General features: G+C 50.6%; 2 protein-coding genes across 13 annotated transcripts; both read right to left on the minus strand.

The window, feature by feature from the left end:
* Nucleotides 1-2424: 2424 nt before the first annotated feature.
* On the minus strand, nt 2425-99977 carry EPB41 (erythrocyte membrane protein band 4.1). Of its 12 annotated transcripts, XM_082493971.1 has the most exons (24): nt 90615-90847; nt 52620-53088; nt 49168-49398; nt 46641-46745; nt 43724-43766; nt 41551-41626; nt 40843-41061; nt 38576-38663; nt 37891-38043; nt 36912-37009; nt 36396-36568; nt 34665-34781; nt 33191-33319; nt 32007-32132; nt 30283-30494; nt 28407-28463; nt 28214-28258; nt 27268-27330; nt 24296-24475; nt 8351-8479; nt 6528-6629; nt 5164-5244; nt 4272-4379; nt 2425-2679 (listed from the first exon to the last, which is right to left on the minus strand). In XM_082493971.1, exons 1-23 carry the CDS (start codon nt 90659-90661, stop codon nt 4281-4283), a joined length of 3042 nt encoding a protein of 1013 aa, XP_082350097.1. In that variant the 5' UTR covers nt 90662-90847; the 3' UTR covers nt 2425-2679; nt 4272-4280. The 12 variants fall into 12 exon arrangements, 11 of the variants coding, with proteins under 11 accessions (XP_082350097.1, XP_082350096.1, XP_082350098.1 ...); XM_082493970.1 differs by lacking the exons at nt 32007-32132; nt 90615-90847 and adding an exon at nt 99973-99977 and having other exon boundaries at nt 52620-53071; XM_082493972.1 differs by lacking the exon at nt 32007-32132 and having other exon boundaries at nt 28214-28255.
* A 3511-nt stretch (nt 99978-103488) lies between these two features.
* On the minus strand, nt 103489-114448 carry LOC309680396 (CCN family member 2-like). The gene is made up of 5 exons (XM_082493982.1): nt 114332-114448; nt 109063-109276; nt 104859-105110; nt 104218-104426; nt 103489-104006 (listed from the first exon to the last, which is right to left on the minus strand). Exons 1-5 carry the CDS (start codon nt 114392-114394, stop codon nt 103695-103697), a joined length of 1050 nt encoding a protein of 349 aa, XP_082350108.1. The 5' UTR covers nt 114395-114448; the 3' UTR covers nt 103489-103694.
* Between the last annotated feature and the right edge of the window lie 28409 nt (nt 114449-142857).

The following is a 142857-nucleotide window of genomic DNA, read 5'->3' on the forward strand; positions in this document are numbered from 1 at the left end:
GCTCAGGGCACGGGACACCCCCCCCCCGAACGCCCAGCGCCAAGCTTCAGCCTCCCACCACCACGTTCCCCTCAACGCTCGTGACAGCCAAGCGCCTTTAAGTGCTACCTGATGTATCAGCCTGGCTTTGGCGGGCAAAGCGCCGAAATCCTTTTAAATGACCACCCGGCGTGCCCGTTCGCTCCTCGGGGAGCTGCGACAGGGGGAGAAGGAAGGACGGAGCGGCAAAAAACCCCCTCAATTCCCAGAGCGGGGACCTCGCCGGAGGGATGCTCAGCGTGATGGGCGTTTAAGGCAAGCGATACCCAACTACGTGGAGGACAGCGGGGGCACAGACCCGTTTCAAGGATCTGCAGCGCAGAATAAGGAAGGAAAGGGCTGTTCAGACATAAATAAAAAGACTTAAATCTCTACGCTACAGCCGCGGAGGCCGGGACTCCCTAAATCCCCCGCGCAGGACGCCCGGTACCCAGCGGAAGGAGGAGCATCGCGGCAGGGGACCGCGCACCCAGAGGAGCCCGGGAAGCAGCTACCGGCATGGGAAGGCTGGAGGCTGAGAAGGACCCGCGGCCAGCAAGGCTTAAAGAAAGCCCAAAAAAAAATAAAAAAAATCCAGCAGCTCCAGCGTTTGCAGCCTAATCTCCAATCAATACTGACAGCTTAATTAAAATTGCACCTGAATCGGAGAAGCTACACTCGCCCCGGTGTAGTTCGAAGGCCGTTTGCAGCTAAACAGCGAGCGGCCGCAGCCTGAGCTAAATCCAGTGACTTCTGAAACGCATTATTCCAATTTGAAATAGCAGAGAGCTTTTTTTTTTAATCGCCATTTTCTTCCCCTCCTCGACTGAGGAGCAGCAGCAGAGCGCTCCGTGCCCTCAGCTACTCATGTGCCACACTATAAATATATATATATATATATATTTTAAAAAAAAAAAAAAAAAAATTAAAAAAAAATCACAACCTCAAAGTGTTCGCAAGTGTCTGGGCAGACGCTTTGCAAAACTTGTTTTTGGGTGGTTTTGGGGTTTTTTTTGTTGTTGTTTTTTTTTTTTTTTTCCTTTTTAAATTTAAATGCTGGAAGGAGAAACCAGGCCACGATTAGAACATTTCCCCAAAGCTCAAAAAGCGGCAGCGGGAGCTCAGCCCCCGGTACCGTGGAGCGAAGCGCATCCAACCCCGGGAAAGATGTTTTCGGGTGGTCTCCACCACGCCGGAGGTGGCCCCGGCGGTCGGTAAGCTCAGCCTAAAGCTGCAGACACTGACCCCGGTGTTTCATTCCAGCAAGGAGGTCACGAAGCCAAACGAAATACAGACCCTTACGGCAGCGTGGAAGAGGGGGCGGCAGCACCTCCCACGCGGTTTGGCTCTATCACGACCAGCAAACACCCGACACCTCCTAAGATTTGTTCTTCAGCCTCTCCACGTACAGCTGACAGGCCTGGGAAGGATCGTCTAGAGGATTTTAAATTAAATGATAGCGGGATATACGCCCTGGTATACGGGTAACCTGGTTAGTTTTATATAGCACTGTGAGGGGAGGGAAAAAAACCAACCCAATAAAAAAAAAAAAAAAACAACAAAACAAACCAACAAACGAACTCAAAAAAAACCAACCCTAATTTAAAAATCATGAACGCAAACAAATGAAAAACTATGACACCGAAAAAAAACACAAGTCAGTTACTGTGAATGCTGCATAAGCCTACCTTAATAGCATTCGGAGTCCAAACACCTTAAACGCACACTTCTAAGGGCTTTTTTAATTTAATGGCATCTAGAAAACACAAACAGGCAGGTAGCACTCGGCAGAGACACACGGGAGGAAGGCGAGATGCTATCACAGTCCTCTTAAAGCTCTAAAATTCACAGTATAAGATACTCGAAGCAACTTCCAGTCTTCCTTAATCCTAGTCAGCTATTAAGATGTTGGCTACACCACAAAACCCTACTGTGGTCACACATCGGGGGGGGGGGGGGGGCTGAAACCCAACGGGGAGGAGACTCGGAGCGAAGGCGGCAGTCGCGGCCGGAGTCTCAAGCTCCCTCCAGCTTTAAAAAAAAATAAAATAAAATAAAATTTTAAAAAAAAAATAATAATAATCAAGAGGCAATCGGAAACGCTGCACAAAACTGAAGTCTGACTTTTTTTTTTTTCTTTTTTTAAAACTGACTCTCCTGGCAGAAGGAACACCCCCCCCTCTCCCCTCCCCCCATGGCTTTTTGAAGGCGTGTACGGATCCCGCGCTCAGAATACGCACGGCTGTGGCTTATCTCCGTTATCCCTGACGAGGCGGAGGGACTACGACTTAAAAAAGCGCCCCTTTGAGCCCTGCGAGGTGTGTCTGGGTCTGCAGCCGAAGAGGCTATGCGTGAGAGGGAATGCAAAATCGAAAACCTGTAAAAAATCTTCAGTACAGTTAGAAATATGGCATACTTTTGTCACAATATATATATATATATAAAAAAAAAAAAAAAAAAAAAAAAAAAGAATTCTCTATCCGATAGGATCCAGCGGAGTCTGGAAAATCCCAAGTAAAATGTCAAAGCGCAACTCAATAAATGGTATGAACGTCTCTGAGTGTCAAGTCTTGTAAATCCGAGGTCTCTGTGCTCCAGGTAGTTTCTTGGTAGTTTCGCTGGGTTTCGTCTTCCCGGTGTTGCGTCAGGCGGGAACGCTTCCTACAAGGAGAGACACGTGGTAAGCGAGAGGTACCAACAGCCGCGTTCTGGGAGAGAGAGGAACCCGCTTCCCTGCATCCCCTGGAGAACTGAGGGCAGAAGGTGAGTTCCCATCGCCGGCAGGTGTGAATTCGGGCTCAGAGCCACCTCCGGGCACAAACAATGTCCCGCTCCCAGCCCTGACGGACCACATTTTGAGAGCTGCACGTCCACAAACCCTGAGGAGACCTTTGCCATTTGTATTTCGATTCGGACAGTTAAAAAGCTCGACCACGGTGTCCGTTAAACCCCGCTCGCTCTCCTCTCGCCTCACTTCTTCTTGGTCCCCCTCCCAAAGCCGTGCCGAGTACCCGCTGTGTTGGGGGGAGGCAGGGCACACGCAGGGCAGCGCGCGGCACCCGCGTGGGGGACACCACCACCGGGTGGTCCAGCAAAGGGCTACAAAGAAGTCTTTCTCTGTGGAAAGGGACCTGGGAGTCCTGGGGGACAACAGGATGGCCACGAGCCAGCAGTGTGCCCTGGTGGCCAAGAAGGCCCATGGCATCCTGGGGGGCATCAAGCAGAGTGTGGCCAGCAGGGCGAGGGAGGTCATCCCCCCCCTCTGCTCTGCCCCGGGGAGGCCACATCTGGAGCACTGTGTCCAGTTTGGGGCTCCCCAGGTCAAGAAGGACAGGGAACTGCTGGAGAGGGCCCAGCAAAGGGCTGCGGAGATGATGAGGGGAGTGGAGCATCTCTCTTACGAGGAGAGGCTGAGGGCCGTGGGGCTGTTCAGTCTGGAGAAGAGAAGGCTGAGGGGGGATCTCATCAATCCTTCAAGGGAGGGTGCCGGGGGGATGGGGACAGGCTTTGTTCAGCGGTGCCCAGTGACAGGACAAGAGGGAATGGGCACAAACGTGACCATGGGCAGTTCCATCTCAACCCGAGGAGGGACGTCTCTCCTGTGGGGGCGGCAGAGCACTGGCACAGCTGCCCAGAGAGGGGGGGGAGTCTCCCCCTCTGGAGCCATTCCAAACCCACCTGGAGGTGTCCTGTGCCACTGCTGGAGGTGCCCCCGCTCTGGCGGGGGGTGGCACTGGGGGAGCTCCAGAGGGCCCTTCCAGCCCTCACCACTCTGGGATGCTGTGATGGGCTGTACCGCGCTGATGCGCAGGCAGAGCTGGATTCCTCCAGCAGCTCTTTTCCAAAATCATCGCGCCAGCAGAGAAGGGACCCTTACAGGCAAGTCAGGCGCGTGGGGTCCAGCTCCTGGCACTGCTACAGGCAGGGCTGTCCCTGCAACCCATAGCTCGGTGCGCTGCTGGTGCCTCGAAGGCATTCGGTGAGGCAAACCGGCCTCATCACAGCAGCCACGTAGCTCCTTTTAGACTTTTTTTGGCTCATTTTCCCTGCAGGATTAGTCTGTATTTGTGACTGCTTCATCAGCCTTAAATGATTTAATAGGAACAGCCTGAGTGGGACTCATCAGCTAAAAATAATAATTTTACTTTAACTTTGACCATATTTAGGCAAAGCTCCATCGCCCGGAGATCAATCCCCTGCCCTCGGGGGGACCCAGCGCCCATCACTCACTTGTACGTGCTCTCCCTACTTACGCAGCCTCGTTACTCCTCGGCGATCTCCGTCTCCTGGTGCACCACCACTTTAGTGACCGACATGTCGGGGTGCTGCTCCTTCGCCGCCTTTATCGCCTGCGCTAGAACCTGGAAGAGAAAAAGAAAAGGGATTCCAGTTCAGCTGCATGTTTTGGTGACATTTGGAAGTATCGGATTATTCCCGAAAGGAAAAGCGGTTTTCCAAGAATCCACCAGGTTTATCCATCCAGGAGATGGATAAGAGCAATTAAGCAAACCCTGTTTATTCTTCCAGCAAGTGCGGTGAGCACATTTCTGACATCTTCTCAGACATTTTCTTTTGGAATTAATAAACTATTTCTTGTCGTACAAATATTCTCCAGCCCCATGATACCTGCGATTAAAATTAAATTCAAAGTATAATTCTCTGATGACAAAGTCATCCCTTCCAACACCCGCTAGAGGCCAACGAGGCTGACTCATCAGAAAGGTTTCAGATAAAGCCAATGAGATTTAATGCAGGTGCTGAGCGCTACGGAATGACTTCTGGCATTATACAGCAGCAACAGCGCTTCAAAGTTACTAGAAAATTAACGCAGATCACGCAGATGTCAAGGAAAAGTTTTATTTCACGTTTTTTTGTGGATTTTTTTCTTTAAATTGCACGTGTCCAAAACAATTCTGGAATCAAAACTTTGCCGCCAACACCAGTTTCAGAGCAGGGTTAAGCTTCGTTGGCTCAGCTATGCAGCTGCGTACTGTCAAAGAAGCATTTATTATTGAAATCAGTTTTGAGGTTTTATTTCTACCCCAGGAAAATTTCCCTGGGTTGTTTTCTGGTGAAGCTGTCTTGGGAAAGGTCTAGTCTGTGCCAGCTCCGAGGAGCTCTTTTGGACCGCATCCGAGCTCCTACCTGGTCGTGGTCTACATCTGCATCTCCTGTGATGACAATCCTCTTCTCAATCCGCGTCTCTGAAATGCCACCTTTTACAGTCTGGTACAAAAGGGAAAACTACCGTTAGTCTAGAAGCGAAAAGGAATTTGAGTGCGTCGGGGCTGCCTGGCTAACGTCGGTACCCAAAAATAGCCATACCAAATACTGCTGTCATACCGCGGCATCAGAATCATGGGGGAAAACCACTGCTGCTCAAATTAAAACCGTCAAATATTCATTTTCTTATAACTGAGCCAGGGAAGAGCTTTGGCTCAGAGGACAGCTCTTCCCTCTTGTCCCACAGGACAGTCAGAGCCCATGTCCACAGCCTGCGCTGCACTTCATGCATAACCTACAGTCCTAACTCAGGGCCGGCAAACCTGGGACCCTCACGCTTTGTTCCAGGTATTAAAAGACATTTTTTTTTTAAAAGAACTGCGGTTTAAGCTTTTTTTCCTATTATTCAACTCTGCCCATCTCTCTATTGTGTTGCCGTTCAGCGAGACCTGGACATGCTGGGGAGTTGGGTGGAGAGAAACCTTATGAAATTCAACACGGTAAGTGTAGGGTACTGCATCTGGGGAGGAATAACCCCACGGACCAGTATGGCTGGGGGGTGACCTGCTGGAGAGCTCTGTGGAAAGGGACCTGGGAGTCCTGGGGGACAACAGGATGCCCACGAGCCAGCAATGTGCCCTGGTGGCCAAGAAGGCCCATGGCATCCTGGGGGCCATCAAGCAGAGTGTGGCCAGCAGGTGGAGGGAGGTCATCCCCCCCCTCTGCTCTGCCCCGGGGAGGCCACATCTGGAGCACTGTGTCCAGTTTGGGGCTCCCCAGGTCAAGAAGGACAGGGAACTGCTGGAGAGGGTCCAGCAAAGGGCTGCGGAGATGATGAGGGGAGTGGAGCATCTCTCTTACGAGGAGAGGCTGAGGGCCGTGGGGCTGTTCAGTCTGGAGAAGAGAAGGCTGAGGGGGGATCTCATCAATCCTTAAAGGAGGGTGCCGGGGGGATGGGGACAGGCTTTGTTCAGCGGTGCCCAGTGATAGGACAGGAGGGAACGGGCACAAACGTGACCATGGGCAGTTCCATCTCAACCTGAGGAGGGACTTCTCTCCTGTGCGGGCGGCAGAGCACTGGCACAGCTGCCCAGAGAGGGGGGGAGTCTCCCCCTCTGGAGCCATTCCAAACCCGCCTGGAGGTGTCCTGTGCCACTGCTGGAGGTGCCCCTGCTCTGGCGGGGGGTGGGACTGGGGGAGCTCCAGGGGGCCCTTCCAGCCCTCACCAGTCTGGGATGCCGTGTTGTTGTTTTAGTTGTTGTTTTGTCGTGTTCCTGTGCTGTTACCTTTGTGATCTGTGTGGTGGTGGTGCTGCTGGTGGTTTCCGAAGTGATGGTCTGAGCAGTCAGCAGGATGCCAGGATCTAAATCTCCATTGCCACCATCTGTCTGTGGGACAGAAGAACAGGCTGTCAGTCTCTGCGGGCAGTGTGGGCAGGCACAGGGTCTCCACATCAACACAGCAGGACACAATCCGAGGACAGAACCTCCTCTCGGTTGTGGGCTGCGGCCCAGAACGAGCTGATCCGCAGCACAAGGGCTGGGCAGGTCCCTGAAGGCTCAGCACAAAGCCTTTAAGCACAAAGACTTTAAGGCTGGAGATGCCGGGATCCACAAAATCACCCAGGCAGGACCCGTGACACCCCTCAGAGCAGGCGGGTGGGGGTATACCCAAATCTGAGTACACTGCAGTGCCGGTCAGGCTCCTCCACGCCAAGCTGCATCCTTTGCACCATGAAGGGAGACCGAAGCGGAGCCCTTTCCCGAATTACACCTGCCTGGATCCACGGAGGTTCACAAAGCCAGAGAGCACAACCCGATTCAGAAGGTACTTTCTAACCCTTCCTCCCTCCTGACAACACCTTGCACACCACTCGCTTTAAACTCTGCAGAAGCAAACAAAGCCCAAATATCTGCTGAACTAGAAACAATTTCTTTAATAGTTGGGTACTTGGTTCCCATCCTGCACGACTCCACCTTTCAAGCTCCACCGAAAAACCTAAAATAAGTGCCCCTGCCGACTCATGCTGGCCGTGTCTCCTTTTGGGCGCATCACGACCGAACGCTGGGCAGCATCCCCAGCACGGCAGCGGGACGATATCCGGAGTTACCACAAGGTGGGACCATATTCCGCAGACTGGAAGACGTCTCATGGCACATCACAAGCCGGTGCACGAAGGGCCGATTTCTCCCAGCCCCGCAAACGCACTTTTTATTTCCCAGTTAGAAACGGTGACAGTGGTAACCGGAGCAAAACTGCTCCATTCATCCAGTCCCTCGCTGAGAAACAGGGCAAAGCTCACCAGCGCCCGGTGCAGGCATGTCTGAACGTCCCCTCTACTCCCGTGATCGACTGGGGAGGATGCTGAGCAGCCACGGGATTCCTCGGGAATCCCAAATCGTACAAGCACGGTCCATGGGATACCCACGCCCGAACCTACATCCCACGGCCACTACATGCCAACAGCAGAGCATCGGCTGCTTCTAACAACCCCAGTTACAACAAACCCAAGCTAAAACTGGCTCCAAATTCTCAAATACACAAATAAAACCTATTTTAGACTGAAGATTAATTTTGACCTCAGCAACGAAACCGTACCTGCCTCTGTTGGTATCGCTCCGCTAACATTTCTAGTTTCCATACACCAGACACCCGCTCTGGTTGCATTTCATTTCGGTTTTCAACACCTGTTTCGGGGTTGAAACCTAAAGGACAACCCACAAACGTTTTCAAAGGCATTTATAAACCAAATGCTGAAGAGGCATAAACAGCAAGGAGAGCCGAGGAAAGCAAGAGAAGGCACCTCCTGCAGAAAAAAAGGCCAACTCAGGTTAACTCTGTACATCCCCAAAGCCACCAGTGGCTGAAGATAAATTCTGCGTGCACGCTTGAAAAAAATAAATTACTGTTCAAGGATAGTAAAACCTCTGCTCCTCTAAAAATACCAGATGCGCCTGGAAATATAATCCAGAAAACTGGTTAGCTTCTGTGCTGCGACTCGGAGGCTTGGAGAAAGGCAGGTGCCGCTGTCTCCTCCAGAGGATTCGGAAACAAAAGGCTTACTTGAGTTTAATTAAGCCCCTGGAAAATTAATCAGAACACACCTTACCTGTGCAGCTTCGTAGGTGATGGTCTTCGTCTCCGTGTGGACGATGGGGACTTCTTTCGTGGGAATTTCGCTTTTGACGGCGCTGGACACGTCGGAGATGGTGACGGTCTGCGTCTTCACCAGCGGTGGCTGTGAGACAGGGTGAAACACATCTCCGTAAAGACCCCGTTAGCATTTCCACGTCGTGACCGTGCTGCTGGCAAACGTTCTGACACTGATCTGATAAAAGCACTGGGGGAACCAAGGTCAGCCGGGAAATCTTTGGTTTTAAGCCTCCGGTACGACACACTGCTCAGAGGGCAGAGATCACGCGTGAGGATTAAACCGAGACGTGGTGCCCTCAGGTCAGCCCGAGCCAGGCATTAAGGGTTTAATCGGTGTGTCACAACACCACAAAAGAACCGTCTCTGCTGATTATTAACTTTCTAATTACTAGAAGCTCGTTGCCAGCCGCCAGTAAAAGATGACCCTCATCTACTGCTGACAGTGTCAAGATGAACACGGACCCCGGGCAAATAAAGACTCGATCACAGCTGAGAAGCTTCACCCTGACTGGAAGTGAAACACTGTGTTATTAAAAACCCTCATCGGATCCTACGTCTTGAACTTTTATTAAATCAATGTCAGACAAAACAGAACCGTGACATCTCAGAAGAGAAATGGGGGGGGGGGGAGGAGGGGGAGAGAGAAATCAGTTGTTCCACCACCTGATAATGATCCAGAAGACGACAGAGTTAGTTCAGACCCACAGTGGTTTCCCCGAGAGCTCGATATCTGCTCACCGGCCCCAAACCTGGCAGGTGCCACCGTGATTGTTAGCAGGGGAAGTGGGCATCTACTCGACCGTAAGCAATTCACATCAACACTGAAGCAGGCAAAAATACCTCCCACGGTGGGGCGCAGAAAGGGGACGTCGAAGCCCACCTTCGCCACGTAAAAGCACGTGTGACAGCGCTTCGAATTTGCTCTGCTGCGCTGAGGCTCAGCCTCCGGTATAGCAGGAGATGGCAAAACCCTTAAGGAACTAAAATTACGTGCCTTTGGAGCCTAAATATTTCCCTTTTGGGGGAGGCAACAGGGCGCTTTGCTCAAAGGAAAGGCAAATTGCGCTGCGGCAATTGGTATTTAACGCTGAGATAAATCGAGAGGGGTTCGTATTTAACGCTGAGATAAATCGAGAGGGGTTCGTATTAACGCCGAGATAAATTGAGAGGGGTTCGTATTTAACGCCGAGATAAATTGAGAGGGGCTTGTGCGCACCGACTGCGGGAGATGAACCGGCTAATTAGCTCCAAGCACGAGTCCAAGCCAAGCAAACACGACTCCTCTCTGGGTACGTGTGGCATCTGCTTGCTGCAGTGTTTGGGTTCCCAATTCCAAGCCGGCGGGGAGGGGGGGTGGGGGCGTCGGGGAGCGGGCGCTGGGGCTCAACTACCTGGAAGCAGCGAATGACCGCCGGCAGCCCGTTATTAACATCTGAGTCGCAACACTGGCCATTTAGCTCTCTAAAGGCAAATCTGTCTTCGCCATCCTCTGCCACCTCCTCCTCCTCCTCCTCCTCCTCCTCCTCTCCTCCCCAGGGCTGCCGGGGAGGTGCGGCAGGGCTGGCGGGGGGCTCCGGCTCCGAGAGCTCCCACTCCTTCTCCGCATCCGCACAAACCCCCTCGCCACATCTCAGGTCCTCCTCGCTCGCGGGGAGGCTGGGAGCTGCCTCCTCCTCCTCCTCCTCCTCCTCCTCCTGCTCCTCCTCCTCCTCCTCCTCCTCGCTGCTTAGGGAGGAAGCAGCGCAGTCACGGCCGGGAGAAGGCTCTGAGGCGGGTGGCACTGGGGTGTCGCTAAAAGCTACCGAGCGCTTTGAGCCCTCCCGCGCAAAGCCAGTGTTAACACTGCTCCTCTCTGGCACTGCAGCCACATCCTCTCTGGAGAGAAAGTCACTCATTTTCTAAAAAGAAACGAATACACAAAGAAAAAAAAAAAAAAAGGCGAGAGAGAGAAAGAAAGAGAGCGTTAGGGAGAACAGGAGGTCACGAAGCATAAAGGCAAAACATGGGTTTCTTATAATATATCACATCTCCAGTACGGCATGCAACAGCGGTGGGTTGGGACACTCGAAAGCTTGAAAACCTTTGTGCTGCGTGACGTATCCGGTGCGTTCACTGCCACAGCCTTCCTGGCACATTAATAACCCACTCACCTAAAGTTTGAGCAATTAATATTAAAACAACCCTCTGCAGCTAAAGGAAGAGCCAGCACTAAGCACGTTTTGCCCAAAGAGGAATAATTTCGCGGGGATTTGGGCACGTCCAAAACTCAACGCCTGCAGCAAAACCCACCGACTACACCGAAACCGTGCCCCAGTTCTGCTTTTCACTCCTTAAAATATTTTACGCCGTGTTTTTAATTTGCACGTGGAGGTGAAGAGAAGACGCCCGGAATCAGCGCGTACGATAATCCGCAGAGCCTCTGCCCTTCCTCTTTTCCTCAGCCCGGGAACGCTCACGCCTCCGAGCATCTTGTTTGCTGTTGCAGTCTCCGGGATAACTAACACCGCCCTGCCCTCACGGCATTGATAAAACGGTCCTAAGAACACAGAACATCTACAAGTTAAGTCTTGAAATCGGCTGCTTCAGTTACCGAGAGGCTCCTGAACGGACAGAGCAGTCCGGGCACCTGAAAGACTTTGTGTTATTCCTTCTGAACAAAGCGGTTCAATTAACTTAGCGCAAAAGTTTTCAGCCGAGGAATGAAGAAGCGCGGCTCTAAGCTGGAAAGCCAGATGTTCACGCTGATGTGCGCTGAGCCCATCGCCACCGAGCACGCGGTCCAGTCCACTGCTCAACCCCGCCGCACGTGACCATTTATTCGGGACGACCGAAACGGCTGTAACGCGCTCTTATCCCAAAAGCAGTTGGCGCGTGGAAACCTTGGCAGCAGCTGAACCTCCTGCAGGTACGACGTGATTGCCATTTGCGATGGCGCACGGGAGAGAAGACACGTAATGGAGCCCCCTCAGCCTTCCGAGAAGCGAGCGAGCACGTCCAGAGCACCTGAGATATTTGGGAAGAGCGTGCCAAGGCAGAGGGTTTATCTGAGGGTTGGTGCTATTCTGCCCTCCGTTCGGCTCGTTAGCGAGGTCTCCACTTGGTCTTCTCACGTCCCTGGGAGCCCTCTAGCCAGGAGGGAAGCAACAGCCACAGAAGAGAAGAGTTAAACCACGAACAAGACAGAAAGCTTTAGCAAAAATCAACCGTTTGCCCAAATGCCCCAGCGATGAGTATTTCGGAAGCAGCGGTGAATGACGGCTACGGTCCCGCCCCGTGCTAGAAATGGGGTTTCTCGCATTATTGACACGGAAAGTTGTCTTCAAGAAAGGGCAGAACAAGCAGTTACGGGCACCCACACAATTTTACACGTATCGGAGTTGTCACGTCACGCAGCATCAGGGAAGAAGGAGGGGACCCCCCCCCCCCCCGAGGGATGCTGCTTAATCAATGCCATTAGTATTTCTTCTCAGTAATTAACCTCACGGTTGATTTCTGGTAACTTTGTATAAAAATAGCCACGCACCCGTACCTCCAAAAACAGCGATTAAATTTTCCTAAAAGCATGGCAAGTCCATTTTGTCAACCGTTGCTCGAATTTTGGCGGTGGTATTAAGATGAACAGAAACTGTCGCCTCACTTTCGATTAAGGAGATTCTCTGGGCAACCCAAAAAACCTGTAATTTGTGCTTAAAACATGAGGTCTGAAGCCCATGAGGTCTGAAGCCCGCGGGTTATCCGGTACAACGCCTTTTTCTGCACACCAGGGGCTTTCACCCTGATTGACCTCATCTAATTGCGCTGTTCAACGGGATGTTAAGAACAGGAGCTGCTTTACGGAGGAGCAAATAGATGCTTATTTTAGTATCAATTCAAGAAATGACTCCTCCACCACTCCTCCCGGGTACTTCTCAGTTCCCCGCTTCCTTACGTTGCGGATAGATTACCTTTAAGATTTCTGTCCCTTAGGATTTCCAGCCCCTTGGGCTTCTCCTTCAGTTCTTGGGATGTTGCTCAGGAAAAGGCATTTAACAGGAGCGAAGGGACGGCGATCAGCACTGCGCTGACCAGGTCTGACCCCACACGCAGGGAAGTGTTATTTCTGATGGAAAACCACTCCCGTATGTGCTCCTCCAACGGTATACCCAGATTCCACCCCCGTTTTGCCTAACGCGAGATACTATACCGCAATATTTCACAAAACAGAACAGGAAGGGAGGTTATCAGCTTGGAGCGCCCGTATCTTAACCTTGCTTTAAAAGCTGGATTTATATACTGCCGCTATCCTGAGCTCTCCTTAATTATATACGCCGTGTCTTGCGAATTAACCGTGGGATCTTGAGAAGAGGCGGTACATCTCCTGGAGTTTATCGGAAAATGCCTTAGGAGCAAGATTTCCTTCCACACCAGCCGGGCTCTGCTTTGACCAAGAGGAAGAATCACAGATTAAGCAGCGACACGGACCGCAGATCTGTTCCGAACGTCTGCGCCCAGTCCAAACAAACTTCCCAGCTCCCTTCCCGTACACGGTAAAAATAATTTGCATTTTGGAAGTACAGCGAAAGCATAAAGGAAGAGAAAAGCTTACGCGTACACACGTCACTCGTCAGTAGAGCCAAGCGCGGCGCTGAACATGCAAGCTATAACGAAATCCTGATAAGATCAACCCATCAGAAGCACCGCTTTTCTTTCCTTCCCATTCTGCCGGTAAGAAGACGGGCTAATTGAAAGCTATTTGTTTCTATATCAAATTGTCTATTTACACACGCTATTTTTTTTTAAATACAACTATGTTTGCTCCTGCATTTAAAAATGCAGTTTGCACGCAGGCTAGAAAAGATTATCTTTTTCTAAAAAAGAAAACTCAAATACCAACACCCCCCACACACACCCCCCCCTTAGGAATTTGACCGTCTGCTACAAATTCTGATCTTATCAAGATTTATTTTCATTTGCAAACGCAACGGCGTTCCTCTTTTTAGGGCTCAGATTCGCAGGGTCCCAAGCTCTCCTCGAGATCCGTGAAAGCTGGAAGCGCCGGGGCTGCAACCCACTCGTTTCCAGCGACACAAAGCCGAGCCGGGGGACGCCCCAATCAAGCACGAAGCCGACTATTCGCACGAGCCACACACAGCGTGAGGACAATACAGGACAGGATGCAGTGCCCCAGAAGAAACAAATCGAACCAGAGAGGAATGCCACGAAAAGAGTACCCCGCTAAACGCCAATCTTTGTGCCCCCGATGCCGACAAACTCCGAGGACACAGCTTCGTTTCAGCGTTACAGCGCAAGAAGTGACACACGATAATTCAGACTGGGGATAAATTAATAACAGGCTTAATTGCGGGGCCGATACCGGCGACGAAAAGCATTTAATTTTTCTTAAAAAGTGGGTTTGTATGAATTTGTTTGCTTGTGTTTTGTCAAGAACCCGCTACTTTGGGTGAGGGCGCATCCGGGTGAACCAGCTGCCCTGCGCCGCCCGAGGCAACGCCGCTGTCCGCAGCGCGGGCAGGCACGCTGCCGCCGCTCTCCTCGGAAATACTCCATCGCCTTCACCCCAAACCGGCCTCCGACCCCGCAGGAACGCTAAAATGAAGTCAGCCAATCAATTACCAGTGGTATTTGATAAAAATTTATAAAAACATGAAATGAAGTGCACGCTAACTCCCTACAGCCCCCATAGGAAGTGCTGGAAACTCCACCCAGTCGGTACAACCCAGTCCCCTTCTTCTCCAGTATGGCATCGCCGTCGTTCCCACTGGCGCGTGTTATTAGGTTATCCCCAAACAAGCATCCACACAAGCTAACGGGCTCGGTGCGACCGTCCACAGATGCACAGGTAGATGACAGTGCTTTTGCAGCGAACCACACTCACCAGCGAGAACTCCCCGATCAAACGATGCTCAAGCTCACTGCCGTCTAAAGCGCTTGGGTAAGAAGTATTATAAAGCAGAAAACAAGAGATCCGTATTTTACAATACCTGCCGTGCCTTACAGAACCGCTTTGCCTTAAAGACAGAAGTTAAAAAGTTTAGAAGCCGTTCAACAAACCCCGGCGTTTGAAAACGATGCCCATTACCTATGGATTCGCATTTTGGGGCTGATCGTTTACTTGCCGTTGATGCGATCACAACATCCTGACCAGCCCAGTCAGACGACAGATGGATAAAAGAGAATTTGACCAAAGCTAAAAGTAACTCTAGAAAATACACAGCGTGCTACGAGCTTAAAAAGATTAACTCGCCGTCATGACGAGAACACCAACATATGACATGAGGCACAGCAGCCACTTCCAATCCACTGCATCAACTACTTTGCAACATGAAACAACCTCAAGAGCAACACTTAAAATTACTGAAATAAGGCTGAAATAAGGGTGCTGAGCGATACGATTCCAGAAGCGTTTCTCTCCCCATCCACCCCGACCCCCTTTCCCCACCCCTTTAGTGGGGCGGGTACCCTCGGATGGGTGGTGGGGGTACCCTCGGATGGGGGGGGGGTACCCTCGGATAGGTGGTGGGGGTACCCTCGGATGGGGGGGGGGGGGCAACGAAGCTGTGCGCTTCCCATTCCGAATTCCCCTCCGCAGGGAAAAAGCTGCCAAGCGGCATTGCAAACGTCGCCTCCCACGTAGCGCAGCAGCAAGAAGCGAAAGCAGTGGGGACACCATCAGGGTTTATAACCGGACACGGCTTTGGCGCTGCCGCATTTTGCTTCCTTCGTTTCATAAATGAAGTTACAGCCCTGCGCCGCCGCCAGGCTCGCCCGGCACAGCAGCCGCCGGAGCCTCGTGCCGCTCCACCGCCGCCGGATTTGCTTTGCCGTGATCGCACGTGACCCCACAGAATGAGCCAAACAGTTTATATCCGGGAGTACAAATAACCTGACAGGAGAAAACTTGGGAGTTAAAATTAAGACTGGCTCTTGATACAGCCTCTAGACACAACCTCGAGCAGCTTCACCCCAAGCCGGGGCGCGCGTTGCATCACCGAGCAGAAAGGCGGTGGTTAATTCCGAATGTGGATTTTTCACTTACGAAACCAAAAAGGAGCGGTTTTGTCCTCAAAAAAAAAATTATATACAGTGTGCGAGGCAGAGGCTCTCGCAGACGCATTGCGCAGGATTCGTAACACTTCTGCTCTTGGGACAACTTTCTACGAACTTTTTTTTTTTCTACCATTGGGTCTCGGAAACGAAGAGGGAGAACGCGTCAGTGTTACGTCGAGTATTTATTTGGTCGAGAGCTGAACCTTTTGACCCCTCCGCTAACAAAGCCTTTCTTAAACCCAGCTGGATTTCATCCTCAAGCGAATTATTCCGGCCCGTTTGAGAGCGTGCCTTGCGTGCCCCTTCTCCCCAGGAGCAGCAAAGCCGCCGCAGATCCGACAGCCTGGAGGCAGCCGGTAACGACCCGGCGTCCGGTGGCTCCTGGTTTGAGAAAGCAACGCTGAGGGTTAGTCCGCGAAAGTTGTTAACGCAGGTTTGTTGTTAATAAGCAGCGGAAAGAAGAAATCTGATTTGCAATAACATTTATTAATGATAAATGTACATATTTACAAAGAAAAAAAAATCTGAGAAAAAATACAAAACCGAAAAAGTGTTCCAAAAGAGAGCATTTTAGGTAAAAAAGAAAGTGGTTTTAGTCCCCATAAACTGATTCACCATGACCGCGTACCACTGCTAGGAGATCCCAAAGTGGCACAAAGCAAGGCTAACCCCTCCCTCCGGCTTCGCGAACCGAGACAGATGCCAACAGGGACACCGCTCTCGGGTTCTCCGATGTCATCCATCAGTAAGTCCAGACCAAAAAATTTCTAAATGAATCCATAACCCTTCTTTGGGCTAAATTTTTCCAGAAAGCATCCTACCTCAGTCTGTAGGTCAGAACAAGCGCCATCAATTCATGACCGGGAAAAAAAGAAAACCCAGTAAACCGGCGGAATAATTCCCAAGAGTGCCAAATTATCGACCCTCAGGTGAAGTGAAAGACACTCTGCCCACGAACCTTCCCGAGGAACCCCGCGGCACGCACACAGCCAGGCCAGCCCAACCTCATTCCCGCAAACGCGAACCCCGCTCCTTCGCTGCCGCGCCGAGGAAATCCACCTCTCCTCATTATTTCAGGATAGAAGGCAAATATCCAACCGGCCCACTTTTTAGGGTCGTCGCTAGTAAAGTGCGCAAACCTCAAGGGAGGAGAGCCGGTCCCAGCTAACCCCGTACCCTAACCCGACCTGCCCACGGTCCGCAGCTCACCTTCCGCTGACCGGCAGGGCAAAGCAGCAGACGGCAGGAGATGCAGACAGCACCCTTTTTAGTAATGGAAAAGAAAAAAAAGGGATGTTGTTTTACGGTAATGCACGACTTGAATATCACCGGCGAACCTCGCACACAGAGCCCGATAGCTAACGGCAGCCTCAGAGCGGAATCCGGATTCCGAGCAATGGGCTCTGGCACACTCGCTGCTTCAAAATACTAACGCCCACCTTCTCCTAAAGCACAAGATTCTGCGTTTTAGCTGAAGTTCAGAAGAGCTGATCTCGGGGTAAGAAAATTCCAGAAAGTGAGTTTCAGGATTTCTCATGCCAGCCTGGATGAGGTTACGCGCTGCGGACACTTCCAGCTTCCCTTCGGACGGGAGAACTCAGTTCTCCATCACCCCCAGACGGGCATCGCACCGGCCACGTACGAACGGGGTACGTTAGTCCCCCACCCTTCGGGAACGGTGATGGTTTCGGGGGACTGCCGGTGCTTTGCAGCGAGTTTGTTCCTGAGGATAAAAGGGAGCAAAGTACACGCGTTGGTTCCTTTACGAAAACCCTGAGAATTCCGCCCTTAAACGGAGCTAGAGCGAATCAAGTCTCCCTGTGCACAGCTCCGGCAGCAGGCACCCCGAAATCCCTTCTTCCAGCGCCGCATCCCGCACGGGCATCAAGGGAGAAGGGAGAAGACCGGGAATCAACCAGCACAGCACCGACACGTGGGAGAGACATCACACACAGGAGAGAGATCTATGAAGCGGAGGAACAAGACCTTACGTGGACTACCACGGGGCACGTCTGTGACTCCCTTTGCAAATGGGAAAAAAGCGGAAGAGCGAGCGGCAGAAGGGCTGGAGCACAGCGGACACATCACTGGGGCGTGGGACGGATGAGGTTTTTGTTCCTGATGAGCTACAGGCTGCCTCTGTCGGCAGAGACGCTATCCCCCCCGATGAATAGAGATAACCGGCCCCTAAACCGCCATAGAAATATAAAGTGTTTGTTCAGTTTCTTTATACTCTGCAGTGGCAATTGTTATATAAATCCCAAAAATGTTCCTGAGCATTCTCAGAATGTAAAGTTTCAAAGTTTTTTTGCTGGTGATAACCAGCCTTATCTCAAGATTAAAAAAAAAAAAAAAAAAGAAAAAAAAAAAAAGAAAGAAAGAAAAAGCGCGCGAGAGAGGGTTTTAATTGAGAAGTGAAAGAACTGAGCTGAAGTGACTAACAGAGCGCATCTCTCGGCGCTCTGGGATAGGACACCCTGAGCGCTGTGTTCAAACGCTGCTCTGGGCAAAGATTTTTAGGACTTTGGATCCTTTGGAAATGATAGACAGAGCTACAGAAACCATGGCTTTGCCAATGCCACCGGTATGGCTTCAAAGGGTCTGTCGTCGGTTCAGCCGGACAGCACGCGGTGACCTCAACGGCGCCCAACGCGGTGCCGCGGCACCTAACCCGGGCGATGGCTTTAGAAATGAAGCGGGTGAGTGTTTAAGCTGCTCTTCTCCAGGAAATATGGACAGAAAATGGATAGAGAGAGAGATCCGGACAACTCCTACCCCTTCCCCCTCCACGCCAGCTTGGGGAGAACGAACAGTCCCTGGTTTTCATCGTGTCCGTTCCAATTTTGGGAAGGAGATTCGGGCGGGGGAATCCCAGCCAGAAGCATCCCCCCCCCCGGCTTCTTCCATCCTGCATCTTCCGCACAGCGCGTGGCACCTCAGCATCCTTCCCCGCCTCTCCCACCTCGCCTCTCCAGGGCCCACCTTCTCGAAACAGTCTTCCTAAACCTCCCTAAATTCTGAGCTCGCCGGAGTTCACGTGCATCCTAAGGCGTATTCCCCAGGACGCAGCCCCGGCCGGCCGCTGCCGAGCAGGGAGGCAGCAGGCAGGCAGCAGGCAGCTCTCCTTCCTTCGCACCACGGTACGCCTGTACAACAACCCAGTGACTTCTTCTACGCTTCCGACCGCTGAAAGAGGAAGACTGTGTATTAAAGGCAGTGTATTAAAAAGGGAAAGAGAAGTTTCCGATGAAAATCAGCGTCCTCACAAAACAAAGTCCTAAAGGCACAAACCGGTGAACTAATCAGAGCGGGTTCCAAGAGTCATCGGAAAGATTCCCGCGAGATTAAAAGGAAGGGTTTTTCACTAGCAAGCTAAGGTTCTGAGACAGGGTTTAGAGAGCCTCGACCTGTACGCTGAAAGCAAGAGAGGCGGCTCGGACGGTCCGTGGTACCCCACGGTCCCTCACATCAGCACACGCCGTATTTGCCTTACGCCTTTTTTCTGCAAGCTTACCCGCTAGCTACCTACCTAACACTGTTCACACCGACACAGATTTATAAAGGGCTATAAATACACGTATTTATATATATTCACACACTTCAGTCCCTGTAATAAAGGTCTACGCCTTTCGCTTCTGTGCTGCCGGAGCAGCTGCCAACACCGATGGGCACTGATGGCTCTTCCCAGAAGTGATTGTGTCTACACCAATCCTCCAGAGAAAGCAACAGAAAGCAGATTACCACCGAAAGGAGAAGCGGTTGGCTCAGCTCAGTCCCATAATTACTATATACAGAAAAGAAACCCCTTAGACACAAAGTCCCACCTTCCCTCCAGCTTCGCAAACCAGTTCGGCAACTCATCCCGGAGCCGACGCAGCTCAACCGGGGATACTGGGATAAACAGGAGCATCATCCAGACATTTACATTTGTAGGCAATACACGACAAGCGGCATGCAAGGGTTTTGTTAGAGAAGTCAAAACAATCGATGGCTTTAACATTAGAAGCGTGTCCCGACGTGGCCAAGTCAACATGCTACCGGAGGAGACGTACCTAACAGCAGGTTACTCCGTTCCCGTGACCTAAGCGAACATGCGTCAGTTAGTTCAACGCAAATTTAAAAAAAAAAAAAACCAACAAAACCGCATCCGAAGCGCACCAAGACCAGCAGATTCAGAAAACAAAATGATTCATCTACGTTTACAATAAATATTTCCTTGCAAAGGGTTTTCTCCCGTAAGACGATGTGTTTTCTCGGAAAGGAGGACAGCGGTGCGGCCAGGGAAGCTGCGGTGGCTTTGCAAAAGGCTTCCCCCATCCCCGCCCCCCCCCCAGCCCCGAAAACGGCAAGCTGCCCGTCCCCGTCTCTAAGTTAACACTAACAGTTGCATTGATAATCAACGCTTTTTATTGAAATGCCGATCTCAGTTTCCTAGAAAAGGAGTGGTTATGGATCAGATTCGGCAGATGGCTGCAGAGTCTCTTTGGGATCAGTACCGAACGTTCTTCAGCTTGTGAACGCTCACGTTTTACACAACAAGCTTAAAAGCAAGTCTTCAGCAATTCCTACGGGAAGCCCACAGGGGCTGAAGAAGCAAACGTCTCCTCCCACGGATTTACGCTCCCCGTCTGCCCTCTCACAGCAATCGGGACCACGGTTCAGAGAATTGGCTTTTGCACGCTAGGAAACTTCAGAAGGGACCTGGCAATCCATGACCACTCCTGCCAGGTCCCGGATCACAGCTACGCAACGACACACAGCGGCACGAACACGACAGTCGCGGGACGTCCCTCCCCGGGACAGCGAACTACGGAGATCAAAGACCAGGACACGGAAGATGCAGTGGAGGCTACGGCCAAGAAATTCAGGAGCTTTGGTCTTGAGGTTTCAACGTGACCCTGTTGCCGCTCAGAGAAAGAGCAGCCACCAAACAGTCAGCGCTACGACCAGGAGAAAGGACATCATAAAGGGAACACGCGGAGAAGGAAAAATGCTAGAGTACAGCTGACACTTTTTGAGTGATTTCTGCTCTTCAGGAATTGAAATAGAAACCTTTGGAAGAGTTTCTTCACTTGCTTGCCGGGGAAAGGCTGTCTCAGTAGGTATCTCCTGCTTTTTTAGTTTGTCTTCATCCTGTACTAACAGAGGACGCTCCTGTGTCTGCTTTCGTGGTAGAAGATCAAGAAAGACAGAGAGAGATGAACAAAAATGACAGATGGAAAGTGTCCAAAATGATACTTGGAGGTGTGCAAAGCCTTAGGACAGCCTTCCTCTCAACGGAAAAATAAACTACGCTGGAGAGCAGAGCCGCTGGTGGCTTGGGTCCCACCAGCCTCAGAGCTACAAAATCCCGTTCTCTCTGCAGAGCTCATCAACATCTGGATCAGGATCGTGCGCGTTTCGTCACAAATCTCTGGATGACGACCACGCGTGTTTCGCACCTGCCCTCCCAGGAAAGCGAGCGCTCAAAACCTACCGAAGCGTTTTGGAATTGGAACGGTTGGGAAAAGGAGTTTGAGGCATTAGAAATAGAAATGGCGTAGTACAAAACGTGGTCTTTGACATCTTCCTATTCTACGGCGCCCTTAAAAAACAGCGCCTGTTAAATAGCGTTGAACATCCAGACTGCAGTGCAGATACAAAATGCTTTGTCAAAGTTCTGACGACAGTATCAAAATTTCAATTGTTTCGAAAATTCTACTGCAACAAGTGAAAAACTGTCATGTCTTAGAAACCCCGAGCGCGGACCAGGCGGGACGGCAGCAGGAGCTCTGCGAGCTCCTTCGATTTTCCACCGCATTTGAGCACTTTTCGTTTCCGGAGTCTAAAGGATGTAAAAAAAAAACCAAAAAAAAAACCCAAAAAACCAGACCGAGTAAATCACCCACGTAGGATCATGCAAAGGCTCTAGCGCTTTCGTTGAATGGAGAAAAAGATTGTGGGAGACGTTGCTGTTTAGTAGCTCTCCATCCTTTCAGTTTGCCAGACCTGGTGAAACCCAAGCGCACCTAGGAGAGGAAGAACTTGGCTCGGAGCTCTCTCAGTTGAGCTAGCCGCCTCTGATCAGTGCGGTATTTTGGGACCGGTTCTTTGCACACCCCTAAGTGATGAGTATTGGGGAGAAAGTAGCTGGGAGACTGGGCAGCGAAAGAAAATATAAAATGCAAGAGTAACATGATCATTAAAATAAACAAACAAACAAACAAAAAAAACACGGAAAGAAAGACAACATAAAAAGAACAGGGTACAGTTAAACTTTCATAATTGCTTTTCTCTCCGAATACACGGTTACATCTTTTCATGCAGCTTTTTCGAACCAGCCATGCACCAAAATAAGCAAAAATCGAAAGCTGCAAAAGCTGCAGCAGTGCAAAAGTCCTCTCGGTGTGAGTTACGAAACTACTTGGTGTAGCCAAAAGAAAAAAAAAAAAAAAAACCAAAAAAAAACCAAAAAAACCAACGTTATCCAGCGGCTGCTGTTGAGTTTTCGCTTGGTGCCATTGCAAGAGCAAAAGTCTGGTTCAGAAGCACATCCCAGAACAGCAGCTTTACCTCAAGCCTACCAACCTGTCTCTCAGAAGATAGGAGAGGGACTTTCTTGACCTGGACACACAAAGCGTGTTAAGGTTCAGTTGTTTTGAAATAAAACATATCGGTACAGCAGAAAAGCAGAAAAGAACACCCTCCGGCCACTACGGCGGGGTGAAGATACCACCGGGAACGGGAGGAACGGGATTGCTTTGCAGCGTGATTTACCATCCTCAAAAAACGTGCGGGAGAAGGCAAAAGCCCCCCCCTCCCCCCCCCCAGTAGGTGCCTCTCAAAGATGCATTTCTGGAAGGTCACAGCAGAACGTGTCCACCTTCACCTCAGAGCACGACCGCTTCAGAGAGGATCGGATTAAGAGGGAATTTCCAGAAATGCAAACCCGGGGCTGACACCAACCCTCACGTCGCTGTGGACCGCTGCAGCCTCAGATGGGGAAAGCCACCACCATCCAGTTATCGTGAACAGCAGTCCCCCTCCTCCCAGACCCCACAAGGCGGTCACCTGGCAAGAGATTCTTCATAATAACCAAGAACATCGTTCTTGAACCGCAGTTGTGGAGCTGGAGAGGCCCTGCTCTATCCCACCCGCTCACCCATAAACCCACACGGCACCGTGGGCAGAGCTCTGCATCGCTCTGCTGCCCAAATTCCTGCCGAATCCACTCAGCAACCACAGAGGAAAGCCCATCCACATGTTAACCAGGCTAATTCCAAGGAAAACGATCAACCCTCATTAGTTCATTTTGGGAGTTTTGTTTTTCTAGTGGGGAAAAAAAGCCCCATAATTGCCATGGCTTTTCTCTACCCTTTGAGGAGTCTGTAGTAAAGTTGGGCGTTAAAAGAAACCTTTGTACCTGTTCTGATAACCCTCCATCCACTGCATGATTGTTTCTGTTTAAAAAGTTCTCTCTCTTGGAATGGTTTGAAGATTAAATCATAGAATCACAGAATGGTTTAGGATGGAAGGGACCTTAAAGACCATCCAGTTCCACCCCCCTGCCCTGGGCAGGGACACCTCCCCCCAGCCCAGGTTGCTCCAAGCCCCGTCCAACCCGGCCTTGAACACCTCCAGGGATGGGGCAGCCACAGCTTCTCGGGGCACCCTGCGCCAGGGGCTCAGCACCCTCACAGGAAAGAACTTCTTCCTGATATCTCATCTAAATCTCCCCTCTTCCACTTTGAAGCCATTCCCCCTCGTCCCATCACTCCATGCCCTTGTAAGAAGTCCCTCCCCAGCTCTGCTGGAGCCCCTTTAGGCACTGGAAGGGGCTCTGAGGTCTCCCCGGAGCCTTCTCTTCTCCAGGCTGACCCCCCCCACCTCTCTCAGGCGAGCTGGGGGCAGGAAGGCAGAAGCTAGGCTCACACCAGGAGAGACTCTGCCACTGCCACCACTATAGCCAGGATGTAATTTTTCAGTTGTAATGAAAAATTGCATTTCTCATTTAAGAGACCGATTATCACGGGCTCTAACTCCAGTTTTACTCGCAAGCTTCAAATCTGAGCCAGGGAACGCCGGGGTTAAAGGCAGAAGCTGCCTGTTACCCAAGAATAAACCAGTCGGCAGACAGGTCTCTGCTGCTCCAACTTGGTTTCTTTGCAAAATTACCTTTTTAAGGAAATTAGAAGGGAAACCGTGAAGGTACGTGGCTACTAACATACAGACGCTGTTCCCGTAAGGAGAAAGATTCCCGTCACGTATGAACAGCTCTGCTGTAGCCACCTGAGGAGTCTTCTTGAAGCCTCCAGGGCAGATCAGCACCTGCAGATCCTAATGCAAGACTAAACCCAATGACATACTGGATTAACTGGAGAATGCAGCGACTCTTGAAAAAACCTGACACCGTCCTAGTGCTCCTCCACTGGATTACCTGCAATATTATCTCAGAAGTAAAAGTTCCCTTCAATTTACATATTTGGGTTTTTTTTTTTTGGGGGGGGTGGTGGTTCCACATTTTGGGGAGACGCATTCCCCGGCACCGGGAATACGCCAGTCCCCAAAACAGCCACGTGAAGTGAAGTCTAACATCACGGATGACAGCAACGCTTGGAGAAACAGCATCAAAACCAGTTGAAGAATTCCTACATTATTTTCTACCAAAAAAAAAAAAAAAAAAATCACATTTTTACGATACTACGACTAAAGCACCAATTCTCTCAGAGACCATTATATATTTTACCATCAATATTAACTACTAAAATTCAATATAACTAAAAACTACGGGGAGCTGAGGCTGAACCCCAGGTTGCAAAGCTGTGCCACCGAACAACGCAGTGCACCCACACCCACGCGCTGCCGAGGTACTCACTCCATCCGCTCCCGTGGGAATCTGCCCGTTGACGTTGAGGGTTCGGAAAGGGGAGTGAGCGGACAAACGTTTGTCCCATTCACTCGGCCGAGGCTCCGGGACGGACTCCATAAAGTTCTTCTTCAGCTCACTGATGTTGGCGTGATGCTTCTTTATTTCTTCTTGGGTCTTATCTAGATCCTATTAGTAAAAGGACAGGATAAATGAAGAGCCGCGGAGACGACCCTGCGCTTGCCTAGGCTGCCGCATAGCAAAGCTGCGCTCAGCGGAGTTGTTGCCGACTTCCATCAATTGTGCTCACACTGCAAACACACAAAGGGAACGTCCTCCCTCCTCTTTCCTCTTGTATTTAATTGGGATAAACTGCCATCGGCACGGAGCGGAGTCTCCTCCAGGAGCGGGGGGACGTGCCATCGGTTCATCTCAAGCTACAGCGAAAGAGATGACAGCGGAGGTGGCATCTCACGGGCTTTCCCCACGTGGCGTTTTTATAAGTCGCAAGACTATGTTTGTTTGGGTAATTTAATTTATTGCCTTTCAACCGGGTGGGTTTGCTCTCTTTTCCCTCTGCTAGCCTGACTATTCGCGGGTATAAATGCAATTAATGCTTAAGAAAGTGTTTTCCCCATTTTATTTATTCTCTTCATACCTATTCTCTTCCATCCTACGGGGAATTATCTCTGGTCCCAGAATATCCCCATGACCTTTTTTCCCCTCCCTCTCATCTCAGCCCTCCAGGAGCTACCGCAGGAGGTTTTAGACTTCTGCCATGAAGATGAGATGACAGCCCTCTAAAAATCAAACCGAGAATTTACTTTATGCCCGATCAATCCAGAAACTCCCGCTAAAACACTTCATCTGGAAAAAAAACCCACCCAGATGTCTGCCCTGCGATGCCGGTTTACAGCATAAACGCACAGACTTCAAGACGAGTCAGCTCTCTTCAGCTTGTTTAAAAATAGCTTTTCCTTTGCAAGCAAACCAGAGTTTGGTGAGAGCAAAAGCTTTCGCATAAAGGAGGCTTAAGCCAAACAACAACTTTTCTGGAGAGTGCCAAAAAGCAGCAAGCCTCACCCGTTAGAAAGGGGGAAACTAAGGTCAGTAAAAGCCTCACTGGGAAACTTCACTATTTCTGTGCTTTCGGTTGGTACTCAGCCCATCGATTTTAGAAGACGGGAGAGCGAACGCATCCCCTAAAGGAGGCGTCATCCCCCCAAAATCCGTGTGTCCCCGCGGCTTCCCCAGGACACATCGCCCTCCCTCCGCAGGGCTATAGCCCCAAATGCCTCGTTAACAACATTCGCTCTTTTGGGCACCGTTCTGGGAGGGGGAAAAAAAAACCAATTTAGGCATCCGTCCTGGATGAAAGCACAAGGCAAGTGCCTGCTAGTTAGGGGGGGAGGGGGAAAAAAAAAAAAAAAAAAAAAATAAAAGCACAAATACGTCTGTGGAGGACTCCAGGGGAAAGCCCTCCCCGGATCCAGGAGCCCTACAGCTGCTCCTGGTTTAGAGAAGAGAGAAGGACCACCGTGGCTGTCCACCACTGCGCAAGGGCTGGTCCCGGGGGGGTCTGCAGAGAAGCCAAAGCCACCAGGAGCTACGTGGAGGCACAACGGGTCTTGAAAGCATCTGGAGGGACAAGCTCGCTAGGCGTGATGGCTTCTCCTGCCGTTCCGCCCTTTTTGTACGAACACGGAGCCGCGGGTTATCCAGCAGGGAGCGTTAAACGGCTTTCAATAAAATCAAGCGGCAGCTTGGGGAGTACGAGGTCTGCTGGAAAAAATAGCCTGATCTGCCAAACGCACGGATTAAATAAAAAATAAACAAATCAAAGGAATAAAAGGAGTGAGCTGTTGGGGTCAGCCCTTTTCTAGGGGAGGGCTGGAGAACCGGCGGGGCGGGTGGGGGGGTGGGGGAACGGGCCGGGCGGCAGAGCCAAGTATTGCACTAACGGGAAAAAAGGGGTTTAGAAGCGATGAAAAAGCTCTGGTTGGGGTTGGGGAGATGGAGACGTTCGAGTTGGGCGGAAGAAAGCGACAGGCAGAGTCGTCGCAGCGCTGCGGGGGGGGGGGGGCTGTCGAACCCTGCCTGTCGTGCCGCAGACCCTTCGCTCAGGGCTGAAAGCTCGAAGTTGGAGCAGTCCAAAAAAAAAAAAAAAAAAAAAAAATTAAAAAAAAAAAAAAAAAAAAAACCAACAAAACAACACCCCAAAGCTGCAAAAATTTTAAAATTGAAATCAGGAGAAGGCAATTAGTACACTTCAACTTCCAAGAGATACCAAGAGGGAAACCCTAGCGGCTGCTGGTGCTGCAAGTTTGAGTAGAAACAGGTAACACAGAGTATCAGAAGCCACAAAACGTCTTCCGTTAACACAACGTCTTAAAACCACTAAAATATACGATTGGCGCGGTCTGTTCGGAGACCGTGTTCGGGCGAAACCCAGTGCGAAGGGCTCCCAAAGCCGAAGGGAACAGCCGGAACGTGGAGGGACGAAACGGCTTTTCGCAAACCACCCACGGCCGTGGAGGCGACGATTCCACCCGCGGCTTCTCCTGAATTTTGTGATTTCACATACTGTCTTTTCCCCCGGGAAAATAATTTATTCCAAGCGAGGAGAAACTTGTAAATGACCCCCCCCCCCATCCCCCGGTTCATACCGCTGTGGGCACCCAGCGGGTCCCAGAGCAGACCTGAGCTCTGCCAATCATATATTTTGGGTAAGTATGAGAGAATGAAAGTCAGAAGAGGTAGAAGGAAGGATGCCTGCACATCGTCATGTTTACTGTTACCATGCAAAAGCGTATTTAAAAAAAAAAAACAAAAAAGAAAAAAACAAAAAACAAAAAAGAAAGGCCTTTCATGCAACGGCATGCAAAAACAAAGGCAGCAGCGGAAGAGGAAGAAAAAAGTTCAGCGCAGATGCAGAAGGTCTAGGCAAACGCAACTGAAAAAAGCTTCGAGTTCATACAAACCTCCAACATTAAATTGCTATGCCTGATATAAATGTTTTCACCATCTAGCCTCTTTGATCTCTTCTGTGAAAATGAAAGAAAAGGGGGAAACACAACAAAACAAGGAAAAAAAAAAAAAAAAAAGGAAAAAGGAAAAAAGAAAAGCACAAAAAATTAAAAAGTTGTTCTTGCGGGATCGACAAATCGGCAAATTAAAAAAGTTAACGTAAGGTTGGGAGCGCAGCGCTGGGCCAGCGTGGGGTGGGGACCCAGCCGCGGGGACGCCGGCGCGGGGCCCCCACCGGGAAATGGGGGTTCTTGCTGATGGAGAATGGGGCGATGCAATGAGCCCTTTAAAGAGACAGCTCCCAGGGGACCACCGGCTTTTGCCTCGATTTATATCGCTCCGTTTTCTGCGGAAGCCTTACACCAAGTCACAACTTCCCATCCCGGGTGGCGATGGGCGCCCGCCCCGGTGCTGCCCGGTGGCACCTTTACGAGGTCTCAGCACACACAGTGACTGCGTCTTAACCACCTCTCCCACCCTGGCTATCTCCCCTAATACTCAAGCACTACCAAAAAAAGCATTATATAGATATATTTTTTTTTTTTTTTTTGGTTTGCATTTCCTGGAACGCCCGCTATAGAGTTTTCTTTGGTTTCTAACTAAATTACGTTACGGAGAAGCAGGGATAAATTTTATAAGTCAAACCGAGTGTGTTCCTCTCGCACATTCAACATGCAGAATTTTAGCAATCAGACTGCCTACGGGACAAAAAGCTGTTCATTTTGAAATCAAATATTTGATAGTTGCAGTTGGAAAAAAAAAAAAAACCAACAAAAAAACACCAAACCAAAATCCCCAACCCAAAGCACTGGAAGAAACTGGAGCACTGTCTTTTTAAACAGGTTACAGATGCATGAATGAGATGGCAAATTTGTTCGGTGAAAGTGTAAAAGGGCTAACCTTCCTCATTCTTATCAGTTCTTCCTCTTTTTCTGCAGGCTGCTGCTGTGGGGCAGTGATAAAAAAAAAAAAAAAAAAAAAAAGAAGAAAAAAAAAAAAGTTGTTGGTTCATTTAACTATGTTGAACCTCACTGTTTAACCTTAAAAAAAAAAAAAAATACGTGAGCAACCTAACTGAATTATTGGCACAAACCTGGGGCTGGTCACCATTCGTGGTGGGTACTGTGACCTCACTGTGCGTTTTCCTCACCTACATTTAAGAAATAAATCGGTAAAAACATTTCTTGTTAGTGGACTTGTTTCAAGAGACCGTTTAGTTTCAAAACACAGCGGCATCTAAGTTGGTTTCGAAAACAGGGGGTGAACATGCACAAACCAACATGCAGTCCTCCGGCGAGAGTTAATGACAGTCGGTTAGTTAACGGCACACGGACAATAATTCCTTCAGCTTGAGAATTATTTGGGTTCGAAACCAGTGCTCTCTCGCGCTTCTGAAGACGGGCTTCCCACTTGCGTTAGCTTTGCCAGGCAACGTTTCGGAATCTCCTTCGCAGCCGGATCTCCCAGTGAAATCCGTACCGAAAGCGAGACGCTCAAATTAACACGCGCCTTCTCAGAGACAGAAAGTTGGTTTTGCGCAGGTATCGTGTTCACGGGGTCAGTAAGAAGAGACCTATCTACAAAATCAAGCCTAACATCACGAATCAAGTTCTTTACTGTGCGTAAGTAGAGAGCCAAGATTGTCTTAAGGCTTGGAAGAAAGTATTTTAGGGAAATTGGATTGCCAAACACTTCGAAGGCAAAAGCATCGGTGGGCGTTCAAAGAAGCGATGCGGCTATATATGAGAAACGGGGTAAATTTGGCACGTTCAAATCCACAATTTCCTCCCACATCTACATTTAAAGACAAAAAAAAAAAAAAAAATCCAATGTTTAAGCATTTAGGAAAAAAAAAAAAACCCTGTAATAAGTGAGATGGGAGGAATAAAATAAACTTTTTTCAGCTGAGCGCTAGGGAGGGCGAGCAGCCGCGCAGGAACAGCACCACAGGAACTGTGTGCCGCGATGCGCACCCCAACGTGCCATCCTGAAGGTCTCTTCTGCGTTTTCTTTGAAAAAGTACAGGTCACGGAGGCCACAAATTCTTTTTAAAGCAACTGTCCTATCTTCACCTTCATTTCCCAACCTTAATTAATAGTGATCTCCCCTTGGAGTATGTCATACAAGACCCACTGCGTGATGTGTTATAGCAAAAACGGGGCTCCAGTAATGCCGAGAAGAGCTCAATACGCGGAGTAATGTGAAAATTGTGTCTCGAGACATACACCTCTGCTGCCGCGCTGCAAGGGTTCAGCCAGTAAGATCTGCACGCTATTAAGGGCACTGTAATACAAACAGTAATTTTTCACGTTCTTTTCAGTTATGAGAAATACACACACAGACCCGCACCAGCGGAGGTCTCAGACATTGGTGGAAAGCTCTAATAATGCTTAAAAAAAATGTCATTTAAACAACAGAACCCCCAAGGTCTCAACAGTGCCGGTTCACAGCTAAAGTTTTAGTCCGGTTTGCAGAAGCGTATTAACAGCTCTCCCAGAGAAAGCCTATCAACGTAAAAAACATTTGCATTGAGATGCCGGGCTGCGGAGCAGACGCCTATCACTGGTTTCACTGGAATTGCTCCTGCTGTCGTACCAGGAATCAGCAGAGACAGCTTAGCAATGGCTGAGCTCTAAATTCAATTACCGTGAACTCGTGTGCAATTCTTGCCAGCTTTTTTTAACCGTATATCAGGTAAGTGGCATTTACTTTGACTGCGACCACCAAAACCCAGCCGCCCCGGACCTCCTCCTTCCTCGCACCCCGGAGGCTCAGGGCTGGGATTTCCCGGGGATGCGGACCCCCGTACCTCATCCCACCCGACGCCCGGGAGAGGAACAAACCCCTCGCTGCCGGGCAGGGGAAGGTGCACAGAGCTGCTGCTGCTCCGGTGGGGAGGGGGGGGGTGTTCCGGAGCCGATGCTCCAGCCCGGCACAAGCGCAGCCTCTTCCGAAGAGGTCTGACATACCTTTGATGCATCGGTTGCCTCCGGCTTGGCTTTCTCCGCTGGAATTTCTTCACGCCTCACGTCAGGTTTTGCCGGTTCCTTTTCTACTTTAGAGGCAGCGACCACGTCCTTGGCATCGGGCTTAGGTGGGACTGGCTCTGCGGCGTGGCTCTGAGCGATGGCCGGGGCAGAGGTGGGACGGGGACTCCTCTCCGGGGTTATCACGGCCACTGCTGAGGACGGAGGAGAGACAGACAGGGACAAGGTTGAGAGCAGGCAACATTTGGAAAGCACCGGGCAAAGCCTTTGGGAATTACAGTGCTGTCGTTTAAAAAGAAAGGGAGGAGGAGGGAAAAAAAGGGAAAAGAAATAAAGATGTTGAGCGAAGCAGCTTGTGCGTTTAGTACGGGAAAGTTGAGATTATTCTCCTTATGGTTTAAATAAAATAAAACAAAACCCCACAACAGATGGTTTACAAAAAGCAAGCTTGCACTCTGCAGAGAAGCCACACCAGAAAGGCGAACTTTTTGACACTGTGCCATCCATTTCTGGGTCCTTCGCACACAGCAGACACAGAAGTCCCCCCCAGCGCAGCCGTTAAAACAGAAACACTCAGAGCTGCGGTGAGTTCTCGACTCATTGGCATCTCCTCAACCGGCAACGGATGGTTTCTGGAAGGGCAACACAGGCTCTCCCCCCGCCATCTCCCCAATCTTTTCAGCAATTCAGACCGAAAAAACCCCTACTCGACAAGCATTGCTCTATAAAACTTTAGAGCAACTTCCAGGTGGGTTTCAAAGCAAGCCGGGGCTGCGCGTCCGACGTGGGTATCTCCTGCTGCAGCCCGAGGCACCGCCGCGAGAAGATACCCAGCATCTCCAGGTCGGTGACAGTGCAGAAATGAAGAGCATGCTGCCAAAAAGCATCTTTCCAGAGGACGACAGTCTTAAAATACAAGCACTAGGTACACACAAAATCAACTGCCTACTCTTTCCTTCCATCCCTCGTCTCCCCAGGCAGTTCCCCAGCCCCCAAAAACCCGACACCTCCGAAATATTCGAGCCAATGCCGTGCGACAAAGCCAGCCCCAATTAGTTCACTGTGGGTTTTATGGCCGTTCCACTAAAAATACACCTCGTCACCCGAAAGAATGTCTTTGAGGTGGTCTCATATTCCTACAGTCACGGTTTACGCAGCAAGGGTGACGCTGTGCGACCCACCCCGGCCAACGCTGGGTTACCAGTGTCCAGCCAGCCCGTCAAAGCCACTAGAAAATTTGGCGTTAAAAAAAGAAATTGCCATTTTAAGTAACTCCTTAGTAAGAATTCTTGTTTCACCCGAAAGATAACTCATCTGTGTGTATAAAACATGTAGAGGATAAAGTATCCATGTGGCCAAGAACATACAAAAAGAACCTCATTTTTCAAAGACTGAAATCACGCTTTTAAGACAAACTCCCAGACACCACATCTTGCTGAAAATCCACCCAAAAACCCGCAAACCACCAGCGCCACCTCTGTTATCTCTCCCCCTCCCCCCCCTCCCCCTTCAGCACGGCAGTTCATTTCTGTGAGCCAGACGTTGTGTGTTATCCTTTCGCAAGGACAATGGGTGCCGCGTCCCGGTGTGATTTATGGCACGGAAGCGGTGACAGCCGCCGGGGAGGTTGTACAGAGGGACGGTGGGACGGCAGGGACAGCCGGGATTAGGAGGATGCCGGGTGTGCAAAGCCATCGTGGTGGTACCTGACTCCTTCGGGATCGGCTCTAGTTCTCTCATCACCACCATTTTTTCTTCCTCCTCCTCCTCCTCCTCCTCCTCCTCCTCTTCTTCAACTGGGCTTATCTCAACATTGCCAAGAGCACGTTTGGCTAAAAAAGTTATGGATGTGTTAAAACGCCGCCTCGAAGATGAAGTAGCAAAGGAAACACCGCCCGCAGTAAATCCGCAGGGCCACCTCTCCTGCCGCTCTCTCAGAGCTTCAGAGCACCAAGTCACGCAGCAAAACCAACAACGGACACCAAGCTCTTCCCTTGCCATTCAACGGCGAGTTCTGCACTGTCCAGAACTGCTTTATTTTAGTTACGTTTTCTTGACCTGTGGCTATTTTGACACCCGACCATTTAAACACAGTAAAAAACACCGCTCCAGAATACGAGATTTAAAATCATCGTCACCCCGGCCAAGAAGACGGCCCTAACAGGGAACAAAAGCGTCCGGAGGAGGAAAAAGCGCAAGAGGTGACTGAGAAGAAGGGGCAGCTGCAGAGGAGACCCCAGGACGTGCTCGGCTCTGACACCGCCTGATGTGCCGTCCCATGGCATATCCTCCAGTGTAAGCGCCGGGGCCGGTTTAGCGTTTTTCACAATAATCAAGCAAATAGGTGAAGTTCCCAGTTACCTCCACGGCTTCAATCTCTTCTTCCTGCAATGACTAACCGACTCCGCTTTTAATTACGCTTAGGGTGGATACTTCTGCAGCCGTGAAGTTGCTCTGAAACCCCTCCCCAGCGAGAGAAGCAGCAGGCAAAGAAATAAAGCAGAGTGTAGGTGACCTCCAGCAGTCCCGGAGCACACAACCTGATTTTCAGGCACCGCACGTTCCTAAAGCTCAGGGGAACGAACTTTACAAGAAGGGACAGTCGCAGAGGGGGGGGTTAGGAGGCCACTGCACACTCAGGTCAACACGCAGGCACGCAGCCAAGCCACGGCACGGCGCCTCCTCGTCTCACCCAAGGGGCGCACGCCGATAAAAGCAGCGCTCGCGTATTACAGCGCACTCGCAAAGCCGGGTGTGATTTTAACGGCAACGAACACCACCGCAAACGATGCAACCTCTGTCCTACAGCACTGCATCACTTCAACCCAGCGGGTCCCGGCACGGGCGACGGCGGGAGCCGCACCGATGCCAAACGCCGCTGCGGCTGTACCTGACCGCGTCTGCAACGGCTCCGGTAACTTTGGCTTGGCAACGGGAACCTTAACCACCTCTACCTTCTCCTCCTCCTCTTCCTCCTCTGCAATGGGTTTCATTTCGAAAGTTTCAAGAGCGTGTTTGGCTAGAAAGAGGTTGGCACACGTTAACAGAGCGGTCGGAGAACTGTGCGGACACACGACAGTCGCCGCAGCAGAGGAAAGAGCGAGAGGAGATCCCTCTCTCCAGGGCAGCGGCTGAGAACCGCAGGGAGGTTTTTCAGCCAGGCAGCTTAATAGTCATTTTTTAATCACACAATCCCACATCAGTCTTTCTAGTGCTGCCAGGTCCAGCAGTGTACTGGATGAGAGGGGAAGAGAACACCGCAAGTGAAGGTTTGCGGGCAGGTTGCCCAGGCAGGGACAGGCGGGGACACGCGAAGGGCTCTCCAGCGCGGTACCAGGACGGGCTCTGCCCGCAAAACCTGGGGACACGCAGGTGCTGGCTGGTCAAACCCAGGAAAACACACCCAGGCTCCTCTAGATGAAAAAAACCTATATAAAAATTAGCAGCTTTAATTAAACGTACTTGGGAGTGACCAACTTCCAATTTAAAAACTAAGAGGCAGCTCTCTGTCCCGCCGTCTTAAATGTTAATTCTCCACCTTCTGTTTTTACAGCATCAGGCTTTTCCCTGCCAGGCGATGTTGATTAGCGAGAATTCGAGGCAAGACAGTGGCGGGGAGACAGTCTGCCACGTCACTTTATGAAAGCTTGGTCTAGATTTCATACCAGAAAACCAGCGAGGTCAAAAGCACGCTGTAAAAAAACCCAAAAATCAGGGTGGAAGAAGGGAAGTGCAGCAGTACACAATGCATTTGCGTACAAATTATCTCCAGCCCTAATGCACCGCAGGCATTCGCTATTTAAGCGACAAAGACTGCAAATATTTGACAACACCTCTGCTGTGATATGCTTATTAGTATTCAAATACGCTGTGTACCTACACACCTCTTAAGGGCATTAATATTTATTAACAGTATCTGTCTTAAGAGAAATCCAAGCTACGCAAAATGGGCGGCGTTTCTCAAACCACCAAAAAAACCCAGAAGAGGCTTAAAAAATGCCAAGCAGGTCCCAGGATGAAGAATTTCAGCAGCTTTACAAGAAGTTTCAAGATCAAACTTCAAAGTTTCCTAAACCACATTTACAAAACCAGCCAAATTTAATAAGGACATAGTTCTCAAGTGCCAGCACATCCTAAACTTTTCCCCAACTCCCCGCAGGAATTACAGGCTAACGAGGTGCAAGGTGGAAATTTAACAAGTCTCCCAGAGCCGGGGCTGTCTGTTCTCTGACCGAGAAACTCTTCTTGCAAAGAAACGAAAACAGAAAGCCGCCAGATTTGGGGAAACTTTGAGTTGTCAGGAACAAGCATGTAAAGGATAGGAAAGGCGCTGCAGAGAGTTGTAGCCACCACCACAGCTATACCTGGCTTCTCTCGGATCTGATCCGCGGGTTTTGGTTCGGGAACCTCAACCACCACCACCTCCTCCTGCTTCTCTTCCTCTACGGCTCTGAACTCAACTTTTTGAGTCGCACGTTTAGCTGAAGAAACGGGGCACATGTTAACAACTGCCCACACAGCAGATGGAAATAGGCTGCAGACTTCAAGGGGGACAGAAGCGTTACGTTCACAGGCTGCTCTTTTCCGAGCTCTGACATTCGGGTGCGGGATTGCAGCGGGGATTTCTCTACTCATCTGGGGTCGTAACAGGTCTACAGGGCATGGCCAAGGGCTGGTCCCCTCGTCTCCGTGCATCCTGCCTGGATAACTTTGCACGCCCGGACTGCCGAGCAAGCAGGTGTTTTGCTTTGCTGCGGAACAGAGCTGAAACCACACAGCCCTTTCCCTCCCGGCTCTGAGGCATGAAGCCCAGGATTGGTGTGCCGCTGAGCCCGGTAAAACCACGGCAGGAACAGGGACAGCCTGGTGGCTGCTGGCCACGGGGTGCTAGGACAGCCCTGCTCCCTCCCGGGTTGCAGAACAACCTCGGGGCTCAAAGCAACGTTGTTCCTGCTCCGTCAGGTGCCCTTGGTGCAAAGGGATGCTCCGATTTCCCCTGGATCCTCTCAGTGCAAAGGGATGCTCCCCTTTGCCCTGCATCCTCTCGGTGCAAAGGGATGCTCCCCTTTGCCCTGCATCCTCTCGGTGCAAAGGGATGCTCCCCTTTGCCCTGCATCCTCTCGGTGCAAAGGGATGCTCCCCTTTGCCCTGCATCCTCTCGGTGCAAAGGGATGCTCCCCTTTGCCCTGCATCCTCTCGGTGCAAAGGGATGCTCCCGTTTGCCCTGCATCCTCTCGGTGCAAAGGGATGCTCCCGTTTGCCCTGCATCCTCTCGGTGCAAAGGGATGCTCCCGTTTGCCCTGCATCCTCTCGGTGCAAAGGGATGCTCCCGTTTGCCCTGCATCCTCTCGGTGCAAAGGGATGCTCCCGTTTGCCCTGCATCCTCTCGGTGCAAAGGGATGCTCCCGTTTGCCCTGCATCCTCTCGGTGCAAAGGGATGCTCCCGTTTGTCCTGGATCCTCTCGGTGCAAAGGGATGCTCCCGTTTGTCCTGGATCCTCTCGGTGCAAAGGGATGCTCCCGTTTGCCCTGCATCCTATTTTTACAAGTACCCCATGATCCAGATCAAGGGAAGCAAACATAGGCACTCGCCCTTCCACGCTCACCCCCTCTAGCCTGCTGCTATCCAGCTCTTTTAAAAATGTCAGGGATGAGCCCACCTGATCAAAACGCCACAAACTTTAACATTAGCATCGTTTCAACAGACACTGAAAAGGTTTCAAACAGTTGTGGCAAAAAATCTCCCCCTCGAGGAAAACAATGCAATTTAAGAGGCTCTATTAAACAAAACAAATGCTAGAATAGCTTAATTCCTGATTTGCTAAAAGGAAAACGCGTTGAGATTGAATGGGGAAATATCTTTACAACGGGAACTTTGCCATAAGCCTTCAGCACCCACCTACATCCTTTTTGTCAGTCAGGTCTTGCTAGTACTACTATCAGTTGGCATTTTATACCCAGGTCTTGGATTAAAGTGAGAAGTTATGTTTTGGGTTGGTTTTTTTTTTAAAGCAGGGAATTTAGGTGGCATTTAAGGACTATTTCAGCATCCTACTGAGTGCAGCCACAGAGGGAGAAGAGGCACCAGACACTCACCTCCGTCGAGGCTCCTGGAGGCTCGCTTACTTGCCGTCCGCTCGAACTGGGGAGCGGGTCGGTCGATCAAGGCACTCGCCTGCCTCGTCTGCGCCTGCGTCCGGCCGCTGTAGCGGAACTTGGAGCCCAGCGCCAGGAACCTGCTCTTCGGGATGGCCTCGGTGGAAGTCAGCCTGAAAACCACACGCACGAATGTAAAAATCATACCTCCAGATGCAGGAAGCGGCAGGTAAAGAGAAATTAAAATACAAATTAAAGAAGTCGCTTGCATACGCTCGACTAGCAAAACAACACGCGCTGACAATAAGCCCCACATCTAGGTAAAACCTTGGTCTTAGGCATATCACGAAGTGGAAGCTGCCTAGAAATTTATTGCAATATAAACACTTAATGTCTCTGCAACCACTTCACTCTGATTTCTGCGAAACCCTAAAGGACACTGAAGGAGGGCTCATATTCAGCAGCGAACCTAAAGCAGTAGTTATTCGAGGCGAGCCTACCGTTTAGAAAACCCACCTGAAAAACGTGTGATGTTCAACACATACTTTCCACAGCTTCTTTGCTGCCCGGTAACTTGGTAGCTTGAACCCAATTGTACTTTCATACTGTTCTTGCTGCGGAAAATATAAGTTATTTAGGTATAGCAAGAAATAAACGTGGCAGGACTCCAGTTCCCAGCCCACCGACCAGTTCTATTCCGGCACAAACTGCTGGTCCAGCCCGAGAGCAACCGAACTCCGCGCAGGAGGAGCTCGGGTCTAAGAAAAGACAGGGCTTGCTCCACAACGCCCCGGCGCATCGCTCAGGAGGTACCGGGATTTCCAGAGGAGCGCGTTGGGCGTTTTGCAGCCATTCAGACTCATTTACCACCCCCCATCACGCTGCCCAGCTGCGGGACGGGGTCGAAAAGTGCCCTCCCTGCAAGGCTGCGTCATGGCAGTCGAAGAGGAGGAGGAAGAAGAGGAGGAATGGGGCAGACCCCCATCGTAGCCTCTCTCCCCATCGTGTTTCCAGCGACCCGGCTGCTCCGGGGACGTCCCCGAGAGGCAGCGTCAGGGCAGCCCCCCCCACACCTCCCGCAGTCTAAGTGAAAAGGGATGTATCTGTAGTTTTTTAATTTTCTTTTTTTTTTTTTTTTTTAAATGAAAGCGAGACAAAGAGCCTTTGTCTTGCCCGCTTTTTAAAAGAGGAACTAGTCCTCTCCCAGTTTCAACTGTGAACTTCCCCCTGCTTCCCCCTGGGTGCCGGGAATACCAGGCAGTGCCGGGAGGTGGTGCTGGATGACACGTCGTTTGAATTGTCACCCGCTGGTCACCAACTTCAGCAAGGCCAGCGGGCTCTACCCCAACTTAACACCGAGCCGAGATCCCGAACCCTATAGAGTATAAAATGCTCGTGCAGAGAAAAGCTTGCGCCCTCCCCCCCACTTCGTCTTAGTGAAGCATACACGCCGGCGGTAATCAGAAGGCAATTAAAGAAGACAGGCAGGACGTACCTCCCCTGGCCGAATCTTAATGAAGAAGCTGCTGCGTTTGTAGGAAATCTTCAGGACTTTGGGCCAAGGGAAGCGGTTGATTCTCAGTTTATCTTTGTAAACAAGAAGGCCACTGGAACAGACTCCCAAAGTGATATCCACTCCTTCCAAGTCCTGGGAAAGCAGACGAGGATTTCAGCAGCGTCAGGGTTACGAGTCTCAGGTCAACGTCTGCCTTGCGAATCACCCCTGTGGTCTCCCCCCAAATCCAGCTCCCCGCGCAGCAGGACCAGGCTCGCTCCTCCATCACGTCCCTCCTTACAGCCTCCTCCCTTCTGCCGCTCTCCCCTGCGATGCACTTTGCCCAAAGGGCCGATCTAGAGCCCGTCCCGTGTTCCCCCGAGCGCAGGGGCTCACCTCGCAGGGTCAGAGCCGTATGTTCTAAGTGCCTCAGAGCAAGGACCTGCCTACACCAGTAGCTTTGCAAAGCCGCCCGTCACATATAAATAATAAGCAATCAGGAAGAATCGCTTCTCTTGCAAGAGCGCTTGAGGCATTTCTGTTCTGTCTCCTTCTGCACCAGTCGCCAGCTGACTTCCTTTACCTTTCTAAAGGAGCCGCCCGAAATAGGTAAGTATTGCTGCTACGAGGGAAGGACAATCACACCACAAAATCCACAGGCAGGTGCACACACGCTGATTCTCACCTTGGCTTGGTGAAGGTCGACTCCATACATCGACAGCTTTTTTGCGTTCTCAAGAAATTCCAGGTCTGCTTGGGCTGGAGTCATGGATCTGGGGGAAGAGAGAAAGGGCTTGGTATTCCCCTAACTGCTGCTTTTAGGAGGGGACAGATCAGACTTCACAAAACCATTTACTCCTTAGATTTTCTTTCGCTTTCAATACAAACAAATTTGTGCCCAGACGACGAATTACTGAATCGCTCCGAACGCACAAATTTGTGCTTTGAGACATCCTCATCAAACAGATGCACCGTATTTCTGCGCAGCTGTGCCGACACCGGAGAAGAAAAGCGAGGAAGCGCAGCGAGGGGTACAAAACCTGATTCGGTGGAAGAAACACCAATTCAACCAAAGGCAGAGGGTGACAGGTACCGTCCTCCCAGACCTCCTGCCTCCGGACACCCCCTTCCCCCATCCCCAACCCAGCTATTGTTCTCCAAAGCGACGGCGAGGACAGCTGAGACCACTCGGCAGCGATTCCTACTGGGGCACACCAGATGAATGAGACGTTTTCTGGGAACAGATGGTACCCCGTCTGCAGGAGGGGCAACACACCACAACTTCGCTTAACAGAAACATCCTGATAACGGAGGCTGTTATCAGCCTCATTGAAGTGCCCTTGTTAATAAGTTTCTGGTGTAAGAGGGCCATCTAACAGCTCTGCCGGGAGAGCGTTGGGCTGTACACATCTCATTTTGTTCCCCACTTTGATGTCTTCCTCACCGAGCGCTCGCGTACGTCTTGTGCGCGGCGTAAACAGAGGTTTTAGTGGTGGGAGACGGGGCAGACAAAGACGACTGCGAGGACAATCCTCTAGGAGAGACCCAGGAGCAGTCGCCATCCCCAACACACGCTTTGTGAACAAAGCAGCCAGAGACGGAGGCGCCGTTCAGCAGAGTTTTCCCACTGAAAAAGCTCTGACAGTTTAACGTTCACAGAATACGGACCAGAAATTACACGGGTGCGTATTGCTTCCTCCCTCCCGCACGCGGGAGCTTAAATATAACTACGACCTGTACCTCGAAGTATCCTTCTAATTAATGAAGCCGTGAATAATTCAGCGACGCGATCTGCCGCTTCTAGCACAGCTAACGGCCTTTGACTTCAAGTCATGAAGCTTGTCAGCGGCCCAGTACTTATTTTCCCTCATTTCCTCTCCTCTCAGCGCAAATGGAAGGGAATCAATTGAAAGCATTGATTTGCGGGGTTGGCGAGGTGTTAATTGTGGCTTTGGTCGCAGCCGGGGGCACGGGGGCCGCCCTCCCCTACTGCACTCAGGTTATTAGTTGCCGTCTCCCTGCGAGAAGGTCTCGTCTTCGCTCCGGTCTCGTTATTAGTGCATCAGCCGGCAGCTTTTCCCAGGTCAAGGAGCTCTGGCTGAAGGCCTTGGGATCACGGAGTGGTTTTATAGGCTTTTTTTTCCCCCCCTTAAAACCCCAAAGTGTAGAAGGATGTAGAAGCCGCTGGCTGGCTGCTGTCACCCAGCGCCTGCCGTCCACGTACTCCAGCATATCTATAAAAATAATCTCAAAATAAGGTGGGGAAGAGGTGCAGTGGCTGTGACCCTTTAATCCGGTACCAGAGGGATCTCCCAGGAGTCCTTCAACCCTACCTGAACAAGAATCATCTGCCCGGGTCATGGCCGCGCTGGGAAACACGAGGAGGACAGCCTAACCGCAGGTCTATAGTTCCTGCATTATCCGGAATAATTCCACGTCATAAAGTGTTACTCATTAAAAGTGGCAGCAGAAAACCCCAAACATGCTGTAGGCTACACAAAGATACAGGATCTGCTCCAACCAGACTGCAAGCAAAAAATTACATAAATCCCAAAGCGAATATATATATATATATATATATATATATATAAAAAAAAAAAAGGACACAGGGCAAAGTTAAAACAAGCAAACTTTGCATTTTCACATGAAATAAAAAACACTTTCACAGCTATACTGTTGAAAAAGAGCAAGACTTTGCAGCTGCTTGCTAAAACAGTTTCCCCTTCACGTAGGAAAAAAGAATTCCAGCTTCTAGAAAGATTTCGTTATAAAGTATTAGATCGTTTTTAAATAGCCAATATTCTCAGTAGCTGAAAACCTTACTGATAAAGCTAAAATCGGTGCAGCAGGAAACCAATAGCAACAAACAGAGATGGGGAAAATACCGGAACGCCCCATTACTTCCGTTATTCCAGGCTGCTGTGCACAAGCCCTCCAGTCGCCGCACCTTACCTGTACGTTTTATGAAGCTCCACGACCTTCTCTTCCAACTCTTTCGTCTGGTTCGGGGCCAACTTAAATTCACTGATATAATCCGGGCCGTGTAGATCAGGATCGTAGTCTCCCAACTCGGACTGGACCGTGTAGGAACCCAGCAGAGCCAAAGTCGCAAAGGAACAGGGCAGCCGCCCCGTAATGATGTCTTGTCTAAGCTGAAGACACAAGTAATACCTGGGCGGGGGGGGAAAAAAGGCAAAATACTACTTACGGAGAGCACAGAGAAACTTCAGAAATTTGCGGATCAAACAGAATCTCTTTTTCCATGCCACCGACGATGCCGGTTTCTAATTTCTAGCTGTATTTTTACTTATGGGGTAATATTCCCACAGTGAACAGCATGGAGGACAGGAGGACTTAAGGTCACCTCCACTCTGGCAAGGGAGCAGAGGACACTTATGATCGGAAAACTCTTGGTTTTCAATCAAAAATTTACTTTTCTATACAAACACACGCACGCCGGGATTATATGCACGTGGACTTCAGCGGAGAGTGGGAGCATCCCACACATCCACGAGAAACAAACGAAAAACCCTCCAAGACGTCCGATCTCCTTGCTGAAGGATAGGATAACGCCCAAATATTAAAAACATCTATTCAGTCTTCCAATTCTAGTGGTTTCCTTTGCTCAGCGAGCTCCCTGCATTCCCTGAGCTGATTCACCTGGTTATGTCCTCTGTCAGCTGCGCGGGATCCGGCGGATAAAATTTGACATTGAAGGTAAAATCCCAGGGGCCTCCTGCAATTACAAAGAAGGGGGTTGAGAAAACTAAACGCACCGGAACAGCTTTGTGCTCGTCAATCTTTACGGAAATAGCCGGGAATATCCCGTTTGATCTTCAAAATACGGCCAAGCAGATCATCATACTGATTTTAACACCGCTCGCTCGCACGCTGCTGCTCAGCAGACGGTGTAAGATACAATTCCCTTTACAGGAGCTGCGATACAAGCAGGAGAAAACAAGCAGGGCAGGCAAATCGACGTGAATAAAGCACAACTTGCGGTAAAAAAAATTAAATTCATTGCGAAGAGGCTAAATTACATATTTTTTTCACTGGCCGAAAAAGAAAAAGATGGATGAAGAGAGGTCAGGCGCGTGCTCCAGGTTAATGAACGAGCGTTGTTCTATCACCCGACCCAATTTTCGAATTTCTCGCGAGGAGCAGATGTGCTAAATCACTCGGCAGCCTAACGCACTGTGGTCGGACCACAGTTTAAACTCCGCACAGCCCAAGCAGCGGTCTCTGGAAGAACCCAGCAAGCACCGAGACAGCAAGAGCTTTACAAGTCCAGACCTCCGTGCTTTAGTACAGCTGGTTGCAAACCTCGTACAGCACTGTTCTGGCACTAACTGGAGTGAGGACTCACATAATCACACCTAGAATTGACATTACTTGCGGTACGGACAGCCTCTAAGCGACAAAGATGAAGGGGTTACTTGTTTTCTTTGAAAATAATCCCGTTTACCCAACGAAAAGAGTCCTGACCGACCCATTAAGCACTCAAAGTCGTTTTCATAGTTACATCTCCCGCCGGCTGTGCCCTTTCACGCCGTAGTTCAAAATAATATTCATTTCAGAAGGAGAAGATGCCCCCGCAGTTAACTTGCTGAGAGATTTATCACCATCTCAGAGAGGGAAGGGGGGGGGAGGGACACGGACGACGACGACACACGCAGCATTCGTGGATTTACTTCTTATGCAACACCATAACCGGGATTAAAACGCACAGCATGTTGTTGCCGTTATGCACAGTTCAAAACAAGTTACTCCGCGGAGACATTTTGGGCAGCAGAGGCTTCCTACGTATTGTGAGGAGGACGCAGAGATTGACTCCCTGCGTATGTACACCGACATATACTGCTGTACACATACTCAGGTGTACATTCAACGTAATATTCAAGTAAACTCAAATAATTGGCCATTTAAGCCACCTCAGGGGACCAGATTCCATAGCAGTTTGCTCATTCTGCTCAGGAGCTGAGTCTTACCTGCGCCGCGCACGGCACGGCAGGAGCAGCTCATGCCCTTCACAAACCTCCCGCTATCCGTTCAAAGAGGAGGCGGTAAGAGCGGACGCTTTTCCTACTCCACAGCCCTGCGGTATTTCCCCCTCTAATCTGTATTTATTTAATGACACCCTTTGCTTTGCGCCCTCCCCCCCCCTCCGCCAAACCCACTCCTAAAGCAGCATTTTACTTTGGTAAAACAGTATTTGACTTTTGAAGCAGGCAGGCTTGCTCCTGAGAGAAAACCAAAGCTTCTAAAATTTATTTCACTTCACCGCTGCCCTCACCCTGAACTAATTCAGTGCTAGCAGACCTTAAAATCCCACTTTGGAGAGCATCTGGCGTTTGGCCTGACACTACTCGAGTCATTTATCACTCCAGGACCCCTACCTGGACCCCAAAACAGCCTCAGAGCCTATAAAACCTTGCTCCAGCGTGCAAGTTTGCTCGGGCTCTCTCTATCTCCTTTGAGATTGAAGTGGTTCCCGCTGACGCCCGTTTTCCCATCCTCCGAGCGGGAGCAGATCTCCCATTTCAGCGTCAAGGACAGAGTGGGTTGGCAGAGGGCAAACGCACCCCAAGCGACGTCTTCCCAAAGAAATGACATCTTTTTCCTAAATCTAGAGCATCGCTAAGTACTTAAGAAGAAGAGAAACGATGCACAGACTGCCTGAACTTGTGCCGATCCATCAGACACCCGCGCTCGAACCCTCACCCATCCTCGGGCTCTCTGCGTCCCGTCCCGTCCCCCCCCCCCCAAAGCCACACTTATTTAGAGAAGGGGGGAGAAACCACACGCACCCACAAGATAAATTCAATCTACTCACCGTGAACCTGTTTTTTTATTTCTTTGGCAGGATCCAGCCACGTCTGTAAGAGGATAAAAACATTCACGGTTTAACAGACGTTCCAGAAACACCACAGAAAACTGCAAATCGCTAAAAACACGGCAAAAAGACAACATTTGACATGAACGCAGCCATGGAAACTGGAGAGACGGTGCATTTTTCACAACTTTTACTCCGCTCTGCCGTCTCAGTGGTTGCATTTCCAACTCTTCACCTACCAGGAACTCAAAGGGGAGGCATGAGGCATGGGAGGGGAAAAAAAAAAAGCAGCGTATTATCAGGGCTGCAAACAAATAGCAGTAGGTACGGTCACAGCCACATCCAGCTACCAGGGGCGATTGTGCAACGTGTTTTCTTCCTCCAGCACCTTTAAAAATAGGCAAATCGGATGTTTGCATTCATTTTAGTCACCCTGACTCCATACTTACCCTATTCAGAACAAAGACTGCCAAGTCCTTCTATTATTAGCTATGGGTTTTAACGACCTCATCACTGAAATACAAGTGAAAACATCCCATCGCTGGGGAAGGCTGGAATATTTTACAGGAGCGTGACATAAACTTTGTCTCTTTTAAGTATGACTCAAGTTGCTAGTAATTATCTCAGCTACAAATTTAGAAACATACCTTCCCCCCCCCCTTCTTTGTAATTTGGGGGTTTGTGGGATGGTGGTGCAACAGAAGCCTCAAAAATCAACTCCTGCTTTTGCCAGCGTGGTCTGAGCAGCTCCTGGTACATCGGTCCTGAGCCTTTCCCTTTGCAGAGGTCAGGGTCTGCCCCTCCGGAGGGGATGACGAGGTGCTCACAGCCCTCCTGGAGAGCCTACATTAAACCACCTTCTTCATTTTCACCAGCCCTGAGCAGGATTTGGATGCCCAGGTCTCCCGAGGTGAAGGAATTAACCCATTGAATCCCCCGAGCTAATCTGTCTTGACCAGAAGGACACGTAACTTCATGGCAGAGAGACAGCGATACTTACATTTAATCTTATCTTTTTATATGCTTGCCCCTCTAACCTATAAAACCGGGGATACGAAATCCATTTGAAAGGCAGACGTGCCGTTTGCTGTCTTTTTAGGGTCACCGTTTCAAGCAGAGCATCTCTCCGTCCACACTGGCGCCACGACCGCTCGTCACCGCGGTGGTTTCGGGCAGCCGAGCGCGGGGAGCAGTCATGCATCCCCGGCACTCGCCCTGCCTGATCCGGCAGACAATGACGGGTACAGCAATTAACGGCACTTTCATCCAACATCGCGTTACGAATTAGTAGGAAACAATCCTCCCTTTCAGAGCAGCATGAGCATGAAGCTCCTCCGGTGCCCACCAGCTGCTCCATCCACTGTCACCCTCTCCTATTCCCGTGTGGGAAAACGCCTGTCCCCAGGAATGTTTATTCCCTAGATATCAAGGTGGAAAATGCCGCGTACAACCCTTCCCTGCCCGGGGAGTACACACGTGCATCTCCGCCGGCTCCACACAGCGGCGGGTGAGGCGCAGGAGCTCACCCGGTGGTTTCCTATTAAGATCATTTTTACCTGTGAATCAGTAACTCTGTGTCGGGTCTTATTTGAAGTCACGGCAGGAGAGAGACAGAGCTTCGGATTTCAAAGTTCAGTGAAACATAACCGGAAAGATTCTGCCCCCCAAAAAAACCCAAAATGGTGTTTTTCCCCATCAGAGCAAACCAGACTTCCACCAAGGACCTCACTCTGCACTGGAGCTAAACCCACGCGCGGAAGCTCTACCTTCTGCCGCTCCCGGCTCTGGGACACAAACCTGACAAAACTGTCTGTTTTCGGTCCCTACGGTTAAAAAGCTGCACAAAGGCTGAGCCGTTGTCGGCTGGGGGGGGGGAAGGAAGCGCACGCTCTTGCTTGCGGAAGAATTGATGCCAGCACGCCGGGATGCGAGAAGCACAAGTCCCGGAGGTGCGGGAGATGCCGCGGCGAGCTACCCACAGCACGAGCGCGAGGGGTTGAGCTCCCCCAGCCAAACTCTTTTTTGCATTTCATTGGATCTAAAAGTACACCTCCCCCTCCCTCTGCCAGCACAACAAACTCCCAGCGTAAAAAATCCAGGCTATATATAGATATATATACACACATGGAAGCAGATTTCACATGCAAGAAAATAGAGAGACGCCAGAGACAGTAAAACGAACCCAAGACAGAGCTCTGCCTGCCTCAAATAGCAACTTTGGGGCTATTTTTTTGCCCGTGTATTAAAAATTCACGCTTGCAATTATTAATATTTAATAACAAATACGTCTGTCGGCCACAGTAAGCTGGCCCATAAGTGACTGCTATAGGTGAAGCGTGGGAGTAGTCAGAACGCGGAGCAGCAGAACTGGTCTAAAGGATGGAAAAGTGGGTCCTCGATTTCAATTTAGTGCACTTTTGGCTGGCTTCAGGGAACGGAGCTTGAGTAATTGCTTGAGTTAAAGCATAACCAAGGGTTTAAAAGATAAGACACTGCTCGAGTCTAACCAAACAAAGATCTTAAACTGAAACCACATGCATAAGAGTTTTGGTATGAAGTCACGTGTGTTCTTTTGCAGGGCAAAGCCCCGACTCAGCACCGTACCAACGCTGACACCGCTGCGAGGGCAGACTGACTTCTTCAGCTACAGCTTTATGAATTAATAGCATCATTTTGCAGTAAACTAATATAATGAATTTCCTCCAGGTGAAGATCCAAGTTCACGTAGTATTTGACTAAAATACACACTCCTGTAGTCATTTATTCACAATTTCTGCTTCTGCGATGACCCTCTTAGTCTTTTTCGGGGGGGGGAAGACACCAAAAAGAGTTTTAAGAAGAGCTTACGCACCACCTCCCCGCAGGGGAGATGACCCTTTGAAAGAGCTGAACCCATCACACAACAGCGGCTGCTTACCCTGGAGGTCGGGGTGTCCCATATGGCCAAGCCGAAGTAGTCTTCTTCCAGGAGATTGAGGTGGTCACAGACTTTTTTCAGTAGATCCTGTCCCTTGGCGTGTTTCTGCACATAGACAAAAGAAATTCTGTAGGACAGGCTGGTTTCCGCCTGCCCTTGTTCACGGGAGAGGGGAGAAAGGGAACGTAATCAAACCACGCTCTACACTGCTAAGAAGGGAAAAAAGTCCCGAGTAGCTCAAAATCCCATCTCCCGGCCGTTTCTGAGCAAGCACCCCTTATAGGAGAGAGCATCAGGCACAAAAATTCAAGCCAGAGACGCAAAGGGAACTGCAGCGGGTCTCCGCTACCACCAGCTCCATGTGTGAAGCCCCCCAAAGCTCAGCTTCTCAACGCAACTCAACGAACACCGAGGATTTGTATGGTTTTTCCCTCCCAAAGTATAACTACTGCACCAGTATCTCCCGGGTCCAGGCTGTTGGACAACCAGACGTTGGTCAAAGGAGGATCAACGTGGGGTATGAAACTGCTGCTACAACCCACTGGTGTAGTCCCCCATTTTGGGGGCAACCTGGCTCAGTAGGGTCACAAAACAAACAGCAGCTCGGAACCAAAGACCATCATTTCCGTGGCCTTTTCATCAACCCGATGTGCCGCTGGAACCCGGCTTTTAGCCAGTTTTGCCTTACGCGCCGAAAGCTGCTTAGCGCACAACTTCTTGCCTCCAGAAACACACTCTGAGCGTTCCGATCTCCTCTTTTTTTTTTTTTTTTTTTTTTTTTTTTTTTTGCCCCCCTCTAAATCCTGCAGAAGTGAACTGGCCCGAGGAACAGATACCCTTTTAATCCAAAAGCACGAAGGGAAACATCCCTGAGGCACAAAGCTATGGTAACCAGAAGCAGCTAATTCCATTGGAGGCTTTGCTAAAAAGAACGCGCAGCTCCAGTGACGTAAAATAAGCTTTACTAATGCATGGCTTGTGCCCGCATCTCTGCTTTTAGCCATATTTGCATGGCAACTGATCCGAGACCACAGTCTCGTTTTATTCCAGTCCGTCAGCTGTAAGGTTGTGACTCTATAGGTAACACAGTGCGTGCGTTAGCCTGGATATTTCTCAAGGAATTGGCACTTAAAGACGCGTAAGAATTAAAAACCTTCCATGGCTGTTAATTGGAAAGGATGTCTGAAAGCACTTATTCTTCTCGGATAAAGGCATTTGTGCTGGTCTTTGCCTACACCTTTGCAATTCCTTCTCAATTAAGTCTTAATTGCTAGAGCGGGATTACACTGGCACGAAAGCCAAGGGTACTTGTCAAGTCAGGAGGGTGTCACCGAGCCCCTCCTAATCCTCTCCGCAGTGCCCACCGCGACCCTCTGGACCTACAGAGAGACTTCTAATGTCCTGCTCAGGTCAGGACCGACCCCACCACCACCAGCTCTCCCCACCACCAGTGTCCCCGCAGCCTGCCGGCATTCGACGGCATCGCCGCAGCGAACTCGGGCACAAAGCCACGGCAAGCTGCCACCGGCATTTCGGGGAAGGGTTTCCTTTCGGGGGCTGTAGACAAAATCCCCGGCGAAGGGGAAGGAAGGCGAGCGGGGCGGCGATGCTCCGAGCTGATCGCAGGCAATAAGAGCAGCGACGTCGTTACACAAACGGCCGGCGCTGACCTACTTGCCCAGGATCACCCAAGGTAACCGCGTTCCCAAGGAGCCCTGTGCCCAGATACCCTCTCCTGGCCCATTTAGCCAGCGGGACTGGGGAAAAACAAGCTTGATGGAAGTATGCTCGAATGGTAAGTACCGGATTATTAATATTCCGGACAAGTCCTTCAATACTGAAATGGAGATTTCTGCGAGCTTTTTATTGCCCTGACAGCAAGACGGTCCTGTGAGAGAATGCACAAAATAAAGCAGAAGAAAAGCTCTCAGATGAAGGGGTTTGCAGTGCTGTAAGTCAACGTAATCATTTTAAATTGTTTACTGCAAAAATATTCAACCGCAGGCTACACGCAGCATGTTTTTCTTTACATCCCCGCTGCAGGAGTTACGTTAGCCAACAACCCGACAGGCAAACGTACCTTGGGTGAAGACAAAAAAGCACAAATGAACCCGACGACCCATTTTATTCAAAGGAAAGGGGTAGAAGATATTTAGACAATCCCAGCCTAACACAGAAACTTAAACTCTAGCCTGGGATACCAATGAGACAAGGTGAACGGCAAGTAAGACAACTTTTTTTTTTGCCTTAAAACTTCCCCACACCTTTACAAAGCAATGCACCCTGGAAAGTGTAGAACAATTAAGAAAAAAAAAAAAAAAACCAGATTCCCAGGCACCCAGAGATTTTTACAAAACACTAAATAAGTTGTTATAGCTTACGGCAAGATCGTTCTGCAGTAAAGCCTGTCATGTAATTCCCCGGCAGCAAACGAGGCGCCCGTTAAATAGTGTCTGCGGTGATTTTTTCAAGGGGAGGGGAAGAGAGAGGGAAAAGAGGAGCAGAAACAAACCCCAAAAGTACTTACATCCACGGCGCACTCAAAAATGGTGTCATCCAGCAAGACGACTTTGCAGTACATGTTTCTGTGTCTTTTTACTGCTTTCTGGGCAGCTTTCAAATCCTTGTCGGCTTTGGTCTCTGGAGCCTCTTGTTTCGGCTCTGGCTTGGCGCACTCTTCCTTCGCTCCCCCTCCTTCCTTGTCCCCGAGCTCTCGGCTCTCCGGCTCCTGGTCGTCCCTCCTCTCCTCCTGCGCGGGCTGAAACAACCCCCACAGCCCCCAAATTGCAATTTAGACGTGTCAAGCAAAAAAAAAAAAAAAACAAAACCAAACCATCAAACAAAAGAAGCATTGCACAGGTGCACTGTGGGGCTGGAATCTCACCCCAAAATTAGGTATCTGACTTAAATGTGCAACCTGGGACATGGAGCAGCATGTTCAGTGAGCAAGGTAATGACGTTAATTTTTAACACCCTCCAAGCTATTCATAGAATCACAGAATGGTTTGGGTTGGAAGGGACCTTGAAGATCATCTTGGTTTACCTCCCTGCCAGGTTGCTCCAAGCCCCGTCCAACCCGGCCTTGAACACCTCCAGGGATGGGGCAGCCACAGCTTCTCGGGGCAACCTGCGCCAGGGGCTCACCACCCACACAGCCAAGAATTTCTTCCTGATATCTCATCTCAATCTCCCCTCTTCCAGTTTGAAGCCATTCCCCCTCGTCCCATCCCTCCATGCCCTTGTAAGAAGTCCCTCCCCAGCTCTGCTGGAGCCCCTTTAAGCACTGGAAGGGGCTCTGAGGTCTCCCCGGAGCCTTCTCTTCTCCAGGCTCTTCTCCAGAACCTTCTCTTCTCCATTCTCAAGTCTCCATTTAATAAGGGATGTAATAAAAAAGGAAAAAGGGTTGATTAGAAAAATCAAAGCAGATTACATCATGCAAATCTTCGTGATCTTAATGACAGCACTTTTTGGACTAGTAAGACTGGTGAGGGGTCTGGAGCACACGGCTGATGGGGAGCGGCGGAGGGACCTGGGGGTGTTCAGCCTGGAGAAGAGGAGGCTGAGGAGAGACCTTCTCGCTCCCTACAGCTCCCTGACAGGAGGGGGTGCAGAGAGGTGGGAGTGGACCTGTTCTGTCAAGTAACAGTGATAGAACATGAGGAAATGGCTTCCAGTTGCGCCAAGGGAAGTTTAGATCGGATATTAGGAAGAATTTCTTTACTGAGAGGGTCATCGGGCATTGGAACGCGTTACCCAGGGCAGTGGTGGAGTCCCCATCCCTGGAGGTATTTAAGGGTCGTGTAGATATAGCGCTCAGGGACGTGGCTTAGCGGTGGGCTTGGCAGTGTTGGGTTAATGATTGAACCAGAGGATCTTACGGGGCTTTTCCAAACGAGAAGATTCTGTGATTCTGTTTTTCCCCTCCCAGGCCACGCTCCCACGGCCGCCCTGGGCATCGACGGGCTGCGCTCCCGCGCGCTGGCCCTCGGCATGGCAGAGGTGGCGTTAAAACGGGGGGAGGGGGGGGGGAAGGGGGGGGGGGGTCAGTGCTGAGATTTCACAACCGTCTGAGCTGACCGAGCAGCTCGCTGCCCCCAAAAAGGGAAGGCAGCCTTCACCCCGCTCTCCCTTTGCCTACCAAAGCACTTTGCCGGATTATTTAATTCACTAAAATAGCAGGAAGAGATGCAGTTTGGGGACGGGAGGAGGAAGGAAGCTGTTTTGGTGATTTTTGGTTGGTTTTTTTTTTTTTTTTTTCCCCGTTGCCATTTCAGCAGGTTAAACGAGTTCACAGGCGGCTGCGAGAAGGGCTGGAAGTGGCTCGGTGCAGCAGGAGCACGCAGCCGCGGCAGAGGAAGAGCAAAACCCTGTCTTTTCAGCCCATCGCGTCTCATGAAATCACACCCAGGCGCAACCGCACGGAGGTATTTAAAAACTAAATAATGTCCACAAGCTGCTGACTCCTGTTCCAGCAGGGCCGGGGACAATCGGGAGCGGGGAATCAGTCAAAGCTCGTAATGCCCGTGGGTCAGCATTTATCAAACAGGCGGCACCTCGCAAATGCTTTCACGGCAGAAATATCTGCCGAGTGTCACAGTTCAAAAAGCCACTGACGTTGACCTAAAATAAGAACTCCAAAAAAAAAAAAAAAAAAAAGCACAAATGCTTCGTCTGAAACGAACAGCCCGTGGTGGAACAGCCCACGGTGAAGGAAGGCTGCGGGTGCACATTCACACGCGCTCAGGAGCAGCAAATCAAAGTTAGACCGAGAAAGAAATCACGCATTTCCTCGGGAAGACATAATTTCTGAGCTGAGATTGCATGAAAATTTCCAGGTCCTCCTCATTCCCAGGTACAAAACACAGACAGAGATCATCCCATGGTTTTCACAGGCTCAGAAATTTGGGAAGAGACAGAAAAAGATGCTACGTACTACCTTCTCTACACCTTTGTGATTTTAAGGAGGTAAATTTACAAGTACTGCTTACGGCCGGCAATGCTCTAACTTGCCAAGTACTGCTCCAAAACTCAGAGTTTGCAGACATGTAAGAGCTCTCTGGAGCCCACTCAAAACTTCAGGCAGCGGGGGACGTAATCCGGATTTTACCACAAATGTGCTCTGACCGCAGCACTACACGCGGGTTGGTGGGGAGGTAAGAATCTCCCGTCTCAGGAGGAGGGGACCTGCCTTTCTCCAACTCCGGGCAGCCGCACCAGTGACAGCAGAGCTGCAATTACCCAAGGAGTAAGAGAGGGCATCCAACACCCCCCAAATCAAAACCCAGCTGCAGCTTTGTGAACGTCTCCCTGTGGGTTTCTCTGCCTCGGTTCCTTTAAAAACTTTAAATTTTCCACGAAAAATGACCCTGGCTGTAAAGAGTAGACATCAGACGGGCTACTAAGGGCTGGGCTCAGCCCACGTGCTGGGCAGAAATCCCTGTCTACATGATGCATAAGCAGAAATTATTTGTATTTGGCAAGCTCAGCACCAGCCCGGACTGAACACATGACCAGGTCCTGAAACGCCATGCTCGCGCTCCTTGAAGTTGAAGAAACCCTCTCCCAAATCCATGTCCTCTGGCAATCTCCACTTCACGCCCCTGACCTGCCTTTATTCTGCACACACCAAGGACATCCCGACAAGCAACCGCTCTGTCGGGAATTATGAATTTGAACCTTAGGTCTGAAGCGACTTCCCATGCCTCAGCAGAATAAAGAGTCACCGCGGGGCGTTTTAAGTTACGCTGAGAAGCATCAGCACATTTCAGGAGCAGGTACTCTGCAGGGCAGTCTGGTACAGGAACGCAAGAGTGGGAAGTCGCAACGCAACACAGGGAGTTGACAAGAGCCTTTTGAGCATCTCATGAGTATTTCTGATCAAGCCCACCATCCTAAGACACAGAGTTTTTAAAGTTTTGGCTAAAATGACACATTTTCAGCAACAGACAGGAGCCCACCACACGGAGCAGGGCGTTTTACCTGTGTTTCCGCGCTGCTTAAAGAATGGAGATCTAGCGATGGGTCGGTTTTGAGCTCAGGCTCAGGAGCAGCAATGGGGGCTTTCACCAGGATGTCTTCATCAGGGCTGGCTCCTAATCCCGGGTCTTTCTGGTCCCCTCCCGCCTCTTTAGAAGCATCAGTGTCTTTGTCCGCTTCGGACACCTGAGACTTGGGCCTCCTGAGAAAGGATGAGAAGAGGCGGGAGAGACCCCGTCCCTCGGAGGTGCGGCGTTCCTTCTTGCTCTGTTCCTCGTGCGTGGGCGTATCGCCGTTGGAGGCCTTCTGCTTCTGCCCCGCCGCAGGCTGTCCCTCCGACGTCTGCTGAGCCCCCTCCTCCAGGGAAGCCTCTTGCTTTTGCGTTTCAGCAGCTCCTTCCTCCTCCTTGGCTTGCTGCTGCTCCGAATTGTCGGCGTCCGCGGCAAGACTCTTCTCTGTTGTCATGATGATGCTGTAAGAGAGGTGCAAAAGGTCTCAATCAAGAGCTTTCCAATATGGATGTCTGCGTTAAACCATTCAAACCAAACCACAAGCACAGCCACACCACGTTCCCCAGCCACGCCAACTCCAGCCTACGTTAAGAGCAAACAAACCCTTCATCTTGCTAAGGTTTGCTTTGATAGAAACATCTCTATCAACGCTTGCCCCGGCATCTTCCACCATTTGGATGACTCTGACTCCAGACTGCTGAATGCCCTGGCACCAGGTCTGCCGCCTGACACGAGCAAACGATTAAAAAACGGAAACAAAATTATGGAAAGGGGAGGAGATGGCAGAGGGTCTTGCTCCACAGCGCTGTCCTGAGGTCCCCTCTTCCTCCAAGTCCCTGTTCCCCTCTGGCAGCTCTGGCTGTAGGAGCGGAACAGATGAGGACATGCACGTGACCAGGCAGCCTTCCTCCTACCACGCCACGCCAAAACCCGCCTGCGACGGCTGGCGGCGTTACAGCATCCTTCTCCACCACTGTGACTGAAGGAGAAATCTGCTGCTCGAAAGAAAACTCGTACAGCAAATGAGAGTCAAAAATTGCACGGCCGCAAATTTTAAGAGCTGCTCACTTCTAAAGCGTCCCTGAAAGAGGCCACAGATCGTCACCATGAACTAAAAAGGGGTACCCCACCTGGAGTATGGCATCCAGCTCTGGGGCCACCAACAGCAGAAGGCCCCGGAGCTGTTGCAGTGGGGCCAGAGGAGGCCCCGGAGATGCTGGGAGGGCTGGAGCCCCTCTGCTGGGAGGACAGGCTGGGAGAGGTGGGGGGGTTCAGCCTGGAGAAGAGAAGGCTCCGGGGAGACCTCAGAGCCCCTTCCAGTGCCTAAAGGGGCTCCAGGAGAGCTGGGGAGGGACTTCTTACAAGGGCATGGAGGGATGGGACCAGGGGGAATGGCTTCAGACTGGAAGAGGGGAAATTTAGATGAGATATCAGGAAGAAATTCTTGGCTGTGCGGGTGCTGAGCCCCTGGCGCAGGTTGCCCCGAGAAGCTGTGGCTGTCCCACCCCTGGAGGTGCTCAAGGCCAGGTTGGACGGGGCTTGGAGCAACCTGGGCTGGGGGGAGGTGTCCCTGCCCAGGGCAGGGGGTAGCACTGGGTGGTCTTCAAGGTCCCTTCCAACCCAAACCATTCTGTGATTTTATGATTCTATATCTGAACATGATGAACACACTGCTGCTCCGCTCGGGACAGCACTCATCAGTGTCGATCAACCACACTGATCTGCACAAGATAGGTCCAGTGGAGCCGAGCAGGCTTCAGCATTCACAAGATCTTTGCATTGCACACTGGAAAAATGTAAAATGGAACGGCTTCCAAACAACCCCCATAATGGAGAGCAGATTTCTTCAGAGCCTGTGCTATTAAGCTGATGCAACGGTTATTTGCACTTTAGCCTGGGCTGTTGACACAAAAAGATGGAAATCACATGAGAAGAATATCTATTTAAGGTATAAAGAGGACCCAAAATAATCATGCTTTAGAGAGGATAGAACTAATCTTTGCGCGTTGCATCACATGTATCTGCAGCAATAAATTGCCACTGCTTACACAGAGCCAATAGCATATAATCCAATATGCCTTTCAATCCCCCAGCCCAAGCCTTGGCATACAAACGTTCGCTCAAAACACATACTTAAAATTAAGAAGCATTTTAAGATGTCACCGACCTATATATTACTGCATTCAACGATTTTAATTTAACTCATGTCGATTGCCAAAATAACCAGAGCGCTTGGAAGAGAAAAGCCCTCCTGGCTTTCCAAAGTTCTCTTCCCCCGCATTTAATGCATAAGTTTAACATTATTCTTAAAGCTGTGGTTAAAATAAAGCACCATTAGAGACCTTCACTGAGTTAGTTCCTCCAGCAATGCAAATTTCCTCAGTTTACAAGGTCTGGTTTTGGTTTAGGTTTTGGGTTGGGGGGGGGTTATCTGCAAGGAGGGCTTTTGGCAAAGCAGGGATGGTAACCTACAGGGTCTGCACTCCCACCGGAGTGATTCGGAGCGGTGTCAGGTTTGGGACAGGCTCTCTGAACTCTCTGAAACCTCTTGGCTTGGAGGAGCCCCACCAGCCAGCGGTGGGGACGAGCTGCAGGGCCCATGTTAGGCTGGTCTCCTGCAGCAGCCGGGTTTACAGCATCACACCCTACACACGATCCTCCGCCGGGAGAGCTGCTCTGGGTTTCTCCAAACCCAACGCAGAGGTGGAGGCCACCAAAACAGCAGCTTTCTACCTGCACTGAGACAACGGGGATCCGAGAGACAGCCTGCATGGGCATCCGCGGGCACCTGATGCACCGGGGACATCGCAAGGTGAAGATGGTGCCGAAACCCAGATGTGGCAAGGTTCCTGGTTAGATGGAGATGCAGATGTGCAGAAAAACCACACCGCATGGCTTCTTCTCCTCCAGTGCTTCGCACGGGAGAAGACAGGACAGCCTGGCACAGCCCAACCACGGCAGCGAGAGCACCCAAGGGTAATTCTCCAAAACGCCGTCGAGTTGGACGTTACGTCACCTGGTTTCGCCAGCAGTCTCGCAGGAGTTTGTTTTTGCAAGGCTGTCACAGAACAGGCTCGGCGAGAAAGCTGTAAAACCCAAGTTCAATGAAAGGCTTCGGCGCAGTCACGCCGCAGCCAGCCGGCTCCCACCACCGCCTCGAGGAGGGGGCAGCTCCGCGCCGGCCGCTCGCGCTGGATTCCCTCCTCACCTGAACCAGAAACTTCAGCGGGAAGGGAAAGCATGTCAAACCCGACCACACGCGAGAGCTACGAGACCAAGGGTCCGCTGCCCGCGGAGCGCGCACCACCCAACGAGTCCCCGAAAGCTGCAACCAGCAGCAAAGCAGCAGGGTGAGGGATGGCTGCCGGCACGCGGGGGCAGAACTGCGGGTACCACCGGCGTAGCGGGGCCAGAGAGGGATTACGGCGTGAGCGGGGCGTGCAGGTCGGTCCAGGCGAGGGTTTGAAGAGGCTGTGTGCTAACACGGGGGGCGCGGAGCCACGGTCGGTTTGCAGGTGGCAGCCCGCGGGTGACTTGTCCCTGCAGCTCTCACTGCTGTTCCCCTTCCTCCCCGGAGCCCTTTGCTAGGGATGCTGCTGGTCCCGTGTCTGCAGAGTCACCCCAGCCACCACGCCGCCAATTCACGCTCTCCAAAAGCTCCTGGAGATACTACAAGGCGGTGGGGGCAAGAAATTACGTTCAGCCAAACGCACGTCAGCCCGAGCCTATGGCCCAGGACGGACTTGCCATGGCCAACCCCCGGGACAAAGCTCTCGATGCTCTGGCACGCAGAGAGCGGGACGGACGCGTCGTAAGACCGTCCCCCCACCAACACACAAAAATAGCGAGCTCCCTCTTGCACCAGCTGCCAAAGCAGTCTGCTTTGTAGTCGGCTTCCTACTGTGTTTGTTTTGAATAAATACATTTGTAAGAATCATTATCTAAACACACATTGCTCTTAAAAATAAAAATAATTGAGGCTCTTGAGAGGAGGACTGCAGGGAGGGCACAGCTGAAGAGCAGCTCTTATCAGCCGCAGTAAACAAGAGGGACAGTCCACAAACAAACATTTCCTCTGGAAGTTAGTTTTTTGAAATGCCAACATTTCCGGAAGGAGAAATGTTGACTTGTTTGGATTTCAAAGCCGCAGTAACGGACCTTTCCTGGCACGGGAACGTGGGTCTCGCTGGCCATGAGCAAACGTCTCGGATCCCCCTCGGCAGGGCTGGGGATGCGGAGATGGGCACGTACGAGCCCTTCCCTTCCCAGCTCTTCCCAATAAACATTTCACGGCGGCAGCCAGCACCAGTAACTCACTGGGTGCAGGCAAACATCTTGCTGCGAGACCCAAGTGCGCTCGGCCCCCACGTGGGCTCACGGCTGGTTCTCTCCCTTCGAAGTTTTATGTTCAAAGCTGGATTCCCGCAAGCTCTCCATGGAAAGCGAAGAGATTTATAAGCAAGCAACATAACCGAGAGGCGGTATTATTTTTTTTAAAAAAAAAAAGCACCTCTGCTGCACGGAGATGTTTGCTAAGTAGAGCTTTGTTTCCAACCCAGCCCACGGCAGAGCCAACACGAAGAGCGAGGTTCCCGCTCCGCTGCTCTTCAACTCATTGTTTGGAGAAAGCACTGCCCACAGCCAAACCACAAACAGGTTTTTATTTAAATTATATTTTCTTCCATCGTTATTCCACAAGTCAAATCCGCAGAGCCTGCCGGCGCCTCGGGAGGTCCCTGGACGCTGGAGGAGGATGCTCTGCTCTTGTCCGAGCACCCAAGCAGTGCTGCTCACCTCCTGCTCTGAGCTGCCACGCTTGGAAATGCCGGATTTGGGGATTTATTTTTTTTTTTTTTTGGTAGAGGATGAGGGTTTGGTGCCAGACAGCCTGTAAAAGGCAGGCTCTTCGCAAGTCTAGTGCGGAGAAGGCGTTTAACGCTACGGAAATAAGCAAATCACAGCAAAACTTAGATATGAACCCACATAGAGATTTCAGAGTAAAAAATCTCATCAGAAAAGAGTTCAAGTGTGCATTTATATTTCAGCATTTTTAAGTTTAAAAAACATCCTACTCCAGTCAAGAAGACTTTAGCAACGGGAAGCAATCTGAAGAAAAGGTAATTAAATACACCCAGAGCAGCCTGTAGGGAGAAGACAAATAGGCTTCTCCCCCCCACCCCCGAGGAGACCCACGCCACAGGTCGACCTCCCCACGGACAGCATCGCCCCTTCACCGGCGCCAGATCAGCCCCAGAAGAGGACCTGGACCTCCTGGTGTCCAACAGCACCACCGGGAACGTCAGTGCTCGGGTGAAGAGAGCCCCGCACGTCTCTTCTTAAAAGGTCTCAGCAACTCTGCCCACCTCACGTCAAAGCCAACCGCTCCACGGGCACCTCGTGAACCTGCTGTCCCCTGCACAGCAGTCCTTCCAGTTACCCCAAAATCCCGAGACCCCCCCCAGCCTCAGGGCTCAGCCCTGTTTGTGTCCAAGGGCACGGCTGTAGGGAGCACACAGCATCTCCGCAGGCTCGTTCTCACCTACGCGCTCACCTCGCTCTTCTGCAACAAAATCCTTCAAACAAAATAGACTTGAGGCTTAAAAGGAATATAATGGCTCATCGCTCATCCCGTTCCTAATCCATGGTTTGAACCGACAATAATTAATACCTGACGAGCGGAGGACAGCAAAACTCGGGTTTCAACCCCGCAGCGCTCCACGGGCTCTGCTCTTGCAGACGTCGAAAGACAACCACCCTCCAAGTCGAACCATTCCCCTTTGCCAGCCCGCACGCGTGCACAGCGATTTCTCTAAAATACAGATTTTGAGAGCAGCTCGAAGAGCCCACCGGCCCCCTGTTGAGAAAGCCTTCAAGCCCGGAGGATGCCGAATTACTCATTCACTGCGCCTGTGCTCCCTGAAGATTGGTATACACGACGGTACCTTATATCTCTGGAAATAACGATGCTGCTCATTCGGGTCGTTTCGTGACAAGTTATAGAGGCTCAAAGAAACACTAATATTTAGGTACGCGTCTATCACTGTCTCCTACCTGTCAGTGTGCTCCAGTCTCTCTTATTTAGGCACACAAATAGGCACAGTAATAGTAAAAACTAAATTATCCCTGCTTCCAAGCCTGTAAAAACGATTTATGGCTCACACCATAACGTACTTAATTGCCAGTGTTTAAGCCTTTCAGAGAGAGAAAGAAAAAGGACGGTCCACCGGGAAGGTTCATTTCTCAGAAACACAAACGGTTTCACAACGATGCGCAACGCCAGATAATGGCAATCACGCTGCTGGAACAAACTGTCTTGACCTTCCTACCCAAAAACGTGTGGCTTCGCCGAGCGCTACTGCTCCAGCAAGAACTGGAGACAACGATAAGAGAGAAATTTCTGCTAAAAATAGCCAAAAAATCAAATAGTTTCAGCAATAGCGTGTTGTGTTTTGTTGTGTTTTTTTTTTTTTTTAAAATGTGTTCCTTCCCATTTCGTAATATGTGTGAAAAGCACACAATTCACCAGGGAAACTACACAGAACATGGCTCTGAAATAGATAGCACAGGCTGAAAACGCAGTTTGTTCAAGACCTGGTGCCCGTGCAACAAACCTGCGTCTGCGGGCGGGAGAGGAGGAAACTGCAACCACCACAAGCAGGACTCGCCCCGCGCCTGCCTTCGAGCAACGCGTCCTACACGTGATTTTTACTACGGTTAGAAAACGTAGCGGAGAACTGGGTTTGTGTTTGTTTTTTTTTTTTTTTAAAAAAAAAATTCAACTGCAATAAAAAAAGCCTCTCAATAAGAAATTCAAACAACTTCAAAATACTGTAAAGCACCAGAACCTTTCAAAATCTATTCGACGTATTTTATTAGAGGAATAATTAGCGCTGGCGTTTTAGAACCACTGCCAGCATTATTAACATGCATCGTCTTTTTGTGCCGATACTTTGGGTCCTGAACAAAAGGGGATGCTGCCGCTCAGCTGACGGCGCTGCCTTACCCGCAGGGTAACGGGAGACTTCAGGAGCCTCATCGAACGGGGGAAAAATAAACCACCCAACACAACACAGATGGCACATTACAACCACCCGGATTTAATTCTCACCAGACCAGCCCTCGTAATCTACTGTATGTCGGCAGCACCATGCCCCTCTTTCATCTCCTGGTACCGTACAGCTTTCCTATTTAAATGAGGGCAAAAAATAGTAGCTCACCATCTGCTGAAAGCAAATCATTTATGTCAAATTGAAGACTGGGCTTATAAAATGACCCGACTAAATGGAGCAGTAAGTGCATTACAACCGAAGGGAGCCGGGAGCTCCTCCCCTGTATCCTCGGAAATCCTCCTGCCCGCTACGGAATTCCTCGTGCAGGAATCCGTGGGCTTCGCTCATCGGTAAAGCGCCGAAATTGAAATGAAAACGGGTACTTGTCACCGGAGCCCCGTCTGCAGCGATGGGTTTGGAAAGGCGGCCCTTGTGGGACCTGTTAAGAGAACTCACTTGAACTTGGAGCAGTGGGAGGCGGGATAGAGCCGTGGGGAAGGCGCAGGCAGCAGGCTGCCAGCAACACAAAGCTGCTGCTCACAGACCATCCCTTTTCGGGCTGCAAGGCAGAAGCAGATCAGCAGCTTGCTAAAAAGACTAAGGAAACTGTCAGTTTAATACAAGTGCTGCTTCCTATCCCGTCGCGAGCAGCAGAAGCGACTCCCGGGGCTCCCTTCCCCTGCTGGAGCAGAGGTCAGAGCAGAAAGGGCATTTCACCTCGAATGCACGGTGCGTGCCGAAGCTTTCCCCCCGCAAAAACAAGTCTCCAAATCCCCCCGACTGCACCAAACCCTCCCCAGGGAGGAAACGGGGAGCTCAGCCTCGCAAGAGGCGGTCGCACCGAAACCATCTTTTGCAGAAGGAGCCGGTATCTGCCGGATCCCGCGGAGGAAGGGAGGGACCCCCGGTACCCGTCCCCACCCCGCGGGCAGCTCCGGCACCCGCGCTTTGCAGATAGCATCCCCGGGGGCTGCTCCCTCCACCAGCCTTCCGCGCAGGCAAGGGAGCGTGGGCAGCCCGGCACGCACGGGATGAGGCGGGAGCCAAAAAAAATCTGTGCAAATAAAAGCAGGGGGAACGGCGCAGCCCGCACGCTCGCCGTCAGCGAGCGGCACTTCGTCACGAGCGAGCAAAGCCAAGGACAGGCGGGCTTCATCCCAGCAGGTCACTCCATCCCGACCGCTCCTGGCTTCACACCGAAGGAATACCCGGGGTGGAGATGACAGCAAAAGAGAGACGGTAACGCCAGCACCACACGTGAACAACAGCCTTCTTCCTCCAGCAGCGCACCGCTTTCTAAAGCGACAGTTAAAGAGAAATAAGCCATAGATCTCAATCAACTGAATAGGAGGATTTTTGCCATGCATTATTCATGAGGGTGGGTTTTTCTTTCCCCCTGCCTGAACACAGATGTGTTTACTCACACTGTGCCTCATTTACAATCAAGGTTTAACAGAACAGGGCTCGTTTTTCCTTCCTTACAGTTTTTCAAGCACAGGGGTAAAGCACCTTTTTTTTTTTTTTTTTTTTCCCCCCGCTTTTGTCGCTTTCCCTTTGGTTGTTTCCAAACCAAAGCTATAATTAGAACCCAAGAGGGACCTGCACGCTCCTTTGATAAAGAGCTGCCTGCTAGATAAATACCACCCGTGCGCGCACACACACAGAGGCACCTGCCAAGTACGTACCGCTGCAGCGCCGAGAGCCAGAAGGATGTCTGATGCTAAAAGCTCTTAACGGGCTTCATCGCCTGCTGCCGCTCTGCGGCGGGCGCCGACGGCCCCGGCTCACGCGGGCGAGCTGCTCTCCTGCCGGGGACACGGCGCTTCGCCGCTCGGTTTGTAGCGATCCGGCCGCGGTACGATTTGCATTCCTCCCAGTGCCTCCAACACATCCGCCACACCCCGGTGCAACACCCGAAATTCGTTTAAAAATAACTTACCGCGCCAGTTCTTTTCACATTATTAGCTGCACAATTAACAAACAACATTTCAACTATCTAAGGGAAGGGCCGGCATGGCCTGAGTCACGCCAGGCTCGCGCACGGGGTAAAAGCAAGCCGAAAGCATCCTCAGCTGGGCTTTACGCCGGGCTTACTGCTTCAAGACTGCCACGCAATAACGAAGGGTATTTAAACAAGTTACCACCTCAGCTGATTTCAAGACCTTTTTCTCCTGTAAATCAGCCGCCGCTTCTCCTCCTCCTGATACCAAAACTCAAAAACCCCATACTCGATGCAAAGGAGACTCATCCTCCAGCAACGGAGTTTTGTTGCTGTTTTAAGGGGTTGGTACCCGCAGCAAAGCTGAGTTTATTTACACGGTTTGCTCTGGTGTGTGCTCACCGCAACCACGGAGCAACAGCAGTGAGGACGGGGGCTGCAAGAGGACAATTACCGTTACTGTAATCATCATCAAGCCCTGAACATTGCACTTTTAAACTTTAATGACCCTCACCTAGGAGTGCTGGAAGGCACCTGCAGGTTATCCCACCAAAATTCCTCAATTCTTGGTTTTCTCAACAGGACGGCCAAGCCCCAGTGGCTTACACCTACAGAGCAACATGGGATGGAGGAGCCGGAGACCTCCTCAGCGGCCACCAGCCTGGAACGGCCCCAGCCCCGTCACGGCCACGGCCGCTGGCTCTGGAGACACGAGTGGGACGGCTGCAAAAGCTTCGCCCAGCGCAGGAGGGACCAGTCAGCCAGCAGGGAGGTTTGTGAAGCTGAGTTTCGCTGGGGAAGGGGGGTACATACCACCGCGGGTATCGTACCCACAGCAGCAGCCTGCGCTTGCTCCCGAGCAAGGGGAAGGCTTGGTTTCAAGATGCTGTCCCTTTTCTGAAGTCTCCTCTTCTCCTTCCAGGGCTCAGCATCACACGCAGCAACACCAGGACAGGGAAGGAGGAGAAATCTGTTCCCATCACCAACCTCGAGCTGTATGCTCTCAGCATCACCAAAAGAACCCAACCTTCCACCGTTTAAAAACTCGCATGACCATGCAGCTTAGCTTTAGAAACCATTAAGAGCTAATTAAAGTCCCCTAAAAGAACCAGAAGAGCCCGCCGAAGCCCCACAAGCCCTCTCCAAGCTGACTGCAGCTCCCCAGGGCAACTTTACTGAGGAACACCAACTGGGATGCAGATCCCCAGCCAGCTGCTGACCTTGCCTCAAGACCAGGAACAGCCAAAGCGTGTTCTGTTGGCACCCTGCACAGAAGGGAGGTGGGGAAACACCTGCTCCAGAAAGCTCCCCTCTTTGTTTTTTCTTTAAATAAAAGGTGATAAGTTAATTCAAACTCCGCATCGCTCCCAGAAAAGCATCCCATGGGAACGATGCCACTGCGCATCTCCAGGGTCCCGCCTGTGCCCAAGGATAGCAGCAAACACCCAGCGCCGTTTAAAGCCTGGGAGGAACCATGTTCTCAACCAGACCTGGTCCACGGGTAACCAACAGGCAGGCCCGCCAACCAGTCCTTCGGATGGACGGGGCTTGGAGCAACCTGGGCTGGTGGGAGGTGTCCCTGCCCAGGGCAGGGGGGTGGAACTGGATGGTCTTTAAGGTCTCTGCCAACCCAAACCATTCCGTGATTCTACATTTTCCCAAATACTCGTACACAAGAGTCAGATGGTGTTAGTAAAGCCTCAAGACGCTGACTCAGTTTGACTGGGACAAACTCAAGTGCCACCATGGCTCCAGAAGGACGTTGTCCCAATGAATGCAGCATCATGTATTGCAGAAGAGCACTGCGTGTCCCAGGCACGTGCTCGGATGCTTAACACCACCTCCACAAGGATGGTTTTCTTCCCATCTTTCCTGCTTATGATGCTCGGTGACCCCAAAGTCACCCTTCCCCCCTTGAGGTGGCTTCCCCAAGCTGGAGAGCAAAGGAGAAGATGGTTCCTGGAAAATCAGAGCAGGCACTGCGACACCTCCAGCACGGAGGGCGTTCCCCCAGCAGCCCCTCGGGGATCCTGCACCCGCAGGGCACGCAACACCCGCCGGGAGTCAAATAAGCAACAGGAGATCATAGTGTCAGCATCCTCCTTGGCAGTCCCCATCCCGCGACAAAGTCGTTCTCCTCTTCCCAAGGTTACGGAGAAGCCCACACGCAGCACAGCCTTCTCGTGTTTCCGTTATGCACCGTTCACTGTCCAAGATTTGGCACAGTCTGGCCCGTTTCGTGCGTGCAAAAGCACCTCACAGATGCCTGAAGGTCCTGCTCTGTGTGCAGCACCACATACGCACATCTCCCTTCTCCTTCCACACAACAAGATCCCGCACCACCACCCCCAACAACCACGAGCTGGTGACGGGTACCGAGATGGTGCAGGGACACCACCACACCAACCCACCATGGGGTGAGGTGACCGTGACTGCCCCGAGGCCACATCCCAGCGCGGCTGGCAGGGGATGAAAATCCTCCCATCCCCACCAGGAATGGAAACCAAATGGGGAGGGAGCGCGAAGCAGCGGTTAAATGTCGTCTTCTGCGCTCAGCAGCCAATTACACACAAATTACGGAGCGGCTCAGTCCTGTCACCCGCCCCAGAGCTGCTCTTTTCAGTCCCCGGTGTGGCTGCAGAAGAACCGCCCTACCCAAGACTTGGCCTCCCAGCCTTTTCCACCAGTCTGTCTGTTTGTTTTTTCCACCCAGCAGTGAAATCAGGCAGCTTTAGTTTTTAATCCCCTTAATTAGGGGTGTGCAGCAGTCTTCATTCCTTAATTACATCCATTGACACATCTGATGCAACACATTTACAAACAACCATTTTCACTGGAGATGGCTTTGAATCAAAATTGCCGTCTCTCCCACTCCGGCTGCGCTGTGTCGCCGATGGGGAGAAGACACGACCCGGCTTTCCGGATGCTTTAACGACACGCACTCGCGCACAGCTCGGAAATGTGATTTTTAATTAAATAATCACCTGTTTCTTTGGCAGGATTTAAGCACGAGGTGACAACAGTGCTGAGAAACCACTGGCGACACTGCTCGAAGCAGCAGCATGGGAGCGCAGCTATTAAAAGTTTGCAGAAAAAAAGCGACCGTTTCAGGCAATACTCTCAGTATTGACCCACGGGATCGAGGGACGATATTTCAACGCCCAACCTGGTTATTTTGGTACATCACCTTTCAGTAGCTTGGTTAAAGGCGGACAACGGCACACTTCGTTTCAGCGGCTCGGCTGTCTGGAATCCCTTTGATCCTTTGGGAGAGCAAATACCCAGCGAGCACTTTATTACCACCGCTTCTGCTGCCGGACCAAAATAATTACGCTGACACCTTCTGCCTGCCCACGGAGCCATTACAGCGTCATCCCACGGGGCGTCTGTGTTCAACTCTCGCTTTGAATTACTACACCGGACTCCCATCCTAACGCACTAATAGCTCACTAGGACGCGGCAGCTGAGCTCCGGCGTGCAGCCTGTCCCATCGGCGATCGGAAAAAGCAAGCAGGATATTAAATATCATCTTGGGGAAAAGGGAGAGCGCTGATTTTAAAAATGAGGAGGAAGATAACATGGCGTTGTGAGGTTGTTTTTTTTTTCCCCCCCACTGCCGGAGACCCAAGCGCGCACCCTCGCTGGTCCCCGCGGCACGCTCTGTCCAGCTCCCGCATCCACCCTCCCGCTCACCCCCTCTTTGCAGTCGTTAGCGCGGAGGAAACGTGCACAAACATTGCTTTCTTCAAACTGCAGAAAGGAAAAGGAAGCCGCGTTCGCCCTCGGTACCTGCAGGGAGGGGGTGAGAAACACACTTTGCACCCACATCACAGGGGGTGTTGGCTTGTAGCTTCGCTCGCTGCCTTCCCTTCCGCACTCCGGGGGTTGGTATGGGACGGGGCTCATAGGGTTTTGGGTTCACTGAACAAACACTGCCACTGCCGTGTCCGAGCAGTTCTCGAGAGGTGTTTTTGACTTCTCCAGCTCCCACCTTTGCCACCCAGCACACCAGGAGGACGGTATTAGCGCCGAGTCTCACACCCGCACTCCCGGATAGCCCTTGTGTTTCCGAATCCCACGCCGCAGCACCTTCCTCTCCAGCCACGCTTAATCCCGCTGACCCAAACATCGCTCTGCCCAGGAGTCCCTACGCTGCTCGATGGACAAGGTGCACTACAAGGATCTCTCCCACCCTCCTGCACACCTGCACCAGACCCGGTCTTCCCCCAAACCAACCCTTCCCACCTTCTCCCCGCGTCCCCCCCTCCCCAGCCAACTCGCGCCTTTCCCCCTGCAGCCCTGTCAACCTTCTCCCTTTCGTTCCCCATTAAACGCCGCACCGGGAGAAGCTTAACGCCCCCGAAGGCATTAAAGAGAGCCTGGGAGTAAAGACAGGCGGGGAGACCACAGGCGCACGCGCTGGGGGAACCGGGGCATCACTTGGAATTTGTAAATCAGCTTTCTCTGCTCCCACAGTGCCGACAGACACCACCGGCGCCGATACACACCACTGGTGCCGATAGACACCACCGGCGCCGATACACACCACCGTGGCGCAGCCGGCACGCTGAGAAACTCCAGCTGAGAAGACAACAGCAAACAGCTCACAACTTTTTAAACACTGCCATAATTTAAAATAAATGAAAAGCCGTGCAAGACAAAGATATTTCCTTTAGTAGGGATAAAGCGCACGCAGAAAAGAGAAAGCAGCTGGTTTAAATATCTCCCCGTTAAAATACACCGTAGCTGAGGCTAGCGCTGCTTTCTGGGTAAGCTACTGGTCTTGTGTACACAATTTAGCATCCCATTGGCATTTATTTTACAAGCTAGGTGTCAGAATAATCCTTACTCCATTCAAAGTACGCGCCTGTGTGTGCGTGCACATCCCCCCCCGCAACAATACAAAGGCGGTGTGAATAACTGCGTGTTTTTTTGGAGAAGCTTTGCTTATTTTTCCCTTTTTTATATTTAAATCCCAGCTGCGCAATTGCCTCGTGCAGAGCCAAAGCCTCATTGAGCCCAACGCTGCTTCATCCAGCCGAACGCTCCGCAGACTCATGGGGACTCAGTGTGGCTTGGGTATTTATCAAGTACCAAACCCACCAGGAAATGAAGAATAAACCTGATTACGTTGGGTGTTTTGGACTCGAAACCTACTGGTCTTGTCCGGCACCCGGTATTGAAGACTAAATGGAGAGCCCTAGCGAAAATTATGCTGCAAAAGGGCTGCGAGTGCCACAGTCGCAATACCAGACAAGTGAGCTCCTCTTTTCACTGTGCTGCTGACAGCAGGAACCACACAACAATATCACCGAAATCCACATTCACGCAGCACAAGGGAATAAAATGCCACGCAAATCCTCTTTTCTGCAAGCTCTGTGGATATCATTGTCCGGGTTAAAACTGCCGTGAGAAGACCCTTCGAATGACACGGGGGCAAAAGAGTGGAGAGAGCAAAAAAAGCGTCGGTGAGCTCACCCAGGCTCCCCGGCCAGGCGGCTCGCGCCAAACCGGCTCGTTACTCCTCCAATAAAGATATTCTTAAACCACCTCCTTTGCACTTCCTTCAGATTCTCTTTATGCACACACAAGAGGAGCGTAAACGGTTGCCTGTTCCTCCATAAAATTAAAATAATGAACATGCAAACAAGGTCTGACCGAGGGTTCGGCTCGTTCCGAGACACCCCCTCGCCGCCGTAAGCTGTTAGCGGGGCAGGACGGAAAACGAGAGTAGAAAAAAAGCCACACCACCTCCAGAAACCAACATTTCTGCAGCCCTCAGAGTGGCAAGAAATGTGGTTTAAGAGTAGAAAAGGAAAGAAAAGGCAGAAACAAATGTCACGGGCTGGTCTCCCACCTGGGCCGTTGGTGCACGCACACACAGCAGCCCGAGCTCGTTTCAGCGCCTCAAACCGTCAAGAAGCGCATTACAGCTCCGTGGCAAGAACACTTCATTGCCTTATTCCTCCGCGAGGGAGACGATTAAAAACGTATCTGCCTTCCTGGGCGGTGTGTCCCCCTCAGCACCCGGGGGGAGAGGAGAGGAACCTGTCCCCTGCGCCTTTCGGTTTCGCCGGCGCCCGCGGCCAGCACAGACCTCGCTCGCAGACGCTGGCGGCGCGCGCCACGTGGGTTTGCCGTCGCCCGCGCGTTTTACCTGCTGACATCACAACTGCTAGCCTGTTCGTTGTGTTTAACCGCGCTCCCGCTCTTAAGCTACCATCCAATTACTGCTCCCAATCACTCGGCGTTCAAGAGTTGACGTTAATTACAGAGTTCCCTGCGCACGGGGCTGCTGCACCGAGTTGGAGGCGCTGCTTCAAACCTGCCGGCGGCCAGCAGGACCAGGCTCTCCTCTGGGAAAAGAAACAGAGATTCCCGGTCTCCGTGCCCTGAGGGAGAAGAGCAGGTTTGGTGAAACAGCGGATGAGCAGGAGGTCACTGCAGCCTCAGTGCCCCAGATGTCAAGCAGCCTCTGCCAGCCCCCGGGATCCCCCGGCGCATCCACGGCACTACACGTCTCTTTTCTTCTTTGGGATTCAACACGACACAGCACCAGTTCAGGACTGGGGACTTGAACCTGGGAATCTCGGGGATGTGGAGCATACATCACCATCAGCAGCCAGCGCCGTATGAATTCATGCGAGCTCCAAGTGCCGCTGGCAGACTATTCCAAAAAAAAAAAAAAAAAAAGGAGGATGGAGACCCCAAACTCCCCAGACTACAGGAGAAAAGCCCGAAAACCATCTCCCTCCAAGCACGGGGCACTTTAAACCATGAACTAAGCCTGTTTGGGCATTAACACCGGGCCTTGGAGGTAAGACCTGAAATAAATCCCCATTTCAGAGCCCAGGGACAAGGGAGCACAGCGCGAGCCTCGGAAGCGGCGCAGAACCACCCTTTGCAGCTCGCGAAGCCTTCACCGACACGTTGGCATCTGCAGTCAGTGGCGCAAGAGGTTCTTTTGCAACTCACATTGCTCAGATTTACTAATCGCCCCGGAGCAAGACATCCTTCTGTCGGATTTTGAGAAAGACCCCATAAACTTTGGTCTTTTTTTATCCTTTCTACAAATAGGTATCTATTGCACAAGGGATTGATGCAGTGCCACTTGTGTGAAACAGCTACACGCCAGAAGGAAATATTGCTGCACCACAATTATCTACTCATTTTTAAATTCAGTATTAGGGGTTTTTTTCTTTCCACAACCTATGGTTTCTCTTTGCGTGGCGCAGTGCACTTTCGAAGCGTTTCACGAACAGCACTGCAAAACTCACTCTTGACGCCAGCAGGGAAGGTCAGTGCTACACTTCTACAGACAAAAGGAAAAATAAAAAGGAAAATAGTTCTTCTCTGTGCTTCATTTCTGCTCCCAGCCCTTGCCTACCTTCCCAAACACAAGCTTTTTGAGAAAAAACCCATCTCGTTGCAGCTTGGAGACCCCGCTGGACCACAAGCAGGGAATACCGTGGGTGGCATGAACGGGTCACATCAGGGACATGCCTGCACGGGGACACGGGGAACGGGGATGACTCACACACATCTGGGACCGCTTCTACTGAGTTCTTTGGGGCAGCAGAATGGCCCTTTCTAATCCACAATACATTTAATATTAAAAGCAGCAATTAAATTAATCAGTGGTCACCCAGTTGGCTGCTAGTTTACAGGAGTTCATTTTAAGCGGCAAAAGCACCTTCCAGCATGGTTTAAAGTAGGAAGATGCTACACAAACATAAAACACGCTTGTGCCATTAGGAATTAGGCAATGGCTGCGTAGGCTATTACTGCAGGTGGCATATACCAAACACTCGTTTAATAAAAGAGATGGGTGGATCTCCGATTTCGAATGAAACGCACACATCCCCATTTAGGGTGATTCACCCAAGAAGACAGTCCGCCTACTGAAAGGCAAGCGCCACATCCATTTTTCCTCGCAGTAAATGCGGATCACTCATACGATCACTGCAATCCTACAAAGCCATCAGGGCCCATACCGGGTACCAAACCAGCTCCTTACTTGCACAACAAACTATCAACTTAAAAATCAAATATCTGCACTGCTCCAAACTGAATCTTTTCCAATTTGCATTTTAAAAAAATTACAATTCACCACTTGCAGTATCAAAGACAGATTTTTCTTTACAAGAGAGCAACAAATTTGAAGCATTATTTCGCAAAGCATCATTAAAAGAGCTCATAGCTGCCAATACCAAGAGGTCTGGATCTTTTTGTATCTTGGAGTCAATCCTTAATTTTAAGCTTGTGCAAAGCCTGGGGATCTCCCAGGTCGGTTTCGAGAAACCTGCCCCATCCTGAGCTGCAGTGACTCATTCCCAAACGTCTCCGAATCGCAGCATCCGAACCGGCTGCACCCATGAAGCACTTCGTGACCAGGCGAAAACACAGTAAATGGGTGCGAAAGCAATGTAAGGAGATCAACTCGGAGAAGCAAACAAAAACTGCACGTTCCTCAGTTGCTGTTTCCTCTGGAGGGGAGGAACCCAGCGACGGCTGGGCTTGGCTTACGGAGGGATGTCGAGATGATGCTCGACTTGGCGGGGTGCAGTTGGCTGCATTTCTGCACCGTTTTCATAAATCCCAAACGCTGTTGCTCCATTAGAAAAGCCCCGATGGTGTTTTCCAATTGAAGGAACACAGAGAGGCTCGCGCTTTTCTCCACTTTGTTTTGTTTTGTTTTAAAGAAATGTCTCAAAATATTATCTCAGGGAGTGTTTCTGCTGAAGTGGATCGGGGTAGTCAACACAGGGGGGAAAAATAACCAGACCCTTCAAGTACACAGGAACAACCTACCCACAAACTTCGTACTTCAGAGACGCACGGCTGCAGCTTCAGTCTACGTCACCTCCACACCCCCAGCCAGACTGTGATAAAAGTTTATTAGAACAGGTGTTTTCAGTAAAAAAAAAAACAAATGTTCTTCACCTCTCCTAAGATATTTTTCTAGTGGTAAAGCTGAAGTGTTATGAAAGTTACAATTAATCAAACTTTAGTTTCAGTATACCTAATCACTACTTGTTTTTCTGCCAGAGTCAGAAGTTTCAGAAGGTCGAACCGTTTCCAAAACGAGCACAGCCTATCGACAGTTTTTCCGTTGATTTTATAGTTCACGCGCCAAAAGGGCACAGTTATTTGTTTCCTTACAATTCCGGTTTCAATTTAAAAAGGCCCAGGCGGGAGGTGGTATGCTGCACAGCAAAACCAGGGCTGAGGGCTTCTCGCATCAGTTCCTACCATGTGAGCGATTTACAACTGTTTGCGATGAGAAATCATGAGAAACAGTTAATGTGCAACCGCTTCCCCCGGCAGCATTAGCCCAGCAAACAAAGCTCACCCCGTAATCAGGCTCGCACCTCGCCAAGCCGCCGATTAGCTCCGCGCAAACCTTACGACCTACTGAACTCGTGTGTGATTGATCTCCGGGTATGGGGTGCTGGCAGCTCTCCCTGCACCGGCTCTGCCGCTCGCTTTACCTCTGCTCGCAACGAATCTAACCGCTGGCTGAGATGCAGCTGTGCATCTACCTCGAAAAAGGAGAAAAAAGTTTAAGCCCACTCTATTTCATAGAATGGTTTGGGTTGGAAGGGACCTTAAAGATCATCTTGTTCCACCCCCCTGCCCTGGGCAGGGACACCTCCCCCCAGCCCAGGTTGCTCCCAGCCCCGTCCAACCTGGCCTTGACCACCTCCAGGGATGGGGCAGCCACAGCTTCTCGGGGCACCCTGCGCCAGGGGCTCACCGCCCGCACAGGAAATAATTTCTTCCTCATATCTCATCTCAATCTCCCCACTTCCAGTTTGAAGCCATTCCCCCTCGTCCCATCACTCCATGCCCTTGTAAGAAGTCCCTCCCCAGCTCTGCTGGAGCCCCTTTAGGCGCTGGAAGGGACTCTGAGGTCTCCCCGGAGCCTTCTCTTCTCCAGGCTGACCCCCCCCAACCCTCCCAGCCAGTCCTCCCAGCAGAGGGGCTCCAGCCCTCCCAGCATCTCCGGGGCCTCCTCTGGCCCCGCGTCCTTCTGCTGTTGGTGGCCCCAGAGCTGGAGGCAGTAGTCCAGGTGGGGTCCCCCCAGAGCAGAGCAGAGCAGAGCAGAGCAGAGGGGCAGAGTCCCCTCCCTGGGTTACTAGATCACCTGCCTTTTCTGCAATTAGCACTGCAGGGATCAAACGCAGCCTGAAGAACCCTACCAGTGTAATAATCAGGCAGTACTGATGCTGGAGAGTCCAGTACAATTTAGAAAGAAAGCAAGCTGCAGGAAAAGCGTCAGAGTGAAATACCAAATTTCACTGTAATTGCAAGCCTCCTTGCTTTGCTGAAGTCATCTCTCACGTTCATTATCCAGTGCCATTCCCGCCTCTGGAGGTACGCGGGCATGTAACACTAACAGATGCAGCTCTCCCTCTCTATTCATCATGCGGTGGGGACTCTTCTTTTTTTAATAAACTACATCTTTACAAAAGGAATGTCGCCATTTGTCATCATCAGGTGAGAGGAAGAGAGTCGATCATCATTTTTAAATCAGCCAAAAGCAGCAGCTGCAGAATACGAAGCCCATAACGCTGCCCATGCCACGGCTGGTTTCCCTACCCGCATCTGAGATGCCGTTCAGCTGAGCTGGGGATCGAGGGTACCCGATTGCAACCGAGAAGAGGAATATTTTCTGCATCGGTGCCCCAAAAGTGAGGAGATGGGAGACACCGGCTGCTCAAACCATCTCACTTCAGAAGCAAAATAAGATAGAAAAAAAAAAAAAAAAACAAACCAAACTTGCTCCAGCATGCAAGCAAGGGGAAAAAGGTCATTCCCAAGATGAACACGGACACTGCTAGTCCCTTGGGTTCTCATTACCCTTTCTAACGAGGGGGTGAAGCATCCCAAACCATGCTGCGGAGAGGGGCAGGGAGGCGAGCCCTGCACCGGGACGGGCAAGACGCTGCTCTGACCTCATCAGCCAACTCCAGCTTTTCCCCCCCCCCCCGTTTCCTGGGGGAGGGAGGGGAAGCGCAGAGCCGGGCAGGAGCCAACAAACCAGATACTGCCGCCCATAAACAAAGGAAGTGTTTTTTGAAGACGGCATCTAGATAGACAGGAGGGAAATAACAGAAGCAGCAGTTACAACAACAACAACAAAAACCTCAACGAGAAGTCTAAAGAAACTATTTCCTCTAACGAAACACGCTGGAAGCGGTATCAGACGCTGCTGAAGGCAGAGGAATTCAGCAGGCGGCCGTTTCCCCGCGCTGCCGGCAGCACACCCTTCCCATGTTGATGCAATCGCCCCCACTGGTCCTCCCGGCTTCACCGCAGACCAACCCCCCCTTCTCCAGAGTCCATCCTGGGCCCGTCCTCTACAGCATCAAATTATTTTTCCGAAACTCCTCGAGACTGAAGTCAGCCGATCTGTGTAATTAACTCAGCAAACCTGTGCATCTGCGAGAGCTCTTTTCCATCACGTTTAAACCCCCCAGGAGGCCTGGCTGCACGCGAAAATCAATGGAAAAACAACGTCTTTTTAGGCTGCGTTTTTCCCTCCCGGATCAGTTTCTCTTCCTAGCTGTTCCTCCTCTCCAAGAAAGCGCGGGGGTCCTTAAGCCCCTTTGACTTGAGCTATGTACAACCAACAGCTGACAACAGTCATTTCCCTGCAGCCGGGCTCCTCCCCGAGCCCCAAACATTTCCAACTTGTACCTGGGAGAAAGTTATTCCCGCAGCCGCACCAGGCAGCCCACACGTCGATTTTCCAGTACTGCTATTTGATGTGCTTATTCACCAAATTTCACTAGCTTCTCACCACGCGTACTCACTTTCCAGTTGGTAGTTGGAGAGAACGCAGCAGCGATAGCGGCATCGGCCGCCGGTTCCAACCCCGGGAGGGATTGGAGGGACACGGGGGCAGCGCTGGTGCTCCCCAGGAGGGATGGAGGGATGGATGGAGGGACATCCCCAGGAGGGACACGAGGGCAGTGCCAGTACTCACCCCATCTGATTTCTCACTGCTCAAATTATAACACTTGCTCCTGAGGACCCTAAAAATGCTGTTTTCTTGCACGTGATGCGACTCCTTCCTCCTACAAGAAGTCATCCTCCGCCTTCTGCCTGCGTCAGGGCACATTTATGTTTTAGATGGCCTTTTTACCGCCTCTATACACTTACGCACACTCACGTGGGAGAAAGGGAGATGTCGGTTAGGTGACATTTCTTTTGACTTCATGCCAACATCCCCTCCTCCCCCCCCCCCCCCAATTTAAACACACAATTTCCACCTTGCACCTCAACCGCTGCCAAGCCAACAGCTGTGAAACAGGCAGCTAAGACAGAAAACTTTGGCCTAATATTGGATTTTAAGACTTTTCAGACAAAATGCACGGCTGTGTTTTCATTTTTACGAAGAAGAGGAGGGCTCCCACGGCGGGGGAGGGTCCCAGCTCACCACCGCGCTTCTCCCCTGTCCGCCCACGGGGCTGCATCCCCACCGGCTCACGTCTCTAATGACTGACGCGCACGTCAAGACGAAGCCGCAAGCAGGACTTAGGAAACTACGTGCACGCAGAATCCAGTATTTAAAAGACAGATTTAAGTTTTTGTTCGTGGATTCAAGGTGGGTTTTTCTGTCAGACTGCAAAACGGCACCCTGAGGTGTCTCCGCACCACTTAAAATCTGCATCATCCCGCAAAGCCTCAGGGCATCCCGCTTTCCTCCGGCCCTCATATTAAGAGGAGAAATCAGGGATATTTGGTTGTAGGGCCATCTTCTCATTTGTTTCAGGACCTGGAAGGCAGCGAGCAAGGCAGGGCTGTGGGAGGAGGAACGTTTCCTGGCTACAGCAGCTGAAGTTGGACCCGAAAGATTTTTACCCTGCCACGAACCAGCCCCTGCCCTGTGACAAACGGTTTCTCAGACTCCCCAGGAATGGTCACCAGCCGCATGTTTCTCATTTTCCGAGTGCCTGGCTTGAGGCACCGCGGGCAGCTCACGGAGGCAGAAACCAGGGCTTGAATATAAAACGTTCCACCCTGCTCCGTGGCTAAGGGAGAAAACCAAACTGCCCTTCAACGCTCACGCCATTACCTGTCCCGAAGCATCCAGCCCCGTCCCACAACCAAATGGCAAAGACCGGCCGGTGCTTTAGGTTCATTTGCACACAGGCATCGCGGATGAACCCAGGCGGGAATTATTAATCCTGTCTTCGGAGCAGAGTTTGAATAGCGGGGAATAAATACAGCCTGGGGCTCCGTCCACAATGAGATGGGACTGGTCCCACTTAGCGGGTGGATTTCTCTTCTATTTAGCGATACGTGAGCCCCGAGGGGGGAAGAAGCCCATATGCGATCACGCACTGAGACCGCGCTGGGCTGCGCTCGCACAGACAGGCGGAGGAGATGCCGCGGGACCGGCAGCAGCACACGCCATCTTCTACCTCCAAGTGTTTGACTCTGCAATTCTACTATAAAGCCGCGTGAGCGGCTTAGTTATTTATTTAACTAAAAGCTTTTAATTATCTCTCTCACACACACGCATTACGTGGGGCGGGGAAGGGGGGGAAATAATCAGCCTACAACCGATGACCCGCGGGTTCAAAGGAATTGTGTTTTTCACAGAAACAGCTAACTAGCCCAAATCTTCTCCTGCTGCTTCCAAACTGTGCCGCCATCCGCAGGGCTCCATCCCCGGCGCGTTTTGCTGCGGTCACAACTCAGGCTGACCCCATCCCTGTAAGAAGGACCGCGGTTCGGGCAGAGGGAAGGCTCCTCCCCAAGTCCGGGCTGCACGGGCAGTCGGGGAGGAGGTTATTTCGTGGTGCGAACCTGCCGGAAAGCCTGGCTGACATCCCACGGCACCCACCCTCGCCAACAGATGGAAGGGACCGCTCTCCAAAAATACACAGGAGGGAGGGAAGCGCACAAGGTGATGGCCACAGCCGCGGCACGCAAGCGGCCAGCTACAGAGCTCTCCCACCGCACGCAGGGACGCTCCCCAGAGCTGCTCTTCTCCCTACCTCTTCCAGGCTCTGCATCGGTATCGGGGAGATACAAAATACTCGGTCCCCTCCAAAAGCACCAGAGTTCAAGAGCTGCGCGACTTCATAAATTATAAACCACTGCTGTAGACACTTGCTCGGAGCGCAGTGGCGAAAGCAAGCTGGCATAGGAATTTGTTTAAAAAGCCTGTACCAGCATGGCAGCGGGGTCTGGAGGAGCATGCCCTGGAAGAGTACGAGGGCTTGGAACACACACCCCAAGCCCAGGCAATTTTCCTCTCTGTGGAACTGCTTCATTAAAAATAAATAAATAAATAAATAAATAAAAAGAGAGAGATTTAGTCCATCTACGCAGGCAAATTAAAAGTATTTGCTTTTAATACAAAATGTTAGCAGCTTTACGCAAACAAAAATTCAATTCACATAAACAGAAAACAAGCGTAAACAACCGACTGAACGTAAAGAAACTAATAATATTAATCTGGATTAACTACAAGCCATGAACATTCCTACCTAATCCATCCGACGGACAAAGATAAATCCCTCCTATGCTGCATCCTCCAGTTCTTTGCAACTTAAGAAACCGCAGTAACTGATCAAAACAGTGTAGCAGATGAGAAGTAGAAGTTGAAATCTTTACATACAGCCGCCTGCTTAATCTACAGAAGATTACAGCAAAAGCCAAGCACCAAGAAAGCAGAACAGCCATTGCAAAAGACCCCCCCCGGCCCAGAGTGCAATTTCCACTCCAGATGCAAAGCTCTGCGTCGAGCTGCCCCAGAGAGACGTACGACAGCAACGAAACACAGCTCCAGGTCCAAACCATCCGACTATCTGCCATTTCTTAACGCTCCGGAAAAGTTGGACGGGGGTGAACTACGGTTAGGAAGAAGTAGATCTGCAGCGGAGTTTAAAAACACAAAATAAGGTTTATAAGAGGAAACTATTTGCATTCATCAGGCTACTGCGGGCCTCTCAACGACACCCTTATTAAAGCAACACCTCTGATTCATCACTGCTCATTACCATGAAGGTAAAAGCAGCTTCGGCAAGCGGAGCAAGTCCAGACAAACCCAGTGGAGCACACAAACAGAGCGCGGCCGGAGCTCCCCAGCAGCAGAGCCACGCACGCCCCTGCCCACAGCGGGGTGGGACGCACCCGCTCTGCCCCCAAATCCAGACGGGCTGCTCTATTCCAGGTGACCCCCCCCGGCCCAGACACCTGGGAAGAGCTCGGAGCTCTCCCCATCCACAGTGTCCCCGACCTCCACCAACTTCTCGGGCTTTTTCCAAGAAACAGATGCAATGTGGCAGTAAGCGGCCAAAGAAAAACCTGCTCTGCAGCAGAACGGGTACTGTCACGGTCCCCCCAAATGAAGAGGCTCTCATCAAATGCCCTTCATTAGAGAACCCATCAAGGAAAGGTGTTTGATGAGAAACTCCTGGGCAGGTGCTGTGGACACCCAACCAACACCTCCACCAACTCCCCCGAGGATAAAGAGCTGGAGGTTTACTCACTGACACCAAAAATCCAAGATTCCTTTGAGACTCTAAATCACTCCCAGCAAAAACCCAGTACAGAGCCACCACCTTCCATCACCAACGCTCCTGTACATACAATTTTATTCCAGCACTGCCACATTCCCAACATCATCATGCACCCATCAACATATCAAAGCACACGGAGCATCCCAACATCCCGTGGCTGGAAGCCTGCAAGCTACCCCGGCACGGCAACACTTTGATCGCTAATGAATGAATTTGTAAACGCGGTTACTTAGGAGAGAAGCCACGTACCTACCAGCCTGCCTCCCATCAATCCAAATATCCGCTCAACGAGCAGTAAATGGGGCGTCAGAACAGCGATGTTTTACCGCTTTCCGAAAATCAGATGCCGTCAAGTGAAAATATCTATCGCGTCCGCTCATGCGGAGCACACGGGCAGTTGGCAGCGCGTTACCGGAGACAGAAGCTGTAGATTTGAAGCATCATTGTCTAAAGCATTTTTAGGCTTTGGGAACATACGGTGTGTCGGAATGGGCTGAGAAGAGTCCTTACTCCCCTCGCCGGGGCCAGGAGCGCCGAGAGACAGACCGCTGCCTTCCCGTCCAATGCTTTGCTTCTGAGAAGAATTTAATTTAAACTGCAACCGTGAGATCAGACAAAAACACAGATAATTCCTGTTCTTCTAATCTAAACTGATACAGGAAATAATTAACGCACTTATGAAAAAAAAAAAACAAACAACAAACCAACATCGTTCTCTCTGTTTCATAAGGCTCTAATTTCTAATTGAGTTTTAAAGGTAAGGAGCGCTATGTTTATCCTGATATTTACCTCCTGCAGCAGATTATGGTTGTTCATGGGAATCCTAGAAAATCCTCGCCTTCTTTATTAAGGCCGTGTCAGCACAGATACGCAAAGAACCTCGCTGCCTTTTAAATCACACCCCATGCTCAAAACTGTCACGGAAACGTAACTGCAGCTGCCAGAGGTTGGCACCACGATGTTAAAAAAAAAAAAAATAAACAACAAGTGCATTTAGCAGCATCGACATCCGACACACACCGCAAGCAGGACGTCCCCGTTACCGACCACAACATCGCAAAGAAACCTTCAAGGAATTGAAAAGACTGTTGTGCCAGCCGTTACCCAAAAAACCCTACTATTGTACCTCCACAAAACAACCTTTCGAGGGAAGGGAGCAGCTCCCGGGGCGGCGACACGCAAATCAGCTCATGGTGAAAGGCACAGCACTCCGCAGCACGGCCACGGCGCTGAACAGTGACAGCAGCCGGGGCTGAGCCCCTCCGCGTCCTCCCATCCATCTACGGCCGATTCTCCTCCCCCCGAGACCTTACAGGGATTTTTTTTTTTTTTTTTTTACATTCAGTAACTCAATTGCAAAATAAGAATCAACTAATTAGAAGGACCGTCCCTTCAGCTCTACACAACTCAGGCAAACAAAACCTAGCGGGTTTGGAAAGCCTTCAAATCCAAAATATAAAGAGCAAAGTAGGGCAAAAAATTGCTTTTGTGCTCTTGCTCCGAAATCAGATTTTGCTTTGCTTCTCCGTATTTTTATCAGTGTCTTAATTGAATTATAACACAAAGAACTGACTTAACAACTGAACTATAATTTCCAGCACACCACCGGCCCCAGAATTCGGACAGTCTCTAGTTCGCAGCCAGACACGTAATTCTTAAACGTTTACGCACCCACAGCATCCCCCGAAACGCACCCGCAGCCCCCGCGGCGCACAAAAAAGGGGGGAGCGAGTTCCTTTTTTCTCCCCCCTCCAAGAAACACTTAAGCGACGGCGCTCGGGACGCTCGCAGAGGCGGCACTCACAGGTGTGGCCGAGGTGCGATTATAACTCATTCCGGGCCCTTCGGAGTCGTTTTCGTCGCGAACGCTGTCCCGCTGGAGGTAAAAAAACCACACAACCAAACATTCCACCTTGGCAGAAAATCCTTTCGGCTGTCGAGCGGTGCTTCCCAGCGGGCTGAGGTGGTTCCTCGTGATGGAATTCAGAGGGGAGCGGGATGCAGGGGCAGGAATGAGCCTTCACCCAGTTGGGGCCACACCACGGCACCCATGTCCGGGTGCCCCACGGGTTTGCAGAGCCCGGAGCTCTTCCCCGCCATGTCTCCTTCCTCCTCCTCCTCCTCCTCCTCCTGCACAATGGACTCCGAGCAGAGCTGGGGACCGCAGCTCGGCCACCGGCAGCCCCGGGCACCCACCGCCCCAGCGAGGGGGCACACACACCCCCCCTCCCCCGGGTGACAGCACCCCCGTGTTGTGTCCCACTGTCCCCCTCCCCGCTTTCGCGCCTCCCGCAGACCCCGGCCAACGCTCGGCCTTTCCGCTTATTGCTCTGCGTGACACACGCACCCCCACTGCACTGTGCACACACAGACCGGGTGTGCGTGCAGGGACCACAGCGGACACACCACGCACACGCACAACACACACACAGGGTGCCGGCACAGACCACGCGTGCACAGTCAAACCCCGCACACGCGTATCCTTTACACGCACGGAGGCACGCAGACCCTGCCCGCGCACACACTCCCCGTGCAGGCGCAGAGACACCTCGCACACACACACATGGTGTGTTTGCACAGGCGCACCATGCACACACGGGCTGTACACACACAGGCACACCAGGCACACACACGCACACACCCCCACGCAGATACAGGGTGGACACACAGACGCACCATACGCACATGGGCTGTACACTCACAGACACACTGCGCACACACAGGGGCTCTACACACACAGGCACACTGCAAACACAGAGGCCGTATACACACACACACACACTGTGCACACGCACCGCAGATCCGCCGTGCGCGCACACACACACACACACACGGTGCAGAGACCCCTCTCACACACACTCACACACACGCGCGCCCAGACAGCGCAGAGACCGCGGGCGCGCACCGACACGCCGTTTGCACACACACACACCCGCACACAGATACACACACACCCGCACACACGCGCCGCGCGCACCGATAACGCCGCGCGCACGGGCCCTGCGTGCACACACGCGCCGAGCACGCACACGCGCTGCACGCACAGGGTGCACACGCGCGCGCGCGCACACACACACACACACACACACACACACACACACACACACACACACACACACACGCTCCCGCGCCCACTTACCCGCCCGTCGAGAGCGCGCGCGCGCGCGCGGCCGCCCCCGCGCGCGCCGCCCGCCGCCGCCTTCACGCCGGTGCCGCGCAGAAGCCGCCCCCGCCCCCGGTGCGGCACCTCGGGGTCGTGGCGGACCGCTCCGCGCCGAACCCCCTCCGCTCCGCTGAGCCCGACCCGGCCGCCGCCGCCGCCCGCCCCGCCGTTCTGTCCCCCGCGCCGCGCACACTCCCCCCCCCCACCCCGGGCCCCGCCCCCACCCACAACACTGTAGTAAGTTCCCATTGGCCGAGAGCGGGGGGCGGGGCGCCAGCGCCGCACTGCTATTGGCGGAGGGGAAACGGCGGCTGGCGGGGAGGGCGGGGGGAGCGGGAGCGCGCCCCCCCCCCCCCCCCCTTTTCCCCCCCCCTCAGCGTTTCTCCCCCCCCGCCCCCGTTTCCTTCCCTCAGGGCCGCCCGGCCGGTCCCTGAGGAACCGCGGCCCTGCCCCGCCTCGGGCGCCTCCCTCAGCCCGGCGGCAAAACACCCTCCCGCCCCGGCAGGGGGGAGGCTGAACTGACAGGATTACCGGCGGCGCTCCGCGCCGGCCCGGCGCTAAGCCGATGGCGGGGAGGAGGGGGGGAGTAAGGGGGAAGGAAGGGCCCGCCCTTCGTTACCGGGGCCCTGCCTGCCGGTAACGCCGTGCGGCAGTGGGCTGCTCCCTCCTCCCTCCGTGACCTAGATTTTAAATACAGTTCGCTGTTTCCCAGAGAAAGTTGTGGCCCAGCTCAGAAGGGCGGGGGAGAGAGCTGGGTTGGTTTGTTTTTTTTTTTTTTTAGTTTATTTTTTTGAACTTAAGGCCATTAAGAACCGAACAGGTACTTGCCCAGGTGACAACTGAGATGGGGAGCGCTTGGTCAACAAGAAAAGCCCACAGCCACGCTGGTGAGCGTGCAAGAACAGGAGAAACCAGCACAACCCCCCAGAGAAGACCGACCTGCCTGCTGCTCTGAAGCTCTGCCCGTAAGGGCACCGAGTGGCTTTCCCTCACCTACAGACAAATTATAATCAATTATTTTTGTCAACCAAGAGCTGTCCAGATCTCCCCGCTACCTGCACAGGAGAAAAGCGTTGCCCAGCTTCTCATCAGCGCTTCCAGGGCGCTCCAGCGAGGTTGCTGCCATCGCGCCAGCCTGACCAGTGCGGGGGGACCAAATCCTTCTCAAATATTTACACAGCCCCAAAAGACACATGGCACCAAGGCCTCCTCGCTTGCCTCCCAAAGTGAATTAAGCTATCAGGCACATTATTCTCCTCGCATTACGAGCAACTGTCCTACCTCTTCAGCAGCAGATAATACCCTGGGCTGATGCGCACCCTCGTTGGGACAGCTTCATCCTCATGCTGAAGCTCTCACTAGTACTGACCCAGCGAGGACCACTCACACGCTAAGGACACTCGTGCTAAATGGGAGACAAACCCAATTTTCTACAAAAATGAATGTGTTTCTTTTCACAGCTATTTACCCCTTCTCCTCTAGGAGTCTCCGACACTCAGCTCTGCCAAAACACACAGAACGGGGCAGCTCCCCCCTTGTCTTGATGTTGAAATCGCTTGTGAAAAGCTTATTTACAGAGAGAAGAGAGGTATTTTTGCCTTAAATTTGGACTCTCTTGTGGTTTCCTTGCACTCAAATGAGCACGCTTGATTCAAAGACACGGGCTGGGAAAGGTCTGGCGGCTGCAAGTCAGAGACGGGCAGTTCCCCTGAAACATGCCCTGAAGCTCCCTCTCCACGGCATTAAATTAACACATTTTAATAGCCTGGGTTGTGAATGGAGGAGGCTCAGATGTTTGGTGCTGACCCACCACAATAACTGCTGCCTTTGCTACTGCTCACCCACTGATGGGGTGAAAACAGACTGTGTCAGAAGAGAAACAGTGAGTTTCTTTTAAGGAAAAAACCACCGAGCAAAGAAGCCACAATTTTTGGATGTGAAGGGTTGGCAACAGCTTTTGCAATTAAGAAAAAACAAGCAAAGAAAAGCACACTGCTTCATCATAACACATACACACGCTGACCAATGGCAGATTGCAGATTACATGGAGAAGAGACCAGGGCAATGAAAACTTCACATCAAAGCGGTGATTTAACACCACACAGCACATCATCCACCATGCTCAGATCACCAGATGATCCCCAACTCCATCTGCCAGCATCTGAGTACAGAGAGCAGCAGCTCCTGTATTTTGAGCCGTTATTTCCCAGGTGAAGCATTTATCCACAGGGAGCACTACCGCAAGCTGCCACACACACTGTGCCATGAGGGCAAAGGACGCTGTTACCTCTTCAGACCCCAAACCAACAGCCGAGAGTTTGAATGGCAGGAGGAACTTAAAAGCAATAAAGTCATCAGACGTGAAAAGAGGCCCATGGTCTGTGCCATGAGAGTGCCTCGAAAATGTTCTTCTGGGGCAGGGCGATTTGAACCTAGGCCAAAGCAATCCTTTTGTAGGGAGCAGAAAAAAGGGAAAAAAAGAAAAAAGAAAAAAAAAAAAAACCAACAGAAAACAGCCTGACACTAACACTCTTCTGCATATGGAAATACCGCCATCAACACCACTCCTGCTGTAAATCACTAGCTTAAAGTCTAACCTTTTCCTTCCTACACAGCCCCAAACTGACCTCTGAAATCCCATAGGAAGTAATGGAAATGTCTTAAATTCTTCACTATAAGAACAGTTTGCCCCGTGCCAAGCCCAGATTGCAAATATTTAAAGAACTCTCCCAGTTATAGCTGGTTTAAGTCGCTTTATAGGAGTCAATTAGAGATTGAGAATTATTTCAATAAGTCAGGATTTCTTGGTATTCGGCTGCTGGATATAGGAATAAGGAGAGGAATTATATTCATTTTAGGCATGTGTTTGTGGTCTCTAAGGCAAAAGCTGTTCCTTGCAAGCTGAAAGGCCACTTGGCGACTGCTCAGATCCCGATGGACTCCATCAGTGCAATTCAACTGGGTCACAACAGAGAACGATGCCAAAGCCTACCCTCTAAATGCGCATGCAGCCAGCAAGCGGCTCAGAAGTACACACTCTTGCATCTTAAGAGCATCTAGACAGTAGATTAAATCCAGCTCAAGTCCTTCATAAAAAAAAATAAAAATCCTTTGTAAGGTGATCCAGTGCTCTGCAGGGTCCCGCAGAACGCACTGCTGGCAGGATTTGTTATAAAACAGGGATCCCAATTTACACCAGTGCCAGTGAACACTGTGCCTTAGAGCATTACTGGCACAACAATAAACTGCACGGAGCTCTCCTCACCCTGAGGAGCTCCTCTCGTGAGGAATTCCCAATCTAAACAAAGGAATCGTGCATCACACCGACACTGGTGCTCCCTCCCCCAAAGCAAGCAGGATTTAAAGTGAAGAGAAATACTCAGGATTATGCCAAATTCTAGGAAAACAAAGAAATTAAGCTGGTCAACCGAATCATTTATCCACTACTGCTCTAAGTAAGCTGGTTGTGTCTGTATTATGCACACGTTTGTGCACTCAACTATAGACATATTCAGTTTATGTGCCACGTTCACACACTTTGCTATCAAGTGGCAGTCTCCAGAGCAGCAGCAGCCATTTCACAAGAGCGAACAAGGTGGGAGGAGAGCAGGTGGCTCCGTTTTGCCGGCTACTGGCCCTCTGCCCTTGGCTCCTCTTCCGAGATTTACTGTCACCATCAGCAGCGCTGATTTGGCTGATAGCAGAAGACCAGGCTGAGGAGTAGAGAAAATCTCCCTTCGCCTTCACAAGCTTCGTTTTACTGTAAAACCTTGATCTACAACAAAGATATTTCAGGTAAATGATTTACCTAGAAGGAAGGGTTGCTTCAGCTAATGCTGCATTTCTCCCATGCTCACCCCTCAATGTAGCACACAAAGTGACCGGCACAGCAGAATTCACTGCCAGAAAAAGCCTGTGACAAGCTGAATTGCAAACTCAAGAAATTTTTCACAAAGAACTAGAACACGCTGCACCGCATTGCTACAACATGTGTGCGCGCAGTGAAGGCAACCTGGAACATCTACACTCACCTGGCTCTGTATCAAGTATTTTACCAAAGATTAAATCTGGTCCAGCCCATTGTAGCACTCTCCAAAACCAACAATTAATTCATTGTTGAGCAAGTTATTAAAGGGCCAAGCAGCACCCTCCATAGTTGAAGAGACTAAGTGATTTTGCTGTTGTAATCCCACTTGGCATCATGGCAGCCAGCCTCAGGTTTTGATAAATCCAGGCTGCTTCTCCAATCCTTTTCTGTGTGGTTTTCTACTGGAAGTTTTCCTTTGTGGGTTGTTTTAACAGCAGGAGTTGTGCCCTTTAAGGGCCACTGTTGCCAAACTAAAACTGCATGTTCTTTCCTGTAGGCAGAAGAATCCAATTTTTGAGTCACTACATCTTTTTGGTACTGGGCTGGCTTATGCGAATGCCTTTTGGGGAGATGGGGAAGGCAGAGGGGTCGGCTGGGCAACTAAACCTAGGAATTCCCATCCCACCCAGAATCTGGGTAATTTATGCAAAAAGCTCCCACCGTGGGTTTCATCGGTTTGCGTGAAGTTGACGTTCACTTGAGTTGGTGTCTTGCAGCATGGCAGACTAACTCCAAGAAGAAAGAGCAATAAAATAGATGACGAGGACCATCACCTCTCCCCAGGCTGCATGCCATCACGGGGAAGAACAGCTCCCTGGAAAGTCAGCTTCGTTCCAGGGCTTAGAGACAGTGCGTAGAGCACATTTCTGCCAAGATGCACCATTTAAAGATTAGAGGAGGTCAGCTTCAGATTGCAGGATCAAGTTTTCATACGGTGAACGTTTCTACATTGAAAGAGAAATACTTTTCCCCTTAAGTATGGGTAGGAAGTATTAAACATACAAGTGGCTGCACTTAAAGGATCTAGAAAGTACTTAAAAACCCTGGAGAACAGATTACAGGCAATGCTGCGAGTAGAAGCAGTGCAGGCTCAGGAAAAGGCAGAATCAGTGTGGCATAAGCCCGAGCTCCAGAAACAGACCAAAAAATGGACTGAACCATGGAAAGAGCTGTCGCAAGAGAGACAGCCGGCCCAACGGCACGCTGACCTCCGTCAGGTCACGAGCTCTCCCTCATTTCAAGCACTTACCCGTTTTTCATTCCCGAGCAGTCTTAGTGAAGACACAACTAAAATTAGAGAAGCGTGCTCACACGGAGTGCTCCACTCCCTGCCCCTTGTTCATAAATTCCAGGAGATACTGCTGGAAACCTCTATGTTTGGGCAGCAGGAGGAAGTTCAAGCCCTTGCGCCAGCCTCCTAAACCAAACAGGGACAGCCAGTTTGGACAGAGACGCAGCTGTCACTTCAGCGGGGGACAAGCTCAGCTATGCAGCCTTTGTTGAAATAAACCCAAAAATAACAGTTAGTGCCACCTAGGGACCAGTGCTAAGGCAGGGAGGCAGAAGAGCCATACCACAGACAAAGGGTGTCAGTGGCCGATTTACTCCTTGCAGGGATGAGAAGTCAAGCTGCAGCCAGGAGAGGCTTTGGTCTATTTAAATAACACCAGGTAGGTGGGGTTTGAGCTGCAGCTTCTCCCCAGAAAGGCACCAGGTTCGGTGAAGCTCTCACCAAAGACTGCTCAAGCGCAGATTTTACTCCATACTGTTAAGCTCCTCGTTTGGGCAGAGAGCATCCTTTGGCTTCAAAATACTCAGAGATCTTTGGTTCAGGGAAGGAAAGTTTCAAGATGAGGGTTTATTTAGGACCGATGCGTACCTAGCAGTAATTTAGAGCTAGGCACTCGGCAGAGAGCCCTCTCATCCCTACTAACACATCACTTGTAATCCAAAGGCCGGGCGGCAAATTCACCCAAGCCATGAACCCGCACTTAAGACAACGGACAGCAGTTTGTTATTCCAGGCGAGACCTGCGTGTCAGCCAGGGACACCTGACAAGACCTAACATTTATTTAATTAAGACTTTAGCAACGGAGAGCAAATACCACTTCTAAACAGAGCACAGGCTACGTTATTTCTTCCAGAAATAAGAGCTGAAGCTCCGCACCACCTTGTTAAGTGCTGTTTCCCCTACCTGCTATCTCCTTGGACCTTGCAGGCTTTGTCTTAAGCTACTAACTGGATCAGACTCATCACCCCGAGTCCTTTCTACAGATGATCCCACAACCTAATACAGCACAGCCAAAGTCTGCTGAGAGAGGCGCTTCTGCAGGTGCGCAATGATTAATTGGTGCACATTTCCATATCACAAAATAAAATAAAAAAAGACTTCTCAGCTTGGTTGAAATGCAGTATATTAACCTTTGAAACTGGCAGTCATGGATACCAGCTTCAAAAAGATTAATATCAATAGGACAAAATCCCAGAGGATAGCATCACGTTGCTGCCAGTTTTTCTGGAGCTTTACAAAATAAGGCGTTTTGAGGCTTTATTTAAGGCCATATCTTTCCATGCTAATTTTATAAAGAAAACCCAAAGTGGTTCAGATTTATAGGCAGAACTGAAGTACTGGAGGAGGGGAGACGGGGGCAAAATGAGAAGCTGGAGGGGAAAGCTGTGGGTATGGATGGAGAGACTGGGAGGAGAGGGCAGGAAAGACGCTTCACCTGCACTGTTGCCACTGTCACAGTTTATTGCTAAGAGTCATCCTCTCTGAAAAAGGTTTGTTACTGAAATAAATAATATAAGTCTGTTAGTTCGGCGCATTCTGCAGGTCCACGGAGGCTGCAAGTTAACACGGCGTACACGGTAAATCTTTCGAGCAAGAGAAGCAGCAACAGCTTTGATATGCACACTAGCCAGATCTCACCCCTGCATCCAGCTTTCACCGCAGACTGCATCAGAAAGAAGCTAATAATCATTAAGCTGCCATCTTTTATTTCTAATTATTTGTCCCCACAGCAGGGTTCCTCCAACCATCAAGCAAAAGGGAAGCTAGTCTCAAAGGAGTAACTGTTTTGAAGAGGGCTTGCAGCTGCCACCACATGAATGGCTCTCCAAGAACAGTAGCAACTGCTACAAACTGCCCACGGAGCTAGGAGGAAAGCATCTCTGTTTAGCCTGTTTTTCAATGTTGGTTTTTAGGTCAACTAAAACAGCTTTTCTTATGCAACAAGAGATGCAGAAAAGCCCACTTGCTTTTGAGTTTTTGCTTTCATTTAATTAGATGGTAATTCAGAAGGCAGCACTGCTATTTTAAACACCACAATGAGAACTATTTCACTGCCTTACAAAGCGCCGAAGTGAAACCACTGAGCTAAGCCAGCCCTAGAACTTGACACCGCATCAGATTCTGATGGTCTCTTCCGAAGGGGTGGGACAAGCAAAACAGATACCCTGCCACCACATTTCCAGGGAAAGTTCAAAGCAGAAAAATCTCACTGAAAGGTGGAAAAGCAGAACTTATTTATTCTTCCTCTTTGAGCTATATGTGAATAAGAACTAAGGTGAGACATGAGTTCACAACACAACTGCTGTCTAACGGCTTCATGGACCAATGCCCTTCTCTAGGAGATATGAATTAAGGGATAGAAAGAAACAATTTCATGGACAGGTGAACTTCAAGATCACAACATGCGGCCCACAGCATTACCAGTGCCAACGTATGGGCAGACACAGCCCAGCAGCAGCCCGTTAAGGGACACGCTGCGCTTACCACCTCCTTCCCCACAAACAGCTCCGAACATTTTTTCAGCCAGCGTGCATGACCTCACTTTGGATTCCTTGACAGGCTTCAAATAATGGCAACATATGTGAATCTTCGCTTGAAGGTCAAGAGCACAACCTCAAACTCCTCTTGCTGCGCTTGCGTCTTCAGCATTTCTCTTCACAGTTTCTGCCCTCCGGCTTCTTGCAGCACATCCCTTCACAGAAGCTGCTGGTGTGTTACTTTTAGGACCGATGCCCAACACTCTTATCAGGCCAGGAGAGGAGATTCCCTTACTACAGCTCCTATGCATTTTATGTTTAGCTAAGAGATAAGCCAGGCTTAAAGATGGAAAGGCAACCTGAGCCTGCCGATAGGTCTGCTGAGGAAAGGTCAGGGTTGTCCCCGATCCAGCGAAACTGTACCACACAACCTTTATCTTTGCCATCACTAACAAGGTACCGATTAGCTTTCTTGTTTGGTGACCAAGATTAATACCAAGTATTCAGCAAGCAGCAAATTTCATCTTGTATCAGGGTCAAAACCCCAAAAGCCTATAATAAACAGGGCCATTGAAATGCAATTCTCTACTCTGTGCAGTACATGAAAGACAACAGACCACTCAACGCAGACAAAAGTGGCAGTAAGACTGCTCTGGGGAGAGCAATCCAGAGGTTGTTTAGGTTAGCAGCTTTCCCCAAGGAAGAAATCCACCCTTGACCAGAGACTTGGGTTTGTTCAGCCTTGAGAAAAGAAGGCTTAGGGGAGACCTTATCACCATGTTCCAGTATATAAAGGGTGGCTACAAAGAAGATGGAGACTCCCTTTTTACAAGGAGTCACATGGAAAAAATAAGGGGTAACAGGTACAAGTTACTCCTCAGGAGATTCTGATTGGACACAAGAGGAAAATTTTTCACAATGAGAACAATCAGCCATCGGAATAATCTCCCCAGGGAAGCAGTGGATTCCCCAACATCGGACACTTTTAAGATTCAGCCAGACAGGGTGCTGGGCCATCTTATCTAGACCGGGCTTTGACCATGAAAGGCTGGAACAGATGATCCTTAAGGCCCCTTCCAACCCAGTGCTTTACGATTCTGTGACTTGTCACACAGCGATAACCAGAAGGGCGACTGTGTCCTGAAGGAGCACAAAGGAGGAAGACCCTGCTCATGCTCACCTGGTCCAGGACAGCCCGGCATAGCTACAGCCGCCGTGCCGGTAGAGCCATGCCTCTTGCTAACTCACTCCGACAGTCATATTTTGCTCCAAATACAACCTCCTCGCCAGCACGCTGCCAGCCTGCACTTCTTGCAGTTACACCTTCTGTGTGGAGGAGTTTTATTCTGCGCTCAAATGACTGATGGGTGTTTGGTGGGGATGGGAGCTCAGCACCTCTGCTCAAGGCAGGTTCTCTAGTTAATTAATGATCCTTCTTTTAGAGGCTTGGTAGCAGAGAACAGCTCATTCAGAACAGGAGACAGCTGCTCAGCTTCCAAATATAGGGCTTCACTTACTTCTGTGAGAGAACAACAGGTTTATGCTTGGGTTTGATTCATCTCTCCTGCCCTCCCCTGTGAGGCATCGTATAATAATGCTGAGTTTAAGAATAATGCAATCTGCTCCCAGCACCTCCTTCTGCTTTCCCTTCAAGTCTTTTGTCAGCGACTGGCAGTACATTGAACGCTCGGGCGCGGAGCAGAGCTGTTCTAAATATGCTCAGTCCTTTCCATTACTGGAAGAGGAGAGGATATTACCGGGGAAGGGGTGGAGATAGACAGGAAAGGGGAAGGTTTAGCAGGAGGATACTTTCAATTTTTTAAAAAAGTAAATTAAAAACTTCTGAAGTTTCCAGAGATAGCAACCTCAATGCAAAGGCACCACTGCATCCAGAGAACCAGCTTTACCAAGGAGAGACCCCTTCCTTTTCTCTACCCTGAGCACACGCACCTTATTTTGAGAAGCTTTAATACACAAACAGCACCTCACAGCCAGGCTCAGGGGCAAGCAGCAAACCTCTGCTGGGAAACTACAAGAATCCACCCCACCAGGACAGTTTCCTCCCCCCGTGCAAAGCAGGATCTGTGTGAAAACAAGCTGGAAACGTCAGTGCCTGCCGCACTTCTCCAAGCTTGACACGCATTTCCCCTCCTCTCCTGCCAGAAGGGCCTTGGGCTCCTCTCCATGCCCTGCAAAGCCCCGCACATCTGCCGGTTTGCAAAGGGGAAACCAGCCCAGCGCCGCGCTCTGGCCTTCAGAGAGTCCCTTACACAACCACAGCACTGATTTACCATCAACAGCTGTCAGGAGGCATCTGGGGAGAAACAGGGAGTATTGCTTTCCACTACCAAAACAACATTTTCACTTCCATTTGCTCACTTGCTGGCACTTAGTGTGCTTTTATCGCTGGGTCAGTGCTCGCAAGAAAAACGACTGCTGTGGACTTTTTCATGTTATAAACTTGGCCTGGAAATGGCTATTGGAAATGCTTTTCAGTATGAAAATATTCACACACACACACACAAGATAAATCCCACTGTTTGATAACAATCAACGCTCCAGAGTTTAAGACAGAATAAACAGGTCCGTTCATCATTTAAGTCCAAGTCATTGGTTTCTGCTATTTCCCCTCACTGATCTAACGAAGCAGGTACTTACCCAGAGATGAGACAGCCGGGCAAACCACGCAGGCGAAGCACCAACATCCATCATGGGGCAGTGTATAGAAAAGAAAAGAGAAGAGACACTGGTTAATAAGCAGTTCCAACTAAACACGAAAACCCCCAAGCACCCACCAGAAAAATCCCTCAAGCCACAAAGGCAAGTGCTCACACTTGTATTTTACATGAGTGCTGGAGAGTTCGTGTAAGCGAACTTCAGTGTCTCACTCTTCCCAGAACTGAACACGGAACCAGACGTTCACGTTGAGCCACTTCTTAGAAATGTAAACACCAAGTGGGGAAGGAGAAAAAAAAAGAAAAAAAAAAAAAAAAAAAAACATTCGCCCAACATTACTAAACGCTGATAATACAGCGAGCGGTGACGCAGGCGTCCTGTGCCTGCCAGCCGCCAGCGAGTATGGCCTCCGGAGCCACAGCCGGTGCCCGGGGCAGCATGGCACGAGTCAGGCACTGCCGAGCCACGGGCAAAGCTGGACTAGAGAAGCAGCGAGCACGGTGCGGAGGCTGCAGACTGGCCCCGTGCACTTCTGCGTGCATCCATCCAGCTCCTCCAACATTACAAAACTTATCGTGCAAACTTCTGCAGGGGATGGACACAGCCCAGCGCCTCCAGCCCCAACTCCACAGGGCTCCAACTGAGCCCTCTAGTGGGCTTTAAAACCTCAACAAAACACCCATAGACTTAATTTAATTAACACTCTGCCAGAGGCCTCTAAACCCTAATCCTCTCAACAAAAGGATCATTAACTAAATGAAGAGATTCAAGAGAGCAGCGGTGCTCTCAGCTGCAGCAAGGCCGGCTGCCTGCCCCAGCAGGCACACGCCAGGGCCCGAGGAGGGTCCCGAAATCAAGCCAGATCCTCAGCTCACGCTGCAGCCCCACCGAAGGTCTGGGGACCTTGCTCGACAGGAGTGCATAGTCAAGTGCTCATGGCACACAGGGGAAGTCTAGCACAGTGCCGGACTCCTCTACAGCCAACCTGCCACACCGGAGAGACGGGCACAAGCTCCCACCCATCCTTTGGGATGCACCACAACGCTGACAGTCCCAGTGCTGTCATCTCCAGCGAGACTGAAACCCCGAACTGCTGAACCAGGAGAGGATTTAGCTGGAGAGCTGGTTGGTTTTAAGTGTTATTATCCACTGATGTCAAGAGCCTGGCAAGCAGGTGAATGAGAGCTCTCCTTTCAAGAGGCAGCCTCAGTCCTTCAACCGAAGGCTGGAAAAACATCTCCACCTCGCCCAGCCCTGCCAGCGTGAACAGCAGGAAGGGTTTTCCTCACTTAAGAGAGCGGGGTGTAGTTTGGCAGATGAATTTACAGCATGCAGGGCGCAGTCCAGTAAGGTACAGTCAAGGAAAAGCTTTTAAAGTCAAAGGTTCCTAGCCCATAAGATTCTCCCCAGTGAGACAGGGATGGAGATTTGGGTTTGCCCTTTGCAGGTGGCTCTCTTGGAAAGCCACCTCCGGCTCCTGAGCCACACAGAGGATCCAGAGCAGCTGCAAGGAGTACGTCCATGAGACTACTCATTAGCATGGTGAACAGGAGCAGAAGAGAGCTTAATTACAGGGCAGGGATCATTCCCTCTGGGTTCGGATGTCAGCAGTAGCTTTGGTGGGGCCATGCTGCCCCACAGGACAGGCGTTCCTCGACAGAGTCCGCAGCAAGCGCTGCCTCTGCCTGTGCCACGTGCAGAGCCTGTGGTCAGGGGGATCCTGGTTGGGGCTCTGCGACAAGCTGCTGAGCCTCAGCTCACAAACGTGAGAACCCAAAACAAGGAAGACTTCAGGCGTTGCATGCAAAAAAACTTCTCTCGCCAGCAGCAGCCTGCACAGATCTCTCTGGAGATGCTACCGCAGCCCACCTATAGGTACTGGTCCCCTGGGTTTGGTGCTATGTGTGAGCACCCCAGTCTCATCAGCAGCTTCTGAAGCTCAAACCGTGGCATTCACCAAGGCAGAGAGTGCCAGTAGCTGCTGATGGGGCAGGCACATACCCCAGCAGCTGCTACAATCTGGGGCAGGGCTTTCAGGGTGGCGAGAAGATGCTTTAGCACACTACCTCTCCCCAGACCAAGGCAGCCTTCCCCGGAGAGACCTCAGCCTTCCAAGGTGCCATCCAAGCCCATCGCAGGCCGTCTATGTTTGGGTTTGCATGCTGGAAAGCCTTCACAGAGGTCCCCATTTTCAGTAAGTGCCTTTTGCCCCTGTCCTCTCCCTGCAGCTTTTCAGGATGTGCCTCCAGGATAGAGCTGACGTGTTGTCGAGTCCTCCTTGCCTGAAGATGCAGGAACAACTGTGCCGAGAGCTAATGAGGCTGTCCTGCTTTGACCCAGGGCAGTTTTCAGCAGACACAGAATAAGCAGTCCTCTCCACATTCACCTCCTGGAATAAATCCCAAGAGTTCCCGTCTCCCCAGCCCGGGCAAGAACACAGATGGTCGCAGAGATTAAAACATACAGAGAATTAACTGCCCTGTGCAAATGAGCTTCTTCATCCAGCCCGGCACTACCAGGTGGTTTGAGGTACAGCACTTGGATGTGATCATCACAGTTTGCTGAGCTCTGATAACAGCCTCATATCGACCAGAACAGGGCGCCAGAAAGCCAAGAAGTTTGAAGGCAGTTTATAGGGGAGGCAAGAGGCAAACTCCCAGAGCCAGGCAGCTGCCATAACCACGTTTGCCTCCTGCTACAGCATTAGGAAAAAAATAGTGACACAAGGAAAAAGCCTGGTCAGCAGCACAGATCAATTCTGCGCTTGAATATCTTATGCTTTCCCACCGAAAGGCAGCTTGGAGGGATCAAACAGCACTGCAACCCCAGCACGAGCCATCCATAACTCCTGACGCTGCCCCAACGCCTCTGACTGCTCCTCACGAGGCACTGGGCACCCGTGGACTGGCACCGGGCAGCGAGGGAAACCTACACCGTCCCCCGCTGCCTTTCCTAGAAGGCTGAAGTCTTGGCACCCAGCTGAGGCACAGGATCTGACACAGCACAGCACACCGGGAAGGATCTGATGGTCGCATGGGGACAAGTGACCTTCCCAAGAAAGGCTATTCATGCCAGGCTGCCTCCCAGGGAGGAACTGCACCCTTAGCACATTAGCATCACCTAAGCATAGGTTTAAACTTTCTTTTATTTTCACTCAAAACCAGGGGAAAAAGTCTAGAGTGAGTGGACTTGCCTAGCTCAGCCACATCTCAGCTTCCGATCGGTATTTTTTAAGGGACAGGTTTCAAGCTATGCGATGATATGGACAACCACATTTGCTATTAAAAGCCTCCACTCCTCATCCGAGGAAATCCCCGAGCAGCGCTGACCCCATCTGCCAGCCCCCGGCAGGGCTCCTCGCAGCCACAGATTGGCCGAGGCCGATCCCGACCATACGGGAGATGTTCACCTCCACATCAGACGCAGGCATTCCCAGCACAACATCAACACAGACGGACAAAGTCACGTTACAGCCCAACGTGGCTCCGGGCCGGGCCAACATCTGCCCTCCATTGCTCCCGTGCTCAGCATTGGGAGTCTGCGCAGACGCAGAGAGGCAACTCGGTGCTGTTCCTCCTTGGTACAGACCCTCAACGCAGACAAAGAGCTCCCCTCAAGTTTTGAAGTGCCCACAAATAGCTTCCCCCATCTCCAAGGGTTTTTGGAGAGCAGATAAAGAAACGCAAGGCTGGTACTGTCTGGCAAGCAGCTAAACCATCACGCTGCAATCAGGGGAGAGCAACCAAGCAGGGATCAGCTCACGGAGGTCACGTACTGCATGATAAATGCTGTAACGCATCAGCTGCATTAACACGCTGACTACAGTGATGCTTCAAGGCACTGGTCCACCCCAGCTCCCACCCATGCCAAGCACCGCCACCGGGTTCTCCAGGCCGTAAGCAAGCTCCGACCTTCCCCGCGGGTCCCACCCCATCGCTGCGATGCGCTGGCTTGTTTGCAACACCTACGAGGTTGCTTTAACGCCACTGCGGTCGCAGCTCAGTCACTCCGGAGATTCCCAGCACACGTCAAGCCTCACACCCCCTTGTTCAAATCCAGCTCAGGTCAACCATGGCCAGATGTAATTACCTACATGAAAGGAGCTCGAAGCCGCCTCTAATAAGAGGATGTATTTGTGCAGTCAGGCCAGGGTTCCTCCTCCTCTTTTGCTGCTTACCAGGGTGCCAAAACTTGCCTCACGCTAAGTGGACCAGAAGGAACTTAACCTCATTCCTTGCTACCAGCCCTGCCTTTCCCAGGAGCAGGCAGGTTTCTTAGTCACCTATTTAAGAACAGGAGCAGCGAACATTTTAACAGGATTCGTTCATTTAATTGAATAGCGCGCAGGGCGTCTGTGGCTTTAGTTGTGTTGGCAAAAGGCTTTGGGATGAGCAAACGGAAGAGCAAGGGCAGGCCCGACACCCCAAAACACTTCTCGGGGCCAGGCAACACGCCGCCGTTGAGCCCGCAGGCCGGAGTGGGGCTGGGGAGGTTCCCGACAGCCTCAGCATCCTCCCGGCTGCATTTTCCCAGCTGCCGTCACATCACCAAGCTGCAGGAACTGGCAGCGCACGACTCTAGCCAAGAGGCACAGCAAAATAAGATGAGCCAAGCCCCCTTCCAGCCTCTCCTCCTAAAATCTGCAAGAGGCGGCTTTAGACCCTTCCCAGACCAGCAGGGTCTGACTCGCACGGGGCTCAGACAACACAAAGCGATTTTAACCCGGCGTTTTCTGTCCCTGAGCAGACACTCGGGCCGGGAGCGCAGATGGTGCCTGTATGCGCTGCCCACGGCGCCCCGTGCTTGCACGCCTGATATTTCAGGATTTTCTCGGGGGGCATCAGGAGGGGACTAGAGACAAACCATGCTAATTGGATAGACGAAGAGTCCTCCGCAGCCCTATAAAGCTGCGAGCAGCTGCTCAAAACCTCCTGTGAACCACAAAAATAGTTTCATCTAAGGAGCAGGCGCGGATTAAACTCCACAGACGCCCTTTTCTTTTCTCTGTGCAAAGTGCATTTTCCCCCCCGTTGCGGTCCCAAAACAAAAACCAGACCCGCAGATTGAACCAGGAAATTTAGCAAACTTTGAGCGCAAACAATAGCGGGAGGATTTTCCAGACCTTCGAGCTTGTTTTGCAAGTCCCAGATTATGTAAAGCGCCGCTCTGCCATTGTCGGGGAAGCTGTGCTGCCTGCTCCGTGCCGGAGCCAGCTGGCACCGCGCTGCCCTCCCGGCAGTGCCTGTACCTAGCAAAGGTCTTGTGCAACACCACTAATTCCTTCCCGGGCACCTTCCGCTGCAGCTATTACCATGCGGCAGCAACTGCCTTTCATTTTACACCTAATTGTTATGTGATTAATCATCTTCCCAGGGTCTGGGTTTGTTTTCCAGACTACCATCCTGCCCAGGCTTTAGGTACCAAACCAGCTGCCCTGCGAGAGAAGACTCCTTTGTGTCTACAGGGCGGCTTTACCGTCACGGCTGTGCCCAGCAGTGAAGTATCCCTTCCATCGCTTAACTAATCCTTGGCTTTTCTGCTAGTTGGGATACGCCGGAGGGGTGAAGCAGTTATCGCTACGCGCACATCCTCCGGGAAAACAATATGAGAGGCTGAACTCATCCCGCATGCAGCACCCGGCTAGAAAAACCCCATCAGCACCCCTGAGGCAAGCGGCACGAGAGCCGGCATCCCCGGTACGGCGCACGATCTGTGTCCCCTGGCAATGGCCTCACGCACGGTCCCGGTGCATTTGCCTAATTAAGACTTAATGAAGTGGGGAAACCTATTGTGGGCCTGGCAGGGGAGCAGATGTGCCTCCTGAACCCGGCCGCTGCCGGGGGAAGCTCGCTGCTGTCTCCAGGGTGAATCAGCAGGAAAAGCTCAGGCCGGGATGTTCAGCCCTGCAAATTCAAGACCCTGCTGCTCCGCCAGAGCCAGGGAAAGAAGAATGCTCTGTTCATCAGCAGCCTCTAGTGGGGAGAAGCGCTCAGATGCACTGGCTGCTTTGGATGGACCCCACCAGCCCACTGAGCCCACCTTGGCTGTCCCCACCAGCCCAGCCGGGGATGGCACAGCACAGCCCCAGTGCTCACGGCATAAGGGACCCCCAGAGCCATGAAACAAACGACCACGGCCTCGGCGGAGCGTCCAGCGCGGGAGGCTGCTCAGAGGGGTTGTCTCCATGTGCCGGCCGCTGTCACACACCCGGCGCTGGTCCCAGGCTAAGCGCCGAGAGCCGGCTGCAGCACCGCCCTGTGAAGCCTGACTCAGAGCCTCGCACAGATCAGGAGGCAAAGAAAAATGCATAAAAGGGACAACCAAAACATCCCAATCCTTCCTGGGCAGCTCACTCAAGGAGAAATCTCTGGGCTGATGGTGGGTGAGTCCATCCCCACCACCTGAATCACACCTCCGACCCGCAGCACCCAGAGTGGCCAAGAGCCAGTTTTGACCCCAAACTTCCAACCACCACAGCCTTGAGCCTCCTCCCACAGTAAAGGTAAAACGCCGCTCAGCACAGAAGGGAGGATATCTGCCCTCCGGGGTAGGGATCGTTCGCAGCCGCCTCTCCTCCCCAGGGAACGGCTGCAGCTGGAGCTCAGAAAAAGCGCCATTACATATTAAATTAGTGACATATCTTAAGATATATCTTAAGATCTGTCACCACTTGGAGAACGGCTGACGTTTTGCTTACCCTCTGAGCAATCTTCACCCACCGGCGGCTCCAAGAGGACCACGCGGTGCGGAGAGATGCGGCTGCAGGCAATTCCGGCAGCTGCCAGGCTGCGCGCCGGGAGGAGAGCGCCCGTCAGAGCAGCACCGCCGCAGATGAGAAGGCACTTTCTCTCCTCGGCAGGGTTTCAAACCCTCTCGAGAAGGCCTGAAGTTTCTCTTCTTGCGCGAGGCAAAGCCAAGCGAAGGGATGGGGGAGGCCCCCACTGCCCGTGGAACAGCTTGAGCGCGACCACAGGGAAGCAGTCTGATGCACAGAGGGAACTTTTTGCTGCTGCTGACTCGCCGTTACCATCACGACATGCAGAAGCGGCACACGCCCCGCTTCGGGTGAGACACAGGAGGGACTGCCAGCACCGCGACGAGCTGGGGGAGACCCACGTCTACGCACACCCCAGCACTCCAAGAGGAGCCATGGACGTGGGGGGACACAAACTGTTCCATAAGTTTTCATTGCCTCCTTTTAGGGACGGGCACGGCATAACTGCATCACCCAGGGGCACATTTAGCATGAGCAGGGCAACGGCTGCGCAGGAAGGATTAAGCCGATAGGGAACCTCAGTCCCACGGCACGCGAAGCTCTGGCGCGGGTGCAAATTACTCCCACAGACTAACCGGGTTACTCCGGCAGAAAGAGGACATGGAAGGGAGCGTGCGCTGCCACTGGCAGCCCTGACCTTGGCTCTCCCGGAGCCACGTCCGTGCCTTCGTTAAAGCCTTAGGAAGGGAGCAGCAGAGGGATGGGGTGGGTTTTGGGGTGCACCTTACAAGAACTTAACTTACTCCCCCTCCCCAAGGCAGCTCCTCTCCCATGGGGTCCCAGAGATTCCCTCGCACCGTCCCCATCCCCGGCCATTTGCTCCGGCTCACCCGGTCCCGTTGCCGGAGGGCTGTCGGTGCACCCCGTGCCAAACCCCCATGCCACAGCTCTTCGCACAGCCTGACCTCATGCAGGGCACACGTCGCCTGACGTCAGCCCCTGACCGCTGCCCGCCCGAGCTGGCAGGGCCGACCAGCAGCTTTGGCAGCCGCCCCACTGCAGGCAGCTGCCAACACCGCCCGACCCCACAACTTCAGCCCCACAGCCCCGTTATGGACCCCACAGAGGACGGGGCACCCCGATATCTGGCTCCCGCCACCTGCACAGCAAATGTTGACTTTTCCCACGCGGGAGCCTCAGCGTAAGTCAATCCTCGGGCAAGGAGGCGGCTGCCGGCATCGCCGAGCCAAGGCACACCCCTCCATTGCAACACAGCCCTAAAGATAGCTGTTGTCCCCTGCGACTCCGGCCAGCGGCTCGGACCCGGCAGCAGCTGCCGAGCCCACCAAGGAGCGAGGAAGGCAGAAGCCCCCGGCGCAGCCCACAGCACAGACTAGTGAGCAGGTTCACCGACCCCTCGTCCCGCCACGGCTACAGGAGGGTGAAACTCAGGAAGGGAAGAGATTGCAGGAACCGCCGGGGATGCCAAGTCCCACCGCATGCTCCTCTGGTTGCAAGATCAGCGCAAAGCACCCCTGTCTGAAAGGGGATGTGGTGACATAAATCCCCATCTCCCGCAGCCGCGTAGGGGAAAACAGTGCCAAAAGTCGATGGCGAGGTTTTAGCGCTGCCCGGTTGAGCACGCCATCGATCCGCACCGGGACAGGTATCGACGGGAGGAGGAGGCTCCCAGCACTCCGCAGCCCGGCCACTGCCGCCGGCTTCGGGAACCGTCTCGGCAGGCGCAGACGGTGTCTGGAGAGAGGAGAAAGAGCGCAGCCGCCCCAAATCCCCAGGCTGCGGCTCGGGCACAACCCCAGCGGGCATCAAACGCCTCCGGGAAATCAGAGCCAGACCCAGATGCTGCCGCAGGAGCTGCCACCTCCCGGGGAGGGTCGACCGCACTGCCACCGGGACGGCAGGGTGACGGGGGGCACCTGAGGCCCCTCTGCTGCACCAGTGGGAACACCGCTATGGGGCAGAAACACCCCAGTCCGGGGGCTGGTGTCCCGCCCTGGGGCAGGGCCCCCCATGTCCCATCCACCTCCCGAGCCTGTGCCTGCTGCGGGCCCCCCAAGAGCACCCCACTCTGCCCACCCTATCCCCTCCCCTCAGCCCCACACACCCCCCGGCCCCACTCAGGGTCACTGCCGCAGCCCCACTGCACCCCATTTCCCCCACACCCTGCCTGACACCCCCCCAAACCCCAGAGCACCCCATATCTCGCTTGACCCCTATGGGTCCCCCCCGGCTCCTCCAGCCCGGACCCACTGTGGATCCCCCCACCCCACAGTACTCTGCATCCCCTCCTAACCCCCCCTGACCCCATCAGCAGCCTGACCCCCCCGGACCCCCAAAGCGCCCCAAACCCACGCATAACCCCCATCCCACAACCAGCCCGACCCACTGCGGGCCCCTCCAGGGAGCCCCACATCCCTCCAGAGCCCCCCCAACCCCACTGTGGCCCCCCCAGAGCGCCCCAGCCCCCCCCTTCGGCCCCCCCAGCCACATAACTAGCCTGACCCCACCATGGGGACCCCACTTGGGACCCCCCCCCCCCGTGACCCCCACAACCGCCCCAGGTCCCCCCTGCAGCCCCCCCGGCCCGTCCGCCCCCCCGCGTACCCGGCCCGGGGCGGCCGCTCCGCTCCGCACCGCGCTGCCTCCACCTGCACCGCAGGCCCCGCCCCCCGCCTGACGTCAGCGCGCGCCCCGCCCACCCCGCCGGCCGCGCCCACTGGCTGCCGCCGCCGCCCGTCAGAGCCGCGGAGGGGGCGTGGCCGGGGCGGTGGCGCGGCGCTGCAGTGGGCGGGGCGAGCAGGTGACGGCGTGGCGTCACGGTGGGCGAAGGGGCGGGGCGAGGGGAGTTCTCCCCGCCGGGGGGTGGCGCGTGTCCTCACCGCCGGCCTCCCAGCGCCACCGTGACGTCACCACGCCATATAAGGAGAAAGTGCTCCGGCGGGTTCCCCACGCAGCGGGGCACCCCCGGGCGGGTCAGGGCCCACACTGTCACCCGGGCACGGCCGGTGGAGCCCCGAAGCCACCCAAAAAACAGGCAGAATTGGGTCTTTTGTAATTTTTTTTTTATGTTTATGTTCACCCATCTCCTTTTTTTAACCTTTTTTTAGGGAAAAAAGCCCTCCCTGCCCTGGAGGAGCTGAGGCAGCCTCTGTCCCCTGCTCGCCATGGGGAGGCTGTGGTGTGGCCGGGGACGATAAGGGCGGGGGGGGGGGCCGAGGCTGTGCCCGGGGTCCCCATGAGGACACGCCTGCGCTATCGCTGCGGCGCAGGCGGCGGCTGCGGGCGATAAGGGGGGGAACGGGGCTCCCCCAGGACCCACACGGCCACGGAGGTGGCGGCGAGCTGGAATACGGCCCCCGTGCCAGCACCGAGGGCCTCGCTGGCCTCTTGGCCGTGGTGGTGGCCCTGGGGTGGCGATGGTGGCCCTGGGGTGTTGGTGGGTGCCCAGGGCTGGGCTGGGGGAGGTGGGTGCTGCCCCAGGTCCCTGCTCGGTAGCCCAGTGCCCCCCCCGGCACCCGCTCGGCTCCCCAGGGGCAGGCCCAGGCCCTGCACCCCACGACAACCTGCCTTGGGGACAGGGTGTCCCTGTAGGGAAGTGCCTGGTGCCACCTAACGGCCACCGCCCCGGGGACAGTGGAAGGACCGTCACCCTGTCCCCTCCCGCTGCCTCCCCCAGGGCCTCCCCAGCCTCCAGAGAGGGACAGGGGCTTGTCCCCACTGTCCCCCACCTGTCCCCGGGGAGCCCCCTGCCTTCCCCAGGGGAACAGTGGGGTCTGGGGGGGAGGAAGAGCCTCTCGGCCCCCCGCCATGGCGCCGGGGGTGGGAGAGGGGGGAGCCCCCGGCTAATGTGATGAGAGGGGGATGAGTCCGTAAGCTGTTAAGCCACCGCAAAGCCCCTCGCGTTCTGGCCCCATTATGGCCAACTTCTGCTCACATCTGCTCCCAGGGTTATTTTTATCCGGGTATTAAGGACTTCTGGGTCCTTAGGCAGGCGGAGGGGGGCTCTGCTTGTTGTCGTGTCCCCCCCTCCCAGGGCAGGAGCCACAGTTTGTGGGCTGCAGAGGTGAGACACTAACACCAGCCCTGCTGGTATTTGGGAGGGGGAACAGGACCTCCCTTCCCCTCCACACCCAACCGTCAGCTTTGCGCTGGTCCCAGCAAGCTGGCGGCACTGGGGAAAGGCTGGAGGGGCAACCGGGCAGGAGCCTCGCACAGAGGGATGCTGCCAGAGATATCAAAAATAAAGAGATATTTATTGGCGTTGAGTAAAGTGCAACCTCAGTGGAGTTTTACACTCGGAAGCCGGGCAAACGGCAGGAGGAAAGTTCAGAGCCGACCTGGAGGGGAAGGGGAGGAGAGGCCCCGAGCGCGGCTGTGCTAAAAGGATACAAGAACTATACAAAGGCCTTTAACAAAAAAAAAAAAAAAAAAAAAGAAACGACATCAGATAAATTATTTACAGTTCAAATCGATTACAGGTAACAGGAGGCTGAAAGCTCACGAGCATCCGCAGGCTGAGAGAGCAAGAAAAGGGGCTGAGAGGAGACACCGGCCCCGCGTGAGCGCTTCAGCGGAGATGTGGGCTGCGGGACAGCCTTTAGGGACGGCTGGGATCATCCTCCGGCACCGGGTTCCGCTTTGGGGTGGGAATATGGGGCGGGAGTAAAGCCTCAGTGCTGCAGCGTGGCCCCTGCTCCTGCCCGGCGGGGACAGGAATTCATCGTGATTTCCAGTGGTGAAAGGCGGGAAGGATTTAAGGATCGAGATTGGGCCTTTTCCTGGATGTTTCTGCTTAAATCAGCAGAGACTGAACACAACTGATAAGACTTCACGGAGCTGCCGAGGTGCATGGGGCCACGTCGCTGCTGGCTGTGCGGGTCAGCTCCTGTGCCGGTGGCCTCTCTTGGAGCTCCGGGCCGGCAATCGGCATGTCCTTAACGGCAGAGAGACTCTGCACAGGTCTGCGGAGAGAAGGGAATCCCACTACTGGAGACCCCAACACCACGCAGCTTTCCCTGCCGCTGCCTCGGTAACTCCAGAGGTCCGCTCCAGTTACAAACACGGGCGTTTTTCTTGTGCCTTAAACTCCCTGGGGAGACCCACGCTGAGCTGCATTCCTCCAACTTCTGACCCACCAGCAAAGACTCCGGAGCCAAAACAGCTGCAGCCCCACTCTGGATGGGTGAGCCGGTGCAGCCCAGCCCCTCTCCCACCCTGGAGCCGTTTCTGAAGACATTACTGAAAGGGACAACGGGACGTGCTCATCACAGAACTAAGAACTGTCGGGAGCAGCGCCCGCAGGGGATGTGTTTCAGCCTGGCAGCCTGGCTCACCCCGGTTTCACGCTGGAAGAGCTGCTCGGGTCAGAGACAGGCCCCAGGGAACACCACCCTGCCGGCAGCCGAGGCAAAGCCACAGCCTGGCTGGATCCTTTCTCCTGTCAAGAACCCCCTTCCTGCGCTCAGATCTTCTGCAGGAGGCCCTGAGGCACGCTCCGTCTCGTGCGGTGACGCGACACAACTCGCTGTTTCCTTGTCTTTGCTGTCACCCTCAGCGGCACACAAGGGTGAAAGGAATTTAATGGGGAAAAAAGACAGCTCAGCCTCAAGCTGCCCAGAGAACGGGTCACCCCGGAGATGATCCAGCCGCTCCAAGAGCAAAGTGATGTGGAACAAAGCTGCTGATGGGAAAGCATGTGAGAGGGTGAAAGGTGGGCACAAGGATGGAGAAGAGCTTTTGCCAACTTGTTGGATCCAATTAGCCAAAAAGAATTGAAAAGCTCAGCAGGAGCCCAGCACGGGGCCAGGACCACTTTCCTCACCGAGAAGCTTTGCACCAACATGCAGCACAGCTCCACTCTGCCGGGAAGCAGACTGCAGAGCTCGGCTTTAGCTCAGGCCTCCTGGGCTTCCCCTGCCTCGTGCTCTGGGTTTGCCGCATGGTTTTGGCAGGCCAGCGGCCACGGGGAATCGTAGCTGCTGTGCTCTCAGCTGGAGACAGGCTGGAGCCACACGGCTTTGATCCACTCTCCCATCTGGTCAGTGGGAACATGGATCAAGTTGGCAGCTCCAGCCTGCTTCTGGGTCCTTCACTGACGGCTGCACCACCACGGGTGAAGGTCAGGAGCCTGGGGCAGGTGGGGCTGTTCCCCCCCTGCACCCCAGCTTGTTAGCAAGGCCACTGGGGCCACTGGAGGTGAACAGTGCTGTTCTGAAGAGCACAGCCCCTCACAGAGGGGGAAGAGGCTGCATCGTCCTGGGACGCAGCCATGAAAGCGCTGCAGAGCCCTCTTGACACCTTGGCCTGCGGATCTGGCACGGAGAGGGCTACTGCCTCTCTGTCTTGACATGGTCTCCAATCATCCTCCGGTGATACGTGGCCAGGAAGATGTCGTTGTCTCGGGGGCAGTCGTAGTGGCAGGAGCACATCTTGATGAACATCATCTTCCGCTGGAAGAAGTCCCCCTCGGGGCAGCGGAACTCCACCTCCACGGTGCTGGTGACGTACGGGGTGCAGCAGCGGCCGTCCGTGCAGCTACCGCAGAACTTGGGCCGGTAGGAATGGGTGCTAGTGCAGCCCGAAAACTCAAAGTGGAGGCTCTGACGTGGCTTTGGGGTCCGCACACACTTCTTCCCCTTCTAGGGAGAGAGCAGAAGGGTTAATAAGGACATGACATTCAGACAAAAGGTCCACCGAGCCCTGTGCTTGATCCCCATCACTGTGCAGTAGGACGCAGAAAACGTGGAAGCACAGAGCAAACCCTGCGAGACAGGCTCATGTCTGACAAATACCTCACTAGGTTGTCCCCGGCATTCCCGGTGGTGTGTCCCCTCTCCCCGAGCCCAGTACCTTGTTCTTCTCCATGGGGAAGTCGCAGGGCCGGACCATGCAGAGCCGGGTCTCCTTCTCCAGGCGGCACTGGGGGTTGTCGTTGGTTACTCGGGCAGAGATGCCCATGCCGCAGCTCTTGGAGCAAGCGCTCCACTCGGTGGTCTGCACCAAGCAGTTCTCCTGCAGGTTATTCAGCTCCGGCTTGCGTGCTGGATCCTCCCTGAAAACTGAGCCAGGCGGAAGAGACACAAGGCAAGGTTCAGGGCTTGGGACAAAGTGTGGCAGCTCCATGGCTGCTCCCAACTTGGTCTAACTCTTCAGGAACGGTAGCAAAGGTCTGATCCATCCCGTGAGCTACTCAGCCTCTCGGCAGGAGGAAGACACAGGCAAACCCAGGGCCGTTCCCTACCACAGCCCAGCTCCAGCCAGTTCTGCTGGGATACCAGAGGGCGTGCAAACCTCCCCGCAGCATCACTAAGGTCTCACCCTAATGGGTCTGGAGTTCAACGCTTGGTACCCACACGATGGTGCCCAAAGCGAGCAGTCACCACCAGTTCCAAACCAGACGTGACTTAGGGTCCCAGTCCAAAGGCAGCTTGGATCCACCCCTATCCCCCAGCAAACAGCTCCTGGCCCTGTCACATCTGCCCACCACTCACCCGCCATGGCTGTTTCAAAGCGGTTTTCTTCACTGCCCTCCTCGCAGATCCACTCTTCGCAGCACTTATTGCGAAACTTCACCCGCCGGGGGTTGGGGCACTCGGGGGACGGCAGCCGCAGGTCATCAGAGCAGAGGGGGATGCAGCCGATGGCCCCGTCCATGCAGATGCACTGCAGCTTGCAGGTGGGCTGGAAGCTCTCCCCATTGTGGTAGATCTTGCCCAGCAGGTCACAAGTCGCGCCCTCGTGAGCTGTGGGAAGGGGGAAGAGGAGAAGCTGAGCAGACGGTGCAGCGCTGGTAGAACAGTCTCTGCCTCAGGGGGTGACAGAGCTCCTGGGGAGGGACAAGTGGCCACACGCAGACTCTGCCCTGCCCTGCCATCCGGGCACTGGATGCAGCAGAAGTTGGCACATCTCATATTTGGCCCCCTGGACCCAAGGCTAATCCTGACATGGGTGTTTGAAAGTTGGCTCCAGCTGTGCCAGACCTCCCAAAGTTCTCTAGAAAAATCTCTTCTCCACTCGGATGAGCTACTTAGTGGGACCGTGTCCTCACAGCTCATGAAGAGCCTGTTCTCCAGCCCGAGGTCTGCGGGTCCGGCTCAGAGCGCGCCCCAGTCAGCACTGTTGTGCAAGTTGCATTCCTGACACCACACGTGAGCCAGCCGCTTTGCTCCTCGTTACTCCTAGCAGACCAAAAGGCAACACTCTCCTAAGAGCAGTTGGTTCCCCACATGTCTAAAGGTACCTTCAAAAGGAAAATAACACTTTGGGTGTATGACCTTTTTGGCTCCTCTGTGATGCATGAATCTCTTCTTCCTTCCAGCCACAACTTTTTCTATTTCTCTCTGTTCCAATCTCCAGATCTCTCATCTCCAGCCCTCCTACGAGTCTTTCACTCCTTCCCAATAAAACTTAAATGAGCAAAAAAGGAAACACAACAATATCTGACATGTAGGAGCAATATCCAGCCTGCGGGTGCGAGCACTGCTCGCAAGTTCTTAAGTCTGTATTAGCCAAAATTTTTCCAGTATAAGTTTTCCAGCACAAAACTCTTACTTGATTAAGAGTTTTACAGGCACAGACCAACATCAGGAATGTTTTCAATGAGAAACAACCGAAGCATTTCAATTTGATATCAAAGATTTCCTTTATGCTCTTACAATAGCTCAACAAAAATACTTGCTGGACAGCATCCACAGGGGGAAGCATTTTGCTCGGGTAATTATTTTAGATACTATGAACATCAAGATGAAACATTTTGATATAACGGAAGTGGAAAGTTTTGACGCAGCCAAACGAGTATTCTAAATAACTCATGGAAAGTTTTGAGATTTTTTTTAATATATTTTTTTTTTTCTTTCAGCCCGAAATGAAATGTTGAAATCTCAGAGTTGTCCACAGCACAGAAATCCTGCTTTTGGACAGTTCTCATCAGCTGCTGCTTTCTGCAGTCCTGACCATTAAAAAACAAAAAACATCCATGCAAACCTCTATTGGGAAGTTACCAAAAGGAAGGATTCTTGGCTGCTTGCGGAGGCTTACCAGGAAACCTGATCTATTTTCCCCTTAGTCCTGCTCGCCCGTGGAACGTTGTCTCAGACAGAAAGTGTTTGGACCAAACAAGGAGCGAGAGCCTCTTTCCATCCCACCTATTCCTTGAGGGGACACAAATCCTTCCGGGCTGCTAATGCCTTGTTTCTAACCAGAGCTGGATCTCAACTTGCAACTCTTCTCAATGCCATTGGTATAAAAATACTCCTGTGCTCCTACTTAGAAGTTTCAAAATCCTCACTTTTTCCATCAGAGCGGAAGCCATCCACTTTCCCTCTACACAACCATTCATACTTATTTTTAAATCCTCTTTCACTGTTTTTCAGCCCCAGCGCTCTCCCTTCCCGATGAACCGATCGTGCTGTTCCCTCAGCAGCACTCCTCCCCACCCAAGGAATGGCAGCCTGCTCAGGGCTTTTATTATATTTTCAAAACTCAATCGTTTTGTCATGCCCTTCATTACCCTACAATGACCTCACTTTCCCGTTGACCTGATCCAATTAAAGCCCCAAAACGGATTGCGCCAGCAGAGTGAGAGGACTCTTTATTTACCAGCTCCGCTTGGCACCACTGCCACCTCCCGCCTCCGAACGCCAAGCCCAGCCAAGGAGACTTTTGCCCTTTTCTGCGGGCAATATGGCAGAGCTCAAGCGAGCCGCTCCAGTAGCCGCAGCTCTGCCAGCTCCCCACACCCACCAAGGCCACCCCACCACCCTTTGGCTCTCCCGCTCTAGACTTACTACGGGATCGTGGCTACCTTTCCGATACTCCAAGGGCTCTGCAGGAAGGCATGAATTCCTCTGCAATACATGAAACACTATGTCCTGTGATAACACTAAACAAATATACAGCAATTTTCACTCTGATGGTTCCCTTCCTGTCTCTTCTGATACAGCCTTCAGGCCGGTACCCAACCTAGAAGCTTTTCCATGACACCCGAACATCCCTCTGCTCCTTTCTGCTCCCATCACATCTGTCTTATTTGGATCCCTCTAAGTCCTCTCTTCTCCATGCACAAACACTGATCTTTCCCTTCATTCAATTCATCGCTCCACCTTCAGCTTCCTTCACTGCCTCCAAAATCCCCCATCTTCCAAGAGATCAGTGTGGACATCACAAAAACATCACCCAAGGACATGTCATCCCAAACTCTCAGTCCAGTTTAGGGAGATATCCTGGTCTATGTCCATCTGGGATTTTTGCCAAGAAAATCTTAATTTCTCATTTAAAAGGAGGAAGGACAGTTGTGGTTTTCGAGACTGATTTTCTACGCAGCAGAGATCTGGGACATTCACTCCAAAATCTTTGGATCAAACCCATACGTCACGGTGAACGTGAAGCACTTTCTTTAGAAAGATGTCCAGTCTTCACGTGAAGTCTTCGAGATGGAAACACCTCCACACACCTGAGTGAATTATTCCAGTGATTTAGCTACCTTTACTCTACAAACATACACCTCATTTCCAGTCTTAATTAAGCAGTTTACAGCTTACACCCATTATTACGCCTACGTTTCCCTTATTAAGCTTCAATCATCAGCTCTTAGGTGTATCAATGCCTACGGGAAATACTAGGAAGCTCATGCAGCTTCTAAAGATCACAATAACCGGGAGAAAAATTAAACAAATAACTTATAAAAAATTCTCAAAATAAAGGAGAAAACACCTTCTACAAGTTAAATCTATTAATTAGAGTGAAAAAAAAAAAAATCTATGCGATCCTGGCACTGCAAAACAGTGGAGTTCTACCCCAAACAGCCCTGCCTTGGGATGGTGCGAGTGGTACGGCTGCCAGATGCCCCGTGCAGTGGCTGAATGCTTCCCAAAGCGTTCACATCAGCTTTCCAGCCCTCGTGTCTTCCTGACTGTTTTGAAAAGCTTGAATTGAAAAAAATGCTCCGCTCCTGGCAGAGACAGGGGCAGAGGAGTCTTGTTTTTAAACAAAGAAGAGGAGACTGAGGAAATATTTATTTTTTTTCCTCTACACCAAAATAATTTTTGCATGCTTTAAAAATAGCTACTAAACAACAACAACAAAAAAAAAAAAAAAACAACAAAACCAACCTATTTTTCTTTTCTGGCTGAAAAGAGGCAGCAGGAAAGAAAACAGGTCTGCATTTGTATTTACCTGGCTCAGTAATTCTCATGTTCTACATCCACGCTATTTTGCAAACCAGTCGTTCAGCTCTTTCCGCCCCCGTGCTAAAGCCAGAAATACAGTATGCCTCCTGCATGTGAGCAGTCGAGTGCAGAACGCCAATCTCCAGTGCAAGGCACTGAGATTTTGGGTGAGATTTTCCAAGCAGCTGGACTTCCCAGTAAAAGTCCAGCTTGCTGGTATTTACCCGCAGGCACTACAGGGCTAGAGGGTGTCTCCTAACAACGTCACGGGAACAAAGGAGAGTCCCAAACCCCCTCTCGTGCCTTTGGGAACATCCTTCACTGCAGGAGGACGTAGGTTGCGTGTGTATCGGTATCAGCGAATCTGTTGGCTCGCAGGGCTGGCACAGATCTCGCACCGTGACGCTGGATGAAGCTCCAAGCGCTACAGGAAATTCTGCCGATGCCGTGGGTTTTCTGGGAGGTCTGCAGGCAGAGGGCTGAAGGGGCCACAAGAAAACCGCACGATAACAGAACATACAGCTCTCACCTAAGCAGATCCCGCTGCCTCTGTGGATTTTGGAGAAGTCGCAGTAGAGTCCCTTGTGATGATCACAGGGTTTCTGCAGGGAACAGAGCTCGCCAAGCTGCCTGGCGCACACCTTGCAGCAACCACAGGCATCCAACACGTGGCTGGTGCCAGCGGGGCACTGCAGAGGCTGGGAGGGACACTGGCATGGATACGTGCAGGCCTGCGGTTCTACCTGGAGGGCAGACAAGCCATGGAGAGAATGAGTCTCCCGCAAACCAGCCAGGCGGAGAAATGAAAAACACGATTCTGCTTCAAGCACAGACACCCCATCAAGAGGAGGGAAGACCGACTTCGCCCGCCACCGGAGAGCCCTGCCGCAGAGGGTGTGCGTGCGGCTCCTCAGGACTCTCAAGACTCAGCTTTTTCTCATCCCTAATTCATCTGGAGCTCAAGGGGGAAAAAAATGCCACAGGGAAGCAGGGCCAAAACAAACAGGACAAGCAGTAGCTTGGAGACCCGTGCACAGCTCACCCCCTCCACTTCCCTGGAAGCAATAAAGTAGTAATTATTAACAGTAAGCAATTCCCAGCTCTTACATAGCACTGCTCAGGAGAAAACATCAAAGCACTCTGCAGCAGTATCATTAGCCTCAGTTCGAAGATGGAAAAAGCGAGGCGCATAACAAAAGGACTTGCGCAAACTCAGCCAGCGCTGAAAACCAACCCAAAGGCTCCCCAGTTCCCTTTTGTCCCCTGGATCTCACACTTTGGTCGTTATTCCCACACGCCCTCTCCTCTCCCCTTTCCAGGGAACGCAGCGTAACCAACCTTCCTCGGGACCTTGTGAGTCTACAGCTGCCCCGTTTGGCAGCATTTCACAAGTGCTGGCCACCTCTTGAAACCCACCCTTGGCTTTTATGCCACTTCAGATGTAAACAGGGATCAGGCTCTGTCTGAAGGAGGGTTACACCGTCTCTGACAAACCCAGGATGCTTCCAACGCTCCAATAGCTCAGTCTGTGGCATCCTTGTCCCGCATCAGCTTGGAGCGGATACAGCAGCCTCAGCTCTGGAGGTGCCCAGATTTGGGCAAGATGTCAAACCACGACTGTGAAAAGTGCAGAGAACATGGTCTGAAAAGACCCTCTGATATCTCCTCAGAAACATCAGTGTGCTAACTCTAGCCTGGTTTTCTGCTCAGTTTCTGCCCGCTAAAATTTTCCAGGTAGTTCAGAGGGATGCAAGAGCACTATTCCAATTTGTAGTGCTCAGGTGCTGTGCGCTGCTGGACACGGGTCAGCTCCCACCCCAGGGGCAGCTGCTGCCGCGGGGCCGATACAACCCTTGCACATAGATGGTACCAGAAACACGCTTTGGGATCCTGTATTGCTGTGAGCCGGGGCGAAGAGGAAAGCACCCAGCAGGACAGACCCCTCGCGGCTCCGCTGCCAGACCCGGCCACTGCCACCCAGGGAGCTGGAAAGAGCCCGGGGGCAGGCAGGAGGGGGGAAACACCTGGAAGAAAGGCCAAAAAAAATATCTTGCTACAGCTCTGTTTGCACTTGTTATATCCCATCCAGCCCTCGCTTGTGAAACAGCTTCCTTGGATATTGTGTTTGTCACCAATAACAGTAGTAAAACTTTTCCAGCTGTTTTGACTGTTGCTCAAAACAGCTGCTCCGACTTTAGCTCCCACGGGGTCAGAAGATGCCAACTGCTTTGTATTTCTGTAACCGTCAGCACAGTATGGTGTAGGACAGGGATCGGTCTAAATCTTAACTCACAAGCCCTCCCAGAGTCTCACCCTGCTCAGCGGGAATCGGCGTAATTCTCCTTGAAAACTCCAGCGCAAAGTATTTTGGAAACAAGCCTCTCCCGCCTGTAGCCCAGCTGTTCTCAGACGGCAGTCTCAGAGCCGCTCGCTGGGAGCTGGCATGTCACAGGGATCTCTTCCCGACGGCTGAAGTGCATTAAAAGACGCTAAAAATACAGAAACGCTTTCCTACTGTTTTTCATGTATGCAACCGCTGCAGCTGCCAAAAGGACGTGTTATTCAACCACGGATGAGTGGGTGGGGGGTACATGAGATCATAAAAGAGGCGAAGCATTCCTAACACAGGACCTATATTAAGATGCAATCCATGCACTTAAAAAAAATAATGACAACAAGCATTTTCCAATGCAGTGTCAGCCACAGGCCATATAAAGAAACACTCTCAAAATAGCTCTCCTACTGAAAAACAAACCAAAACAACCTCTTTCAGGACAACAGAGAATGCAACGGAATAAACCCCCACCGAGTTTTCTTTCTCACCTTCATTAATCATTGTTGGTGCTGTTTATTTCCTTTAATAACTCACCCAAAGAAACCAGACCACCTGGTTTTACCTTCTGTTTACAATCAGCTTCACTTCCTCGTTCTATTACGGCTCTTTTTCAGCACAAGAACATCTGGATTCAGCTCTCCGAGGTATCGGAGACCCGCTGGGTGACTCTGCACCCCTACCTCTGCTGGGCTTCATTTCCCCCACCTGTGAGCACAACCCCGGCTTAAAAGGCCCAACTCATCCGTATTTGCAGGGCTCTTTCCAATACTTCAAGATTTTCCAATCAGTCAGCTCAGACATGCCTTTCCATCACCCAGTCCACCTGGCTCCAGGGTGTGTTGGGGCTCCTGTTTGCTTGTTTTATTACTGAGCAAAGTCAGCTCGTGCTATTTATACCTCCGGCTCCTCTCACGAGCCCGAGAGAGGGGAGAATGAGCTGAAATCTTTTTTGGCTCATGTACGCTCAACAGTGAGCACTGAATAACTGGCCGGAGAGGGGAACTTATTGAGTTGGGAACAGCTGGTAGAAAGTCAACGTTGAACCAACTTCCTAAAGTTCTCCATAACTTTGCTTCCACAGCAATTTCAAATAGGCTAAATAATAGATTATATTGGATGTGTATGGAGCACCCCCACCCTGCATTATTTTCAAGGACTGCTTCTAGGAGTTGTTTCAATAGAGTGTGGAAACGGCCCAAACTGTCCCAAAGAGCTGCAAGGACTCGCATTCAGGGCTTTGGTACAGACCCATACGTACCACAAAGAGCAGCATTTCCGCGTAACATGCCACCAACCCGGGTGCAGAGGGATTCACGTGAACAACATTTAATTTTCTTCCCCTCTGCAGAAGGGTCTGTCCCCAGAATTACACTTTTACCTTCACTGAGCAGGATCCTAACCTCAAGTTCTCGATAGCCTTGACCTTGCTTCCGTTGAGGTGGCAGCCCGTTTCTGTGAACTTCAAGAGGAGCAGAACAGAACCAGTATTAGAGATCAAAGGTAGAGATGTAAGAAAGTGCTAAAGCCTGGAATATCAGCTCTCCCTGCTCCTGGCTGGCAGCTCTCATGCTGACCACAAACACCATGTGTGAATCTGCCATTCCCCGGACCCCTGAGCGACGGCCCAGCCGCAACGGGAGTACAAAGAGTCTGACTAGAGGGTTCCCTTGTCTGTGCTCCATACGTGTTCTCCACCACCAACTCCCAGGTCCCATCTGCTCAGCTGACAAGCCAGAACAAGCTTCCTCCCAACTGCCAGACCTGAACCCAGTTACCTGGGGGGAAAGAAAAAGTCAGAACGTTCTTCCTGCTTCATATTCACATAAAACATCTTCCCCCTACGCCCGCAGGAAGGCGCGAGTCGGGGGACACGAACTCACGCCACTGCAGCAGTTCTGTGGCATCGTCAGGATTTCTCAGTCCTGATCAGTCAACGTCCACGTGAGCCCGGGGAACCAGCTAAGAGGGCCAAACCAAAGAGGATTTTTAAAATGCGTTTGGGCTCGTGACTGCATTCAAAGGGCTGGGAAAGAAGCGTTTTGAAGCTGAGCTAGCTGTTTGCAAACTGCTTTGGGAGCCAGGTAGAAGTAATATAATCAACACCTAACTGGTTCTTTCACACTCCAAAACCGGCAGTAGATAAAGCAATTAAAACACAACTATTCATGCACTCCAAACACTGAGTGATCGTGGATAATACCTGCTCTCCCTCCATCACAGGCTCTCAAGGCATCTTCCCCGGGTCACTGCAGCACGTCGTACAACAGCCTATTACGAGAGACGAGAAGCACTATCCCCATCACACAGAGAGAGCGCGGAGGCAGGCAGGCTTGGCCAGGCTGAGCCTGGCAGAGCCAAACACAACTCCCAGCAATCCTGGTGCTACTCTCACCTCTGAAAAACACAGGAGGCAGATTCAGGAGCAACAGCTCTCGTTTACTTGCTCGATCCACTAAACATCACTCTCAGAGCTCAAAGAAAGTCAGAAGTCCCATTTCCAAGGCAGTCGGCAGATTTAGAGAAAATTACATCATTTCAGAGCAATAACAAAGTGTCACAGCGGTGGGATCCGCTGCCATCGTTTATACGACCGATATGATGCTGCCAAAGCTGGGGCAGTGCAAGAATCAAGATGACCATCTCAAATAGCAGAAATTACCCTTAGATCCCAGTGGCGTTAGGTGTACGGGACACCTTTCCTGGCAGGAAAGGGGCTGGCACGTGCTGGGTGCTGCCAGGAGCAATCCAACAGACCGAATCAACCAGAAGTTTATTGCATCTATCAGCACAGTAAGCCACGCAAGGCACTGGCTCTGTGAACCTGATTTCTTCACCGATCCAAAAGGCACTTACTGCAATTTAGATACATTAATGACTGCAGCAATGTTCCGGCTATTACTGGCACTGCAATAGCACACTGAAGTCCTGAGCAGAATCAACCACTCTGTCAAACACTTGTATTAACACAAAAACAGGCACAAATCCTGCTCTGGAGAGGCTGCAGTCTGACTTCTCCCTCAGGATCACTGTTTTGGGGAACACATGGGTGGATTCAGTGGCAGCCGGGGAAGGATGGTGACAGTAAGGAACTGGGATACGAGACTTTTATTCGTTGCAGGGACATAAACTCAGTGACTTCACCTCTCTCTGTTCTCTTCTTCCCCCTTGTAAAGCAGGGCTGGCTTCTAGCTCACAAGAGAGGAGTGAAACAAAATCCATTCGCATTCGGCCAAGAGCTTTGAGATCCGCAGGTGACAGGCGCTAACGCGCGGTGCAGCTCCGAGCACGGTTTAGTTACACAGTGCGTTTGCGTCGCTCTGCTAACAGCCAGCCTCCTCTCAGAAACCTTCGGAAGCAGGTGGCAGCTGGCAAGAATTATTCAGCCTAAAGCATTCGCATGCATCGAAGCAAGAAGCTGCAATGGCTCAGCCAGCGATCGGAGCTGCTGCGGTGCAATACATACCCAGCCAGGTGCAAGGAGCAGGAGGAACAGGGTCCAGGTCACTGTCCCCAAGTTGCCAGACATCCCGAGTAAAGGGAAGGGAGGGGGTTCAGGCTGCCGGCTGACTCACTCCTTCTCCTTCGGAGTTTCTCCTCGCTCTTCGGAGAAAGTTGCACACCAGCTCCTCTTTAAATAGCCTCCTGGAGGGGGCGTGCCCCGCACTTGAGTGACAATCTGGAAAGCAAGCCGAAGTGGGTGCAACAAAAAAAATGTCCAGATTCCAGGGAACATGAGCAGATTCCTGTGGCCCTGGCAGTTACGGGGCTGCCGGCACCGCCGGCAGCTCAGTTACTTTCCACATGGGTAAATCAAATCCCAATAAAAGCAGGATTATTATTTTTTAATTTTTCCTCTTTTCAACTCCAAAAGTATGAAGTCTGGGGCAGCTGTCTTGACACAACCCCCCTTTCCCTACCTACGTCCATTCCTTTTTGGCTGCGAGAGCTGAGGACTTAAATAAGCAGAGCTTTGTGGTGCCCAATGTTTTTCCTTTGAACAGGAGGGAGAGATGGAAAGTTCAGCGCTGTTAGGCGCAATTAGGTACTGTAACTGACCGTGCATCGCCAGCACTTGGTGCTGCCAGCTCTGACAAACGAAAGTTTCATGACTATAAAGACTGCTGTCTGAACTCCTGCAACGAGGAGCTGCTTGTTTTACGAGGCAATGAAAAGCTAGGGGGTGAAGGTTATTGATAAAGGAGAGCAGTTTCCCGTAGTGCTTTATTTGCGCCCCAGGATGGATGCAGTGTATCGCACGTTTTATCTCGGGGCATTTTTTGTTTGCTGCTGAAATACAGAACCAGGCTTCTGCACAGCCCGCACAAAAAGACCTTTAGAATATGAAAGAGTTGTTTTGTGTATTAAAAGAGTTGTTTTGTTTATTCCCAAACAGCAAGCGGAATGCTGCCATGGAAAGATGAGGAGAAGGAGTGCAGCAGAGGGCACTCTTAGTCCTTGCTGGCCTGGGGTGTGACAGAGCAGGCTGGGTACCAGACAGGAATCCTCTGTGCCGCACTAGAAGTGGCACTTCTTAAAAAGATGGAGCTGTGCCTTTGAGTCAGGGACCTTTCCAGGGGAGAAGCGGTAGAAGATCTGTGTATGTACTTCGGGCCAAGATAAAGCAAAGGGGCAGGAGCACATGCAGAATGCCCTGTGCCATACAGTCCCTACCATAACCCAGCAGAGGGTGCCGGGAAGTAGGACAGAAGATGAAGAAAAATATAGGGAGCGTGTAGTGGGTGATTTAAATTCATCCTCCTTCCTTCCTGCCTCCAAGTGTAGGGCATCTTAGCTGGGAATCAAACCCTGCGTATTACTCAAGTCCTTTTAGGTCCCTGTGCAACACCAGATCAGCCTCCACACTCCCTATGCAGCTGTTTGTCCACTGCTGAAAACAGACAACTCCGACTCTTAATTAATTAGCACTTGGAAAGCCCCTTGGGATTTGGGGATGGAGAGCATTAGCACAGTGCAAACCACCTCAGATGCACCTCCTTCTTCTCCTCTTCAGTAAGATGAGGGATTTCACAATCATTTCCGTAACAGCTACCTCTACTAATGTCACAACGAAGGATTATGTCTCTCACACAAAAGATTTAATGTACTGGAGGTGGCATAAACATCCAGTGCCCTGGAGCAGCTCGGAGCTAAAGGCAGCCTAGCTGGATATACATTCCTTCCCCTTTTGGAAGGCTTGGCACCTTAAACTATGTTGTCGCCTAAAATTAGCTGCTCACATTTCGCAGGACACTCTTGCACTGCTCATAAATAAGACAGGGATAAAGTGCTACACACCTCTGTTCTCATTTTCTCACACAGCAAGAATATAAACCACAGCTGAATTCAAAGCCATATGGGGCAGTCGGAGGTGTTATATTTGCACCTTTTTAAAAGGACAGTGCGTAATGTATGGCTCGATTCATACGTTGCTCCTTGTCTAAGAAGCAGCAGTTGCACCTTGAGCCATGATCTTCCCAACTCTGCTTTCAGAATTTCTTTTAGCCTGATGCATGACCTCAAATGAACTGTTCAACCAAAATCATAATACTCACTCACCTGTCAGGAGTTTTGTGGGGAATATTCAGCACTAAACCCGCATTATGATGGCTGATTAAGTTCTCATCCTACAACAAAAATAAAGAATAATTCGATTATAAAACACCCTTACCAGGCTGCTCATCATCATCCACCTGAATGCTTTCATCTTCCCAGAACAGTGGCATAAGGAAAACGTACAGAGCTGCAATCCTGCCCATCCTTCGAGCCACCTTCTCTCTGCCATGGCCAGCCAGCTGTCACCCTGCCTTGCCAAGAGATGAGCGTCTGGATCCACTCTAGCTCCTTTCCTGGATAACAGAACCAACATCCTGCACCAGTGTCTTCGCTGCAAAGCGCCAGGATTGGTGCCGAACCCTCTGAATGAGGGTTGCTGGGGGCTGAGGAGCCCGCTTTGCCTCTCAGAGCCCAGGGGAAGCCTGCCACAAAGGTGCCTTTTTGCCATAAGCTGAAAAAAAAAGCAGAGGAGCCGCAAAACATGAAGGACAAGTGTCAGCTGGAGATCCCTGGATTTGGGGAGCTCCCTGCACCCATGGTCCAAGATTTTCTTAGGGCACTGCGACAACCAAAACTACCCCTAATGCTAGCAGCTGAACTGTTCACCCCACTGGACATACCACTTGCCAACAAGCAAGAGAAGAACACGAAGGTTGAGTGACTCAGAATGATCAAAGGGAGGAAACACCCAAGTTAACACTGATTTGCGTCTCTCGTTTTTGCCTGAGCTGCCTCAAGTGAAGGGATAAAGATGTCAACCCTGATAAAATCTCCCCCAAGCAAAGAATAGTGGGTGTTTAATTCACCTTGTTACGTTCTTCTGGGTTCACTCACCATCCCCAACCAGTTACTTTCCTGAATTTATAGTAATTATAAAAAGAAGGCATTTAGATAGTTGCTAAAAATCATGTAAGGCTAAAGAATAAAATTAAGGCAAAGGACACAGTTTTTTGGCTCAGTGTGATCTCTCCCAGTGGCACTCTGCCTGCAGAAGCCAAAATAAAAAGCCGGTACAAGCAGCACGGTAAGGGCAATCGTGGTCACCCAGTCCTCAATGACTTCAAAGCTGTCCCCTGTCTCAAAGCTGCTCAGTCGTCCACAGGACATGCTGGTGGCTCTCAGGACTGCTCCTGGTGGGATGTTTCCATTCTCACAGCTGGCCAGTCTCAGCAAATGTCACTGTTGACAGGCAATCACTCTAATTTGGCACTCTTAACTTTATGAGCTTCGCTGAAATTATATTAAACATAAATTTGGCCCAGCAGAGATGGTGAGGTTCATCCAGCTAGATGGCCTGAAACACAGGAATTTCATTTCATTGTTCATTACCCAGCTACTGATGCCTGCTTGCTGCATCCTGCTCACATGCTTACCAGGCTAAACCGATTGCCAGATTTGGGGCCATGAAGGAGTCCCGTCCCCTGCTTTTTGCCTCCTTCTGTATTTTGAGGATAAGATACAATTCTTAAGATTGGCTGGGTACTTTCACCCAGCTTCTCCCCTGACGATACACGGCTGCAAGACTTAAGTGACACTGTTGATTTCTCCATCTGTGGCATATTACTAATAAAAGAACAAAACCCATCAACGTCTATCAAGGCCATAAATTCGCTGCAAGGTGTGGAAGGAGTTCTGCAGGTCTGCGTGCTTTGGGGTAGGACAGGTGAGCAGTCGCTGAATACTTTTGGGCTAAACATGGTTCTCAGAGTCTTAACAGCTGAGAAGGTCTCTTCCAGACCTGTGTTCCAGTTCAAGTTCAGTTCTAATCAGCATCAGGGACATTTGGGGTCAGATTCATGCCATCTAATCCTTAGGCACTTAATTAAGGCATCTACATTAGAAGCCTAATCTCTCTAGGCTCTCTTTATAATCAGTGGAGAAGTACCAAAGCTCCTGAACTGCCTCTGACGGTCCCTATCTCCATGGCTGCTTACACATCAGCTGTATCACGGTGTTAGTTGCTGCAAATTGTCAAAAGAAAGTGTCATATAAAGGCAGCACCAGAGCCCAGCAAAGGCTAAATGCTACAGCAGATCTCGCTCCGATCTGGGCGGGAAAGGCTACGCTGCCCTAAGGACCGAAAGGGCAGGAAAAGCCACCCCTCGCTGCTTCAGCACAGCCTTGGGATGAAATCCTGACTGCAGGGAAACACCCACTGGCCAGAGCAGAGCTAGGATTCCCCTCTCCGCCTGCCCTGCCAGATACTGCAGCCCGAGGGCACGCTGCTGTGCCCATCGTTTAAGAGAGTCAAGCAGGGAACAAATTTCATCCCTGGCTGCAGAGTTCACTAATAAAGTCTACAGTTATTTTAGTTCTGGGAGGAACGCTCCATTGTATTTGAGGATTTATTGTGAAATCAAAGCCTATCAAGGGATGCAAAACTTGGGATGGGTGGGGTGCCTGTTGATGTCCTTTTAAAGGAAGTAAATATATAAAAACACTCTTGGCATCACGAGTGCGGAAAGAGCCAGTGCTTAGACACACAGCTTGCCAGCAAAAGCACACATTTTCTTCTGGGGAAAAAAAAAAAAAAGCCCCCCTGGAGCCTCTTGGCAGGAGACAAAAAGCCAGTTTGCAGCCTACCAAAGAGCGTACAAGCAAGGGCACCCAGATGGGCTACCAGGAAAGACACTAAACCCCATTTATCAGCGCACAGCATTCCCGTCTCAGAAGGGGTGAACGCTTCTACAGACATTCGTGCAACAAGAAGCCTTCCCAAAGCAGAGCAACGCAGGTGTTGAGCTCTTTGCAAAAAGCAGGCTTTGATTTGGGAAGCAGAGCACTTGACAGTCTTCCCCCTCTCTTTTGGCCTGTTTGTGTTGCTGTGAGAAATCTGGCCTTTCACCCCAACCCAGAGCATAGCCAGCTGGGAGGCTTTCAGGCCAGCTAGGACCACTCCAATTATCTAACCTGACTTCTCTCCTAACACAGCCTGGAGGATTTTGCCTAAATAATGCACAAGATCCTGCAACAAGGACTTCCGTGACCAACTTCCATACTCTGCCTCCTGGCAGGTTACAGCCAGCTCTGAATGGGGCCAAGAGACAGAAGTTCACGCACGGACCAGGCCCTGGACTAGAGCTCTGGGGAGTCCGACCTAACAGCCAGCCCTGCTGCAGACCCCCTGCATGACCCTGGGCACGCTGTAGCTACAACCCCTTCAAAGACCGGTCAAGAAAGGGCTGCAGGCACAGCATGTTCCCTGACCTGGCGGTGCCTGGAGGCAGCGTGGGCTGTGCAGACCTGTCGGAGAGCATGCTCTGCACTGGGAGTGCTTGTGCAGGCAGGTGCCCCAGGATCCCTGGGGCTCAGCATCCAGGCTACTGGTCCACGAAGAAAATCAGACCTGGAGGGCAATGCAGACAAAGCTGCAGGCCGGCACTTCCTCGTGCCTCAAGGTTTCTCAAGGTGCAATAAAAAAGTACCTGTGACCTGCAGAAAGCACAGGTCTCCACTGGCAATGTAACAGCAGGGGATCTTCTGAGACCCTTAACAACTGCAAAATTTGGATGCAAAAGCGAGCCACCATCACAGCCAGGAGCATCTGTGCCGAGGCATTGGCTTGCACAGAACCGCAGGAGGAACAAGCCCTGGGAGGAAACAGTCAACTGCACCCACCTGTGAAATGGATGCTTCCTTGGGTTTTTCCACTTCTTAACTTACTGCATGCTTAATTATCCTGAAGGAAAACTTCAGGGAGGAAGGGTATGCTTAAGGTGGCCTTGGGCAGGCTCATTTAAGGAGGCCTCCTGAACCACAGGACTCCTTTGGTGCACAGCTCTAATGCACCTGAACAGCAGTCTGTCTTCTATGGGATTTGGTCCTCACAACACCTGCACAGATGAGACACAAATGGATGTGCGCAAGGTAATATAGCCTGTGAAAGAGAAGGGACGAACGTGAGGTCTCTCTCATTATGGGCTACTGTATTTAATCACTGGGTTCTGCCACCCCCTGGCTAAGCAGCCACTGTCATAATTATCAGGAGCTTTTTGTAGTGCATAAGCCAGGCACTGCTGTGTCTATACAGCACACTATACAGATCACTGGATCCCACCTCTGGCATCACTTAAGCTCAAAGGCTCTTTGCCCTAAAAAATCCAGGACTCAGCCCCTCAGTCAAAATAGCTCTGATGAAATGTATAGGTCTTCCCTAATTTATACCAGCTGCACATCTCCCACAGACTCAACAGGCAGCAACAGGTCCCTGAGCTCTGCCAGGCTGGTAGGACCTGGAGGGGTGGGTGGCCTACCAGGACTTGTGTGTATCTCTCATTAGGGATTTGGGATTCCAACAGGAGCCTGCCCACACCTTTCCCATTCAGGTCTTGGAAAAATTCCAGCTCATTACATGGAATCAGTGAGTAATTTAGGTTGGAAGGACCCTTAGGTCACCTGGTTCCTCCTGCAGCTGACCCCAATGCAGAGGATAGAGAAGAGGGGTAGACTTCAGAGGCCAAGAGAGAAGTGCAGGTCAATGGGGTCTGCAAGTTCAGCAAGGCAGTGCTCTCACCAGCCTGTTCTCAGCACATGAATCTTTGCTTAGCTTTCTAAGCCCTCGGGGCTGTAATTGTGAGCCAGCCTTTATAGAGGGCTTGCACCTTTAGAGAGGCAGGGACTTCTCTCAGCTGAAGGGGGTGTTAACCTTGGAATATAATGTAGACACCTTTGAAATTAGCTGTAAGCCAACTACTTCACTGCTGATTGAAGAATGTGATCTTCCTCGGAAGGTCTGTACAAACTGCTGTAAGTTACACACTGATGAAAAATAATGTGTGAATTGTTAAGTGTGGGACTATCGCTTACGTGTTCTTAATTCTTTATTTTCGTTACAGGCACACATCTATGAGGTTGATCTTTTATACATGTTTTTCATCTGTTTCCTTACTAATAGATTTTTTTAGAAGTTTCACATCGCAAACATTTAAGAAAAGACAAGTCCCAAGCTCCATGAATAGCCTTGTTATAAGAATGGCATCATTTTACACAACATGAATAAAGAATGCATTTGCAGCCATCATTGTCTTCAGACAGACCATACTCACGCAAGCTGAGGAAGACAAAATGTTCCAGCAGGCTGCAACCTGCGTGAGGTCTCTAGTGGGACTTTCACATGAGCAGAGTCAGTGCTGTGCTTCTGGGCTGCAGCAGCGCTCTGTACGTTGGATGACATGTGCTGGTCCTTCTCTCCTCCCCTAGCCCCTTCTCCTAAAGAATTGCCCTAGCCCTCTTCCTCAGAAACCTGTGCAACGTTAGAAACCTTCCCGATATATTTAGAGGTGACAGTTTTATTAGCTAGCAGTGGAACATTATTAGTTCTGCCAACAAATGCTGCAATTTTTCATACCATTTTATGTATAGATACAGTGGCATTACTGTTACAAATCTGCTTAAGCCACTTTAAGTCCAGAGCCTCTATTTTCAGTATGGCTTTTGCCATACTGTCTTTAAAATACCCTGTTGCTGGTAAAGCAACCGCTATGACAGACTACTAAAGCATTTACAGTTTAGGCCATTTGACCCCACAGATGCAGCAACAGATGTTTTCAAATAAGTTTTACAAAGCCTCAGTCTGCTGTTGTTGCTGTTTTAAGGAAGTTATTTGAACCAATAATTTTCATCTCTATAGTTTAAATTGCTTCACCCTCAGAAGCACGATGTCATCTGGCAACAGAGGTGCACAGAGATGGGTTTGAAAGCAGACCTTAGGTGAATAATACTCCCTTGTTTTTTTCCCAGTCTGATCCTTGCGATACAGCCATGAGTCAGGTAAAAGAAAAGCCGTAGCTGGTTCAATTTCTTTGCCAGGCAAATAGTCCCAAATCATCTTTACTCTAATGCCTCTTTATGCAGTCATTTCACAATGTTCTCCCTTGTGCATTAGACTGAAAATTAATAACCTGCCTGGCAAAGACAGGCCAATCTGTTAGGTCAAGAGGCTTTGTTAAAATACAGTTATTGGGAATTCTCAAATTATTACAATTTTCAGCCCAAGATGTTCTGACCTCAAAAAAGGGGATAGGTAAAATGAAAACTATGGAGCCTGGCTGTGTTTCAAGGAGGTAAGGAAAAAAGGCTTCTCCTGCCTGGGCAGCCCTTGGTCACTTGGCACCCAACACCTTCAAAAACCACAGAAGTGTTCTTGACTCTGGCATTAACTGTTAGAGCTCTGTGTGTCCCTGATGTTCCGAGCGGGGAAATAACTAACCAGCTGCACAGGCTCACCAGTGTCACTGCCTTTCTGCCGAAACGGCGAAACTCGCCCTCTCCCTGTGCAAGTCCCCTTGGCCGGGTGAAGTTCCTTCTCTGCTATGCTCATCTTCCTTCAGAGGAAACGGTGAGGGCCAGGACACAGCTCAAACGCCCGCAAGCCCTGCAAGCCTGCTCAGTCTGCCCCAAACGAGGAGGGCTGGCAGGGCCGCCTGGATCCCTTTCCTAGAACAAAGGAAACAAACAAAATTACTTCCAGCTTCTCAAATCCTTCTCAAAATAGTATGTCAGCTTGGTCTGTACTGCTACCCTGTAAAAAGAATTTGGAGAAACAAAAGGAATGAGACAAATTCCCATGCTCGCACTGGAGCTTCAGCAGAATATATGTGGGAAAGAGACCGCGATGCTATTTTAAGCCTTAGGTGTATTTCAAGGGGATCTCAGCTGAAGAGTCCAGGGAAGAGTCCAGGCTGTGCTGAGTCAGAGGGGAATCCCATGAACCAGCCTCATGACAGGGATATAAGACCCTTTTTCATCTTTCACATGACCTAAAATTAGAGTTGAAAGAAAGAATCTTGTGGCAGAAAAATTGCCCGCAACAAAGGGACCTCAGGAACAGAAGCATGAGGTTAATTTGACACTGCGCTGATATAACAAAAGCCAGAACTCTACCCCTAGCATTCCTGTGGCAACCACACAGTGATTATGCTAGTCCCTGGTTTCACTGGAGGATGATTTCAGCTGGCAGTGGGGCTCAAGTGATGTGTTCACTGCAGGATGAATTTCTGAGGTTATATACACAGCACTGGCAGTCATTTTAAGACTAACTTTATGGACAGTCATCCCACAGCTCAAACAAAGTGTTATGAGGTACAGAAGAAAATTTAAAGCAGCATTGTTGTGATCGGCAAGGCTTTTCTCTTCCAAAAAGACTGCTGAAACATTCTGCCTGGTCAGTGGAGCTACTGGCCATGTGCCTTTTCATGAGCAGCAGATGGTCTTCAAAAGGAGATGCAAAGAGCAAAGCCGCACAAACAGCAGGCAGAGCCCCCAGCGCTTTCTGGAGAGGGCTTCCCACAACCCCAGTCCATGGAGCCCCAGTAGCACCAGGGTTTGGTGACCCGGCGTTGGACTCAGATCCGTGAGCTCAAGACCAATTCTCCCTTCTCAGACTTACTGGTGTTTACTGCACGGCCCCCCACCGGGCTTGGCTGGCTGCTGGTGCAGCTTGTGCCAGTGTCTGCTCAGCTCTTTCCCACACTCAGAATCTCATTTCTACTGTTCCACAGGCTACAGCATGGCTAGCCTTTAGGGGAAGACGTGTCAGTGCCTGCAAGCTCGGTCTCATCTGCTGCCATGAGCTCGGTACAGCCTCTCCCCCAAAGCCAGCGCTGGGAGGTCATCGCTTGCCTTGGGTTCAAGCGCCAGAAACACCCAACTCAGCAGAGATTTCTGGCTCAGAAACTGCCACTTCCATAGGAGCCTCCGGGGAGGGGAAGGGATAGGCTTCGCTTAATTGTTTTGTTTTTAAAGTAGCACTCTCTCATCCTATTTTTGTCCTAGTGTTGTTTTAATTGGACAGCTCTAAACTCTCCTCATTCAAAAGGAGGGAGAGAGAGCAGACCCTTCGGTTTTACCGCTTCCCTACAGAGGGATTGTTGCTGTTCCAAGTTTTCCCACCTAATGACTTATCAGACAAAAGGGAGAGAGAGCCCTTGATCTGTGCCAATGACTCCAAAGTGGCGTGGGGAACAGCAGGGTTGGGAAGGAGACAACGTGAAAGGGTTTTCTGTCTTCTCCCCTGGAGTTGCCACTTGAAGTCATCGTGCCCTGTGAATACCGTTGAGGAAGGTGACGGGCACGGCAGGGAGGCAGCGGCGTAGGACATGCAGGCAGTGTGCTTGGCAAGAAGCGGCTGACTCATAGCTGGAAGACAGAATAGAGCAGCTCAGGAAAAGGCGCCTTGAAATAATCTTGTCACTCGAGTCTCTCAGGTCACGCCACAAAATGAGCTCGGGGAGTGGCCCATCTTCTTGCAAGGTTTATTGTTTTATTTGGTTGTGGGTGAGTTCTTCTCTGAGCGCAGGTGTTCCTGTAACTAAGCAACACCTCCCATCAATTCGTGGCCGAGTGAAGCTGCAAGGGAACATCAGGTCTGTTCCCCATCTCTTGAGCGCTGCCGTCACCTCAGCCTCTGCACTAGTCAAGTCTCGCTTACACACAGGGTCAGAACCAGGTCCTTTCTGCTTCCTGAGACAGAGACACACCTGCACTGGGCTTCCTGGGCAGATGATTCCATGTACAGCTTTTAAAGAAGGAGCTCCTAATTCTGGAGTATCTGGGGTTGTTGTGCCCCAGGTGAGAGCTCAACGGGCAGTGCGAACCTCTGGATTTTGGAGGGCATCAGCAGAGCCATAGCAGGAACAGTCAGGAATCATCAGTCCCCATGGTTCTTCTCCATCAGACTCTCTCCTCAGATGACAAGAGGGACCAGGTACAAGGAAAGGTCTATTTTCATCTTGTAGATGCTATAAAATTAAACTGGAGAGAGCATGCTTGTGTCGTGCAGGCTGATGAGCCCCTCTATAGTAACAGCTCTTCCCAGGTGTCATGTGCTTGCCCTTTTCTTAGGGAAAAAGGGTGTAGAAGGCATTGAACAACCGCAGGGCTTGCACCGCAGTAGTCTGCTTAGTGGCTGCTGGAAAACAAAGAGCATCTTCAGCGCTGGGGGCAGGAGCAGGTCCAGCTGCAAATCTTACCCCTGCTTTGTGGATGTAGAGCATACCTGCCTCATAACACCTCCTAGGGCCAGCAGTTAGCACGGCTACAGCTCTGGTGAGCCTGGCTTTAGTGGGAAAGTTGATACTCTCCTAGCAGGATTTGGTCTTTCCCCAGGGAGGGTGAAAGCATTTCTCCTGTCCTTTCCTTTCCTATGCAGAACGGAGAAGCAGTCTTATCCGACCCTGCTCTTCCCATCCCAGATAAGTGAAATAGTCATAAAAGCAGATGTATGAGATATGAGCGAATGCGAGGGAGGTTAGGTGCTCCACGGCAGTCGTATTATCCTTCCACATCCTTTACAGGAAGACATTCACCCCATAAATATCATGGGTTATGGCTGGGCCTGGAGTTCACGCCGAGTTTAATGGACTGTGCTAAGCAGGCAGTGTGTGTGTGTGTGTGTGTGTGTGAATGTGCATGTGTATTTCTTCTCTCCTGCTGGAGGGAAACTATTCTGGGTTCTCCCTACCTGACTGACGGCTCCTGAGTCAGGGAGCTCTGTGGCTCTCCCTAGGCTAAATTAGCATTTATAGCATAGTGCTGGTGTATTTAAGGAGGGGAAGGAAGGCAAAACCATCCAGTATCAGTGAATAGAGAGTTTCTTCATGAGAGCTACGGGAACCCGAGATCTGGAGAGAGCTAGAAAACATTGAATAGAGGTAGGGCCTGGGAGGACCCACACCAGTTTACACCAGTTGAGCATCTGACCTCAATTCCCTTTGGGCTTTTGGCACTCAGACTGCTAGGATGCTTTTGGAAATAATGCTAAGCATTTGCCTGCATCTGTAGACCCCTAACTACCTTCAGTTCAGCACTGGATCTCAATTTCTTCTGGCAGTTGGGGTTGTTTTGATCAAGGTTTTGGCCTGCCTGAGGGCTCAGAGCCAGTAGAGAAGCTGCTGTCAGCACCCCCAAAGCTCAACCCCCTCCTCTGTTAGAGCATCCTGCTCCTCCACATTCCCGTTACATGTACCTGGAACTGCTGTGACCGTAGCAGGATGAATCCCCAGTTAAACAGCCGCAGGAACTGTCCCTCTGCAGTCCCCTGTGGCATTAATCAACACGCTCCCTCTAAGGGTTCCTTCTTTGTTTACAAACTAAAGAAACCCAAATTCTTGCATTACTGAGAATTTCCGCTCAGCTGTGGGTCACATTTTAAGATTCCTCTGTTTTTCTTTCCAAGTAACAAATGTTTGTTTTGCTGAAGAAAAAAAAAAAAAAAGGAGTGATCCTGTTCCACTCGAATGGGTGTAAATCAGGAGTAATTCCACTAAATCCAAGGGGCTGGGAGCAGGGAAAACTGAGCATGAAAATTGTATCCTGCCCATTTCTATGAGCATATGAAGGCCAGATTTCTTAATTCCTTTACCCCCCACTGCTTTTGTTCTTCCCACCCTTGCCCTGTCTCCCTGTTAGAAAGAATGTCATGACTGGGATGTCAAAGAGCAGTTATCACTAGATGTTTGGTTGGGGGTTTTTTAATAAATATATGATGTTCTCCAGATGCTAAAGAACCGAGTAGGCTTCAGATGATCTCCTCTGCTCTCATTTACACAGCTATAAATCCCGAGTCAATCCACTTACTTCAACAGACTAATGCCAGATGCAACAGCATCCAACCCTGAGCTACTAAAAGCAAACTGACCAACGGCATTTCTTAGGGAAAGACTGTTACAATGATTAATGACAGACAAACAAAAGAGGGGCCTTGGGACACATTTCTCTTAGTGACAGCAATTTTCACTCAAGCAACTGGGACATTTTTTGAAGCCCAAAACCAGAGAGAGAAAACTATTTACTGTGCTCAGCTGACCTAGTTTGGGTTTATTTTTTCTTTTTAAGAAGATACGTGCTTACTGGGAACATGAATGAAAAGGTCCTGTTCACAACTTTGCCTTGACATTGCCTGAACCAAAAGTCTTTTGGGTTTAAGTCAACATAAATCAGGCACCAGGTGAAAAGAATGGTTCCCACAGCCCCAGATCAGGAATCAGCGCCCTTTATACAACTGCTTCTGCTCTCAGTGGCGCCAGGAGTCCGGGCAGAGTCAAAGGAGCTTTTCTAGATAGATGCAGTTATTGCAGAAACCAGAATCAGGTATAGTTTTGAGAACCACCAGATAATACAACTTTTGGTCTCATGGTTGTGTACAATTAGTTGCAACTGTATTTTAATTTGGTTTCAGTGGGCCAGCTGTAACCCTGGTTAGAGTTTGGGGTCCGAGGAGCACTGGATGGGAAAAAGCCTGGCAAAGAAAGCCTTGCGATCCGCCCCAAGGATGGCTGAGAAGCAAAGATTTCCATGCAAAATGTTCATCTTTGCACACTCATCCAGCTTCTCACAACCGCAAGACACACTGCAAGATCACTGGCACACTTTTTCTGACTAATTTAGGCTTGATGTACAGTGAAGTCTGCTGTTTATGTCACTTCTGAAGTGAATCGTGGACATTTGTGGTGCGTTGATAGAAATTTATGGACAAAGTTATTTGATTCTTCAAATGGTTCTCAGATCCTGTTTACGAATTCTTTTATACTTTAGATCAGATGCGTCAGCGTGAGCCAGGACACCTTTCATTGTTCTGGTAGCGCAAAGCAGCCATAAGCCCAGTTTAGTCAGCCAGGTAAAATGGATTTACTGGTGCTTTGGACTTGAGGCTGCTCAGACAGCCAGAGGATATCAGTGAATACTATCTGCATGTGACACGTTTCAGATGGATCCTTGCAAAAAGTGCATACTTCCCTAAGAGACATGTTTTTGACACTTTATGCTCTCTTCCTTCTGTAAACATAGTGCATTTTATTGAAAACAGCTGGATTCGCACCAGAGTCAAAGAGATTATGGTGTGCGCTGGTCTTGTTCTGACAGTTACAGGTGTCAAAGGTGGCCAGTAAAGGACTTTTTCCTTTGAAGGTACAAAATGGATGTGCCAAGAAAACTGCATTTTAGACACACGTACAGCCTCTTATATCGGAGTGTCTGGGCACGTTAAAATCTTTTTCACATGGCTTAGTGTTTACTGGTGTCAGAGGTGGATAGCCTCAGAGCAGCTGTTTGGCTCATTAGCTCTCAGACATGGAGAATGTTTGTCCTGGGAACAGTATTTATAACCTTCCTAGGCAAACCAGAGCCAAGATATTTCAAAACATGGTTAGTACCGGAGTGGTATCTCTCCTCCCAAATACCCCACTGCAAAAGTTTCTAACTAGTCACTGGGATTACCAAGACAGCAGGGAATCTAGAGGAAAAAGTGTATTCTAGAGTTTTTAGGTAAATCCTGCTTTTGGTTAGGGTGAAAAAAGAATAACTTTCCTGCACTGACAGGTCTGTGGTGTTACCTGGCCAAAGCAAGTTAAGAGAGAATCAGTTCTCTTTCATGAGAAGAAAGTTTGTGCAGTGGGAGAGTTAGAACGGACTGTTTGCTAATGCACTCTTTTATAAAAAGAGTTTACAAGAAGGCACAGGTGAGGCTTTCTAAAGTGTTTAAATGCTGCAGGAGCCTATTTGCACCACTAAAGCAATTCAGATCTCATCAATAAAAACCTATGTGACAGAGAAGACAGAGAAGAAAAGGATTTTCTGTAGAATCAGTCACTTTCCTATATTTCCCTTGCCTTCTTCAGGATTCAGGTATTTAAAACCTTATGGCCCAAAGGAGAACTAATTTCAAATAAACTGATACGTATCTATTCGGAGATCCTCTGGCAAGTTTTACAGTATCACAGGGTTTCTTAAGAAGCTTTTTCAGTGCCTGAGAGCACATATTTTCTTTCCCCGCAGAAAAGCAGCAGCTATTTGACATTCCACTCCTCAAGGTGCCTAGTTCCTGCTGCACTAACACCACGTCTCTGAATGATGGATTTCTGTGACCGCCTCTATCCAAATAAAGGGAGCTGCCAGGCTTTCCCAGAAACATGAAATGGCCACATCCAAAAGTCTCAAAGGCAAGTAAATAACCCTCCTTTTTAGAGATGAGAGATAAACTACTCAGCAGAAGCTGTGAAGACAAGATTTGACCCACATCCCTCCATTTTCACTATCAGATTGTGGTCTGGGGTATTTTCCAATCTTGTGATGTAAGATTTTTTTAATGCTAGATAACTATCTTTTGAAGAATCACCCACCATTAAAAAACACACTTATAAACTGGATCTCAAGACTTTTATATCATACTCCTTTCTTTATTCTAGATCACTGGGGACACACTGCCCCTCTGAGCTGATGGAGACTCCAAACGTCCTTTCACATGTGCTGATACAAATGAGAAGACTCAGAAAACAACATAGCTATGCTACAGTGAAACGGGTATCATGAGATAATTCCCACTGAATATTCCTAGCTTGATATCCAATCACACAAAATGGTCCAGTCACTTCACCTTGGCCTCAGGCACTCTCCTTTCGGTGCTTCTTGGCACGTTAACTACATACATGACTTTTAACTCAATTGTAACTTCTCAGGATTAGCAGGAATGGGATCAGATGGGAACAATCCGCTACTCCTTCATTAGGAGGGATGTGAGTTGTAGTGAGTCTGAGACTAGAGGACGTGATAAATGAGAAGGTAGACAGATTATAAGCTCCAACAATGGATGCTGGAAAAGCCTCAAGAAGGAATGAAAAACAAAGCAGAAGAGAAAAATGTGTTTTGAGAAAGTACTGGTGCCAGTTTGTTGTGTTTCTGGGGCCCATATGTGGATCTGTATATTTTTACATCAGCACCTGTCCAAGATGCATCCCTCCTCGTAGATGCCCCCTCCGTAGGAAATTTCCACGGACACACTAATTCACCGCTGCATGCAAAATGCTTTGCTGTGTCCCTAGGATGCCCCTAACCCATAAAACATGACTCCAGAGCATGGCTAGAAAATCTTGTCACTTCCCAGGCTGCTAGGTAGTGTTCAGGTGTAACAGGAATGATATGGTTACTTTGCATGGTCCCGCTGAGAACTACAGCCTGGGTTTTTATAGATTTAGGCTTTGCTTAGCATTTTTATTTTTATCACAGGACAATCAGTCGACTGGTTGTGACACAGAGAAATCTGAAAGTGGTTTCCGTATTTACAGTGGGAGGAAACAACAGCAAATCTCTCTCAGTTATCTCCCCCTCCTGCCTCAATTTATCTTCTGCAAAAGGAAGAAAGTCTGTCAATCCAAGAAAATATGTATATATCTGCATGCCCTGAGACTTGACAGCAGTGTGCAGAAAGGAGCATGAAGGGGTCACCTTACACAGCACAGTGTGGGGGTGTGTATGTGTGTGCAATTGGGGGGGGGGGGCACTTCTGGCAAGCAACGAACTTGTCCAAATAAACTAAAAGCTAAAAACAGCCCATCCTCAGCCCCTTGAGAAACCCTGCAGCACAAAGGGTGCACAAAGCACCGTGGCCTGATGTGACTCCTTCTTTTACTACTTGAATCCCAAGTCCCCTGCCCATTGTCGCTCTTACACTGGAACCACACTCAGTTCTTCAGTCCTCCGCGCCTCTAGCCCAAGCCACCTCACCGTGCCTGAAATATGAATCACTGAGTAACAGAGCCAAAAAGTTGAACTCACAGTGCAGCAAAAAGAGAGAAAAGCATCTCATGTGGGAGAGGCTAAGCCTGCTCCAGTCTCATCTCTGTTCGTACCCAGCCAGCTTCTTTCTCTCTTTGCTTCATTTCTCATTTTCACTGGTGGCAAAAAAAATCTGTCTTGTAACAAGCTGACCTTGCAGCTGAACTTCTCAGCCCCTCCTCATCTTTTGAATCATATGTAAATAATTATACTAATACTGAACATTTACCTATTCTGGACATAGGCCTTTCCAGCCACAAAGCACCTTGCACAGTTTAAAAGCTTGGCCACAAATCCCCAGGGAAGCAGCTTTTTATCCCTGACCTCAATGCGCAACAGGAGGAACTACAGTCCAGAGGAGAGAGGCAACTCGCTTGAGCCCACACAGCAAGCCTAGAGCCGAGCCAAGAGCAAAAGGCAGCTCTGCTCGCGCCCCGCTCGGAGCTTGAACCAGCCGGTGCTTTTTCATCAGCACTGACAAGACAGACATTCTAGCAATTTCAGTGAACAAAGAGGGCCCTCTCTGAGCTGCCGTATGCTGCCATGTGTTTCCCCGCTGTCAGTGATTATCCATGGGATTCCCAACAAGGACCTCCAGTCACTGGCAACATCTGCTGCAGGGTTTCTCAAGGGGCTGAGGATGGGCTGTTTTTAGCTTTTTGTTTATTTGGACAAGTTCGTTGCTTGCCAGAAGTGCCCCCCCACAACTGCACACACATACACACCCCCACACGCTCTTTCGAGCCAGAGAGCAGGGGACCTTCCATCCCACACAGGCTGCTTTGTAAAGCCCGGCTCTGCAGGAGGCCGTTCCTCCCTTCTCCCTGGAGCCAGCTGCTAAAAGCAATGCTGAGATCAGACAAAAGATTTCACCCATCAGCCGGGCTGGGGAACACAGGGATTGCTGTCCCGAGTCGGACCGTTGGCCTGGTAATCCCAGAATCCTGATTCTGGCAGTAACCACCCGCGCTCGATGAGTTAGAGGAATGCCATTTCCCCTTCCACAGATGCACCTAGCCAGCCATGCAAGGCCTGCTGTGCTGCACAGACAAAGGTTTCCTTTCCACGCAGCCAACAAAACAGGAAAGACTGAGCTCCTGCTGTCCATTTGTGTCCCCAAAAGTCCCAAATACCGGTTTCAGATAGAGCCAAGGTGATGTGCTCAGAGTTGAATGAGCTCTTGAGCTTCCAGATGGACCAAAGAGGGCAAAGACCAAATTCAAAGATGTCGCAGGATGTTGGGAAAGCCCCAGATCTAGAATCTGTTCAAGAGGTGGAGGTTCAATACAGGCACAGCACAGGATCTGTTCTGTACTGAATGGTGCGGACATTATTATTGTTTAAGGGCACTTATGCCTATAAGCTTATGGGATGCTTATAAGGGATGTTTATAAGCATGCTGGACTGCCAGCCCTGTTTCTCAGTCTATTACAGGATCCAGTTCTCCTTTCACATCTAGTAGTGTGGGACAAGGCTCAGGCAGAAATCAATGAGAGACACAAGACTGGGTCTAGCTAAAGGAGATGATTCATATAGAAGTGACCATCGTCCTGTCTGTCTTCCTCCTCCTGTATGCTTTTACTCTGCTCCAAAGCTCTCTCTGATGCATTTAGCTCTTCACTTCACTCCTACAGTTACTAACAAAGAAATTAGTTAACTGGCAAAGGAGAAAACACAGCTCTCAGAGATTTTGTTTCCTCCGACAAATAAAGAAAATTCAAAGGGTCAGTTCATGGGTCTTCAGGGGACTCAGGAGCCCTGTTTCCTTCTCTTCTGTTCACCAGTTTAAAGTGGATCCATTTATATTCACAACTAAACCCTTTTAATTCAGAGGTTTAGTTCATTTGCTCCTAGAACAGCCTGTTTTGGAGATCTGGGGGTGTCTTGAGGTGCTGAAGATTAATTCCAAATATCTCCAACTCGTTGAACAAACACATGCAGTATTTATGCAGTAATGCATAATTCGGGAGCAATACTTTGTCCAGCACTCAATACGAGAAAGCTGGCTGCATTTAGATATATTCCAGGAGTATTTTGCAGCCCTAAGCCTTATCACATTGGGTGGGACCTTAGCTGATATCAACAGTTAACTGGGGCTAAGCAACCAACAGATGGATACAAAATCTGACCTCTAAGGAACACTCACATGCTGCGGATTTTGGTGCTGCCAGTTCATTACCAACAGACTTCCCAGTCACTCTTAGCGACTTCTGCAGCGATGCTGCAAGGTCAGGGCACGCTCCAGGCTTGTCAAGTTGACACAGCAGTTAGGAGTGAAACGAAGGTCAGCAGAGACGTCAGGAGAAAGGAAGCCTTGAAATGGGTTGAGTTTGGTCCCAGGAGGGAGCTGCAGTTGCTCTCCCAGGCATCATGAAATCAACAAAAAGAGAGATTCAGCCTGATCATACGAAAAGAATGTCTCTGATCTCCCCCTCCTCGGCAGCGATGCGCCACCCCACACAACAGAAAGGAAGGATGAGTAAAGCAAGCTCCCAGCCCAGGCACCCAATAAAGGGAATTGGTGGGTCTAGACCGAGAGAGCAAACCCAGGTTTGTTCACGTTGTTCAGGGCGATGGGTTCTCGCTCTGACTCTGCACTGGAAACAATGCTAGTTTGTATTCAGGGTGGCCATTCAGAGCTCATGTTCTGCTGCGGCTAGTGTTCTGCGTGACAAACACAAAGCCTACGGTAAGTGAAATTACATGTTGGGCTTATTTTTAAGAGTAGTAACATTTAGGGAAAACTAAGAACTCATACCACTTCGGGCTAAATCTGAACAACAGAGAAAATAAATCAGAACAGGCTTCATGCACATACTTTTCTATGAAGAAAGTTGTTTACAGTACATATTACACTCCAGAATAAATCCGGGATAAACAAAATTGAACTCTTACTCATCTCTGTCCTTCTTCCTGTGAAAAAGTCTTTTCAAGAGAGAACCAGCCCACCATCTACTCACCCCAAAAGCCGTGTTTAACTCCTTGTGAATATCAACACAGAGGTTGTGGAGGACAGTCTTTTCCTCATCCTGTGTGCTACTCAGCTGTGTTAGTGTTTCCAAACACTCCTTCCTTCGCTTTGCTAGGCAAGATACACCTTCCTCCAAAGACAGGAGAAGAGCTTGCCGATACATCTCCCTCTCTGGGGAGACATTATAGCCCCTTCCAGTACATAAAGGGGCTCCAGGAGAGCCGGGGAGGGACTTGTGATCAGGGAGGGGAGCCATGGGATGAGGGGGAGTGGTTTTAAACTGGAAAGAGGGGAGATTTAGATTAGATATTAGGAAGAAATTCTTCCCTGAGAGGGTGGTGAGCCCCTGGCGCAGGTTGCCCGGAGAAGCCGTGGCTGCCCCATCCCTGGAGGTGTTCAAGGCCCGGTTGGATGGGGCTTGGAGCAACCTGGGCTGGGGGGAGGTGGCCATGCCCAGGGCAGGGGGGTGAAGCGAGATGATCTTCAAGGTCCCTTCCAACCCAAACCATTCCGTGATTCTATGATTCTATGTTAGCTACAGACCTCTTCTGGCAGGCACCAAGCACCAGCAACTCCAGCAGAATGCAGAGGATGAAATCATTAGTTTGCAGGAAGTGCTTAGCACATTTAAAAACTAGGTCTTCTCTTCCCTGTATCTGAATGCTTGTACCCCAGGGATTTTATAAGAACACCTTTATGAATTCCCCAGTAACCACCAAAACGTTGTCACCTGTTGGACCATTGGTCAGATACATCCTATATTCTGTCTGGGATGATGACCAGTTCCTTTCCTACATTAGCGCACATTGTTGTGTTACATACAGAGGTGCACTGTAAAGAATGACAAGTAATGCACTAAATTTGGAACATGCAGGACTTACTTTAAAGTCACACTCCTTCCGAAATGCAGTGAACCTAGCACTTTCCTATCTCCATATGACCTTTTTTTTCCTGCAAACCTACAGCCAGTCTGTGAGCTTGTTGACCATGGCAGAGCTTTTACACCCAATAAACAGCAGAGCTTTCTACCCAGTGACCAAACACTGAAGACACAAACTGTCTCCTTGGACACAAACACCCAACCACACACATATGTCTTGCTCACTCCTGCAGCCAAGACTCACTTTGAGGTACTCATGACTCAAAGCAGAGCAAAACAGAGCTTCTCTTGGTCCGGGCTTAGTCTCCAGTTGCACAGGCATCTTTTTCAGTAGAAGAGCTTCAGCAGCTCCCGTATTTCTGCCCCTTGTCACCCTCTCACTGTCTCTACAGCTTGCTGAAATGTGGATTAGGGAACTGACCTGAAATAAAAATAACCTAACAGAAAGAAAAACAAGAAAGGGGGGATTTTGTACTTTTCTCTTTTTGAATTGAGATAATTCTCTAGCTGGGCCCTCCCACAGCCACGCAAAAGGTACAACAGGATGAGAGAGGGGAACAGTGCAGGTGCAGGAACGGCTAGCCAGGAGAAAGTGACTGCATTCTAAAATGTGCTGCTGCTGAAAATAAATACTTGTGAAACAAAATCCTTCACTGTGCTAAGCCTGCTGCAGTTTGGAGCTATTCGTTTTGCACTGGAGACTTGAGAGCCTGTCCACTTCTGACCAAGAGCCTTCCATAAAGTGAAATGCCCGCTTGGCTGCCCATTAGCTCGAAGGGATCATTGTACTGCAATACAGCCACATTCTTGGGTCCGTCTCCGACTGCTTTGAATAAAAACAACCAGAAAGTCTCAATTGAAGAAATAACTTTGTTGACAGAAGAAGAAAAACATAAACCTGTTAATGTAACTATTGCTATTGATAATCTTTAAACACTCAGGCTGAAGTTTGGGTAGGGCCCACAGGAAGGCAAGACGCAAGCTCCAGGTCCTTGCGGTTCACGAGAATTTCCTGTCTTGTCAGGGCACATTTCCTCTGCTTCAGGGAGGGATGGCGTCCAAGGCAAACGGCATTCCTTTTCCTCAGCGACCACGGCATCGGCCAAAGGAAGGGGCAGCCGAGTCGCTCTGATGCTGACAGATGGTGGTTTAGAAACTGAACCGCTGGGAGACCCAAGCCAAATCAGATATGGGGCCTCAGGGATACTGGTGGTAACTCCAGTAAGGATGTGCAGCTATTACTCAAATTAATTCTGGCTGCTGCTTTCCTAAGGAAGCTGCATCCAGCAGGGCGAGGAGCATTTGTGCACCCCCCAGAGACCACCAATTGCACGTACTAACTAAGCTGATCATTCCCCACCTGCCTCTTTCCAGCTGCCTCTCGGAGGGCTGCAATGGAGCCACAGCATTCAGAGCACGGCAGCCTGCGGGGATTACACGTTACTGCTGGGGAGCAGGGGGGAGCCTGTGAAATTGGCCAAGCTAAACGGCAGGATCCCGGCAGGAGGGAGTCCTGTGATCCCTCTGTTTTCATAGTCCAGCGAGAAAACACTCCCCATCGTGTTCTTTTTCATCAGCAGACAAGCTTCTGGAAATTCAGAGCCCCACAGGTGGATTTAGGAATCTGGGCAATCGGGTTTGTAAATGTTTAGGGCAGGATTTTTCAAAAGCATTTGAAGCACATGCTTGTGAAAATCCGGCCTCTAGCAGTAAAGACCTCAAGGTGCTGTGGAAATGTTCTTTAATTAGAGCATGCAATTTGTGAGGTTGAATTATTTCCTTAGCCCCATTTTATAGATGGGAAAGACAAGGTACAAATGAGGCAGCGTGTTTCCCAAGGCTACATAGCGTGCTAGTGCCTGAGCCAGAAACAGACCCTACCGCTGCTGACTCCCAGTTTCTTGCTCTAATTACCAAAAAATTCCTCTCCTCTATGGCACAGCCAACTGGTTCCAATAATAAATCCAAGCTGTTGTAAAGATCAAGTCCATTTTTTCCCTGCTTAACCCAAAAAAACATTTAATTTTCAAAACACAGGTTTGGCTTTTTACCAGAGAAAGGATTTGTTTTTCATTATTCATCTGTTTTTTGGTTTTTTCTCTCTCTTTTTAAAAGCCAAACATTCAATCACGCTGTTCAATATAGAGTTCCTAGGCTAAGAGCAGTGCAACTATCGTTACCCTATAAATCTTCATTATTCTTACTATAAATACACTTCTGTATTTTTCATTTTGTTATTTTTATGACTAAATATGGCACCTCTAGCAAACCTCAAAATGTTTTCCAAAATTAAGAACTTTGAATCAAATCCTGTAGTCCTTATTTCTGAGAAGCAATGCTTTTTTAAAAATTGTAACATTCCTTGGTATATGTCCAAAGCAGTACCATTAACCTATGGCTTTTCAACACTACTTTAATTATGCCAGTCTACAGTGGTAAAGATAGTACTGCCTTAATTAGACACAGTCAGATTATTATAGTGGTACCTTATTTTGCCTATTCCTGCATGGGAATAAGCCAAATCATATAAAAAAATATATTTTTTTTAAACTGTGCCCACTCTAGGTATGTTAGAACAAAAGATTTGTGAAGAAGCTTTAATGTTAACAGGTACTTCTCCTAGCATGTACAGTGATCACTGCTGGGCAAAAAATGAAGATACATGCACAAAAGAATGACATTTATCCTTTTTCAAAAGTAGAAGGATATTATTTCTAGCTTTGCTTTTTTATTTATTTTTTTCCTAACCTGAAAATTCAGATTCTGTGGAGGCTGGAAGATTCTCAGATGAGTAGAAAGTAAGTGAACATAGTTTTATCACAGAGTTTGAGTGTAAAGACTGATCTGTTGAAAGGAGAAGCAAATGTTAATTAGATCCTTAAACTCTTGTTTCTCATTCCCTGTTTGGCACAAATGAGTAATTAACATTGTGGAGAAAGGATGCTTTTGTTAAAGAACTAAAACCCACAGATTCTTCCCACCTTGTCCAAGAACCAGTAACTCGCTATAAACAGGAGAACAACAGGACAGTTAAAATGACTGAATCCATCCGCCTTTTATCTCTGCTCCCCCTGTGGAACAGTATCTGCTGATAAATCAAAGATCGACTCGCTGGTCAACCGTCTCAGATGCATCTTTCAGGAATACCTGTGATCCTCAAAGTGGTGGAAATGATCGAACAAGGCTTGCAATTCTTTATAAAAAGGACTGTGATTCCACTGTCAGCAGGACCCTGTAGAGTAACTTGGCCCTTAGGTTCTCCTTCACCTGTAAGATGGGGTTGTCCACAGTTAATTTTCCAGTACAACAACAGGAGGTAACAGGGTTTCACCATGAGTAGTGGTAACTTTAAAATTAGACACCTTTATGGGCCTTTCAGTTGTATTTCCTGAAGTCTAGAGCCTTGCACCAAACTAACAGGCATAAGCTCCGAAAGCAATACCACTTAATGGAGAATCAAAGAGCTTTAGGGCTTGCAAATGGTTCAAAGGCAAGCAAGGAGATCAAAGTTGTGCATCATGTGCCAGCTGCAGTGGTGGTGGCACCGTTAGCCTCTCTGCCACACAAAAGAAGGAAATTAATCATTTTTTCCTGGATGCTTTTGATACGGACATCAGCTCTCTTTCATCAAAGCCAAAGAATACCTGGAAAACCACTTCAGAGGATTTTAAATTATCTCAGTTTATCTTCAATATGAAGAACACTAAGAGAAACTGGCTGGGCTGAAATTTAAAAATTTAAAAAAAAAAAAAAAAACACAAAAACTTTGCTGCAAAACTCAAGCCTATGCAAACCCTCACCTATTGAGCTTTTAGGCCAAAAAAGAGGGAACTTCTACCTTTACGTTTGTCAGCATTCACTAAAACAAGAGCAAGCTCAAGAAAAATTTTCTCACTGCCGTTCTGTCCCAGTACCAAGACCTGCTGAAAACCTTGCAAACAGAAATAAGTAAACTACAGTTGACTTCTGGAACCACGCTACCCCAGGCCAAAGAGTTCAGATAGCAAGGCTTTATCCTCTTTAAACTTAGGAGAAAGCTCTTCAAGATTCGCACCCTAATTCCCCAATCCATGTTTGTTGGAATTAGGGAACCAATCTAAACGTTTGACTGATTTCTCTGAAATTTTCGGCGATCTACTATCTCTAAGAAAGAAACTCGTGGTAAACTGTACTGTTGGCAACCAAGAAAAGATACAAGTGGCTACAGGGTCTCTGCTCACTGAAATAATCTGTTCAGTTAGCCTCTTTGGAGCAGAACGTTCCCTCCTGCCCCCCAAAATGGGTACTGCTCCATCAAATCCAGAGAATTTCAGGCATTTATATCATTTACTACACCCAGATACTCTCACATCAGCCTTACAGATTTAATATAACCTGCAGTATGCAGAAACACAGGTATCCCATCCTGGAAGAGGTGTGAATGTCATCTTATCTCTCCTCCCCTTTCTCATTCATTAGGACTGGTTTATTGTTTTTTTTAAATATGAGGTTTAGAGACTTAGAAAATTCCCTTGAGATCATCTGCCTAGCAATTGTAACTGTGATGGTCTCATTCAGAGAAATGGTCAGTTTCTGGGTTTTTTTCTGGTTTATTTTGCATAGTCAGTTCCAGTGCTACATTGTAAACATGAAAAATTACTGGAGTCAATGAGAGATTTGCATATGGCATCAACATTTCTGGAAGCCAGCTCCCTGTACACCAATGTACCTCTCCCCCCCAGTCACATTTGCTGCTCTTCAATGGCACTGAATCTTCTTCCAAGCACAGAGGAAGAGCAATCTTTCCCACCCCCAAAGGAATGATCCAATCCCCCCACATGTATTACCAATCAAATGTATACCATACCCAGGGAGTCCTCTGATGTACTTATAAAAACCACACAAAAATTCCCATATGAAGTCTACTGCCTAATAAGAAACCTTCCGCAAATCCCTCATTGAGATGTGTTTTGCTGGAAGTTAAGCAGCCTTCCCATCCTGCCTCCAGCAGAGTTAGAAGAGAACGGATTCAGCCCTCTTACCTTTCACTCGCTGGCAGACTGTCCTTAGCAAACCCTACTCTCCATCTTTGATTTCTGGATTAAATAAATCCAGTTCTTTCAGCTTCCTCCCCAGGGACAGACGTTTAGACCTCTGGTTGTTCTTCTTGCACTCCTTTGGTCTCCAGTGTGCTCTTCCTCAGTGCTCAAAGCTGGGAGCACCAATGCCTACCAGAGTGGCATGATTAATTACCCCTGTGTCTCACGTGACTTTCCTGCTAATACATGCCAGAATAAAATTAGTCTTTTTTACAAAGCACCAACTGTTGAATCATAGTCAGCTTGCGGTCCACTAAAACCTCCGCATCCTTCTCTGCTATGCCACTACAGAGCTATTTCCCACCCTTTGTTATAAACCCACTCTGGTTTTCCTTGCTGGCGGAATAGCTGTCCAGGAGAACCTGATATACCTTCCGGACTTGTAGGAAGAAATGTACCAACAGTAAATGCTAATTCAACTGCACCAGCTCCTGGAAAGACAGAAAAGACGAGTGAGCCGAGAGGCCTCCTTCTTGGTTCTTCAGCATCATCTGAGCAAGGATACGATTTGTAACTGCTCCAGAAACTAACCCATGAGTCCCTCACATGTCACAACTACATGCATGTTATTTTCTGATCGATGACCATTTGTGGGGCTGCGCAAAAGACATTTCCAGCCATTTCCAATTGCTGCTGTCTTTTCAGTTTAGTTTTCAGGCTGCAGGTAGCAGACTGCACCAAGTAGAGCCAGATGTCACATAACTGGGACCAAATTACCACATGCCTTGGCTCTTCCACCCAATGGCCAGCTTTCCTGTTGCTTCAGGACATGGGTGTGACACTCCACCCGGTTCCAGATTTTAACTTACAGCAAAAGACACATGCTCAATGAAGATTAAACTGAACACTTTGCACACCACTTGGAGCTTGGTAAGACTGAAACCCACAGAAAGCGCTGCATTTTACAGAAGGGATTAAGAGAAACAAACCCTGATTTAGCCCCTTAACTCCAGGGACCTGCTTGAATTGCTTCAATTAGAAGCCTAAAGTGAAGAGTGGGTCTTCTCCCACGCGTGCTGCACTGCTCCACATACACATAGATGTACACAGCTGCGTGCGGGGGAGTGCAGCAGAGACTCGTGCAAGCTGCTGCTGGGATGACTGTTCAGCTGGCACTGCCACCTTCCAGCCATGCTGTATCCAAGACAGACACCCTGGTGAGCCCACCGTCTCTGCCCGTACTGCGTGATGTCCATGCCTCAAGCTGCACAGCCTCCACCTTCTCCCCTCTTCCCTGCCAGCCGATGCCCAGTGCCTTCCCCTGTGCTGGCTCCATTTAAACAATGCGTTTGCAAGACCTGTTGGGTGGTCTGTTGTCTTGAAATCAGACAGTAACAGTTTAAACAGACTGGGGCTTCTGTTTTCCACAACATCAGAAGTGTTTGTATCAACTCATTAGCTGAACCACTTTTGGAGTCACACAGCATGCTCATTGATGGGATGAAAAAGCCTATTTATTTATTTTACCTTAAAACATCATTGGCATAAGATCCCACAGCTGACTGCGTATGGACTACAAACATCCTGGCAGATACCCTAAGAGCTACTCTCAATCTAATATCCAAAAGCAGGATTAAGTCTGTCCCATGGGATCCTTATGGAGGATGTAAACAAATGAGCCCTGCCAGCTAGTAAATTATTACTGTGAACATCCGGAACACTCTTATTTGACCTACTGACATTTTCATAAATTTTCTGAGGGTGAATTCCCTGTAGTACCAAGGAAGAAAACAGACTACTACTTTTTTGACCCCATTCCTGGTAAATGACATCCACAATCCAAGATGGCCTTTGTTGAATCCCGCTGTGGTGAGACACAGCGGTCTATTATTTGATCCCTGTGGGGATAGATGAGGCCTCCAAAGAAATTCCCTCAGAGGAGCGAGTAAGGACATCCCTCAGCAAAGATATGAAGTGGATAAAAACCATAGAGGAATGAGGATTGACTGATGGTGTGAGAATAGGAATGCAAAACCAGCAAAGGAGCACATATGCTCATAGAGAGGAAAACTGAGAGATCTGGGAATAAATTCTTCTAGCCCTGCTTGCTCACCGATGTGCATAGGTATTCTCCACACTGAACTCTATATGTCGTTGCTCACAGCCATTCAGGTCAGAAGTCACTCAAGCTTGAAAGATATTCCTTCAAAGGAACAGGAACAGAGTGTCCTTGTCCTATTTGATCTTGGCTTTGTTGGGGTATCTTACAACACCCACAGTACCAGAGAAAGATGAACAGGGGACTACCACTTTATTGTCTTCATTTTTTCTTAAATAAGAGAACGTCAGGTCTCTACCACTGCACTGTGTTGATATACAACAAATTGGGTTTGGATAAGAAAACTAGCAGGCCCATACATATCAGAAATGAGCTTTTACTACTTTTACTACTTCTACTACTTCCTTCAAAAATACCACTGGTAGGCAGAACTAAGTCAGAAATTATTTTTACTTGCTGTGAGATCAAGATAGGGATAGCAAGTCTTATCAATAAATAAATAAGAATGTAAAGCCTACGATAATTTGCAAATATTACATTGAAAAAAAAGATCCCAGACCTCTGTATCACTGTAAGCTGCATTATCTTCATTATATTAAAAAATGGTTTTGATCAAATTTTAAGACATACCATCTCATGCAATAATGGAAAACAGATTACATTGCATATTTTCTCCCATATTACTTAAATCACTTTCAGAATCTCAGAAGCCATTCCAAGCTCAAAGTTTTGCTTTATGTATCTCTATTTTATTTAATTTTATTTATTATTTCAATTATCCCTGGCCAAATGCATCCCTGATCTCAGTCCATTGGCTACAGTTGTCTAAGTTGGAGGACAGCCTTGGCGCCTGCGAGACCAACAACACGGAAGGCTCTAACACAGTAACATACAGTACCAAAGGCAGAAAAACTATTTGAGTCAGTTTCAAGCTCAAGCTAAAAATAGCAAATTCAAATTA

This window comes from Vanellus vanellus (assembly GCF_965231255.1).
Source record: "Vanellus vanellus genome assembly, chromosome: 22".
In the NCBI taxonomy this organism is placed as follows: domain Eukaryota; kingdom Metazoa; phylum Chordata; class Aves; order Charadriiformes; family Charadriidae; genus Vanellus; species Vanellus vanellus.

Bases quoted from the DNA above. Each gene is read 5' to 3' on its own strand.
- LOC309680396 (XM_082493982.1), bottom strand. From the start codon at position 114,394: ATGTCTGGCAACTTGGGGACAGTGACCTGGACCCTGTTCCTCCTGCTC. The intron at 109,277-114,331 runs GTATGTATTGCA...TCTGCCCTCCAG, and splicing joins TGCTCCTTGCACCTGGCTGG to GTAGAACCGCAGGCCTGCAC. The intron at 105,111-109,062 runs GTGAGAGCTGTA...CCCTTCCCACAG, and splicing joins AGGCAGCGGGATCTGCTTAG to CTCACGAGGGCGCGACTTGT.
- EPB41 (XM_082493971.1), bottom strand. From the start codon at position 90,661: ATGTTGGTGCTTCGCCTGCGTGGTTTGCCCGGCTGTCTCATCTCTGG. The intron at 24,476-27,267 runs GTTTGTATGAAC...TTTTACTAATAG, and splicing joins ATAGCAATTTAATGTTGGAG to GATCTAGATAAGACCCAAGA. The intron at 8,480-24,295 runs GTGAGTACCTCG...CCTGTCTCACAG, and splicing joins TTCCCACGGGAGCGGATGGA to CCACCGCTGGTGAAGACGCA.